Genomic DNA, 117,949 nt, shown 5'->3' with positions numbered 1-117,949 from the left:
TATTTAAACCTAAATAAGAAAGCCATTGTCAGTTTGTCTGTCAATTGGCAGGCAGTTTTGGATGCTTTATTAAAAGTTGTTGCTGTGTGCAGTGTGTAAAGAAAAAAAAAATGTTTTACCGTCCTGCTGACAAGTGTCATGCCCCTCCCAACCCATTCACACACACAGATGATTCGACTACCGGTCGACCATAGAGAGATTCGACAATTCTGATTCGAATGTCTAAATCCTTAGTCGAGGACAGCCCTAGTGGGTAGTAAAATGTTCGTGGATAATTGTGCGTGAATTTATTAATCATTTTGAGTCTAAAATCATCCCATACCTTTCTGCCTCACGGAGACACATTTAGATGCGCGCATGAGCCTTTCAAAGTACTTTGCAATACCTTTCAAGAACGGGTTCGACGCATGCACATTCTCACTATCTAGATGACTAGTTGAGCGCTCGATTGTTTCCGAGCGCTCAATTCGCTGTTGCAACGTCCACGTAGTGACAAATGACAAAAGAGAAAACGTCTTTTCAATGCAAAGTTTGAAAAGAATCTATTGGGTCACTTTAATAAACACCTCTTGTTAAAAGAATCGGGGTCAAGCCTGGTCTCCTCTTGATATAAACGAATGAAAGAAACTTGTTTCATGTGTGTGGGAGATAGATCTCACACAGACACACACACACACACACACACACACTCAACACCTGGTTTTGTTAATATTATGGATCACATGTTTTTGTTTGTCCAAATTGATTTCAGACAGTTTTTTAATAACTGAAAAAGAATGCAGGATGTCTATATGCTTGACTTTTATTGATCACTGAGAAAGCATTGATTGGAATGAAGTTGGTTCAATAGAAAATTAATTAAATAAAAAGTAGCTTAGATGTAGTAAGCTACTTTTTCCATGTTGCTGTAGCTTAGCTTGCCACATTTTTCAGAGGGGTAGCTTCAGTGTAGTGAAGCTTAATTTAATGTAGAGTAACTTAGCTCTAGCTTGCCCAACACTGCTTGTAACAAAAAGAACCGAACATTCAAATAAATAAAGCAATACACAACAATTTATAAAGTAAACAAATATTTTAGACAGATTAACGTGCAAAAGAATTTAGAAATGCAGTAAAAAGCAGTATTAACTTCTCTATTATTGTTGTTCGGTTGGTGTGCAAGTGGGATGATTGGTCAGTGTAGTTTTTGTCCCGCCCCTCCTCCACTGTGATTGGAGGGCCTGGTAAAAAATGGCAGTGACAAGCACTGCCTATTACCGAAAGTTAAACAGTACAAACAAAACAAAACAAAACAAAAAAGACAGGGCAAATCAACTCTTGAAATATTATTATGGTAGGCCTGCCCTACATAAGTGCATCAAAATGCAATGTCATCAGTTTGCCTAAATTAGAACACAGAACGTTTAAATGTTTTATGCACCAGTTACTCATGGTAGGGAGCCGGTGTAAATTTCTTTCGTACCAACTAACATTTAGAAAATACGAATGTGGCAGGAGGGGCGTAGTTTTGCGAGGTCTGTAGCGGGAGAGAGGAGGCGGAGCCGAGCGGTGAGCAAGTAGGTCAAGTGCAGATCACTAACACCTTTTTCTTTTTGCAGTAATTGGCATGGAGAGACAGCATTTAAACCCCAGCAGAACAGAGAGAGAGAGAGAGATAGAGACCTGGACTGGGACTTCGCGTGCACAGCAGAGAAACTGAGAGACTGACACAGAGAGTCTGATTGAGAAGGAGCGATCCATATCGTGGAGAAACTGAGTTATCACAGACACACGTGTGGTTATTTGTTTTGAAAAGACTGAATAAAGAGAGCGAGTCCCAGTCAAAGCCGACCCGGTCTTCTTCCTTCACATCCCACAAACATTCCTTACACTGGTGCCGAAACCCGGGAAGGAAGAAAATCGCCGCCGCCATGCAGACCCCGCCAAAGACGCCGCTTGCGGACATCGTCCAGTCGCTCACCGGTCTTCACCAGGAGCAATATCAAAACCTGCTGGCCGTGAGGGAGGAGCAAGAAAAGCGATTTGAAGTCCTCCTTCGCGCCCAGCATGAAGACCGGGAGCTGTTCCGGAGCTGGATCGACCGGGATATTCAGGCCATTCCCCCTGCAACATCCTACTCGGCGACCCTATTCCAACTGTCGAAGATGGGGCCAGAGGATGACCCGGAGGCATTCATCGACCTCTTCGAGAGGTCCGCCGAGTCCAGGGGATGGCCCCGCTCGGACTGGCCAATGCGGCTCCTGCCATTACTGTCCAGGGAGCCGCAGGTAGCCGCCCACCAAGTGGCTGATGGCCAATGAAAGTGACGTCGACGGCATCATAGATCGAGTGGTACTGGAGCAGTTCGTCGCGCGGCTTCCCAAGCAGACCGCGCAATGGGTCCAGTGCCACCGCCCGACGTCGCTGAACCAGGCCATCCAATTGGCGGAGGATCAGCTGGTGGCGTGCCTCGGGGTCGGCGAGCACTTACCATCTGCTTCTCTCTCTCTCTCCTTCTACAAATCCCCCTCTCTCTCGCCCTATCCCTTTTCCCAGGACTCGCGGGGGAGTGCCGCCCAAACCAGCCCCAAGATGGCAGACTGAGGAGCCTCTGCCATCTCCCTCCAATCCTGCCTTCTCTCCACGCCAATCTGCCGACCTACTTCCGGCCACTAGGGCGGCGGGGAGGCCTGGGCCAGCTTGTTGGCGCTGCGGGGATCTGAGACATTTCATTGATCGGTGTCCCATCATGGAGGTGGGCACACTGGTCCGGGTACACTCAGTTGAGAGAGGTGGATTCGGGACCTCGAGAAGCTGTTTCAGGGGAACCCAGTGGTCTGGACATGGCTCCTCGCCCAGATCGCTTTGACTTTCCTCTGGAACAGTCCCAATATGAGTCGCTTAAACATGCGTTTGAGCAGGTCCGTTCCATCGACGGCCACCTCCTCCAACCGGGACAGCCGCTCACCTATCCGTATTTTGCAGTTTTGAAGGATAGGTTGTATCGGGTGACCCAAGATACCCAGACAAAAATGGATACAACCCAGTTGTTAATACCTGAAAGATTACTCATTGTAATCCAATGGCAGGGCATTTAGGACAAAAAGCAACACTTAACCGTCTAATGGCCCGCTTCTTTTGGCCGGGCATTCACGAGAACGTGCGCAGGTGTTGCGCGTCTTGTCGTGAATGTCAGTTGGTGAATCCACCGGCCACCCCAAAAGCACCATTGTGCCCCCTTCCGCTAGTGCAGGTCCCCTTCGAAAGAATTGGTATGGACCTCATCGGGCTTTTAGAATGGTCTGCACGGGGGCATCGCTTTGCATTGGTCCTAGTGGACTATGCAATGCGATACCTGGAAGCCGTGCCCCTCCGCACTATTTCGGCGAAGAGTGTGGCGGGCGCACTGTTTTATTTAATCTCCCTGGTGGGAATCCCGAAAGAGATTCTCACCGACCAAGGCACGGCGTTCATGTCACGGACAGTCCGCGAACTATACGAATTGTTGGGCATTAAATCGATTCGCACCAGCGTCTATCACCCACAAACAGATGGTCTGGTGGAACGTTTTAATCGCACGTTGAAGACCATGATTCGTAAGTTCGTTCACGAAGACGCAAAAAATTGGGATAAGTGGCTGGAACTCCCGCAAGCCTCCACGGGGTTTTCCCCCTTCGAGCTTCTCTATGGGCGCCAGCCTCGGGGGGTGCTGGATGTCCTTAGAGAGGCTTGGGAGGACGAACCTTCTGCAGCGAAAAATGAAATTCAGTATGTCCTGGACCTGAGAACAAAACTCTCACCTCTCACCCTCGCAGCTCACCGACATACGAACGTTACAGGCAGATTTTGCGGACGTGTTCTCGCCCCTACCGAGCACCATGTTGAGACGGAGCCAGGCGTGGTCGTTCGCAGCCGGCCGTATCGTTTGCCAGAACACAAAATAAAAGTAGTTCAGGCAGAATTAGAGGCTATGTTGGATATGGGCGTAATAGAAGAGTCTAGCAGTGATTGGGCGAGCCCAATAGTTTTGGTTCCAAAACCTGACAGCGGTGAACGCGGTGTCAAAATTTGATGCGTACCCAATGCCATAGATTGACGAACCACTCTGGACACTGGACTTAACAAAGGGGTATTGGCAGATCCCCTTGTCTTCAATGTCTAAAGAAAAAAACGCTTTCACCACGCCGTTTTGGGGGGGGGGGTGCCTGAGTCGGGCGGTGGGGGTTTGTGGCAGGAGGAGCGTGGTTTTGTGAGGTCTGTAGTGGGAGAGAGGAGGCGGAGCTGAGCGGTGAGCAAATAGGTCAAGTGCAGATCACTAACACCTGTGTCTGTTTGCAGTAATTGGCGTGGAGAGACAGCATTTAAACCCCAGCAGAACAGAGAGAGACCTGGACTGGGACTTCGTGTGCACAGCAGAGAAACTGAGAGACTGACACAGAGAGTCTGATTGAGAAGGAGCGATCCATATCGTGGAGAAACTGAGTTATCACACACACGTGTGGTTATTTGTTCACAAAGAGTTCAAATGAATACACGTTGTTTAAAAGAATTATGAATGCATGGATTATATTTATATTACTATGTGGCTACTTGTCAATTAATATATTTATTTTAACATATGAATTCAAAGTGATTATAATTCATATAATAAATAATTAGCACCAGAAGATGCACAATATTATTTCTAAAGTTGTTTCAGTAAAAACTGCGTTAATTCGGAACGAGAGATACAGGGAGTGTGGCTTTATTGCATCTTTACTTGCAGCTGATTGGTCCAATTTGGGTTTGCGATCTCTAACCCAGAATAAAACCAGCTCCAGAGTAGGTTAGCCATGTAGTCTAAGTTACCATGGTGATGAACACTGATAAAAAAACAATCCACCTTCTTGAGCCAGAAAAAACAGAGTTTGCTCAAACTAATTTTGAACAAACCAGATTTGTGCAACAGGCCACAGGGTTTAAAAGAAAAAGCAAGTGTGAAAACAGACCAACACAAGGATTACTAGGAACAACTGTTCACAAGTTTTAACTGCAACAAAAGTGACCAGTATGAAAGTCCCCTGAGTTATTTTTTCCAGTGAATGACATTTCGTTTACGGAATGTTTTTGAATTCTGTGGTTCCCATTGTGCTAAAGAGTAGGGTTTGTGCGTAGGCCGTGGGAAGCTGTATGATAGTTGTGGTGTGAGTTTAGTTGCGTCACACAGTGAGTAATAACGATAGTAATAACAGTCTTTTCTTGTTTGTTCATTTATATTTTGCATATACTGATGAAATTAACAGTCAAAAAAGCAGTTAGTTTAATTAGCTTATTTAAAATGGGGAAACGTTTCCACATAATCACTTAAACTGATCAGTACAATAAGTACAAAAAAATATATATTTTAAACAAATAATGTTTTGTTGAGCCAACTTATTTTATTTTCTTCTTTTTATGAAGAGCACCAGCATGTGTTTGTGTTCAAATACAAACATTTAAAATTATTATGTGACCCTGGAGCACTAAACCAGTGATAAGGGCAAAACATTTCAAATTTAGATTTATACATCATCTGGAAGCTGAATAAATAATCTTTCCATCGATGTGTGGTTTGTCCGGATAGATACAACTATTTGAAAATCTGGAATCTGAGGGTTTGCAAATCAAAATATTGAGAAAATCGCAATTAATGTTGTCCAAATGAAGTCCTTACCAATGCATATTACTAATAATAACAATACTTTTTTTATATATTTACAGTAGGACATTTACAAAATATATTCATGGAACATGATCTTTACTTATTATCCTAATGAATTTTTGAGATAAAATAAAAATCGATACGTTTGACCCATACAATGTATTGCTGGTTATTGCCACAAATATACCCGTGCAATTTATGACAAAATTTGTGGTCAAGGGTCACATATATTAATAATATATTATTTAAATTAATTATTTATAATAAATCATTGATCTTAAGATTAAATACAATTAAAATATTGGTTTCATCAGTTGACAGCTCTAGTAACATTATTAAGTCATTTATTGTCATGTTGGATACCCTGTTTTGAATTTAGTCACTTAGTCCACAGCTTGTCTTCATAGGTAACTTTCACAAGCGCAGACTGTCCTAGTTTCAAAGCAATCAGGTTAAAGGCAGGTGCATTTGTGGTTGACTTGTATTTCCTTGTCAGCCTGCTAGCTGAACTTTTGTTGTTTGGGGTGCTGTTTGTGCTCTACAAATCCTTAACTTATGCAAACTTTTTTTTTTTTTTACCAAATCACATTAACTAGTTTTCCCTTTAATAACAAACTTAAGGCATCTGAGCAACACAATGTCATATTTTGATAAATATCTATGCTTTAAGGAATCAAAACCATTTGCTCTATTTACTGAAACATTGATCAGAAATACTGAGAACGTGTAGAGGAAGAAATTTACAACAAACCACAAACACTTTCAAAAAGTGTGTGTGTACAGGTTTGGTTAAACTTGTGAGAGGCAAACATCCTCACTTATATAGTGAAATATTTTGATAAATTTGATAAATTGACTATTGAGGGCATTTTACTAGTCTTCTCTAGTTAAGAAGGCTTATGAATCTTCCAAAACAAGTTGTTTACAGCCTGGTCTCATTAACACATAGATATTAAATGAAAACGGAACATTTACAGGTGAAAAAGAAAAACATACATTTTTGTACGTTCGATAGATGCTAAAAAGTACAATATGGACGTTTTGACTACCTTTAAACGAAAACATTAGTATGTTTTAACAGCTAAAGAAATGTTAAATATTCTCAAATCTTTTATATCATAAAGGTATTTGTATAATTACCCTTTTACCATTTTACAGATACATTTGAGATCTCTAAAGCCTACCCCCAAACCTAAACATAACCATTTGATAGAAAATATAAAAAAAGAATAAAGGACAGAAATGTGTAGGAAAACTGCAGTTTTAGTGACATTTAAAGATTGAAAAATAATTAAATGTATATTTTGAGCCACTAATCCCAATCCTACCTCTAAACCTATCCATAACAATCTTTTAAAAATATTTATAGTTATAAAGAAAATCCCAGCAAAGTTTTTAGGTTAACTATAGAAGAGAATGATATGTATGTGTCGGACATTGATCTATGCCACCCTCAAAGAAGAAGCACTTTCAAACATCCAGTCGTCGGGGTTTTATTGGTTTTTCAACAGTATTCCTTATGTTCGTCTTTCTCGTTTTCATACACTTTAAATTATTCAACTTTATGTGGCAAGATTTGAGCCAAGAAGCAGAATGTGAAGTAAAATTGCTAGCTGTTTTAAAACTCCCAAAATAGTTTAGTTTGAAGATTTTCCATCATCCTGAATTGCTCTAGCCTAGAAATCTAGACGCACCCTAGCGGCAGCAAATTTAATTTGCCCGCAAGTGTTGTCTAGGATCTCTTAATACCCTTCTGAGCTGTATTCCTCACAATCTGGACAGGCCAATCACGTCGTGTATATAGTCGGCGGGCGGGGCCATAATGACGACAGCCGAGTAGCGTTTGCGTGCTTCTATTAAACACAGAAACTGGCGAAAGGCGGCAGTCTTGGAGACTCTGGAAGACTTGGAGTTAAGCTTTTCTCTGAGAAAAGAACAAAGAACGGCACTGAAGTCATTCTTAAATAGGGAAGATGTGTTCGGAGTTTAGCCGACCGGATACGGCGAATGTTTAATCTATCAACAAGCTCTGTTTCACCTTCGTTGCTCTGGTTGGTGTAGAGCTATCCTATCGCGTGCAGAGGGAGTTTGAAAGGCAACCGTTTATCCCGCCCCTGGGATTGAGCCCTGTCTATGGTGAGTTTCCAGACCAAACATCTTGATGTGGGTCTGGCTTGTCAGGCTAGAATTGCTTGACATTAGCAAGAAATTATCTATAGGCATCAGATTGATCACTATTTGTCCCCGGTGTCTGTGAGGGACATCTCAGGGGTTCAGAGGTGTCTTTCTGGCAAATAATACATAGAGCCCAGTTCAGCTCCATGTTGAAGCTTCAGAAACTAATGTTACGTAAGCATAAAAGAACGAACGAATCAAGACATTCTGACCTGCAACAATATGAAAGCAAAATAACTGAAAATACATCTAATTATGTATTGTCACACACAAATCAAGCATCTGCGTTAGTTCAGGCAGGCCACGTAGTCAAGCTCTGCTATCAGCTGATTGGATTTTTTTTTTTAACCCCGCCCATATCAGCTGATCCAATTCCCATGCACTCAAATGGCAACTCTTAAACAGGGCATCGTACTAAAGTGTAGCTTTAGTTCAGTCGGTCTGCTCGCTGCTTCCCCTGCACGCTGCTTTGGAGTTTTTCAAATGTTACGTACGTCAGTTTTGATTTTAAATAAAGTGTGTACCGTGTCAGCAGCAGATTTACGGCTCATATTATCCCTCATTAAGTTACAGATGCAGCGTTTTGACTGAACATTTTCTACTTCTGCTGCATGAGAAGAGAACACATCTAACAATTTTCTGGGTCTTAAAAAAGTCTGCATTTGTGATTATATGTCCTTATTTCACGCAAAACGCTAGCTCGCTCTGCCTGAAAAAAAGTTTGCGCTTTTGTCACCTACCACACATGCACACTTCAATAAGCCGACAGAACCGGCTTATGCTTACGCCGTTTATGACCTTACTCCGATAAAAGAAAACGGGTTACCACGTTTACATGACCATGTTTATTGTCGGCTTTTTAGGCATAATTGGCTTAAGAACGTGCATGTAAATGCACCCATTGATTAGCATGTTCTGTTCTAAATAGGGGATTTAAGATTCCTTCCTAGTTTGGAAATTTGCGAGGTTGTCCCCAGAAACTGCTGTTCCCTGTCTTGGCTTTTCATGGAGCTCATGGAAAGGATGGGGAATTTAGAATAGAGCCATTCCGCCAAATGTAAATTTATGCAAAATACGCAATAAAAAGTTAACTAAAAGTATGTCTATGGTGTTTTTTGACTCAAGTGGACCTGTCTGAAATATAATTGAATGTGATGTGATGCAGCCTAACATAAAATTTATGACAAAACTATGAACCAAGTAGATAGCTATATGAATGACCAAGTTGAATAGAAAAATTAAAGAGAAAACCAAGATCTTTTAACATTTAAAGCTGCTGTTTTTTGTGTTCAAGATTTACAAAAATAATATAATGAGAATGTACAACATGGATCCATTTTCCCAAACTGTGTTTGTATCTTACCCTGAATCTTTACAGTACACTTATAATAAGTATTTATATTGGGACTATTTCGGAGGAGCACAGTCCCTGTGTGACCTGCTGTAGACATAAACAGAGAGAAGTAACTCTGGAGGCAAAGTTCTTCCGCAAGACGCATACAGTTCTGTTTATTAACAGCTACAGCGCAAAAATTATTCTGTTATTCAGCGCAAAAAGTTAAGGACGACAGCTTGAAACATTTTTGCTGCCTTTTTTAATAATTCTGCCTGTTATACAGGGCTTTTTGATTTTATTTTTAGGTATAACGTGTCTTTGTACTCTATTTTACACTTAGAATTTTGAAGATCTTTTGGCCTGAGCATGACTTAACAAAAGGAAACTTGTTGAGAGGTCTTAAAAGGCCATTACCCTGAAAGTTTTATTTGAGAAGGAACAAATAAAGAAAAGAGAATTCTCCCCCCCCCCCCCCCCCGTTTTTCATGAATATTGTTTTTTAAGTGATTTGACACTACATTTCAACGTTTCAGCTGGGCTCCTAGGCTGAAATCATTCAGGAGATCCTAAAGAAGCTTCATGTAAAATGTGGTGCTTTTATCACCTCGGTAACGGTATAATTGAATATGTGCACTACCCAACTGGACTATAAGGCATTGCAACATTACAAAAGAAATGACAAGTCATGACTGTGAAAAAAAATCTTTGTGACAAAGCAATACAACCACATATACCAACTGCTCTTGAAGGGGAGGATGCACTCCTAGTGTCCATGAGGCGCAAAAGGGCATGAGGTTTGATTTCATAGTCAGAGCCTCACACTGTGGTCTTTCCCATGTGTGTCAAGTGTGACATCTCCATGAGAAACTTGTTTAAAGTCCTCCTGTGTCTGCTGGTTAACGCTCTCATTTTGGTGATGTTAAATGCTACGCATAAAGATGTCTTGCTAGGGAGATTGAGTTGAAATAGTTGTTCTTTCGCATGCCAGAGAGCAAGTCGAGCCACCCACATGGCTCAGACACAAGTCCGATTACTCTCAGAGCATCTTTTCATCTCTTGTGTTGTACAGATGAAAAGTGTCATACAAGTATAGTGCTCTGCAGAACCAGTTGCAGGATGGCCATTAAGATCACGTGAGTCTTTTTTCAACTACAACCATGGCAAATTCCTTTACAGACCCTTTCTCTGTGGTAGCTGCAGCCACTCATCCTTCATATGGACTGAAGTGCAGTCTCTCTGGTTCCCGTAGTTTGGTATGAGTTACTAATCCCCGTGCAAAATTATAGATGACAGTGTTTCAGAAATGCTGGAATTACAGCAATTATGATTATAATCACGTGGGCTTTCAGCTCGTATGCTGAAATTTACAGAGTTCACAATGCCACAAGGACACATGATCACTGCCCAGCCATTCTGAAATGGAAATACATACGATTAGCAAGGCCAATAACCTAGCGGTCTTCAAGTACATGTACAGACTCATTGTGACAGGTTTACAACAAATACATTTCAATGTCATTACTTAAATTATGCAACTACATGTATGTAGGATACTAACTTATCAGATGCTCCTCAAACTTTTTGAAACACGTTGTCATAAGTGCTCCTTGTTTTCATCTCCTTTCTCAAATGGAGGAGATCCATTTGGGAGCCCTTTGAGTCAACACCACATTATTTTACAAGTTTCTTCAAGGCATCAACTTGTGTAAACCTAGATGCAAGAACAGCCCTTAATTAATTAATAAGCAGGCTACATTGCCATAACCTTACTTGCTTTTTGGCATTTTGTTGACAGTTGTTTCATAAACCTCCAGCAGAGTAGACATCCAATATAACAATGGTACTGAAAGTCTATAAATAAATAATTAAAGATCAAGCGCATTGCTGTCATATTACCCATTGACATGCATTATATGAACAACGGTTGGAGTTAAAAATCTCAATTTGACTGAAGAAACAAACACACCTACATCTTGGATGCCCTGGGGGTAAACAGATAAACATCTAATTTTCATTTTTGGGTGAACTATACCTTGAAGTTTTAGTTCATTTGACAGCAATTCATCTGTAATGTCAATGTCTAACTGTTCTACAACTGACTTATTTTCTGTGAGTTTGGCATTCTCAGTGTTGAGTACTTTTTTTTTGCTGGCTCTGGTGAAAGGCCCAATCCATGGTGCCCATTTCACATAGGAAGGTAAAAATTTACGTGGATTCTCACGGTTACCTTTGGATTAGAAGAAGAAAAGCTTGCTTAAATGATATTGCATGTATTACAATTTATGGCAGTTAAAATTAAATACGCAATCATCAATGGCAATGGACAAGCATGCACATACATAATTATAGGCCATTGTAGACAGATTGGTCTATTGGTTTATTGGTCAACTGATGGCCAGAATTCTTCAATATCAACATGACCGTCAGACTGTGGCAGGGGATCCTCAATATCACTCACGGAAAGACATTTGGCTCAAAATCAATGTTAGAGAAGAGAGACCACTGCTTACCTGGCATGCTAAAAACTCCCCTCTAGTGCATTAGTGCAGCTGGTACAGTACCACAGTACACACAACAAACTGTAATCATGTGCTATCAATGCCTCAAAGTGAAGGTAACCATGAAGAGGCGAGTCATTGTTCGGATACTTTTTTTGGTTTGTCTGTTCCAAGATGACCAAGGCCCTGCCAACTGCAGTGTGATTCTATCAGTATTTGAAATTAGATCATGACAGATTATAAGTCACGTTCGCTTTACTGTTGACATGTGAGTGATTAACAAACAGGATTTCTGAGGAGAAACATTTAGGACAAGGAAGCAAGAAAGCCGTTCAATTTCTGAAATAATTTACTGATGGCCAAACATATGTTTGCGTGTAAAGACTTCAGAACTTTCCAAATTCCTACATAATCACAGATTCCTTAAAATAGTGATAAAATTTGTAGTCATATGTTAATTAAAACAGGATTGCATGAATGCATCAGTGAAGATTACCTGATTACTAAGTAATTTTTTTAATTATTATTATGGCAAAAGGTATTACATAATACAGACATACAATATATTGCCAAGGGCCCACCCTTTGCAGCTATAATAACTGATGTCGGACAAGAAGGCCTGACTCGCAGTCTCTGCTCTAATTCATCCCAATGGTGTTTATCGGGTTGAGGTCAGTCAAGTTCCTCCACACCGAACTCGCTAGTCCTCAGCATGCGCTGATCCCGCTTGACAGTCCTAACCTCAACCTCTTGTAAATGCATCCTCAATTAAGTTTTTTTTGTGTATAATTGGGACTTTTGGATATTTGTTGCAAATAATGCAGTGTGAATTTGGAAGTAATAAATTAATAATATTAATTATTTAATGAATTAAAGGAAGTGTATTTAAGATTGTGGCCAAAACTGGTACTGCAATCACTATCCCCCAACAACAACTTTTAAATGACAATATCCTGGCAAGACAACTGTTGTTAGTGATATTTATATGTTAGTGAAAAGTATTTGAAATTAACATGATTTCTTAATGTCTAGTGACATATCAGCACCATTTTATGATTAATTAAAATACATTTCTTACATACAGTTTCTTTAATTACACTAGACCATTTCACAATATTAGTCACAATACCATGTAGCCCTATGTGACACAAATCTGAATCAAAACTTACTTGGGTAAAACGCTGCTTATTGTGTCCATTGCCACTGCATCCCAAAATTCCTCTGTCAACATGACAATCATAAGTCGCAGGTGGAGACTGAATTTCACTCACTGTGACATAAATAAACTTAATTCAAAGCTAAATATGTGAATAATTAATTTAAACCGAAACACAACAAAACTATAATAGGAACTAATTCAACTAAAATAACTATACATACCTGGTATGCTGAACACTTTTTATTAAGGTCCATAATCACAGTACATGGATTGTATCCAAGGAACACAGTAATAAATGTAGTCCAGATCACACAAGGCTTCAAAGTGAAGATACACTTGCATGATTAGGTCACCTTTGGGCAAGGACTCTCCCTCTGTGCCTTCAATTATCTGCACAGCTATGTGATTCTGGAAGGACAACAGAAAGGGAGAAAATAAGAGCCCTCATCCTACAAAAGAGATTGTAGTAATTTAAAGCCCAAAACTAGTAGGTGTCTTATCTCAGTCATTAGCAATAATACTACAAGTGTTTTTTTTTTTTTAAATATATATTAAAATAGCAAGTATCATATTGTACCTGTAGAGAATTCCGCAAAACCACACACAAATGTAGCCAGATGATTCCATGATCGTTGAAATTGTGCAAACCGTCACTCTATTCTTAATATCTGTATGTGAGGTTGCATTTATGGCACAGCTTGTAGTAAGTAGATACACCTGAGAAAACAAAGATTATATACTGATAAATTAAATATCTATCAAAGCAATACAAATTAAACAATTGTCATACCCCGAATCACTCCATTGAATGTGAGAATCTTTGCCTGGCAAGGTATCATCATTGATTAACTCAAAACTCCCTTTCATATTCTGCATTCAACTTCCTCAGGCACAAGATGGTTTGGGAAAGTATTAAAAGCTTTCCATGTTTTGACTTTTTCAGAATGGTATATGAAAATTTTCACTGGAATTTTCTTATTTTCCAGCATATATTTTATCATCGTTTTAACAGTAGGCGAGTTGGGAGGATATGTAACATCTTGACAGCTGGCATCATCAAGAAAACAACCTCTTCTGAAATCTTGACCCTCTTGAAGAGTTGTCATCTGGAAAAGATGCCACTTTGCTGTAGCTTTGTGTATGCATGATTGGCGATGTCGGGCACAAGGACGATGCCAGTTATTTTTGTTTTTCATCAAAACCACCATGACTCTTCCCATCCTGCTGTAATAGTTTCAAATACAGAAATGAAATGCTTTGTTGATGGATCTCCAACTATGACATGAAAAGACAAAGGTATCTCTGCAAGATTTGCATCTTGCTGCAACATTAACAGCTGACCTTTCCTTGCTTCACCAAACCACTTCTGCTGCACCAGCTGAGAGAGACTGTTCTCTGTCAGTGCAACGTCAGGGTTGGCCACTTGTCTAAAAAAAAGACAGAGATTTGACATGGCAACACTCAGAATGCAGTATTCCAGTATCATGGGCAAACTCTGATTTAAAATACACTGGTCAAGTTGATAGTTTGGGCCCCATGTATTTTCTATTGTGCGTATGGTTTGCTTGACCATGAAAAGCCTTTTCAATGGCAAAAATGCCAGTTACTCAGAAGTAATTGTATTTTCTTTTTCTGTGTGATGCCTTCTAATGTGAGTTCATAGATTTTTGTCCAGCAAGGTCAAATAGAGGACAACTGAGGCCATGGTTGCTGGACAGTGGACGACTGAGGCTGTGGTTGCTGGACAGCGGACGACTGAGGCTATGGTTGCTGGACAGCGGACGACTGAGGCTGTGGTTGCTGGACAGCGGACGACTGAGGCTGTGGTTGCTGGACAGAGGACGACTGAGGCCGTGGTTGCTGGACAGAGGACGACTGAGGCCGTGGTTGCTGGACAGAGGACGACTGAGGCTGTGGTTGCTGGACAGTGGACGACTGAGGCTGTGGTTGCTGGACAGCGGACGACTGAGGCTATGGTTGCTGGACAGCGGACGACTGAGGCTGTGGTTGCTGGACAGCGGACGACTGAGGCTGTGGTTGCTGGACAGAGGACGACTGAGGCCGTGGTTGCTGGACAGAGGACGACTGAGGCCGTGGTTGCTGGACAGAGGACGACTGAGGCTGTGGTTGCTGGACAGAGGACGACTGAGGCTGTGGTTGCTGTACAGAGGACGACTGAGGCTGTGGTTGCTGGACAGAGGATGACTGAGGCTATGGTTGCTGGACAGAGGACGACTGAGGCTGTGGTTGCTGGACAGAGGATGACTGAGGCTGTGGTTGCTGGACAGAGGACGACTGAGGCTGCTGGACAGAGGACGACTGAGGCTGTGGTTGCTGGACAGCGGACGACTGAGGCTGTGGTTGCTGGACAGAGGACGACTGAGGCTGTGGTTGCTGGACAGAGGATGACTGAGGCTGTGGTTGCTGGACAGAGGACGACTGAGGCTGTGGTTGCTGGACAGAGGACGACTGAGGCTGTGGTTGCTGGACAGAGGACGACTGAGGCTGTGGTTGCTGGGCAGAGGACGACCGAGGCCATGGTTGCTGCTTCTCAGTTCTGGAGCAAGTTATCAAGGAGGCTCCTGAATAGTCCTACAACCAGATACTGATTTGCAGAGTTAAAGTATGTCCTAAAGTAGGGGAAGCTCAAGCTCAACCTGAAATCCACTCCTTGAAATCAACCAGGCCAATAGTGAACTCTAGCAGAAAAGGTCCATCTAGGAGGCTAAACAAAGCCTTCCAACTATAACTCGTCTCGTGTATGTAGCTCCAAGAAACTAGATTATTGAGGACATTGAGAGAGCCATTAAACTAAACACACCTGTAACTCAGAGCTCTAGGAATCAAAAAATAGTATACATTTTTCCCTATTTTCCACCTCGCTTTTAAATCTCTTATGGTGCGTGTCCAGTGGATTGGAGCTTCCTAAAACTATATAATAAAAAATATATATATATTTTTAATTAAATTATTTAAATAAAAAAAGCATTTTAGCCTTATATAAAATAGAAAATAGTCAAAATTATAAATGACTGCATATTTATTTAAAATATGACTATATATAATACTATACATACCTTATTATTCTACATTTTTTGAAAGCACATTAGAAAGCACATCCTTATCAGTCCATCATTTAACATTTACAAGCTGCATACATGTAAGCTGTGTAAAAATATAGATCAATCTTTGCATTTGTCTAAAAAATTTAATCGTGAGACTTGCTGAATAAAATTCAGATTCAATCTCTGACAATAGATGACCTAAAAAAGTGTGACCTATGTTTACTTGTGATCATGGAAGCGTTCAGAGTAGCAGTCGCAGATCTGCACGGGTACGGGTCCAGCTTTTGAAATAATAGACAAGTCCGGGTCGGTTCTGTGTAGCACATTACGGGTCTCTTTGGGTAGTTCCAGCATGTGTGCAGTTGAGTTCTGTTGACAGCTATGGGTCGCTCAACATACGTCACTTACTCTGTAGCTCTGATTGGCTGTAGGTCTATCCGATTGAGGTCTTTCCTGTGTCGGTTGAAATCAAAGCCCAATGGAGCAGTAGCAGACTCATATTCTGACTAGAATTGAGTATGACCACGTCAAGCTACAGCTGCTCCATTATTTCAAGGAGCAGAGACGAATGAGTGCTCGGAGGTCAGCAATTTTGCAACAACAACTCCACAAACATGAAAAACCAGACAGCGTCACCGCCAGTGCCACCAGGATTCTGATTGACTTATGTGGGCTTGAGCTTCTCGTTACACCACCACCTACAGGTTTGGCATGCTCTTGACGGCATAGATACATGGGTACGTGTGCACGATGTTATTTTTAAAACCAGAGAGGTTGAAAATGTCAGTTTATAAAAATAACCGTACACGTGTAAACGTAGCCTGAACATTGATCTAGGGAGTCTGCTGTGTTTTCTACTGCACAAGGGGTGTGATCAATGAGCATTATTCAAATGACACTGTACACAATTAAATAGTCCTTCAACCAATCCGACCACAAAAAGGCGTGATTAACGAGCATAATTTAAATTACTCTAAATGCAGTTGGGTAGTCCTTTAACCAATCAGACCACAAGAGGCATGATCAACAGGCAAGGACCCATCGCTTCTCTATGTCCATGTTAAACCCGCCAATAGCGCGCCAGGTAGATAAGCCAGTCTGTGATTGGTTCCCACAAAAGTGTAACAGTAGCAGTAGAAATTAATATACAGGTTTCCAGACACAGGTTCCCACAGCAGTTATGACCGCGCATTGCGTCAAGCGATTCTTATGTTTTCAAGATTCATGTTACAGCACTGGAAGGGAATCAATTCCCTAATTATTCTAAATTCTCTGCTTGCTGTGACCAATTCCACTATCCGTTTTGCTCGATTAAATATTATTGGCTATGTCTCCAAACAAATTTATAATATGCTCAAACTAGGTGTTGAACGAATTTTAAATATTTGAAGACTTTTAGGATTTTTTTTAAGTCGACATTTATGTGATGAAAGTCGAGTCGACGTCGACTAGTCGCTGATGGCGTCATTAATAAACAAATAAGCCTGAACCTTAAGCTGAGGCGCGAACACGGGTCTTCTTGTGCCCAGGACAGCTATGGCATATGACAGCACTGCCCATAAGGTTATTGGTCCTTCATAACAGCTTTTGTATCAGTTCTTTTGTCTTATGGTCGTTATATTTCTCACAGATTTCTGCTCATTCTAAATAAGATACAGATAAAGCAGCACAATAAACATTACATGTATATGAATGCATTAGTGATTACCTGCCAGCGTCTCTCTACTAAAAGTGAAGCTGTTAGTTTAGAACTTTTCAGTTTCTAAGCTATTTTATTGATAAATCACAGATGGATTTGTATGAGGTATGCGCGATCTCCGCGTGATCAGGCTATGTGTGTGCGTTGCAATGCAGCACGCATTAGTTTAACGCGATGATTAACTTACCTGTACAATAAGCCTGCGTTCTCCTGATCCGATTTTGAGCATCCAGATGGTATAATCAAACATGTCTTGTGGAGAGCTCTTGGAGAATGCATTTATTTGTAATTTTTAACTGTTCAAAACAGCCTGCGTGTCAGGAAATTGTTTATCCTGTTGCGCTCTCTATAGGCCAGCGACTAGTCGACGACAAGCTTAAAGCGTCATAGCATTAAGGTCAATTAGTTGGTGCAACTCCTAGCTCACACTTCCTTAAAAGTAAGTTTTATTTGTGTTCAAGTTTATGCATTTACCCCAGGCCGAATTAATGTGTGAGCCATCAGATTTCAACACTAATATCTTTATTTGTGTTCCGAAGATGAACAGAGGTCTTACGGGTGTCGAACGGCATTAGGGTAAGTCATTAATTACAGAATTATCATTTTTGGGTAAACTAACCCTTTAAATATATTGACTCATTCAGGGTCCCCGCGGAGTCTTAAAAAGTCTTAAAAGTATTAAATTTCAAAATCAAAATATAAGGCCTTAAAAAGTCTTAAATTCGCGGAAGCACTGCGTTCTAGGTCTTAAATAATGTTTAACAGGTCTTAATTTTCCTACGTCCATGTAACGCTACCTCACTGAAATGCTCTCGCCTCCCGCAGCACGCACGCACGCACGTGTGTGTGTGTGTGTGTGTGTGTGTGTGTTCTGTGGTGTTTGTAGTTCTTTCTTTCGCTAGACCAACTATTGTTCGCTCTAGTACAACTACAAATTAGACAAGCATGCCACTTATATTGTAGCCAATCAGCTTTCGTGTTATTGGCACGAGCCTCTTTCTGATCGTACCCCACAGACGCATAAAACGGATTTTATTCTTCAGCTGAGTCTGACGGTTCTTGCAGTTCCGCGATCGTGAACGCGAAGGCGAATCTTTCTCACCATCTTGCTTAATGACCAAATAAAAGTATAATATACCCGATTTCACTAAAAGAGTTAATACCAGTGATGTAAACTCCGATGTCAGGCTGCGTGTGTTTGCTGCCTGTCAGCGTTCGCGCGAGTGTATTGAATGTGTTATTTCTAGGCTCATTAGCCTAACGTTACTCTTGAACGATCAAATAAACACATTATCCATATGTCTATATCCTGATTTGAGTTAAAAAGTTTGGGACGTGTCAGTAAGCACTGGATCTGCGCATTAGTATGTTCTCAAAGTGAAAGCAAACTAATATAGCTTAACAACAACACAAACGGGGAAACAGCACTTACACTTAAAGGAACACTCCAACTGTTTTAGAAATAGGGCTTATTCAACTTTGGTACTTTGCTACATTTAGATATGTGGGGAAATGCATTTTAAGCTAAGCTAGCGGCAACCCTGCCAAACTAAAACAATGCATGCACTGAGACATGCATTTGCCCACATATCTAAATGTCTAAAGAAGTTGAATAAAACCTATTTCTAAAAACGGGTGGGTGTTCCTCTTTGTAGATATGGATCTTTATGTTGTATTTATTTGTCCTATTGTCATTTGTTTATAATACATTTTATTAATGACCGATTACATGATTACGTAATCACTTGAAAACGTTTTACTTATATTAAGCAATTATTGCTGTGGTTTACTTTTAAGATGTTGGTTCCCACCCCAAACGATCGTGTTATTAAAGATAGATCGCACACAACTGAACCAGCCTTTTTTGATAATAACAAAACAAGATTCATGCATTTTGTCAGTTTTATTGCAATGTGTGACTATTTTGCATCTAACATAATAATATGGTTAATGTTGCATCCTAATTATAAAAAATAAAAAAAATGTTTGCAAATCTATGGAAGTGACCACCACAAAATAAAAACAAATTTTGTTCAATTGATATATATATATATATATATATATATATATATATATATATATATATATATATATATTGTCACATGCCTGTCCTGTCGTGTGTGCACTTGTGGGTTTTGTTATGTTGAGCATGTGCTCGTGTCCCTGTCAGTTCCCTCCCCCTTGTTATCTGATTATTGGTTAATTTGCCCCACCTGTTCTCCCTCATTATCTGCCTTGTTTGTTCCCTTTATAATCTCCTTGTGTTTGTCAGTCTGGGTTGGATCCTTGTGTACTGTCTACGTCTTCCGTTCCCCTGTGACTTCCTTGTGGTATGTGTTCAGTTTCAGTTTATGTGTTTTCTAGTTACGTTTTCCCCCTCGTGGGTTTTGTTTTGCATTTATGTTTTATTTGTTATAAATAAATATTTAATCATTTTCTGCACTTGAGTCCTCGCACCATTTTCCCTTGTGTCTGTGACGTGACAGACCAATAATCAGATAACAAGGGGGAGGGAACTGACAGGGACACGAGCACATGCTCAACATAACAAAACCCACAAGTGCACACACGACAGGACAGGCATGTGACATATATGCGCTAATCCTAGTGGGATTGAGCTATGAATAATACGTTTACTAATACTTTGTTCAATTTAAATAAATTAAATAATATAATTTTAAGTATAGCCTAATTGAGTGATTCTGCATTTCCTATGCATGTTTTTTTATTACGTGATATAGGTCTTAAATTTTATTCATAATGGTCTTAAAAAGGTCTTAAAAAGTCTTAAATTTGACTTGGTGAAACCTGCAGATACCCTGTCATTCATTATTTATTCATCTATTCATTAATACATTTTTTGCTTTTAAGATATTTCATTGGTTACAAAACAGACTGTGATACAGCGCTTTCCCTCACTTTCACCTGCAGAGGTCCTTGTCGAGCTCTGACTTGAAAAGCTTTGAGTAATGAACCTTTTTCTGATATAATGGTGCTGAAAGCTTCACTTCGCCATCATTACAAGGCAATGAGGGGTTAAATACACAAAGACTAATGACTAAGATAAGGGACACCTGTGAAAAATCTAAACAATGAAACAATGACAGAACAAAACTATGACACAAGGCAACAAATGAACAAGGGCACAATGGAATCACATGACAAACCTGGAAACAGGAAAATGGTGTTGGAGAACCACACTGACTGAAACCATCTTTGCAGTTAGGCCACAGTGATGTTAGGAAAACAGATGAAGCGAGATTTCAGTGGCAAGTAAAGTGCAAGACCCAGCACCAGGACCAAATGCTGCTGCTGGCACAGCATCAGGAGCACATGCCATCTCTGGCACCAGGAGATGCCATCCCCGGCACAAAAATGTACACTCTGCACATCTAGGCGAGATGTTATCAGCTGTCTTTTGGAGGAAAACAGAAAGCTGGAGGAGGAGCTTGAAGAGTACCGGATGAATGAGAACTTTAAAGTGGTGATGATAACATAGTGAAGGATTACACTGGACTTCCTAACTATGTAATGGGTGTACAGGACAACAGCCAGTGATGCCTTTCACCAAACTCTCAGTGTGATGTACTCAAGGCTGTCTCCACTGGTGTACTGGCCAAGCAGAGAAATTGTATTGGCCAGTATGCCACATCAGTTTGTGGAATTGTTTGGAAAAGGACTTGTCCTAGGAAGTCCCCTCAACGTCAAAAGCTGCAGACCTCCGAACTTCTTGTGGCCTTCAGATTAGCTCAAGAACAGTGCGTAGAGAGCTTTATTGAATGCATTCCATGGCCGAAAAGCTGCATCCAAGACTTACAGCGGCAGATGCAGTGGTGTAAAGCCTGCCGCCACTGAACTCTAGAGCAGTGGAAACATGTTATCTGGAGTGAAGAATCACGTTTCTCCATCTGGCAATCCGATGGATTAGTATAGGTTTGGCGAATGCCAGGAGAACAGTACTTGCTTGGTGTGGGATGTTTTTCACGGTTTGGGGTTGGCTCCTTAGTTCCACTGAAATTAACTCTTAATTCTTCAGCATACCAATACATTTTGGACAATTTCATGCTCCCAACTTTGTGGGAACAGAACAACTTGACTGCACACTAGTGCACAAAGCAAGGTCTATAAAGACATGGATGAGTGAGTTTAGTGTGGAGGAACTTGACTGGACTACATAGTCCTGACCTCAACCTGATAGAACACCTTTGGGATGAATTAGAGCAGAGACTGCGAGGCAGGTCTTCTCGTCCAACATCAGTGTCTGACCTCACAAATGCCCTTCTAGAAGAATGTTCAAAACTTCCCATAATCACACTCCTAAACATTGTGGAAAACCTTCTCAGAAGAGTTGAGGCTGTTATAGCTGCAAAGGGTGGGCCAACTCCATATTAAACCCTATCCGCCTTATTCACCTCGAACGTTCTACGGAGCTTGAGGGGTACACTTTCCACTTCCGGTAATTCTCGCGCCGCGGATTCTCTGAGCGGCAATGGCACCGCACTGCTGTGTTCCCCAGTGCACCTCATCGCACAGGAAAAAAAATCATACAGAGGACAAACCTTTCACCATGTCCCAGAGGATAAGAAACTACGTCGAGAGTGGATAAAAAATATCAGAAGGGATCCTGGTAGTAATTTCTGCACTTTACTGCAGACGAAGTTCGAAAGACTCGTCAAGTCAGCTTTATTTAGTGCTTTTACAATGCCGATTGTTCCAAAGCAGCTTCACAGTGTTAAACAGGACAATATTGCAACAAAATTTGATTCGTCTGTAGTCATTCTGGAGAAAACAGTGATGTTATCAGCTTATTTTAATTTATCATATAGTGTCAATGTGGGCAGATATTATATTATATAATATTATATAATTATATACAGTATTATAGTTGATACAGTTAATTTACATGTGGGAGATATGTGTATGTATAAGGATTTTCATATATGTAAAATAAAATGTCCATTTATCTAAAGAATAAAGTACAATTTTATTACACATGGATGATGTCTTTCATAACTTTGCAACTGGTCAGAACATCAGAAAGAAATAAGTCATTCAAAAACATTGATAGGCACACTGGTCTAGGTTTGTAAAGGTAACTATGTACATTTATTGGTAGGGAGGAATACATATGGCCTGCTTGTATATTGTAAGCATGGAAAAACGTACCAGAAAAAGGCAGAACATCAGAAATTACATTAGAAGCAAAGTTAAAAAACATTAACAAAAGAAAACTATATACATAAACATATTATCAGTGATGCATTACATGATTTTGTTACACACAGCAGGCAGAAAGTGAGTGACACAGAATGCTGCTACTGATTAGTACTTTATCGGAGTCCAACTTCCGGGTTTGTGTACCCCTCAACAGCGTTAGATTTTTCAAAATGGCCACCAGGTGAATAAGGCGAATGGACCCTTTCATGTTCTGACAGATTGTTACACAGCATTACGATCTCATCCACCTTAATCTGAGTGACAAACTGCCAGTCTAATGATGTGGTCATAACCGGCTTGGCCATCTGGTCCCACACACTCCATCTGTACATGAAAAGAAATTAATAAACTCACATAGCTGTGAAATAATCAGAAAGAGCTTTCTGATTCTGCTACATAAGTGGCGACATATCAAATAAGTGAGATAATCTACAGTCAGCCATTCCTTATTAAAAAATTTAACTCAAATGAAACATCAAAATCATCACGCACCATAAAATCTGACTCTGCATGGCCAGCACCATGGCTGCATAACCATATCATGTGAAAGCAACCATTTAAAGGTTTTACCCCGATACTGGCCAAACTGCAGGGCGCTTTCACTCAGCACAAGCTGGTGATTGGAGGTGTCACATCCCGCTGTTGCCATCCGATCGATGGTCATCTCACCAGAGGCCTCCCTGCGCAACTGGGCACTGTAATCCATCTTCTACAGGACACAAAAGAAAGAAATGACGTAGTGCTGTTAATACACATAGACTCGTCAGATCTACAGTAGTGGCCAAAAGTGATGTCCAAAGGGACATTTGCTTTTATTCAAGTTTAATTAATCCATCAAAATATAAGGAATATGCCGGTTAAATTATTTAATTCAATATTTGGCAAAAAAAAGGGCTAAAGTTTTTGCACAAAATATTGGAATGTTTTTTTCCTCCTACAATATCTGTTAAAAATGCATTATGCTTTGCTGTCTGTCCCCCAGCCACAGGTGGTCTTCGCTATTTTCACACTGTGCTTTTACCTCATTCTTGTAAAGTATAACTGTACAACAAACCATGCATGTTTATAGTCTCTGCAGAATACTGATATAACTATATATGCAGATAACAGTATGCATTTACCGTGCATAGAACTATAGTTTTAAACCAACTTTGTAACTAAGCAGTTGTGGCAACGTGTTAAATAACCATGAAACTACAGACGCTTTACTACTACATTCGTATAGTTGTGGTAAAAGCATGGTAAATCTGTTTGAACCGCTTCACAGATACATGAAAATTAAGCAAATGGTAGTAAAATCATGTGCTCTTACCTCACTCTGTCTGAATGCATTTAAATCTGCTCTAAATTTGCGTTTTTGTCACCTATCACACATGCATAAGCCGACAGAAAGCAGGTTAATGTGTTTACATGCAGCGCGAAATCGGGGTAAGAGGCAAAAAACGACCTGTTCCGACCGGTTTATGCTTACGCCGTTTATGACCTTACTCCGATAAAAGAAAACGGGTTAACACGTTTACATGACCATATTCATCGTCGGCTTATTAGGCATAATCGTCTTAAGAACGTGCATGTGAATGCACCCAATGACCCAGTATTCCAGTGTGTCTGATTTATGATTCCGTTCGCCTGTTCTGTTCATTATCTCATTAGTTTTCCTTGTTATTTAGGCCATGTTTGGTGTAGTCAAAGGTATGTAGTTTTATTTTCATGTATTTGTTGGAATTTTGGATTAAACACTATTTTGTTTGATTCCTCATTAACTTGTTTGGAACATTCACCCATGACACCACTACCATGATAAAAAAAAAAAAAAAAAACTAACAGCATGGTTTCAATGATACCTACAATGGCATTATGGCAATTAGTCTATAAAGACATTCAGTATAAATACAAAAGAAAATATAGCTGCAAGCAGCAATTCTGGGGCCAAGCGCAAAGAAGAAAATAAGACAACATGGCTGGGAGTGACCGTCTGCAACAATCAACCATTAAAGACAAAATAGATATAAAATTATACATAAAGTTAAAAAAAATAAAGATTTATTAATGTATAACTTTTGACTAATAGGTGGCTAGCTTATAGCTAAAATGTCTGTTTTTAATTTGGCCTGTCTCCTTTAATAAATTTAATACGGATACATTAATATAATAAAATTGTATATGAATTTATTCCAAAGTACCAGTTACATTTAGTGTTACTACAGTAAATCATGATAAATTTTGGCGATTTGTGGGTTGAGTGATTTAAAAAAAAAGTGCTGTTAAGAAACAGGGAAAGCACTTGCTTTCTCTCGAGCACAAATCGGCAAATTGCACTGGAGTACTCACTAAACAACTGAACATGCAGTGCAGAGCAAGTGTTTTTCGTTCCTGTTCTCTAACCAGTCTCCTATTTTTGTGGTCTAAACTGACTGCATCCACTCCACAAAAGCATTGTGTATATTATAGGTTGCCTGCAGAGTATGCTGAAACTCTGGAATGGACTTATTTCTCTGATGACATCAGCTTTACAGCTTTGGTAGAACATCCCCTCCAACTGTCAGTATGCTGGTAGCTGAATGGAATGGCTACCTTTCTAGAGGATGCAAGGACAACTTGAGCAGGACGTTTCTCAGTTAAACGCTACAGTTTGAGGTGCATTATGAGATGTTGGATTCCTCACTATCAGCATATGCCCATCAACAAACATGTGTATATTAATAATATATTGCGGTGCACATGCAGGAACTGTATCAATAACGAGCACTAACGTGAATGACTGATGTAACAAAGTTTGCAAAACAAATATTGCTCCATCCTTTATCTTTACTCGGAGTAGTAAGAACGACAGACACAGTTTTACGTGGGCAAAGATTTGCAGAACTATTTCATTAAGACAGTAATAAAGGTTAGCTGAAGACCTACACAATATGAAACACAAAACTGTATTTTTAACACCCCATAGAAAATATATACACTGAACAAAATTATAAGCGCAATGCTTTTGTTTTTTCGGCAATTCTTCATGAGCTGAACTCAAAGATTGAAGATTTTTACTATGTGCAAGAAAAAAGGCCTATTACTTTCAAATATTGCTCACTAATCTGTAAATCTGTGTTAGTGAGCACTTCTCCTTTGCCGAGATAATCCATCCACCTCACAGGTGTAGCATATCAAGATGCTGATTAGACAGCATGATTATGCCTAGTTCAGACCACACGATATATACGGGTCACTGCTCTTTTCACACGGCATGACTATCTGGTGTATCATTCAGTCACTGCTGTGTTCACACTGACCGATGGATCGGCAGCAGGGGGTCATCCAACCCCTCACACAGGAGATTGCCATCCCTTCCACACTTTACTGAGGTTCAGCAGAGCCACGTTGAGGAAACCATCAAAAAAAACAAGCCGTCCACTTGTACCTTGGATCCCATCCCGACTGTTGTGCTCAAGTTGTTCATTCCTATTATCAGCCTACCTTTCTGGCAGGACTGAGCGTGTTATATTGGGAGAATGTGTTGAATCAGTTCTCGGCCCAATCAGTTCTCGGCCCAATCTTATTCATCCTCTACATCAGAGATGCCCAAACTAGGGCCCGCGGGCCAAAGTTGGCCCGTGGTAACCTTTGATTTGGCCCACCGAGGGCCGAGAGAGAGAGCCTACATTTTGAAATGATAAACGCTCAAACATTATAATAAGCATGCATGTTTATTTTCCGTCAGTGAAACAACTCACTGCAGCCTGTAAAACAATTAAACAATTATCAGTAAATAATGGTAACCCAAAGAGTATAAGAAAATTAATTATTAGTTAAAAAAAGATTTGTAGATAGATTCCTAGCCTTTTCCCCCTTAAAGATGCGTCCTATGCCGGTCTGCGCTTTGAGATGAATGTGGGACATGAGCTGGATAGACACCTTTTCTAATATCTTTGTCTTCATGATGTTGCAAAGCAACACTTGTTGTAAAAGGGCTGAAGAGTGAATTTTATCTTCCACAGGGCCAAGACATTTAGGCTATGTTTGATTATGCACCGCTAGAAAAAGCGAAAGTAAAACCGCTGGGTGCACGTGAACTGCGCTATTCAAATAAACTTGACGCGCCTCAAGTCTAATAACAAGCACAAACATAAAATTTAATAAAATAAAATTTGTCAAAAGGTATTCGTCCTACAATCTTTACCATAGATGTGAATGGGTATAATATACTTAATTATACGCAAACGAAAGGAAGAAGCATTAATATTTTCCTGTGAAAATGAGTGCGACGCGAGTGAAGATTTGAGAAAAGAAACCAGATGTCCATCAAATCGGGTGACCAGAACGCAAAACAGAATTAAAAAGCTGGCAGATCTTAAATTGGGCTCAGCCCACCTCTCTCATCCAGGGCTGCAATGTTACATCTGCGAATTTATTTCCTTTTTAAACAAAGTTTTGTGCTTTTACTCCTGTGGTAATATTCACCTAAAACAGCATTCACATACCAAACACTGGGTTAATGACGAAGATAGAGCTTTAAGTAGAAAATAGTTTTTATGTAAAGAGATATAATTTACTATACTCTGTATTTTATCTTTTTATAAAAATAAAAATAAACGACGATATCACCGTCCATTGCGATGTTTTACTGTAAACATTGTCAACTGCCAATTTAGGGGATATCGCCCAACCCTATTTGCAAACAGTCTGTTCCTTTTTTAAAAGAGTAAAATATCCCTCAACATTATGAATCTGGATCATTGTGTATTTGACATTGAACCGTATTTTACATTGAACACTTGGGGATTGTTGCCCATTTAATTGGTCATTAAAATGCAACACTTTACAAATAAAACTGCATTAGTTAATCAGATTACATTTGTTTTATATTTATTGTAAACATTATGAAATGAATAAACCCATAGCAACTTTAATGTAGGCCTAATACAGTTTGATTTATGATTTTTTTTTAAATTACTTTCGGCCCACGTCTCTCAATCAAGTTTGATTTTTGGCCCTTCATAGGAAAAAGTTTGGGCACCCCTGCTCTACATGCTTCCCCTCGGTCCTGTCATCAGCAGACATGGACTATCTTTTCATTGTTATGGTGATGAGGTGATGACACGCAACTTAATATCAAAACTGCCCCGAGCCCCTCCACAGCTCTGTCACGACTCACCACATGTCTTGAGGAGATAAAGGCATGGATGAGAAGTAACTTCCTACAGCTGAACTCCTGTAAAACTGAGGGACTACTGGTTGGCACCCCTCATCAGATCCACTCCTCTCCCTTATCCCAGCTCATCTTTGACTGCCAGGTCATCACTTTCTCCTCCTCAGTCACTATCACTATCCTTTACCCCAGCTGACCTTCAATGACTATATTAAACACATCTGCAAAACCTCCTTCCATCACCTTCGAAACATCTCCAAACTCTGTCCCCTTTTAACCTTTTCTGATGCAGAGAAACTTGTCTATGCCTTTGTCTCCACCGGGCTGGACTACTGCAACGACTCTTCTGTGGGATTTCTGGCAGAAATATCCAGATGGGTCAATACATCCGGAACAGTGCTGCAAGAGTCCTTATGAGAGTCCGTAAATATGATCACATAACTCCCATCATACAGTCATTGCACTGGCTTCCTGTTTCATCCCGAATCGACTACAGAATCCTCCTGCTCACACATAAATGCATCACCGGACATGCACCAACATATCTACAGGAACTCAACACTCTGAAATACTCCACCTGCACCCTCATATCTTCAGGCCACCTGCTTCTTCAAGTTCCCACCACCAGGCTCCGTACCATGGGAGATCGAGTTTTCTGCCCGGCTGCACCGCGGCTTTGGAACCACCTTCCCAGTGAGCTGAGAGCAGTACAGAGCCTGGACCAGTTTAAATGAACTAAATACTCTTCTGTTCAGAAAGACTTTTATGTGTTAATTGTTTGTTTTATTCTATATTTTTACTTTTTATTCATTTTTTTTATTTTTCCCTTTTTCCATTGTTGCACTTTGAGATTCTTCAGAATGAAAAGTACGTTATACATAAAATGTATTATTATTATAAAAAATGATAAACTGCAGAAAGTTTGGTCCAAATTGTCTGTACGCTGATTTGTGGAGAAAAAGAAAAAAGATTATGGCAGAGGATTGTTGGAGAGACAGAGGGAGCAAGGATTGTGTTCTGCAAAGAGAGTTTGATGTAAATAAATAATTTTGCGATGTGCTGCTGATACGGCTGGACGTGCAAATGTTTGGGCTTTGTTTCTGTTTGATAGAATTGTAAATATTTCTATTAAAAATACTGATATTCTGTCTATAACTCCTCCCTGAATCTCCCGCTGCCCTGTATCTTGCTCTCTCATTGGCTGTCGGTCATCGCCGATGTAATTTTCAGTCTGAACTCATTTCACACAGCAGGAGTTTGAATCACTGACAGGTCCAGATGTTTAGCATGCCAAATATCTCACAGGCGTCGACGACTCATAGGCGATTCTCTCTGATTGTGAATTTGATCATTCACGCTGCGTGATTGTCACGCATGTGCACGAGCACCAATTTGCCTATGATTTTGGAAAACCTGTCGGCGAGCAGAACCACAATGCCACAGATGTCGCATATTTTGATGAAGCGTGCAATTAAGTAAAATCAGTGTGTTTAAGGGCAGGACAAGTTGTTCACAAGCCGACAATGTAAACCCAGTTATGTCACTAGATAATACATAGACCAGCATAAACCAGCAAGGGAATTATACGGGTCTTTCCAGCAGGGCATAATGCCCGCCTATAGCGACATGTAACTAGCCTGACAAGCCAGACCCACATCAAGATGTTTGGTCTGGAAACTCACCATAGACAGGGCTCAATCCGAGGGGCGGGATAAACGGTTGTCTTTCAAACTCCCTCTGCACGCGATAGGATAGCGCTACACCAACCAGAGCAACGAAGGTGAAACAGAGCTTGTTGATGGATTAAACATTCGCCGTATCCGGTCGGCTAAACTCCGAACACATCTTCCCTTTTTAAAGGGGGGGTGAAATGCTGTTTCATGCATACTGATCTTTTTACACTGTTAAAGACTTGGAATCCCATACTAAACATGGACAAAGTTTCAAAAGTTAAGGTGGACGTTTGATGGGAGTATTTCTTTGTCAAAAATACTACTTCCGGTTAGTCATAAGTTTCGGCAAGTTTTTTTCGATCATGGGTCCACTTGACGTTAATAGGTCGGAATTTCCTTGTATAGGCCGTACGGACAATTCTACCGGAAGAGCGTGAGAGAGAGAGAGAGGGAGAGTGCGAAAGCAACAGGCTACGCCCATCAAAGCGCTGGCTCGTAGGCTGCGCTGCACAGGTGATGTGACTTCAAGAAATTAACAATGTCACCAAAAAAGTGCGTTTTTGGTTGCCAGACCAAGACAGTCCTGTACAGACTGCCAAAAAAAACCTGCGTTAAGGCAACAGTGGATGGAATGTGCTTTTCCGGATCAGCAACTGAGTTGCGCAAAGGTTTATGTCTGTTCACTGCATTTCGGTGCCGACTGTTTCATAAACAAGGCCCAGTTCGACGCCGGATTTTCCGATCGCCTAATGCTGAATGGATGAGCAGTCCCAACGTTAGAACCGTAGGCGGTGAGTGAGACTGCTTCAAATGTCTGTGTTTTTGCCTATGCCCATCAAGTAACGTTAGCCCAAACATGATCACGTATAGTTAATTGATCAATGGAGCATGGAGCATGCGATGTGTAGTGCGTGTACATTTGTTTAGCTGGCCACTATATGTGTAACTTTATGTTTGTGTATTGTAAAAGCACTCCAAACAACAATACACAAAGAGTGGGGAAATATGTTGAACTAAATAAGCGCGCTTCTTCATTCAAATGCGCTACTATTCCGTGTCTTTCTATGTAAACACTAGCCTGCCATGCAAAACCAGTCCGCTTACTACAATTGTCTACACAAACCACGCATAAACACACACACACACACACACATGCACAACTGCACTTCTCACATGTACACCTTCAAAGACAAAAAATACGACGATATAATTCAAGTATAAATATGTAAATAACATAAGTTGTACCACATAGAGACGTCCTGCTCTAGTCGTTTTTTGCTGCTGCTCCTGTTCAACTGCAGCCTCTGGGTCTGATTCCGGATCATAGATGTATGGCTGTATCTGATTAAAAGCCTTTTATTTTTATTTTGAATAAAGTTTTTTCCCGCTGTTAGTGATGACAGCTTTACGACGCACTCAACACAATAACAGCGGCGCGCACTCGTCATTATTTAGCTCCGCTCACACGATACGCCCCCACCCGCTCGGCTTTTTTCGGAAAGACTCGGAACAGCGCATCTTTCTTATATAATTATAAAAAAAATAAAGACTTTTCGGAGATATGCAGGATGCAATGCTACTCTATAGGTACTCAAGATTGACATGACACTGACTGAAACTGAGTGTTTCACCCCCCCCCCCCCCCCCTTTAAGAATGACTTCAGTGCCGTTCTTTTCTCAGAGAAAAGCTTAACTCCAAGTCTTCCAGAATCGCAGTTGAAGGGGGGAGTGGGCCGACACCCTTGCCTCTTCATCATATGCATCTTCATCATATGCATCTTATCCTTTTGAATGATTTTTAATAACCTCATGAATTAAATAATCAGTTATTATCCTTTCAAAATAATGAATTATTTTGACAATAAATTTTATTTGATCATTAATACATTTAACTATTATTTAATATGATTTTGACTCTATGTCTGCTGTATGGTGTCTAATTTGCTTTCCAGAGACGGTCTGACAAAGACAGTCTGACCCCTATCTATGTGCCCTGACATAGATAGCCTGATCTCTATCTCTGGGTCCTGACCAACAGGGCCTTGGAGAGAAAGTTAGAACTTCCAAGAGGTGAATCCTGCCTGTTGCTAGTAACCCCAGGACAGGATGGGGTGGGAGGATTTGAGTCTCCCAATTTTGATTTCTTCCCATTTATATAATGTGATTTTTCCCATTGATAGAAGTACATTTTTGTCTTTATATTTCTTTATAGAATGAGGTAGATGATATTAGTCATACTTTTCTTTCTGGAGATTCGTTTGTCATGTGGTGTTGATATCTTGTCCTGTTGATAAGCTCACTGCTGCGCTAACCTTGGAGGAGAGATGTGTCCTAGAGTCTTGTGTGTGTGTGTGTTACATGTTCTGTGCAGGTCTATGGAATGTATTGGACCTCTTTTCTCACACCCTAGACCTCTTGGCGTCTTTCTAGGACTCCCCTGAAGTCAACACTACCCCAATCTTGGGATTGTCTGATGTATACATCCTGATTAACAACAACAACATCTATTCAACAATCTATTCTCGTGTGACACATTGTTTAGACTTTATGCCAATCAGTAATATTCCACGTGTTTGTAATGATGTAAATCATGCCCTTGAAATTGGTATAACTGGTGTGGTAATTTTGTGTAGAGTAGAGTCTGGCCTGACACCGCCCTGAGAGACTCTGAAGCTGACTCTACCGATGAAACTGCAAACTATTCTTCAGTAAAATTATTTCCGATGATTGAACATCCTGACTCCTGGTCTTCATTTCGCATATCTGGTCTATGGGTCAAAACTGTAACCCCTAACACAGTCAAAGCTGATTCGAAAGACCGTCGTTCGCCAAACGCAACTCGGCCGTCGTCATTATGGCCCTGCCCGCCGACTCTATACACGATGTGATTGGCCCATCCAGATTGAGAGGAATACAGCTCAGAAGGGTATTGAGAGTTCCTAGACGACACTTGCGGGCAGATTAAATTTGCTGCCGCTAGGGTGCTTCTAGATTTCTAGGCTAACATGTAACAGTAATGCAGAAGGATTCAAAATACAGACAACTGATTTAGGCGGCTTTTAGTCGATTCATTCTTTTGGGAGACCGCAACTTGACAGAATTTTTACATTCACAAATAGCTATAGTATACACTGCATGAAAGGGAATATTTGAAAAACCATAATGGGGCATTTTAACACCATAAGAATGGCAGAAAATCCCTGAATTGACTTCACATTGCACCCAAAAAAGCATTGTAATCATTGTAAATGGCACAGCACCTCACAGTAAATGTATTTTGGTGTGTTTTATCATTCTGAATGAATCCATATTTGTAGTAGCTATATGCAGTTAACTCAATACTGCGGGTTTAGTTTTCTTCTGGCATCGTCATTGTTAGGTTTTTGCCCCTTATTCGTGTCTCATCCCAGGTTTCTGAAATGGCAGTTGAATGAACAAAGACTCAGCGCTGAAGGAGAATATCTAAAATCTCTCCGCTTTATTTAGTAAAGCAGAGGTTATATACATTGAATATGAAGGGTGTAACATGATTTGAACCAATGAGAGGGAGATTCCATCATATAGCTCCTGGTATAAACATAGAAAAACAAGTCTAAATATGGTCATCTCTTTGTCAGATATCCAGGCTTTCCTTGAGCTCCTGAAGATCTTGTAATAGAAAATAGCAGGGACCATTTTCAAACTCCCAGTCACTCCACCAGCACCTGTCCCTTATATGGAGTGGTTCCAGAAGATGTAAACAATACATTCCTATGTAAAACATTCAAACATAGAATACATCTTCCTCAGAGAGAGAGACAAGAGACCCTCTGACCACTTCTCTTCCATGCTGAGACCAACATAAAATCTATCAGTCATATGGTCCTGTTTGGTATTGCACCAACTTGAACTTAAGAGCTCTTAACACATTTGTCCTAACAGTTTTTAGTGTAGCATTGTGCACATTCGTTATGAAAGTTTTTTATTTTTTACATATAAAAATATAATTCTTGATGCTACATTTACCTTGAAAAAAGCTTGAAGAGACTTCATTAAATCATAGTTTCATACAGGATCAGCAATGACAGGCATCTGGAACCATCTTAAAAATTTCATCAGATAATACCCAAAAGTAGTCAAAAAAGTACTCAAAATTTTTACCTGCATTCATTCACAAAAAACAAATAACAGTGCAAAGTTTGGCATTTTGTTTTATAAGTTTATGTCCTTTTATATTTATATTAGTTATGGTCACATACACAAAATATCGACTCAAACTCACACTTAAAAAGTTATCTTTTTCCAAAACTTTAATTGAAATTCACTTGTAACTAGGCATGTGCCGATTTTCGGTAATTCGATATATCACAATAATGAATATGCACGATATTGTAACCGTGGGTACTTCAAATATCGTAAATAATAATGTATTAATAATTATTATTTTTTTATAATGGACTCAAGAATACGTTGCCCATTAATTGTATAAATGCTCAACACAGCTGTATTCTGCGTCAAAGGGACACGCACTCAGATGTAAATGAGAAGCACTTGAAGGAGACGCGCTAATGAAGTGCCACTCAGTGACAGCAGAGGGCACTGATGAACTGCAGAATGCTGCGATTACCCCGGAAACCCCGCAAACAAAAGCAACTGCTAGTGACGTTTTTAAAACAGCCATTCGTTTTTGTAATCTCAATGTTGTTCATCAAAGCACCAAATACTTAATACTTAAAGACTTAAAGGACAACTCCGGTGAGAAATGAACCTAGGGGTAATTAACAGATGGTTACCGAGTAGATCGTTCTCTGGGATGCGTTTTCTTGAAAATCGAATGTAAAGAGTTTTATCTCTAAAAACAGATTAGCTTATAACACTAGTCTATGGGGCACAGGGTAGACACAGGGTGGTAAAATTAAATCGCTAGTTAATACCACTAACAAGGCTCAAAATAGCCTCACACTAACACGGTAGCATAATGAGGGTCCCTACATGCAAACTGAAGCATTGAGAACTTTGTAAGAGTACAAACAGTTTAATAAGAAGATACGTTGTAAACATAGTGCCTTACGCGTTCACGGACAGGCACCGTCTCGAAAAACAGTCTCGATGAATCGATCTATGAGCGCTGTTCTAAGTGAGCTGGTCGATAGGAATTAAGTTTGTGAAATGTAATAACATGGACATTTTTATTTTTATTTATTTATTTTCTCTGTTGTGTTCAGTGTTTTCTTCCGGAAACAACGGACCATATGAGATTCCAAGTCACAGTTCATCACTTAGCAGAGCTCTCGTCGCTCGATGAGTCGAGACTGTTTTCCAAGATGGCGCCTGTTCGTGAACGCGAAATGCGCTCTGTTTATAAAGTGTCTTCTTATTAAACTGTTTGTACTCTTACAAAGTTCTCAATGCTTCGGTTTGCATGTTGGGACCCTCATTATGCTACTGTGTTAGTGTGAGGCTATTTTGAGCCTTGTTAGTGGTATTAACTAGCGATTTAATTTCACTACTCTGTGCCCCATAGACTAGTGTTATAAGCTAATCTGTTTTTAAAGATAAAAATCTTTACATTCGATTTCCCTTAAAACGTATCCCAGAGAACGATCTACTCTGTAACCATCTGTTAATTACCCCTAGGTTCATTTCTCACCGGAGTTGTCCTTTAATAGGCTATTTATTTTCAAACTTAAACATTATGTTTTAATCTGGACTACAACATGCCCTAATGATTAGAATTTTTGGGGGATTATTTGTCCAAAAGACATACGACTTCATTAGTTAACATGTTAATTTATTATTACTAAACTGACAATGAAAAATACTTATAAAGAATTAATTATTCTAATTAATGTTCATTTCTTAGTTACTGTTTAATAACAAAATAACCTTTTTAATAGACCTAGGATAAAACTAACAATGATCAGTATTTCTTAACTAACATTACCAAAAAAACAATACTTTCTGTACCAAATGTAGCTATTGCTTAATCTTAGTTAATGCATTAAATAATGAAACCTTATATAAATTTGTTAGCCTACCTGTTGTTCTTTATAGCCTAAATCTTTTGCACTTTAATCTGTTTGAAAATTTTACTTTTTCAGCTCTGGGAAAAATTAAGAGACCACTTAACATTGATTTCTCTTAATTTTTTTTCAGAGCTGCATATATTTTTGGTGCATTGTATTATTGTATTTCAACATTCGGTTATTTTTGTTATTACAAAAATAGTTCTTAAAGCTGTTATGCTATGACAACTTTTTTGCAATTTATTTCAATATCGTGATAATATCGTACACCGTGATAAAAGCTTCATCAATTAATCGCAACATGAAAAACTGATATCGGAACATGCCTACTTGTAACTAATTAAATTTTCTTAATAAGTTGCATGTATATTACATGTGTTCTGAAGAAAGAAAAAGCTGAGCCGCATTCAGCTGTGGAGTGAAAGTAGCCTTGATTTCACACAGATACGTATTTTCTGGTGCCATTTTAAACCTTTGAGCCATTTAAATCTCTTTCCACACGAGGAACACAAATAGGGTCTGACATCTGCATGACTTTTCAGGTGAATTTGTAAGTGCGATGGCAAAACAAAATTTTTGTTACACTTATCGCAATTAAATCGCCTTTTTCCAAAGTGACTGCTCGGGTAATTTTTAAAAATGCTCCTTTTTCGAAACCTCTCGCCACACTGCAGTTTCTTTCCAGAATGAGTTTGTAAATGATGTTTCAGGTCTCTTTGATGCGTGAAACTCTTTTTACACTGAAGACACGTGAAGCGCCTCTCTCTAGTGTGGAGTTTCACGTGAGTGTCAAGATTTCCTTTAAATCGGAAAGACTTTCCGCACTGATGGCAGACGTAAGGCTTCTCTCCGGTGTGAACTCTCATGTGAGTCTTAAGGTTTCCTTTAAGTGTGAAACTCTTTCCACAATGATCACACATGAAAGGCCTCTCTCCGATGTGAGTTTGTACGTGTTTTTTGAGGTGATTTCGATCTGTGAAACTCATTCCACACCGATTACATTTAAAAGAGTTCTCTCTTAAGTGAATCCTCATGTGCTTATTAAGTGTCACTTTATGTCTGAAGCTCTTTCCACACTGACAACATGCGAACGGCTTCTCTCCAGTGTGGATTCTCATGTGATACTTAAGATTTCCTTTTTGCGAGAAGCTCTTCCCACACACTTTGCAGGTGTACGGGTTCTCTCCAGTGTGATTTCTCAAGTGGATATCAAGGGATTCTCTATATGTAAAATTCATTCCACACTGGGTGCAGGTGTAAGGCTTCTCTCCGGTGTGAATTCTCATGTGAGACTTGAGGCTTACTTTATGACTGAAATTCTTTCCACAGTGTTGGCATGTGAACGGCTTCTCTCCAGTGTGAATTCTCAGGTGATAATTAAGATTTCCTTTTTGTGAGAATGTCTTTCCGCACAGTTTGCAGGTGTAAGGGCTCTCTCCAGTGTGACTTTTCATGTGGGCATTAAGAGTCGGTTTGTATGTGAAACTCATTCCACACTGATCACATTTGAATGGCTTCTCTCCAGTGTGAACTCTCATATGATTCTTGAGACTTGCTTTATGACAGAAACCCTTCCCACAGCGATGGCATGTGAAAGGCTTCACTTCAGTGTGCATTTTCATGTGATTCTTAAGGTATTTATTGAATCGGAATCTCTTTTCACACTTCTTGCATTTGAAAGGCTTCTCTTCATGCTTGTTAGTCTTTCCGGTCTCTGAGAAATTAAAAGATTTTTCTCCAGTTATGAAATCGTGATCTTTCTCTTCCATTTCAGTCAGTATTTCGCTCTCCACTTTCAGGGCCATTAGGTCTACAAGCAGAAAAAGACAAAGACAAGTTGACCCCAATTTAATGGCACAAAGCAACAGACATACAGACATTTCAGAGTGATTCCCATTGATTAACTAAATTGTGGCAGCCCACCAGTCTAATTTAAACAAAAATGTATTTAAACTTCTCACATAAAAGGTTTTTAACATTTACATTATACTTTTAACATTTCTGATCAGCAATATGGGTTTATCCTAGAATCCCATTGATTAACTAAATTGTGGCAGCCCACCAGTCTAATTTAAACAAAAATGTATTTAAACTTCTCACATAAAAGGTTTTTAACATTTACATTATACTTTTAACATTTCTGATCAGCAATATGGGTTTATCCTAGAATCAAACCGCAAAAGGCTGACATTTCATAATTCCCACTTCAGAAGTCGTGATTACGAGCTTTTTGCATTCAAGTGCTTTGTCAGAATGAACAGGAATCATGCAGGACACCAGGTTTATTCTTGCCTATTATTTAAGAAATCGGATTAAAAACAAAAGTATATGTAAGCGTCTCATGCACTGACAACCATATTAACATTTACAATGCCGAATTTGTCATTTTGGTCAAATGGAGGCAATTTTCGCTGTGTATAAAACATACAATACACTTCAAATGATCACTCGAATATGTAAATATGCACTACATTAATGACCAGACAAGACGATCAGGCTGTTTTGGGGGAAAACTAATAAATCAAACCTATAACAGCAGTAGTGCAATGTTTAAAGTTTATGGGATGCCCATCTCAGGAATTTGGGTTTTTAAATTATTTCCGAACCTCCCAGTGGTAAACACGACATCAGAGGGCGTTCATGTGCAGTTTTTACCTAGGAAACTTATTTTTACGATAATTCTGATTAGCATGTGAAGGCAGCAATATACTTTGAGTATCGAACTCTGCATACTTTAATTTTGGATTCTCTATTTAACCATCTTTTTCAGAACCAAGAATTATTGAAGGTCACTGAATTGCCATGAACTGAATTGCCATTTTCCGGTGGTAGCTGACAGACATGGTCATCCACACACTCACACATCTAGTGCGCTATCTTTCTGGGGACTCGACATAGACAATGGGTTTTATACTGTACAAACCATATATTCTATCCCCCTACACTACCACTAAACCTACCCATCACACGAAACTCTGCATTTTTACATATACAAAAGAACTCATTCTGTACCCATGGGGACCTCAGTTTTGGTCCCCACAGTGACACAAGTGCCCATGAATCTCTATGCATTCAGGTTAAAGTCCCCACCAGACTAGAAAAAACATGTACACACACCCGCACACACACACACACACACACACAAAAACACACAGAAAAGTACCCTATCCAATGTTGACAATAAATTAAAAATAAATATAAAGAAAGTTATTTTTTGCTTATCCTATTTTGATAGCTCATATTATGCATGATCTCTTACCTTGATGTTTGTTTTTGTTCCTTATTGTTTACACTGTTTATTGATAATTATTTTGGTATATAATCACATAAATATAAAAAATTACCATCAAAACGTTTATTAACAAGTAGTCAAATTTTCAACCATATAGAAATAAAAAAAATTAGCAGCTAGCTAACAACATCTAAACAGTCGTTTCACCTTCTAAAAAAAAAGTTAGAGATTTAGCTGAAAGGAGTCACTGGTGTCTCCAAGTCTACTTTTACGGTCTCCATTTTTGATTGCTAAAAATAATTGGGCATACCTGAATTTAAAAGAGCATCCTACCTACATACATTGGAGAAAATGGATAAAAATGGTCTAATTTTACAGAAAACACTTCTTTTTTATTCACAGTGCTGAATTATTGCAAATATTTTATTGTATTTATGATAAACAAGGATACTGTGACAGAGAGACTGAGGCGTTCGGATCCATTTGCAGTAGTTTATTAATACAGCACACAAGGGCAATCCAAGAAACGTAGGTCAAACAGGCATAGGTCAGAGGCAGGCGGCTTAGGTTCAAAATCGATATCAAAGTCCAAGTCAAAAGTACAAGAGCAACACAAGAAATAAGCTAGAGACAGCGTGTAGGTAAATCAAGACTTCACAACTAAACAAAGAACATAGGAGTCATTATAAAGGTGAGCTAAGGGTACACAGGTGCAAATCATACAGGGATAATGAGAAATGGGAGAATGCAGTCCTAATACGCAGGAGAGAGGGATCTGGTGAAACCAGGAGGAGGCGCAGTTGAGGGTTCTGTGACAGAGCCCCCCCCCCTGCGAGCGGCTCCGGAAGCGAGGACCTGGCCGGCGGCGGGGTCTACCACGGGGTCTTGGTGCTGGTCGATCGGGGTGGTCTCGGTGAAAAGCAGCAGTTAGTGTGGGATCCAGGATATCCTGGGACCTGACCCAGGAGCGTTCCTCTGGGCCGTACCCCTCCCAATCGATGAGGTATTGCAACCCCCCGCCGTGACGCCTGGAGTTCAGGATCTCTCGCACCCGGAAAGCCTCCGAACCGTCCACCTCAATGGGGGGAGTCTGCACCTGAGCGACCTCCTCCCGACTCCTCTCTCTCCTGGGGGCAACAGCGGGTCTGAAAAGGGACACATGAAATGTGGGTGAGATCTTGTAATGAGCGGGAAGTTCCAAACGAAAAGAAACAGGGGTTATCTGACGAAGGATCTTGAATGGCCCGACGAAACGAGGAGACAGCTTCTTGCTCGGGAGCTTGAGCCGAAGATCTCGTGCAGAGAGCCACACCCACTGACCGGGTCGATACCGAGGACCCTCGCGCCTCCTCCGATCTGCCTGGTGCTGAAAACGGCGTATGGCCCGCTGTAAGTGAACGTGTGCAGCATCCCAGGTGGCTTCGCTGCGCCGAAGCCATGCATCTACTGCGGGGAGGTCGGATGGCTCACCAGCCCACGGGAAGAGGGGAGGCTGGAACCCTAGGACACATTGAAAAGGGGTTAGACCCGTGGCAGGTTTTACCAGCGAATTCTGGGCATACTCCGCCCATGCCAGAAAGCGACTCCAGTCCTGCTGATTCTGATGGCAGTACGTTCTCAGAAAGCGAATCAAATCCTGATTGAGACGTTCGACCTGCCCGTTGGACTGGGGATGGTAACCAGACGTTAAACTGACATTGATGTTTAGCTTGCCACACAACGCTCTCCAGACACGGGAGGTAAACTGAGGCCCACGGTCTGAGACAATGTCCTCGGGCAGACCAAAGAGACGGAACACCTGGTTGAAGAGAGCCTCCGCCGTCTGTAAGGCCGTGGGCAGACCGGTCAGGGGTATAAAACGGCAGGACTTCGAGAAGCGATCCACCACGGAGAGGATGGTGGTAAACCCCTGGGACGGAGGGAGATCAGTCACAAAGTCCACTGTGATGTGCGACCAGGGACGCTGTGGTACAGGCAGAGGTTGTAATAGTCCAGCTGGTTTGAGATGAGAGGATTTCACTGTGTTACAGACAGAGCATTGATGGATGAACTTTATGACGTCCGACTGGATAGAAGTCCACCAAAAGCGATTGGCCACTAATTGTAGGGTGGCTGCGATACCTGGGTGACCAGCGCTGGGGGTGCAGTGAACCCATTGAAGCACACGGTGGCGGAGCCCAGGCGGAACGAAAAGCCGACCAGCGGGACATTCGGGCGGAGCGGGATGACGCTTAAGGGATGCGTTAATCTCCGTGATGATGTCCCATTGCACAGGGGCCACGATAAGGGTTGTGGGCACAATAGGTTCGGGCTTGGATTCCTCACCAGGACCATCAAACTGTCGGGACAGAGCGTCCGCTTTGCCATTCTGAGATCCTGGCCTGTAGGTGATCTTGAAGTCGAATCTGGAGAAAAATAGAGACCAACGAGCCTGACGAGCGTTAAGGCGCTTGGCTGACCGAATATATTCAAGATTTCGGTGATCAGTGAGTACCGTAAAAGGCTGATGAGCTCCCTCTAGCCAGTGCCTCCACTACTCAAAGGCGGTCTTCATTGCCAGCAATTCGCGATCCCCCACATCATAGTTGCGTTCTGCAGAGGTAAGCTTGCGAGAATAAAAGGCACATGGGAACATTTTTGCAGGTTTACCAGACCGCTGCGACAGGACAGCCCCCACTCCTGTGTTAGACGCATCCACCTCCACGATGAACTCCCTCTCCGGGTCCGGGTGATGGAGAATAGGAGCAGAAGTGAATCTCTCCTTAAGCTGGGCAAACGCCACGGTGCATTCCGCTGTCCACTTGAAATATTTTCCCCCTCCACGAAGCAGAGAGGTGAGAGGCGCTACAATGACGCTGAAGTTGCGGATAAATCTGCGGTAAAAATTGGCGAAGCCCAAAAAGCGTTGCAGCTCTTTCACCGAGGTCGGTTGGGGCCAATTCACCACGGCCTTGACTTTGCTGTCATCCATCAGGACGCCCTCCGCACTGATGATGTAGCCCAGGAAGGAGATACTTGTCTGGTGAAACTCACATTTGGAGAGCTTGGCATAAAGCTGGTTCTCAATCAGGCGCGTGAGGACCGCCCGGACGTCCTGGATGTGCTCCTCGAGGGAATCAGAAAAGATCAGAATATCATCAATATAGACAATCACTTTCCGCTGTAACATGTCCCGGAAAACCTCATTTATAAAAGCTTGAAACACTGACGGACTATTGGAAAGGCCGAACGGCATTACCCGATATTCATAGTGCCCAGATGTAGTAGAGAACGTGGTTTTCCACTCATCACCCCTCCGTATGCGAATCAGGTTGTAAGCGTTCCTTAGGTCCAGCTTGGTGAAGTAGCGGGCAGTGCGGAGCATCTCCAGGGCTGCAGGAACTAACGGAAGAGGATAGCGATACTTCACCGTCACTTCGTTCAGACCACGATAATCAATACACGGCCGAAGACCCCCATCCTTCTTCTTGACAAAAAAGAATCCGGCGGAGGCCGGAGAGGTAGAGGGAGTAATGAAACCTTTAGCCAGCTTTTCGTCAATGTACGCCCTCATGGTCTCCGTTTCAGTTTGTGACAGCGGGTACACCCTTCCGCGTGGAGGCACCGCTCCCGGCAGAAGCTCAATCGCACAGTCGCCAGCCCGGTGAGCGGGAAGATGAGAAGCCTCGGTCTCACTGAAAGCCAGAGCTAGGTCATGATAGTCGGGGGGAATTCTCTGAAACTCTACTCCCTTGAGGGAAGCGCTGTGGGGTTCAGTACCTGGGACAGCGACCATGCAGTGGCTCTGACAGCCTGTTGACCACTGGGAAATCCTCCCTTCAGACCAGGAGATTTGGGGGTTATGTCTCTCCAGCCAGGGGAGCCCCAAGATAACCGGATGCATGGGTGAGTGAATTGTGAATAACTGGATGATTTCAGAATGCTGCCTCCCGACACTAAGCGTGAGAGGTTGCGTGGTGTATTGCACCTCTCCTGACCCCAGGGGGCGTCCATCGAGCGCTTCCACGGTTACCCCAGAGTCACATGCGAGGAGAGAAACATGGTGAGCTTTAGCGAAGGCAAGATCGATGAAGTTTCCAGCAGCACCAGAATCAATCAAAGCTTTTACGTTAAGAGTTCGTCCGTTAATCTTCAAAGAACTATTCACCTCAAACAATCTAGAAGTGTACTTGGAACTCACCGCAGGAGACTTCTTGAGCGCAGGATTGACCGGGCAGGTGGCTCTCAGATGTCCCGCCTCTCCGCAGTACATGCAGAGATTATTGCGCCGTCTCCTCTCTCGCTCCGCCATGGAGAGACCACCTGTGTAGTGTGTAGCCAATCTGCATGGGCTCCGGCTCCGCGTTGGGGAAAGCACCCTCGACTGAGCTGGGTCTGAGAAGTGTGCGTCGGGAGCGAATCAAGTTGTCGAGACGGATGGCGAGCTCCATTAGTTGATTCAAGGATCTCCCGTCGTCGCGGCATGCCAGCTCTCCCTGGAGATTCGAGTTCAATCCCTTGCGGTACAACAGTTTGAGAGGTCCCTCCTCCCATCGAGTCTGGGCTGCCAGGGTCCGAAACGAGAGTGTGTAGTCCGCTGCAGTAGAGTTTCCCTGACGCAACGTGAGCAATAGTTCTCCTGGATCCCTTCCTCCCGCAGAATGTTCAAACACCTCTCGAAATTGAGTTAGAAATTCATCATAAGAGGGAAAGGAGAGCTCACCTCCATACCAGAGTGCAGTGGCCCATTCCAGAGCCCGGCCGGTGAGTAGGGAACATATGAAGGATACGCGGCTTGCATCTGTGGTGTAGGACTGTGTCTGCTGGTCAAAATACAAGCTGCACTGCAACAGAAATCCCTTACAGGCGGAAGGTGAGCCATCAAATTTTTCGGGAAGGGATAATTTAGGGTAGTTGGAATTGTTACTCACGGCCGGTGGCATGGAAGCCGGTGCGGTAGGGTTCGGAGCTTGATCCTCGGCCGCGCTCGGCGAGGGCTCGGACAGATCTGACAAGCTCCTCCGTGAGAGAGGTTAGTTTCACCAGCTGCTGTTGATGGGCAGTCAGTACCTTAGCTTGAGCGGAAACCTCAGAGACCAGGCGAAGGAAATCTGCTGGATCCTGTTGAGGTGAAGTCTTCTGTGACAGAGAGACTGAGGCGTTCGGATCCATTTGCAGTAGTTTATTAATACAGCACACAAGGGCAATCCAAGAAACGTAGGTCAAACAGGCATAGGTCAGAGGCAGGCGGCTTAGGTTCAAAATCGATATCAAAGTCCAAGTCAAAAGTACAAGAGCAACACAAGAAATAAGCTAGAGACAGCGTGTAGGTAAATCAAGACTTCACAACTAAACAAAGAACATAGGAGTCATTATAAAGGTGAGCTAAGGGTACACAGGTGCAAATGATACAGGGATAATGAGAAATGGGAGAATGCAGTCCTAATACGCAGAAGAGAGGGATCTGGTGAAACCAGGAGGAGGCGCAGTTGAGCGTTCTGTGACAGATACAAAGTATGGTGTATTTAGAGAAATTACAAAAGTTATTGAGCTTTACTTGAAGGGAGGCAATGTCTTCTCTGAAGTCTCTGTTTCTCCATAAACCCAAATTATTCAAAGTGCAAAAACAGGCTTATTAACTGTAAAACACAATTTTTTACCATGTTACACTTGACAAGAGAATAAACACTTTATCACCTAACTTAACCCAAGTCATGTAATATATTAGCAAAACGAGTGAGGAATGAGTCACAGTTCTTCTATTTTATTATGCAATAGTAAACTCCAAAAAAATAAATTACATTTTTTAGAGAAAAACACTGCAAAAACACAATATACAAATATAAGATATAAAATAAATATATTACAGCATAGTTACTATAGAAAAACAAAAAACAAGCTCAACTTTTTTGTTTGTTGTAACTATTGAAGTGTTGCAACTGACAAAACAGCACACCAAGACATTATCTAGAGTGTCCATCAGTGTGCCATTTTTTGAAGCAGTTTCTAGATGGCACCAAGCAAATGGGTACATTGCACTTTGTACAGTACATAGGAGTCTTTACTTTGAGGTCTGAAAATTTGCAAAAAGCACAAACTCTCCTCCGACTTGCGGTATCTGAACCAAAGTAATCCGGACAACATTGCTCACCTGCTGCTGTGGCAGATGTGGGAGATGTGGACAGCTCTGGGGCATGCGATGTGGACATGGATGGCTCTGGGGCATGGGATGTGTCTCAGACAGAAGTCTCTCTAAATTCCTTCTGGCTAAAAGGACTTTTGTTCTCAGATTTAAAGAAGCGCTGATAAAGAAAGAAACTGTTTAGCACTAGCCTAGAAATCTAGACGCACCCTAGCGGCAGCAAATTTAATTTGCCCGCAAGTGTCGTCTAGGCACTCTCAATACCCATCTGAGCTGTATTACTCAGAATCTGGACGGCCCAATCACATCGTGTATAGTCGGCGGGCGGGGCCATAATGACGACGGCCGAGTTGCACTTGCGTGCTTCTAGTAAACATAGAAACTGGCAAACGGCGGCGGTCTTTCGAATCAGCTCTGACCGCGACTCTGGAAGACTTGGAGTTAAGCTTTTCTCTGAGAAAAGAACAAAGAGCGGCACTGAAGTCATTCTTAAAAAGGGAAGATGTGTTCGGAGTTTAGCCGACCGGATACGGCGAATGTTTAATCAGTCAGCGAGCTCTGCTTCACCTTCATGTTGCTCTGGTTGGTGTAGCGCTATCCTATCGCGTGCAGAGGGAGTTTGAAAGACAACCGTTTATCCCGCCCCTCGGATTGAGCCCTGTCTATGGTGAGTTTCCAGACCAAACATCTTGATGTGGGTCTGGCTTGTCAGGCTAGTTTAGCACAGCAATATCAACAAAATAGAAAGTCTGGGGGGAAAAAAAGTCTTGTACCATTTTGTTGTTTTGTTCAGAACATTAGAGTACCCAATGAGGGTATTTGACAGGTTCACACCTCCAATATATTTACTGTAGTCTTTCCCTGCCGCTGGAATCGGAATTTTGTGTCTTACCCATACACCCTCTGGATTTTTGACACGCCTAAGGACCTCATCATGTCAAACGCCTTGTGCATTGTTGAACTCATGACAACCTCCCGTGTGTCAATCCACTTTACAAAGAGAAGCTTCCCATCTGAGCCATTGTAGGGTTCCCTTTGGGCTCTGCGACTGATTTCATTTGCCTTGTTTTATGGGGAAGCGAACGATTGGTTCGAATTGTGCCACACGCCAGAGTCTACTTAGTGAGGAAGTCTGTTAAAAAGGCATGCGCTCGAATAAAAGTTGTCCATTAAAAACTGGTAGCCTTTGCCGAAAAGTCACAGATCCAGGAGCTGCATAACAGAATCATAACTGAGCCCTCTTCCATTGGCTAGGGAAGATTTGCCTTCATAGACCAAGAAGTTCCATGTGTAACCACAGGCAGAATCAGCCAGGTGTAGCCTTGGTCGGCTTGGCGATTGGCACATCCTTGAAGCCACCATTCTCTCATTTACTGCTAGCTGTCTGTCTGGATAGAAGTATGTTTTGCATGCAGAGACGATGTTGTTGTACAGGGGCTTGATTTTGAAAAATCTTTCGTAGGCTTTAGTACACTTTTATGTTGAGTTGTTTCAATCAGCCTCATGATCACAAAGATGCACGTTCCAAGAAATGGCCTGCAATCTGGACCTGGACATGACCGATTTTGGGAAGGGTAAGCGCTGCAAGTTTTACTATCACTCCAAAACCACCTCCAAGCCAACAAAAACCGTTCTTGAAGCCATTGTCCAAAGACAAATCGCACCAACCAGTGGTAAAAAGCATGTAAAAGCTTAGAAAACTAAACATTGTTCAAACTATCCAGCTAACTTAATTTCAACTCCTACTCATCTGCATTGATTGAAGCCAGCCGCTGTAAAATCGTAAAGAAGGCCCCGTCTCCTCAAATTTGTAAAGGGAGATCTCTGGGTCTGATTGGTCTAGAAGCATGATCGACATGTCTATAGAGAGCGGAGACACTCAGCTTTTTTGATGCCTGACGCAATACGTGATGACGTCACAATTTTAGCTAACAAAGACAATCAAAACTAAGGATAATAAGAGTATTTAACTTCATTTTCGTTTTCAGAACGAGTGATGAATAAATTCAATTAACTCACACCCTCAAAAATCAAACCATAAAATATTTTAACATGCATAATTGTTCTATGAGCTGAACTCTGCAGGAGAGTGACCCTCCATGACTAACCCGGATCATGAGACATTTTATTGTGTATTTTATTATCATATAATATTCATATTTATAAAACAATAATATCAAAACCTAATATCCATTTATTAAAGTCAGTTTTTCATAAAACTACAATATTTGCCTCTGAGGTGAAGTTGAACAAAAATCTAGAGTACTTCACATTTAAACTCAAATACAGAGTAAATTCTTTTGATGTTTTATTTTTTTAATGTTTAGCAACTGAGACAAGCTGCCGCTTCAGCCACAGCTTCATTATCCATTTAAAATGTAGGAGGCGGGATGTTTTAGATACTAGAGAACATTTGATTGGGCAGAAAATCTGATGAGAAGCTAAAGTGCAGAGTGATGTCATCAAAATCATTAATTTAATAAAACAATTATTTGTTATATTTATATAGAGCTTATCTAGGCACTCAAAGTGCTTTACATATTGGAGGGAAATCTCAACCACCACCAATGTGCATGATGCGACAGCAGCCATATTGCGCCAGAACACCTAGCATACACCAGCTGATTGGTGGAGAGGAGACTGAGTGATGAAGCCAATAAGTATATATGAGGATGATTAGGAGGCCATGATGGACAGAGGCCAATGGGCAAATTTGGCCAGGATGTCGGGGTTACACTCCAAGATTTATTATTAGGAGTGTTTGATTCCAGGTTTTTTGGAAGCGACAATGATTTCCAACTGCCACTGTAAATGGAATCGACTTTTACTTTATATCAAAACAAGGTAAGCAATGAGACAAAATTGCAGTTGTCACACTTACTCAAAACGAAGCCTTAAAATCCTCTTATTAAAACTGCACACTTTTAGCGTGACCGTCAAAATTATTCCAATTTAGCGACTTTGAGTGGCCATCAACGTTGCTGTTACCAAGTTTTACAGAGGAAAACTCAGGAAAAAAACTGTTGTCGAGTGTTAGTGCTAAATGCACATGATCATTTTCTTAAAAAGTGAGTTAAAGACACTAAATACTAAAATATATACAATAATGTACACTTATTGATTTGTCTGTTCTTGAGGTGATTTTAATGATTATAAACTACTGGAAAACCAAATATATATTTATTGCATTAATATACTATTAATTAAACTAAAGCTATCATGGAGGAAGCCTGTAATGTATGATTACAAACTAAAATAAAAAAATATTCGCTGTAACTTATCCATTTCTAAAGTAAGCTACAATATATGTAGGATAAATGTGTGACAGTTTCTGTGACAGCTCTCTGACGTGGTGTAATATGTAAGTGTCTGAATTCCTTGCTTCATTTCATTCCAGAGTCCTGCAACGGGTTGGGGGTACCCACATAAAAATGGCTAAACGGGTGGATTGTGACATTTATAAAATTCACGGGCGGGGATGCGGGCGGGTAGTAGCGCGGATGGGCGGATGAAAAATATGTGCAATATTTCTGTGGCAAAGTGAACGAGAGAGAGAGAGAGAGAGAGAGAGAGAGAGAGAGAGAGAGAGAGAGAGAGAGAGAGAGAGAGAGAGAGAGAGAGAGAGAGAGAGAGAGAGACCAGGGCGTGATTGTGAATGAGCGTCACCTGCGAGCCACTCCGGTCGAGTCCTCTGAGGGTCGGGAGTTATAAGGACGAGAGATCACCAGACCTGGATTTGACGTTGACTTGTGTTTACTTTTTATTATGTGTGTGCTTGGCAGACGTCCATGAGGGGCTGCCCACGTTACTTTCGTTTTGTTTGGTAAAAGTCTTTTAAATGTTTGCCGGTTCCCGCCTCCTTCTTCCCCCATCGAACGTATTGTAGGCTTTTACAATTTCTATGTCCAAATTACCATTACACACACACGCAACAATGATATGCCATTTGACCCATCACGTCACCACCACTGCGACATTGAAACTTTTGTTGATGCCTCTCGTCGCACAGATGGAGCGAGCGTTGCAGGAGTAGCAATGGAGGAAGTAAAAGTAAAGTTGGTGAGTGGAGTAGCTATATGAAACTGTTGACAACGAGTCTTTAAAGGCACTTTTGCCTGTTTCATTAGCCCATTCATGACGCTGTTGACGTTGAGAGAGGAGCAGGATAAAAAAAAAAGCATTTTAATTTGAATGTTTTAGCGTGTGTGATTTATCGCGGGCACGGGTCGGGTAACGGGCCAAATATTAACAGGTCTGGGCGGAGACGGATTTAATTTTGATATTTTCACGGGTCAGATCTGGTGCTAAACCTTGCGGGTACGGGTCTCCAAAAATGGACCTGTGCAGGACTCTGTTTCATTCCCTCCTTGCTTGTAGTGCACTCAACTGTCATGCACTTTATAGTAGGCATGGGCATTTTTGCCAATTTTTCATTTCGATCATCGATAGGTCTCAAAAACGAGTAATCGATTAACCGTGGGCGGGGCTTGTGCGGGGCGTCTCCGTCATGGAGCTATGAAACTATTTTAAGACTGTTACAAAAATGTATGATGACAAAAACAAGATATGTCTATGCAAATATGACTATAAAAAAAACTGCAAGATTTGATGCATTAATGTCTTTGACTGGGTTATTTGTGACTGTTATTTAGTTTCTTTTTCAATGATATCGGGCATTGTATTTGAGCTGCAACTGTGAATACACCACCCCGCAGAGCTTTGCTAGAGAATTAATAAACTCAGTCAAACGCATCCTATATGAGATTAATCAGATATATGCCTATTACAATTTACATCTGCCCAAAAGGACGCAAATGCGCATGTGAACTTGGTCATGCTAGAGTTTTACAGGCTTGAAAACGAAACTCATTTTGAATGCGTTCTTCCCTTAACAACAACGGGCAACGAAACCACAGATCATTTACAACACTATAATCTTCTTATTATTATAAGAAGATTAAGTGTTCTTATTATAATTTAATTTAGCCTACATGACAGATTGGCGCTGCACGTAATTTTATTTTTCATGATAAGTGAGTACAGCATCACTGCGCGTTTTCAAATCCATGAGAAACAACTTTAAAACAGATCTACTCTTTGATTTGGTGAACCGGTTCGACCAGTTCACTATAAAGATCCGATTAAAAAGAACGATTGGTTTGCGAACTGGACATCACTAGCGCGCTGTTAAAGGAAATCCACAAGAGCATGGTCAAGCTCATCTGCGCACCTTTTCCACAGATGCAAGTTGTAAATTATTTGTTTAATACTTGATTATATGTTGTCTATATCTGATTAATCTCATATAAGACGGCGTTTGGTTGAGTTTAATAACCAGCTAGCAAAGCGCTGCCGTTATTTCAAGACACCCCTCGCTGCAGCCTGTAGCACGATGACGTAGCTGGATCAGATCCAATACGTAGCCTACTGGAAGGTGGATCGTTATGCCAGTCATAGCCTACCGATCTCTGGGTTAATTTATAATGCATATGCGCTAGTCTGTATGATCATTATTGTATATAGATGATGTTCTAAACTGGGTAGTTGTAGTACTGATAAATAGTATTAGGCCTAAGTAATGATTAATTAATAAATCATCTTTTCATAAATGTGATGCTTAAATTATCCTAGTTTTGCTGTACATGCATGCAAAACAGTTAATTTTTATATATTCTGATCATACTTGCTGTTGAGTGGAAGGAAAAATTAGTCAAGTAATTGTCTTTGTAATTTTAATCCTCAAGGTACAATGCAACACGATCTGTAAAGAACTTTAAAATACCAGTAGCCTACACATTCAAAGGAAAATGCAAAACGTGTGTCCTGATGGTGTGAGCATGTTATTAATGATTATTTTTGCGCGAGCGGTTTGAGTATTTATTTATCCAGCAAAACTCTCCTGTGCATTCAACGATGCCCCCAAAACTCTACTGCGCATGCGTATATGACGTCATCGAACTGAATCGTTCTAAACGGTTCGCGTTTTAAGTGTATAAAATGAATCACGTTTGGAAACATCATAACAAAGCTGTCTTATCACTGTCTTATTTTAAAGTTTGGAAATAATGGATTGTACAGTCCCTGACAAAAGTCTTGTCGCTTGTAGTGTTGTCAAAAATATTGATATTTCGATAAATATCGATACTGAAATATCTCAAACGATACGATACTCATTTCCCGAAGTATCGATACCAGCTGAGCTTTCACTTTCTCTCCTTCTCTCTTGACACACACCACACACACGTGACCGCAGCGCCTCTCGCCTCACGAGCTCCGGTTAAGCGTTGGTGAATAAAAGGATGGCGTGTGCGGAGCCTCCCCGACCAGCGTTGGTTGAGAAGGAACACCGCAGAAGCCCTATCTGGAAATATTTTGGATTTGAGGCAAATGAACACGGAAAGGCGAAGGACATAAACAAGCCTATATGCAAGCGTTGCTACAGAACAGTTCAAACTAAATGTGCTAACACCACTAATTTAGCAACACACCTGAGAGACAGACCTATATAAAGAATTTCGAGAGTTTGGTAATTTAACTGCTCTCATTTTAACATCACTAAAAAAGTTTGCAAAATTGCCCAGTATTGTAGCTGATGTGAATGTGTTGTTTTTGCATGTGATGTAGTAGGCTATACACATTTGCCCTTCCGTTTTTACTAACGTTATAGCACTGCACTCTATGTATGTATGTATGTGCGTTGCGTTCATCCATGATTATATGTGAATCATAAATTAAAATCTGCTCATCATATAAGTGTTAATGTATTAACCAACATTAATGAACAACGAGCAATACATTTGTTAGCATCTTTGATAGCATTAGTTAATAAAAATACAACGATTCAAGTTAGCTCTAGCCCAATGAAAAATATAAACAGATTTTAATTTGTAAGAACTTTTAACTAAGAAATAACAGATGTTTTAGAAGTGTTTGATAACACTTTACAATAAGGTTGTATTAGTTAATGCATTAGTTAACATGAACTAATAATGAACTGCACTTTAATAAGCATTTATTTATCTTTGTTAATGTTAATTTCAGTACTAATGCATGAATAAAATCTTGTTAACATTAATTAATACACAGTGAACTAACATGAACAGCTGTATTTTTATTAACTAACGTTAACAAAGATTAATTAATGTTAACAGAGATGTTGTTCATGGTTAGTTCGTGTTAAATAATGTGTTAACTAATGTTAACTACAACCTTATTGTAAAGTGTTACCAAGTATTTTCATAGTTCATTAATGACTGATGTTAACAAACGGATGTTAACAAATAACTATTACTTACCAGCAGCTTAAATTATAAGAGTTAGTTAGATAGTTCAGTTAATTTTAAAGGCGTGATCTAATTTAGTCTGACATTTCTCTTATAGTACCAGAAAGAGGCTGAAGAGACTCGACCTGCAACAAAAAAAGCACGCTCACAACCTACCCTACCAGCTGTATTTGAGCAACAAAGAAAGTATGAAGCAAACTCGAATGAAGCTAAGAAACTGAACAGGGCTGTAGCAGAGTACATATGCATGGATCAGGTTCCTGTGTATACTGTTGAGAAACCTGGGTTCAGACAACTTCTTGAACATTTAAACAACAGGTATGCCCTTCCTTCACTGAATTTTTTCATGCACACCGAAATCCCAGCTCTATACATTGAAACAAAAGAGATACTAATGAACAATCTTGGGGGGGACAACCTTTTTTTCATGCACCACGGATCTATGGACGAGCAGGGCCACTTCTACATTCATGGCAGTAACTGTGCAATTTTTCACTGAATCCTGGAACATGCAGAGCTGGTGTTTAGGATGTGTTGGGCTGAACTCTGAGCACACAGCAGAATGCTTGAGGGAAGCATTAGATGAAATCATAAAAGAAGCATGGAAGCTGGACATGTCATACTTGGCTGATATCACCACTGATAATGCTTCAGCAAACAAGAAGGCATTTCAGCAAGACTTCACATGGGTCCCCTGCTTTGGACATAACCTGCACTTAACCATTAACAAGGGGCTGGATATAGACTGTGTGTCTGCTGCACTGTCGAGGTTGAGAAAGACAGTGTCTGCGTTTAGCAGGTCACCGAAGATGTTGCGACAGCTGAAGAAAAAGCAAATAGATTTGCAACTGCCCGAACACAGAATGATCCACGATGAGCCCACACGCTGGGACTCCGCTTATGAAATGGTGGAGAGATTTCTAGAACAGCAGCAGGCGGTCTGTTCAGTTCTAGCTGATGATCGAAAGAAATGGCACCTCATGCCAAAAGATTCAGATATTACAGTTCTTGAGGCTGTAAAAGAGGTATTGAGCCCTGTCAGCTCTTTCACGGATGCCCTTAGTGGTGAAAAACACACCACTCTCTCTGCAGTCCTGCCTCTGTGTTGGAAGATCTTTTCTACTTTGACAGTTGAGGAAGGTGACAGCAACCTAAAATGTCAACTTAAAAACAATATTAGAGAAGATCTCAGACAGAGATATGAGGATACACGTCTGCAGCTGATACTAAACACAGCCACATTTCTTGACCCAAGGTTCAAGGACAGTTTTGTAACCTTAAAAGAGCAGGTTAAACAGAAGCTTGTGGCGAATAATGTCAATTTGCCTGAAGTAGGGGGCCAAAGTCTGCAAACCTTGTCTCCAGGTGACAAGCAGCAACCAGCAAAGAAAACTAAAACCGATCTGAAGGGACTGTTAACAAGCATACAGGGAGAAAAAAAAAGAGTGAACTTGGAGAGGGTGCATCATCCAGAGAAGAGGGTGAGGGTGCTGAAACAGACCTCAAAAATGAGTTCTCAGTATATGAAAAGATGCCTGAAATCAGTGCAGAAGAGGAACCACTCTCATGGTGGAGGACACATGAGACAACTTTACCTTATCTTGCCAAATTTGCGAAGAAGTTTTTGTGCATCTCTGCTTCCAGTTCTGCTTCAGAGCGTGTATTTAGTGCATCGGGGCTCATTTGCAGTCCAAGAAGGGCACGACTTACAGAGGAGCACATTGACCTGCTGGTGTTCCTAGCTCAAAATCTTAAAGTTGCAAAACAACTTTAGGCTACAGTAATGGGTGTCACTCTCTCTCACCTCTGTAGAGAAAATCTGAATATAATTGCACAGTAATTCCATTTAATTTTTTGTTTACTTATTTGTTACTTGATACATAAGAATGCACTGATTTTGTTTTACTTGCAGTTTAGTGCCTATTGTTGACCTTGTGATTGGACTTTTGGATTTTACTTGAAAATACAAGAGGTTTTTTTGTTTTTTGTTACTGGTTTCTGACAATCTGAGAGGCCTTTGAACAAGTGCACTACCTCAAGACATTTTTGTTAATGTAAAATATACTTCATTGTCATGTTATATCTAGACATGTTATATTTACCTTTAAATAAAAAATAAAAAAAATAATACTGTGACAGTTGTTTTCCCTTCATTATCGAAAATGGTATCGAATATCGATATTTTTTAAGATATCGTATCGAAGTTAGAAATTCCAGTATCGTGACAACACTAGTCGCTTGTGTACAAATTGACCTAAAGTGCCGCTGAAATATATTTCTAATCAAGATTTTTTTACAAGAAATGGCTCATTTTAATCCCACCAGCTTTTGTGATAATGTTACAGTGAAAAACTAAACTTTCAAAAAGTATTCTAATATTCACAGCTTGGTAAAGCCCATTGAGTCAATTTTTGCAAAGACTTAAGTGTTGTCACCTTGTCATATGAGCTTCACCTGTGACTAATAATGGATCAATTAGGTCTCAAGTGTGTATAAAAAGAACCCCAGTACGCTAGACCTTCACATCAACTGCAACTAGACCTCTGCAAACATGCCTAAAATTCACCCTGAGACTAAAGTTTTGATTATCATGAGGCTGAAGACCAGATCCACTGCTGATGTGGCAGACACCTTCAATGTGTCTCAGCGTCAAGTACAGAGGATAAAAAAAAGATTTGAAGAGACTGGAGATGTTTTTGACAAGCCCAGGTCAGGCAGACCCCACAAGACAACTGCTCGAGAGGACCGTTTGTTGGCTTGAAAATGCAAGGCCAGCCCATTTTCCACTGCAGCAGAGCTCGACAAGACCTGGTCACCTGAAGTCCCTGTGTCAACCAGAACAGTTTGTCGGATTCTGTCTCGAAATGGCCTCCATGGTCGAATCAGTACCCGGAAGCCAGCAGTAAACAAAAGACAATTGAAAAACCGTGTGGCATTTGCCAAGGCCCACAGCCTGCTAAAAGGATGGATGCTGGAAAAGTGGCAGAAGGTGGATTTTTCAGATGAATCTTCTGTTGAATTACACCACAGTCGCCGCAAATATTGCAGGAGACCTACTGGAGCCAGAATGGATCCGAGATTCACCCAGAAAACAGTGAAGTTTGGTGGCGGAAAAATCATGGTCTGGGGTTACATCCAGTATGGGGGCGTGCGAGAGATCTGCAGGGTGGAAGGCAACATCAATAGTATAAAATACCAAGAAATCTTAGCTACCTCTTATTACCAACCATAAAAGAGGCCAAATTCTGCAGCAGGACGGTGCTCCATCGCATACTTCCATCTCCACATCAAAGTTCCTCAAGGCGAAGAAGATCAAAATGCTCCAGGATTGGCCAGCCCAGTCACCAGACATGAACATCATTGAGCATATGTGGGGTAGGATGAAAGAGGACGCATGGAAGACGAAACCAAAGAATATTGATGAACTCTGGGAGGCATGCAAGACTGCTTTCTTAGCTAATCCTGATGACTTCATCAATAAATTGTATGAATCCTTGCCAAACCGCAGGGATGCAGTCCTTCAAGCTCATGGAAGTCATACAAGATATTACATTTGAATCTCACAGCACCACAACTTAATTTGCTGACATACTTCTGTATTTGCAGTAAATTTGTTCAATTTCTGTATAGGCGACAACTTTTGTCTTGCCAAAATTTGACATTTCTGTCTTGATTAAATGATAAATATTTTTTCTGTGAAAATTATTTATTTCAGTGCATTAAACATCATTTGGGAGGGTTTTAGCTTTTCATATGAGCTATTTCTAACACCAATTAATTAATTAAAAGTCAGGTTAATATCAGGTATTTCTAGAAAATAGATAAGCGACAAGACTTTTGTCAGGGACTGTAAAATGTCAAATTAAACATTTATTTGTTTTATCAATAATGCATGATATTTTCAGGAACAACTTTAATTTCTAAGTCGATACACATTTTAAAATGTAATCAAAACAGTAGGTTTGATATAGACTACATATTCAGCATGCAGCAGTTCGCAGCTCAGCACACACACACACTGATACAGCGGTTCTCGAGTCAGATCGACCGGGTTGCGGGTCGATCTTTCGGATCACCAGTACAGAATCGAGGACCGTTTCTATCGGACATGTTCGATCTTTCGGACATGTTCGTTTCTGAGAACCGGTGAGCTGAGATGAGCATGCGTGATAGCGCAGTAACCGAATTGTTTCTCTCGGACTGGGACAGCTGATGCTGATAATACATGAGCACGGGTGAACTGAGGATTTGTGTAAGTATGTTATGTCAATGTACGTTTATTTAATCTGTGTAAAACATCAGTGTTTGTACGACAGTGGCTTTATTGAGTGCTTTTCCAAAACATAAATGAAAAAATGTATCCAAGATGATGATGATGATGATGTCAATAATAATTATTACTATACTAAGTTGTGATTATAAATACTTTATATGGATGTGTTTTAATGTATTTTCATCCGCCAGGATGATAGAAATGACGTCATTACGTAAAGACGTAAAAGAACCGGTGATCCGGGGTTTTTAACCGGATCTTTGAAACAAACTGTCCGAAAGAACCGGTTTGCGGAAAAGAACCGAACTTCCCATCACTACAACGCATGCTTATCCATGGGGCAGGGCCGGCGTTTGCTATAGGTGAGCTAGGCGGTTGCCTAGGGCGACAATTGTGTTAGGGGCGCGAGCACGCTCTAGTGCCGCCCATTACTTCCCATTAAGCATAAAATCGGAACAACCGAAATACAACATAATGTTTATTAAACATGATCATCATAGGGCGCTCCCTCAGCCACACATTTAATTACTTATCAACCTGATTATTAGATTGAATTGATGGTGATTATTGGTTCAGGCGTTAGGTCAGGCAAGTGTTCATCTTGCGCGTTCATCAAAAATGAGGCGTTTAAACATAAATATAATTTAAATATCAAAAGTCCAGTTTGTTATAAATATGGATAACGTATGCATGTCAGTTATGAAAAGTACAAACGCTCTCTACATGGCCGTCGGAAGCAAATAAAAAGTGGGGCCTCTCGTTTTTTTTTTTTTTTTTTTACTGGAGTAATGATAGATGCCATATTATTTACATTAAACACAAATGCTGTATTTTAGGCTACTTAATTGATTGGGCCAGACAAAATTACGGAAATCACCAAATTCTCTACAGTGGCTGTAGTGTAGGGGTAAGGCGCATGTCATCAAGTTTTGACGCAACTCTATCGGAGGTTCGAATCCGCCTTTTGCCACACTCGCTCTATTCCCTTTTCCCATCAAATATCAGATCAGAAAGGCATTTATTTTCAATAAAAAGTCAGAATATATTAGAAAAGTGGAAATAAAGCGTCTAACGTGTTTAATAATAAGTGCTTCTCCGTTAGGGGTAGGCCTAGGTAAACAGACGTGCTGAATTAGAGACGATAAAAGTCATCTCATCTCCTAGGGCAACCAAAGAGCTAGAGCCGGCCCTGCCACGGGGAACTAAAGCATGGAGAATTCAACATTTATATGACAATCGTGTTCTCGTTGTAATGCTGTGTATGTGACAGATTGCTGTCGCACATCTTGCACTGTATTTTATGAGGATTCACAGTGCTTCAGGCATCACTGCGCGCTTCAGTTTCACTTTATTTCGTGGTCTGGAAGGCATGCTGTCTAATGCTAACCAATCAGACCTCGTTTACCGTCCAAAATGCCACAATAACCAATCCAAGAAAAATACAAATATATTTTTTAAAGTCAAGGGCGACCATTGTTTTCATGATCGATCGTCGCTGTCACTTTCAAGTACTCTTGTACTCGACCACTGTTGCCCATCCCTACTTTAAGTGAGCGATTTCAAACAAAGCAACAGTCGACACCAAGATTCGATTCCTGTGGTGGAGTCGATCCGACTCTGGGGCTTTTTGTATTAAATAACAGTTTAGTTTTGAGAATGAAACAAACCTTTTTGTTCCTCAGTATCTTCTTGTTTCACATTGAATGTTTCTTCAATCTTCATTTCTTCACTCTCCTCTTTAACAAACGCCATCTTTTGTGTGACATGGATCTCATTCGCTTCACCAGGAGTTTCCTGTGTTTAGAAAAGATGAGAATAATTAACAGCAAGACAAATAAATCCAAGCTAAATCTCTGCGTGCATCTCAATCAGCTCCTAGTTCAGTACACTGCTAAGGGAGTCAAGTCAGAGGGATAGTTAGTGGTTGTGCAGTGACTCGAATCAGTCAATCATTGTACGAATCATTATTCAATTGACAGGGTATCTCCTTTCCTCTCATCATTAATTGCCACTTTGCCAGTGACCGAAAATCGCGTTGATGATAAATTGATTCACTACTGGGGAGTGAAATAAGACGCACCTTTTCTATACTCGTGTGTGGGGGAGCTGGGGAGCTTTACTGAAAAAAAATAACCATTCAAACTAACTTCAGGTAGTATCTCTTCAGCAACCGACGCGCTAACGACACATCGTGAAGCTCAACACAACCATCTTCATTAACTGTAGTGAGGCCAAATGAGATTACCAGGGCCGATGGTTGTATGTGATCTTGAAATTTGCATATAGAATTGATAAGAACATAAGATTTATATTCTTTCTGCGGAGACAGTTTTATGTAGCCAGCAGCAAATGGTAGAACTATAACAAGAAAAAGCAGTGAGGTGTAAACCATTTCAATAATAGATAATTAACTTTGCATCGCGTGTAAGAATTATACAATTGATCGAACGGTTCTGTTTTAACAACTTAATTGTTTTAAAACACAAACCTTTCATCAGCCGAATCACAACAAATGCAAGACAGCGGCGTCGACTTATGACGTCACATCGCTAGACCAAATTAAAAGTCCCGTCCACACGCAAAAATCACAAAACTTTTGCACAATACCTTTTTAAACTTGTGATTGCAACACCCGAAGCTGTGACTTTCCCCGATCTCTATGATAATGAGTGCTATTATGCTATTATTTTATTATTGTTTTTAATATATAGAAACAATATATTGTTTTCTATGAGTTCAATTTCTATGATTTTTGGTGTGGAAGACCTTTATTTTGGTCTGACGCCATGACGTCACAAGGCTGCACTGGGTCTCGCTCCTGCGTCTGTGATTCAAATGAAGAAAGGTTTGTTTTTTTATTTAAAGTTTTTTAGAATAGATCAAGATAAACAGTTCAGAAACCTTTACAGATAATTGTGAAATAAAGTACTTGCATTAAGTATGCTTTAACAATAATTAACGTTATTTTTTAAAACATCCACGAGTAACAGAAAAGGTGCGTCTCATTGCGTTCCCTATGTAGTCAATTGGCCACTGGGTGATGGAGAAACAGAGCTTTTTCAAAATTATTCACTGAAAAGATTATACATATGCTGGTCAAAAAGGTGTAAATACAACTAGAAAACAAATAGGTGTAATGACAACTTTAAAAAAACAACTGTAAATGTTTTGTTTGAGTAAGGTAGGATATATTAAGTATAATCTGCATTGCATCTCTTAAAATTAAGTGTCTGTTTAATTTGTGTTCTTTATTATTATGTATTGCTAATTTTGAGGGGTATTTTAGGCCATTAACTCTGACTGACTCCTTTTTTACCAGTGCGCTGATTGAGAGATATTATGTGGATTTATTTTTCTTTCTGTTAATTATTCTCATCTTAATCATGGCAGATTGTCCAAACACACAGAAAAACTCCTGGTGAAGCGACTCAGATCCATGTGACACTATTATAAAAATGGAGTTTATTAAAGAGGAGAGTGATGATATGAGGATTGAAGAAACATTCAGTGTGAAACAAGAAAATCGTGAGGAACAAGTAAAGATGGCGTTTATTAAAGATGAGAGTGGAGACACGAGGAATGAAGAAACATTGACAGTAAACCATGAAGATACTGAAGAACAAACAGGTTGGTTTCATTATCTAAAGCTGCATGATTTCCACTTCATTTGAAGGAGGCATGCATCTTTTTCCTTAAACGTGCTCCTATTATGCAAGTAGAATTTGTACATCTAAATAGCCATGGCTCATATGTAAGGTGAGCAGAGAAGACCAGCTATTTCTTTAGGGTGGCAGAAAATCGTGCTTAAAATCTATAGAAAATGTTAAGGTACATGCCACTATTTTTTAATATTTTTTTATACTTTAATACTATTTTTTAGTTGTACTGTTTTTAAATCCATTCAGCCGATCTCCGGCTCTGGTGGTAGCATTTTTAGCATAGCTTAGCAAATATAATTGAGACTGTTATCATCTCGCTCCAAAAAAATGACCAAAGAGTTTCGATATGTAAAACTGGACTCTTCTGTAGCATCGTGTAGAGGCCGATGTAAAATGAAAAGTTGTGATTTTATAGGCCGATATGGCTAGAAACTATACTCTAATTCCAGTGTAATAATCACATAACTTTGCTGGCGTACCATGGGTGCAGCGGCACAATGAAGGAATATTATGCTGGAATGAGAGTATAGTTCCTACTCACATCGGTTACCCAATAAAATAATACCCTAGCCTAGAAATCTAGACGCACCCTAGCGGCAGCAAGTCTAATCTCCCTGTGAGTGTTGTCTAGCAACTCTCAATACCCTTCTGAGCTGTAAACGCCAAGCTCTGGGTGGGCCAATCACATTGTGTATAGAGTCGGTGGGCGGGGCTTAACATAGTGACGGCAGAGTTGCGCTTGCGTGCTTCTAATAAACACAGAAACTGGCAAACGGCGGTCTTTAGAATCCGTTGACAGCGACTCTAGAAGACTTGAAGTTAAGCTTTTTTCTGAGAAAAGAACAAAGAACGGCACTGATGTCCTTCTTAACAAGGGAAGATGTGTTCTGAGTTTTGCTGACCGGATACGGCTAAAGTTTAATCTTTCAACGAGCTCTGCTTCACCTTCGTTGCTCTGGTTGGTTGTAGCGCTTTCCAATTGCGTGCATGCCGTGCAGAGGGAGTTTGATAGACAACCGTTTATCCCGTTCCTCGGATTGAGCCCTGTCAATGGTGAGTTTACAGACCAAACATCTTGATGTGGGTCTGGCTTGTCAGGCTAATAATACCCAACATAGCATGAAAAACACAGATAAACCATATATTGTTGTGTTTATTGTCTTCAAAAGTGAGTCTGTGTGCCTCACAATAAACGCCTTTTATACAGACCCAGATTACAGGACTCTTATTAGCCAGCTGTACATACACATTTTAATGCATTAAGAGAAACATCGCAGTTAAATCTATAACACAGCTTTACTTACTCTTTAACTGTAAATGATATAATGTGTCTAAAATAAATTATTTAATATTTTCATTTATCAGTTTTCAATTATATAATACAAATAATGCAATATACTTCAATGTAATTATGGTCATGTTAGGATAAAATATAACTCCTTAACATGATTATAAAGCCTTACAGAGCTATTTATTTTTGTGTACGTGTGGTTTCAGTGGTTCCTATATTTTTCTGTGAAAAAAGTCATTATGAAATATTTGGTGAATTGTGATTTGTTCTTAAAATCGTTCACACACACATTTCACGCACAAATTTGTGCATACCCATGCATTGTGAACAAGACCGCATGTGATTGGAAATAGTTTTGGAAGAGATGTACAACGATAACAAACAACAACAACCACAAGCAGAATATGAGGGTTGGTCGGTGTGGTATTTGTCCTGCCCCTTCTCCACTGGGATTGGACAGCTGGATAAAAAGTGACAGTGATTGTTCTTCAACTCTCTGCGACCTGTAAAATACAATACATCTAGAACAATACAAAAATGCTTTAAAATATTAAGTATAACATATTTGTCAGTGATAATCATTCCTCGTCAATATGTAATTTTGCAATATGTAATAAGATGCAAAAATTGTATTTTATACAGTGATAATGGATGACACAGTGATGTAACAGAGAAGTTTCATTACTTTGAATGACACAACTTGATCTAAACCTCAATCTCGCTCATCTGCCATGTTAGTAGTTTCTGTTATTGGTGTTTGTAGTCCTGAAACAAATCCTCCTCCAAAGAGAAATCCACAACTCAAAAATCGGGGGCCATCCGGGAACTTTTGGCATACTTTTTTCAACATATACTTTAGAACACACTTATGGCTGATTTATACTTCTGCGTCGGACGTGCAGTTACAAATGCAGAGGGAGCCGGATACCCCTGAGGGAGGCTTAATCACAGCGCTTGCAGAGGTGCACGTAAGGTTACATCATAGGTTACGTGTGCAATACACAGCCTACAACATAGCTACGGTGTACACTCGATGCAGAAGTATTAGGATTTGTTATAACCTCACATACTATTAAGGATGGATAGTATGCAGATGGGAACTAGGCTTGCTGCGATAGTGAATGTTGCTGGTGTTACCGGTGTTCAGCTGCGTTCAGCTGCAACACCGTTACATCACTTGTCCACCGTGGCACCACCGCCAACAAAAGCACCGTTTCCACTGAAATTACCCGGAACAATTTGTCCCAGGAACTCTTTTTTTTTTTTTTTTTTTTCAGACCTGTTGCTATCTGCATTTCCATTGTGGTCCACTTTCCAGAGCCCACTGGATTTGGTCTTCTACAAATACACTTAATAAAGCCTGAACCTAGCCGTCTGTCCATCGGTTGTATTTTTTTTTAACTTCATTGTTAATTTGAATAGAAAACAACTCTTATTGCACGAACCGCAACAGACTTTAGGTTGAAATTAGAGGTGGGCATAGATAAATTGTTTTAATTAATTTTGAAATTAATCTAGATTAAAATGGCTCATCTGAATTCTGCCGAAGGCTTTCAGAATGTGTGTTCTACCTTCTCACATACGTTACGCTAGGGGTGTGAGACATTTACGTGCTTTGGGACGAGCGCATGCAGAGACAGATCTTCTCTCAGCGAGCGAGTCCTCATTCGCGTCTTCTGCCGAATATGCACAGGTGATGATGATGAAATGACTGGTCATATTCGGACATATGGCAGCACTCGCATGCATTGAACAGTTTACAAAGAGAGGCCGTTTTCCATCGGCAGAACATCCATAAACCATTATTTTCAAGTTACAACCCATATTAAAGATGCGTAATCAGATGCGAGATGCGCGGTGCAAGTGCACCTTTTGCACGGCACCCCTGCTCTCTTCAGGCAGCACCCCGGTTGGGAAACGCTGGTATAGACCCAGTTTAAATACAGATTCATCTTCCCAGCGCTGAAGTACCCCTTTAACGGCGTTATTTTTTTTATCGCCCGATAAGAGTCTCACATTAACGCAACACGTTAATGCCGATAACGGCCAACCACTAGTTGAAATAAAATGCTGGGTTACTTAACCAATCACCATGTTCAGCTCCTGAGTCCTACCCAGAGTACTACCCCAAAGTACCTAGTTCCTGGGGAAAGTTCCCAAGGTGGAAACGTGGCTAAACATGGCTACAAGGGATAATGTACACCCAACCGGTTATCACAGAATAAACCTTGACAGAGTGATCAGGACCCCGACGCGAAGCAGAGGTTGTTTATTTTGCGATAACTAGCTGGGTGTACATTATCTCGTTTATTACACGGCTACTTGTAAGTAAATTAGACATGAATAATTGTCTTGAGTTTAAAGAATTGAATGTTAAATTAATCTCGGATATCTACATAGAGGGGTATGTGGCTTATTAAAGGGCAAAAATTGTCCAGATACAGTTTTACAGGTCCATTTACAACCCTATAAATTGTCCCTAGGATGTAATGCTCTGTTTTTGCCTTATTTGGAAGAGTTATTTTTGGTCCAAAAATGTCAAAAACTACGATTTTATTCAGCATTGTCTTCTCCTCCGTGTGCCTCCAAAACTAATCAAATGGGTAATGAATCAGTGAATCGATTCACTGATTCAATAACCGTTTGATTCTTTTTGGAGGCACATGGCGGAGAAGACAATGCTGAATAAAATCGTAGTTTTTGATATTTTTGGACCAAAATGTATTTTTGATGCTTCAAGAGACTAATCAACCAACTGATGTCACATATGGACTACTTTGATGATGTTTTTATTCCCTTTCTGGACATGGACAGTAAAGTGGTCATTGACTGCATTATCCTCTGGGACTAAAATATATAATGTCTTAAACTTAGTTCCGATGATGAACGAAGGTCTTACGGGTGTGGAACGACATTAGGGTCATTAATGACATCAATTTCATTTTTGGGTGAACTAACCCTTTAAGCCTTTATCTATTGCTGAAGATTTGTTTTTATAATATATGTTGAAATGAATGCTAAAAGTTAGGGTTAGTTAACACAAAAATGAATATTAGCCCATGATTTACTCACCCTTAAGTCATCATAGGTGTATATGAAATTCTTCTTTGAGACAAATACAATTAGAGTTATATTTAAAAAGTCCTGGCTAATGTAAATTCAAGCAGTAGTTGTAGCTGTTTTTGAAATCGATAAAAATGCAGCTGTCCGTCAAATAACGTGCTCCACGCGGCTCCGATGAGTTAATAGAGGCCTTCTGATTCGAATCGACTTGTTGGTGTAAGAAAAATATCCATATTTAAAACTTTATAAAGTAAACCCTTTAAGTCTTTTAAGGCAGTTAATGTTAAGTTAAGGTACAGTCACCCCAAGATGGCACCAGACAGTCAACGACAGCGTTAAGCATACAAGTAGTACCAGTCAAGATAACTCGTAGTACTCAAATGAGCGGTTTGTTATTGATTTTTTTTTAAATGTTAAGTGGTCTCTTAATTTTTTTTCAGAGCTGTATATATATATATATCTCCACACTCTTAAACTTAATGTAAAACGAAATAAATAAAAATATGAATTTAAAAAAAATTATAGCTCCGTGGATTCAGTGATATTTTTGTGACGTCGCGTTTACCTCAGATCAGTCAGACAGTATGTCAACAAAATTCTACCAATTTGGCGATAGTGAATCGCAAGTTTTTTTTTTTATTCTGATAAAAAGGTAGATTTTGAATCGAGTGAGAGTGATTCCGATGATGAGCTCCTATCCAAAGTCCGTACTTTTGGAAAGGGTGATTCTGGTCCACAACTGGTACCCATACAGACACGTCCAATTTAGCAGTGCAGGTAAGCTCTATCTGGACAGCTACCAGCAACTTTAACCCCTACTGGGCTGGGTATGACATTTGACAGCCCAAATTCTGGAGTGCAAACCCCTCTTGCATCTGCCACTGAGGTGCAGTGTTTCAAACTGTTATTTACAGAGGGGCATGTTGTAGAAATTGTGGAGGAAATAAACCGGGTATGCTTCAGAACTCCAGGAGAAGATGGCACCACGAGTGCAGGGAAAGATGGCAAGGTGGGTGCCCACTACCATCAAAGAAATGTACTCCTGTTTGCAGTTTTTCTGATGGGAGTTATCAGAAAATCATCTCTGGGATTACTCGAGCTCCGACCTGCTACCGCAGATTCCATTTTTTAACACTTGTTTTTCTCTATCTCGCACTAATGGTGAAATGCAGACAACAGTCACCACAATCCACTACACTAAATAAGAAGCATATTTAAAGGTGTTACCTCCTCCTTCTGTCATGTTTTTGTCTCTTATAAAGATCTCTGGACGAATCACTGAAGAAATGGAAAATCAGGCTGCGTTCCATCAGTGCATCCATATGGAAAGAAACTGATAGATTTTTTTCCCCTGCATTCACTTCTCTCAGACTGACTACCTCTCCTTTTTGGTATTCCTCTTGACCTCCTGCCTGGCAGCTTTAACCTCAGCATCCTTTTACCAATATATTTACTCTCCCTCCTCTGAACATGTCCAAACCATCTCAACCTGGCCTATCTAACTTTGTCTCCAAAACATCTCACATGTGCTGTCCCTCTGATGTACTCATTCCTGATCCTATCCATCCTCGGCATTCCAAAAGAGAACCTCAATATCTTCAACTCTGCTACCTCTGGCTCTTCATCCTGTCTTTTCCTCAGTGCAACTGTCTCCAAACCATACAACATTGCTGGTCTCACTACTGTCCTGGACACATTTCCTTTCATTCTTGCTGGTACTCTTTATCACACAACAGACCTGACTTTTTTCTCCACCCATTCCAACCTGCCTGCACATGCTTCTTCACCTCTTTTCCACACTCCCCATTGCTCTGGACTGTTGACCCTAAGTACTTAAAATCCTGCACCTTCTTTACCTCTTCTCCCTGTAACCTCACTGTCCGCTTGGTTCTCTCTCATTCACACACATGTATTCTGTCTTGCTGTGACTAACCTTCATTCCTCTTCTCTCCAGAGCAAACCTTCTCCTCTCTAGATTTTCCTCCACCTGCTCCCTGCTCGCACTACAGATCACAATGTCATTTGCAAACATCATAGTCCATTGAGATTCCTGTCTGACCTGGCCGGCTGTCCATCACCACCGCAAACAAGAAGGGGCCCAGAGCCCACCTTACCTTACCACTGTCCTACTGCTCTCATACATATCCTGTACCACTCTGTGATGTACTGATTGTATATTTGCAAGACAATGGTTATTTATAGCGGGTTCACTGCTGACATCCACCACTAAGAGAGGTTAGGCATTTCTGGTTTGGTCGAAATTACCTTACTTGCACCTTACCTGGGAAAGGGCCACATCCTCTATGTGGACAACTGGTATAGCAGTCCATTGCTGTTGGCCAACAGGAGAGGAATGAGTTTTCACTGCAAAAATGACAAAAGGGCAAGTTAAGTGCAGATAGAATGAAACACAGCTGGTGGTAAAATGGGTCGATAAGAGAGATGTTCTTATACTGATGAGAGTGAGGTCAAGCCTTACTGTGTCATTGAATACAACAAAATATGGGGGCAGTTGACAGGGCTGACATGGTAAAAAGCTTTCTTGAGTGTGCCAGGACAACAACGAAGTGGTATAAGAAGATCTTTTATCTACTCTACACTGCTGTGCTGAACCTTCGCATTGTTCACCAACAATTGTCAGGTTAGAATTGTACACAGCCTTCTAAACTGGGTTTCCGCGGTTCTTTAAACAGTGGGTTGCACCAACAAGGATTCATCTTAAATCTAGATTAAATCAAGGTTTATCTAACAATTCTGTTGCACCAAACTTTAAACCTTGTTTAAAAATAAGCAAGTTTACATTTAAACCATAATTTTTCTCCTGGATTAAATTTCTATTTAAAATGGATTGGCTCCATAACTTTAAACTCAGATTTAAATCTCAATTATGGATTCATTTTAAACTTAAATGTGAGGATGTTTAAATAAAATAAAGCGCCCTACAATTAATTTATGCAGATGATTGAACAGAAATAGTAACAGTGGGTGTGTTGTTAGGTCTCAGAGAGGCGTTTATCACTAATAAAATGGAAAAGGAAAGCTAATTGAGTCAGAATGTGAGGGTCGTGATGGCCTGTGAGATTATGCCTGATATCGAGTCTGGGATGCAGATCCGTCACTCATCTCGATGTTGGACAAAGACAAGAAAAGAGGATTATATTTAGCATTTAACGGCTGCTGTGCTCATGAGGTAAGCGCCAGTGATCGTGTTTCCAGCTCCACTCGATCAAACGCAAACGCTCGTCAAGAGCGGAGATAGTCACTTCGCCAATCATGACAGTTGTTTTGTCATAAGTTAGGATGTCACAATAGACTACATTACTTGATACTATAAATATATTTCCAGGCTCATGAAATCCACACGCTGCCGCAATGTTTTGATTGCCTGCTTGATCAGTAACGGTTTCTCTACATAGAGCTTTACAAGCTGACATTTTACAAGTTTATTTCCTTTATTGGCAAGAGTTACTTATGTCAAAGAGAGAGTTTTTGGTGGTCAATAAAGAAGAAAATTGAATATTATTGTTGCTGCCAATGGCAAATCCATCATGGCGGCGAAAATTAAACGCAAATGGAGGTTTTAATTGCAGGTTAAATTCTTATCCCCGATTTGTTAATCTGGGTTTAAAATTAGTTGGTGCAACAAAATTCGATTTAAAATAAAGCCTAGATCAACCACTCCTAGATTAGCTTTAAACTGAGTTTAATTACATCCTTGTTGGTGCAACTCACTCTTAAAGTCTTAATTTGACCTTCCACAATTACAGGCCTTTATTTATTTTTTTACTATATCAGAAAGTCTCAAATTCATTGTCATGCATTAGGGCCCTATGATTACAGAATCCATTCATAAAAATGGAATTTACTATATAATGCAGAATGTCACAGAATTTCAAATTTGTAAAACATATTTTAATTTGTGTTCCAAAGATGAGTCCAGAAAAACTGTTTTTTTTTTCCCAGTACAGATTCAAAACATCCATAGATCAAGATACATTTAATGATGTGACAAATTAAGTCTTGTTTTCTGAGAAATTGAATTTAGATCATTTTAAAAAATTAAATAATTTGCACATATTTGTTCTTGTATTAAGCATAAAATCACTTTCACAAGATTTCTTATCTCAAACATCTCAAAAAGCTATTTTGTGTTAAATTTAATTAGTTATGGAGATCTGTTGGAAATTGTATTTTCAAACTTTGGAGTGTCACTAAGGCTGCATTTACACTGCAGGTCTTGATGCACAATTTCGATTTGGTGACTATATCCGATTTTTTTTGACAACCCGCTTACATCATCTTTTCACAAGCGACCCGTATCTGATATTTGCATTTACACTGTACACTGGGAAAACAGCCCAAGACGTTCTTAACCGGTGAAAGGAAGTAAAACTATATGTAATGGACGCAGACAAAATGATTGCACAATGTTTTGCTCTCTGCACTGTTCCACACATCTTTAAAGGGATCCCCTGGTGTTGAGACTTGTATGGCTTAATATAACATAAATGAATTATGAATTTGTAATTACTTACTGAATTATGTGGTAGAAAACCCATTAAAGATCTACGTTATTTAAAAAATCGATTTTAAATTTGGACCATGGGCGGCGCCATTTTGTTTGCGTTCTAGGTTGATGACGTAGAATGGTTGCACTCCTCAATCAGCTGGCGTTACCCGTAGCTATTTTTTTTTAAACTTGCATCTTTTTTGGAGTTTTATAATAACAACAAAAAGTAATTACAAAAAGAAAGGAGAAAAAAAATATATATATATACATATATATATACATACACATATATATACACACATACATACATATACATACATACACACATGCATGCATACATACATACACACATACATATCCAACATCGAACCAAATCAACTGAGGCCTAGGAGGAGGTATCTAGTACAATTGAAACAAACAAACAATAAGTCAAATTATGATCTTCGGAAACACTGAATAATAAACCGTACATATGCATAACTTCTTTCATCTCTTGTGCAAAATTACCAGAACCCAATCGGTAGAGTCTCACAGATTCAACACACAATGTATAGTTATATAATGAGGAAAAGTTATGCAGACTCTAGGGCAAGAAAGTGGGTCCATTTTCTCCATTTTTCCTTAAATGATGATTCTCTTAACCTTATAGTGTAGGTTAATTTTTCCATTATGAAAATGTTTTGAATTATATTTGTCCATTGCTGTTGATCTGGGATGTTCGATTTGAGCCAAAGTCTAGTAATAGCCTTTCGGGCAGCAGATAACAAAATCTTGGATAAATAAAGATCCTCCTTTCGCACACTTTCTGCAATGTTTCCAAGAAGCAAAACTTTACAGTCCTTTGGGATCCTGTATCCCAGTACCTTCTGTAACGTATTGTTAACAATAGTCCAAAATGGTTGAATTTTAGGACATGTCCAGAAGATGTGAGCATGGTTTGCATCCCTACTACCACAGTCCCTCCAACAGTCTTGAGGTATCCCAAGTTGTTTACTCTTCAAATAAGGGGTGATGAAAAACCTTATAAGACACTTCCAATTAAATTCTCTCCACTGTTGGGAGTTGGTGGAGGTCTGGAGTAGACGGCATGTTTGGTACCATTCCTCCTCTGTGAGGACAATCTTTAATTCAGACTCCCATTTTGTTTTTACGTAAAGTGTAGTGTTTTTCAAGTTCTCCATCAGACTCCGATAGAGTTTAGATACAATCTTATTAGTCTTTTGTTGATAAGCGCCACACATTATTTCAATAAGAGGGTTTACCACGTCAGAAGAAGTCCCCTTAATTTCTTTGCAGTAGTAATCTCTCAATTGTAAATATCTGAAAAGGTCATGGTTATTTAGATCGAAACTATCCTTTAGCTCCTGAAAATTCTTCATCTTGTTATTTTTAGTAGCTATACAGAAAGCTGTCAGACCCCTATTCATCCAATCCTTAAAAGTCCTGTCATAAATGCCCGGCTTAAAACTATTGTCCAGTGCGATCCATTTTAGTATTCTTTGATCATTTTTAAGTTTAAATTTTTTAATCAAAGAGAACCATATCTCAAGAGAGAATTTAACTATAGGATTCAGACCCTTCCTTAAAGTGTCATCTAGGCCTTCCTCCCCCAACAGGGTTTGAACATTATGACCTGGTACAGAAGTCTCAATATCTTTCCATCGTGCAATATAAGAGTTATCACACCAAAGGCACAAAGGTCGTAGTTGTGCAGCTTGAAAGTACAGTTTTAAATTTGGCAAAGCCATTCCACCTTTCTCTTTTGGCAGATGTAAAGTAGAGAGACGTATTCTGGGACGTTTCCCCCCCCATATGAACCTTGACACCATTTTGTCCCATTGTGCAAATTGTTGAAGTGGTATTTCCACTGGAAGTGACTGGAACAAATACAGGAGCCTTGGCAGAATATTCATTTTTATTACAGTTATTCTGCTACTAAAATCTAACGGGTAGGTCGACCATCTCTCCAAATCTTTTTTTATGTTATTATTTATTGGCTTATAGTTTGCTTTGTATAGCAGCTCAGGGTTTTTTGTTATTATTACGCCTAAATATTTCAGTGTTTTTGTTTTCCAATTTATATTTAATTTATTTTTAATTTCTTCTCCTGGACAGTAATTAAAGTGAATCATTTGAGTTTTTGTGATATTTAGTTTATAACCGGAGCAAACATGAAACTGTTCAATTATCTCCAAAAGTTTAGGGAGAGAGGTCTCCAACTCCTGCAAGTATAGCATAATATCGTCAGCGTATAATCCTATTTTGTGCTCCATTTGTCCCATAGTGATACCCTTTATTCCCTCCTCTTGTCTGATAGCCTGTGCCAATGGTTCAATGTACAGAGCAAAGAGGATGGGGCTCAAACAGCAGCCTTGCCTCGTCCCTCTACTCAAAAAAAACCGATCTGTTAGAGACCCATTCACCTTGATTCTGGCAGTAGGCTGCTGATAAATTGCCCTAATAATTTTTATTGAGTCTTGATTGAATCCGAATCTTTCAAGCGTCTGGTACAGGAATTCCCACCCCACCCTGTCAAACGCCTTTTCAGCGTCCAAACTTATAAGAGCTGTACTTGATTTATCTCTGTTGATTTTTCCGAGTATGTGTAAAGTTCTTCTAATATTATCCTGTGTTTGTCTAGCTGGAATAAACCCACATTGATCCTCATCAATCAATTCTGTAACAAATGATTCCAGTCTTTTAGCAATAATTGAAGTATACAATTTATAGTCCACATTCAAAATGGAGATGGGTCTGTAATTAACACAATCCTCTCTATCTTTCCCCTCCTTGGGAATCAACGACACAATGGCCTCTTTCCAAGATGGTGGAATGCAGCCTTCCTTTATCGTCCAGTTAAAAGATCTTAATAAAATTGGGTTCAGATTGTCACGAAATTTTCTGTACCACTCCGCAGGAAACCCATCACCACCTGGGGTTTTATTAGTCTTCATTTTTCCCAGCGCTTTATTTAGTTCTTCTAGTGAAATCTCTTTGGTGATTGTTTTGTTCTGTATCATCCCAATGCTAGGTAAATCTAATGAATCAAGGAAATTTCTTATGTACCACTTGTTCACGGTCTCATCTTGTGAATACAGTTTTTGATAATATTCCCTGAGAATCTTTTCAATCTCCTCAGGTTTAGTTTCAATTTTCTGTGATATTGGGTTTTTAATTTTGTGAATTGCAGTATCCGCATATTGTTTCCGCAGTCTACGAGCAAGTAGCTTTGCTGACTTGGGACCAAGTTCATAATAACTTTGCTTGACGTATCTTGCCTTTTTCTCTACTTCTTGATTAAGTAATTCTTCTATTTGTATTTTTACTTCCTTTATCTGTTTTTGTATATTTAATTCTCTTTTATGCTTGAATTTATTTTCTAGCTCTTTCAAAGTAATCATCAATTTTTCGTACTTCTGTTTTCTAGCTCTCTTAAGTTGTGCAGTTATAGCTATTAGTTTTCCCCGCAGCACAGCCTTCAACGCATCCCAAAGGATTAAAGGGTCAACTTCCCCATTATCATTTTCTCTAAGAAATGTATCAATTTCCTGCTTAATATCATTCACAATTTTCTCATTGTTGAGAATACCCACATTGAGCCGCCACACAGAGTTTTTGGGTGTGGAGTCTATTTGGATAGTTAAAAAAATTGCATTATGATCAGAAACATCAGCGACTCCAATTCTACAGTCCAACACTCTGTAGCATGTTTCCTTTTGCATTAGAAAATAATCAATCCGTGTATGTACAGAGTGCGGGACAGAATAATGGGTATAGTCTCTTTGTGTGGGGTGTAATAGCCTCCATACATCTACAAGTCCAGTTTCTTTGAGTGTAGTGTTTACAAATTTTCCAATTGCTTTTTTACTTCTGATTTGGCTAGTTGTGTCCAGATTATAATTCAGTATTACATTGAGATCCCCACCACAAATACAAATTCCCTCAGATTCTAGAGAGATCATATCAAATAAGTCTTTAAAAAAGTGTCTATCACTTTTTGGAGGTGCATATATACAAACTAAAGTCAATTTGCTGCTTTCAACTTTGCCTTTCACTATAACGTAGCGCCCCTCTTTGTCTTTTATTTCTTTATATGTATCAAATTTCAACGACTTCGATATGAGGATGGCTACACCTCTTTTGTGACTATGAACATGAGAACTGTGGTATATTTTCTCGTATCCAAATTTTTTTAATTTCTCGTGCTCTTGTGGTGACAAATGGGTTTCCTGTAGAAAGATAACGTGTTTATTTTCTTTCTTTATTTTTGTCATTACCCTTGCTCTTTTGATTGCATTCCCAAGACCGTTTACATTCAGTGACATTATTTCAAGTTTTTGTATCATCCGATAATAAAATAAAATGTAGCTCTTCCTCCTCCCAAAGCCTCCCAAATAAAAAGCAATGAAAAAGAACTAATGAACATACAGAAGTATATTTAGAATGAACACAATGACTTCCAAAATGAGGTACTAAAAGTACACTCTGGGTTGTAATCCCAACATTAAGTGAGGGGGAAAAGCCTCGCACGAAGCGAGGGCCCCCTCCCAGAACTAGTGATAACGCAAAATGAGTTTCACTCATTCCAGGTCAGGTTTGTCATCCTCAAAGTAGGGTAAATATATTCCTAACGCCTAAAGTAGCATCAACTTCGTAGACTACAACCGTAGATTTAATCAGCACATGTTTTATGTGTGGGTTAATGGTCCCAAAATAAACAAGCGAGAAGCACCTGTAGGACATGCCGACATTTAGCTAGTGCGGGGAACGTTGAAACTCCTGTAGTCGATCGCGTACGCGTTTGATAACTCCCTTGTCTCTGTGGCGAGGGGCGGGTTGCCATGGTGATGCGCTCTCCAGCTGATCCAGCAGGACAGCCGAATCGAGACCTCCGCGATCCTTGGGTTCTTCCACCTCGATTCCCTGATTTCTCATCTCACGTAAAGCCTCCGCCGGGGTGTGGTACAACCGTGGGCCCGTGTCCCAATGGATTCGAAGGTTGGTGAAAGGTGATTGAAATCGGATGCCTTTAGCCTTCAGCGCGCTCTTAATATGTTTATAAGCTCGGCGCTGTTGCACCACTGCCGTGGTATAGTCATGGTCAAACGTTACGGGCTTATCTCGTATGAGTATCTTTTTTTGCCACGCGTTTTTTAGTACGGTCTCCTTGATCTTAAATTCAAGAAAGTTCACGATGATGGATCGCGGGGGAGCATCCGCGGGAGGGTTGGGGCCAAGGGAGCGATGAGCTCGTTGTATTTGCGGGTCAGTACCCTCGCTGATCAACTTTTCACTTCGAAGTAGGTTTTCAACGAAGGTCATTGTGGAACTGCCCTCTTCTCCTTCGCGGACCCCATAAATTCTCAAATTATTCCTTCTCCCCCTTGATTCCAGGTCGTTAATCTTGTCCAGCATCTTCTTTTGCTCCTTAAGTAATTGTTTGACCGCGTCGTTAGCTGCCGTTGACCAAGTCTCAATTCCTCCTATGCGATTCTGAGCTTCTTCGAGTTTTTCACTCTGTTCCTCCACCGCTAGCTTTGTCACTGTTAGTTGATGATTGATGTCATGTTTAAGAGTATTCATCTCTTGTTTTATGTCTGCTTTGAATGCATCAAGATCCGATTTCAGCTCAGTCCATAGGCCACTTATCTGATTGCTAATACTTAGCATTGTTTCGTGTAGGGTCTGCGTTGATGCCTCGCCGTCGTCATCTTCTATTTCGGCGTTCACATGTGCTTCGCCTTGTTCAAAATTTAGCTGTTCTTTATCTCCTTGCATTTTCCTAGGCCCTCTCTTGCCTCCCCCTGGCATATTTTCAGACAAAATTTGTCTATTTCAAAAGCAATTACTTTGAATTTCAGGGGAAAGTACAACCCAACTTTGAGGAGCTCAAAGACTAATCCGCCATACTGATCAGCCGTCAACCGGAAGTCCCACCCGTAGCTATTTTTACCACAACGCAACTTGAAAATTGTTTCAGAGTTAAACAAAACCAATGAATTGCTTTGTAATTGTACTTAAAACACACTCAAACATACATGTGCACACAAACTCACCTACACAAGTCACAAACAGATCGGCGGGCGGGCACACACACCTGACAGACTGCGCTGTCTCAATCGAGATGTTGGGCTGCTCAGTCTCCACGACAGGGGCTGAATCTGAAATCGACCCCCTATACCCTGAAATAGGGCATTATTTGAAGGGACGGCCATTTGTAGTGTTGTCCGACATCATAGTGGACATGTTCGAGTGCAGTCATTCAGTCTCACGTTGCACCGTAATAACGAGTGTACAGCCGATTTACAAACAGCTGTCAACCTAGAATGCAAACAAAATGGCGCCGCCCATGGTCCAAATATAAAATAATTTTTTTTTAATATTTTTTTTTTACCGCAGACTTGGCAACACTGGATCGCAGTTTGTGACCACCTGAGCTGACGTCATTTGCCTCCGTCCTTTTTTCAATGACGTACGACTCGCATTTACTGGTGGATATCCGATTTGACTGCTTACATGGCAGACGCTAATGCACGCATCCGAATCATATCAGATTTATTACCACATATGAGTGAGGCCTGAATCCGAACTGAGGATATCGGAATTCATGCGTTTTTTTTTTACTGCTTACACGTTCACATGTCATATCCGATCTATGCCACATGAGAGGAAAAAAAATCGGAATTGGATCACTTGAACCATGCAGTGTAAATGGGGCCAAATATGTCTCATTGTGTGCGTTAACATTTAGAGAACATATTGACATGTTGCGTTCTTTCATTTATTTTTAATTTTTATTGGTCTTCAAAAGATGTTAAATGTACCTTCATATTACCTGCAGAAACCCTGCAAATATAAGCATAACTGCACTTTACACTTTATATTTACAATATACGTGAAAGTGCTGTGTTCAAGTCCACAACCACACTGTCCTATACTTAAACTACATACTTTCTAACTCCCTACAAATGTAATTTACTATCAACAGGACAGGTCATCACTTCCCTGGAGATCAGGCTGCTGGAGGAGTATGGCACAACCCTCTGTCCACCAAAAGGGGGCTGCCCTGCTTTGGACACTACTCTGCGGTTAACAGGGAGGCATTTCCCCGCCGAAGTCCCGCAGACCGTCGCCCAGGGCAGCAGGACCAGGCGGCACTGCAAGGTCTGCCTCTCCAGCTATCGGAAGAAAAAGGAGAGGCGTCTCACAAAGTACATGTGTGTTCCATGCAACGCTCCGTTGTGCGTTACTCCATGTTTCGAGGTGTACCACACTTTAAAAAATTACTGAAAAAAAGGAAATGTTTTGTTAATATTTGCATTGATATTGTTTTTACTATACATGTAAATAATTTGTAATTTATCAATCATTTCAAATAGTTTCAAATAGTGATACAATTTATATACTTGTTTTTTTTTTTTTTTTTTACATCAATTTGTTTTTATACAAATAGTTATCTTCCCCGTTGTTGACATTAAATGAACATGGTCACCATTTCATGCATTGTGTTTCTCTTTTGAGTATTTGTTTGAGTAGCTGAATATAGTATTATTAAAGGTTTGGTTTACCCAAAACTGAAAATTATCCCATGATTTACTCACCCTCAAGTCATACTTGGTGTATATGACATTCTTCTTTCAGACAAATAAAATCAGACTTATATTAAAAATGTCCTGGCTCTTCCATGCTTTATAATAGCAGTCCTTTGTTGCTTCGTTTTTGAAGTTCATAAAAGTGCATCTATCCATCATATAACTGCTCCGCACGGCTCTGGTGGTTAATAAAGGCCTTCTGAAGCGAAGCAATGCGTTTGTGTAAGAAAATATACACATTTAAAACTTTATAAATTAAATTATCAGTGACAGTTTTATTGCCATAAAGCCGAAAGTATGCTTCTTCTTTCTTTACACGTATGCGTGCAGTTAACTTTGCAAGTTATACTTTTGCAAGTTATACTTCTTTTGACTCATACACAGACGTTCGATGCATGCACAGTTTTAATCAATCTCTCTCCATGCAACCCATGTAAATACTGCTAAAAAAAATTATGTACGTGCAACCTGCGCATTCAAAGCATCTGGCGGTTAAAAAAAATCCATTAGTGCCTGGTTCAGTATGCGCGTACTCTTCTGATGCCGAAATTTGCGTCACGCACTGTATGCCGACCCTCGCGTACACATAAAAATTGGAAGTATACTTTGGCCATAATTTTTTTAATTGAAGGCAAACTCCAGCAGCACTGTTTCTGCATGTTTATTAATTGCAGGAGGGCATCAATGAAATGTCATAATTATAGGGGGGAAAATATGCTCACCGGAACTCTGCACCAGAACTCTCTCAAACTTGGTCCTGGAGGGCCATTCTCCTGCAGAGTTTAGCTCCAACTTGTCTCAACAACAGCCTGGGCAGAGTTTCCCAAAAGCATTGTAGGACCTAAGTAGTTTGTAGAACCATTGCCACCAATGGTCTCTTATAAAAGTATACAAAACACTTTGAGGGAAATTTCCTCAACCACCAATGTGCAACTTCTGCCAGAAGGGCCACCACACACTAGCTGATTGGTGGAGAGGAGACCGAGTGATGAAGCCAATCAGTATATGGGAAGGATTAGAAGGCCATTATGAACAGAGGCCAATAGGCAAATTTTTAATGACCACTAAGAGTCAGGACCTCAGTTTAACATCTCATCTGAAGGACAGTGCTCTTTGACAGTATAGTGTCCCCATCACTATACTGGGGCATTTCGACCCCCACAGACCACAGAGTGAGCACCCCCTGCTGGCCTCACTAACACCTCTTCCAGCAGCAATCTAGTTTTACCAGGTCTCCCATTCAGGTACTGTTCAGGCTCAACCCTGCTTAGCTTAATGGGAAACCAGTCTCGGGCTACAGGGTGATATGGCTGCTAGTCATGATCTACGATCAACTTAGGTTTACAATGCTTTTGGGAAACGCAACCCCAGACATTTTTAACATGCCTAGTAAAAGACTTTGATTACCTGGTTCAGGTGTGTTTAATTGGAGTTGGAGCCAAACATTGCAGGACAGTGGCCCTTCAGGAGCAGGATTGCGCACCCATTTCCTAAATAAAGCAAACCATTAACAATATTGGCAAGAGGTTCTGAGATAACATGTAATACCTCTTTCAGTATCTTATGCCAGGTACAAGGTAGGGCAAGAATGTAGCCCTAATTTTCACTTTCACGTTTTGTGAAATCACTGTCAAATGCTCAAATCTGTGCTCATTCACTTGAGTGAAAATCGCATAATGTGTACTAAGACAATCTGAGAGAAGCACTGATCCATCACTGATTCCTGTGAAGTGTTTAGCATGGCTTGTCGCTGGAGAGTATGATCACACCAGTGTGATTAGTCTACCAGTGCATCACTTTATCATCATGTTGGCTGGCGCTGAGCTCAGAAAGACACAATCAGCACTTGTCATATACACAACAACTATTCAGTGTTTTCAGCTGCATATTTATTTTAGGTTTCAGATATTTAAGTACCAGTTTTAACAATACATTTAGAGTTTGTAAAAGTCACACTGATATAGCCATAATAATCTTTTCCATGAGTTTTATTCATATCAGATACACATTGTGTAAGTAACTTTTAAGTTTTTTCTCTTCTTCTTCCAGTTCACTGATCACTTACTTTCATGTATTTTTAGGAGAAGTGGATGAATTCATGTGTTATGAATCCAATAGATCCGATTCTCTGAACTGAGACACAAACTAAAATGGTGGAGCGCAAATAGCTCAAATAGCGTGTATTATATAATACCAGATATTTCATACTATAGTTAACGAATTTGTGAATATTATAATTTAAAAAATTGTAATTAAAGCAGATCATCAGTAGCCTGACAAGCCAGACCCACATCAAGATGTTTGGTCTGGAAACTCACCATTGACAGGGCTCAATCCGAGGGGCGGGATAAACAGTTGTCTTTCAAACTCCCTCTGCACGGCGCGAAATTGGATAGCAAAGAAGGTGAAGCAGAGCTAGTTGACAGATTAAACTTTCGCCGTATCCGGTCAGCAAAACTCAGAACACATCTTCCCTTCTTAAGAATGACTTCAGTGCCTTTCTTTGTTCTTTTCTCAGAAGAAAGCTTAACTCCAAGTCTTCCAGACTCGCGGTCAAAGCTGATTCGAAAGACTGCCGTTCCCCGGCTTCTGTTTACTAGTAGCATGCAAGACTCTATACACAATGTGATTGGCCCGACCAGAGTTTGGCTTTGCTCAGAAGTGTATTGAGAATTGCTAGACGATACTTGCGGCGGATTAGATTTGCTGCCACTAGGGTGCGTCTAGATTTCTAGGCTAGATCATCAGCCATACAGTGCTACTGTGACTGCGGTGTCACGTGACAAGCAATGACATGTCACCATGGAAACAAAGTGATATGTTGTAATTATCGGTTGCCTTTTAAAAACTCACAATAGGGGGTCAGCCAGAATATTTTAAAAGTATGTGTGAAAGGGCTAAATGGTACCCAAGACCATCTTGTAATGTGAGAACATCAATCCAACCATTTTGAAAATGATGTCGTTTGTTCCAGGCTTTAATTGGCAGGATCTAGCCCATATGTTGATGGTTCTGATGTTGATGTCTTATTGTTTTGATGTCTGTTAACTTGTATTGGTCTCTTTTTGCCATAGACCCTATGCCCCTAAAAGAGGAGAGTCAAGAACTGAATGAAATGGAAGAAAAAGATCATTATGAGAGACTTCATGATTTCATAACTGGAGACTTGTTTAGTTGCTCACCGACTGAAAAAACATCCTCACAAAAACAGACAGGAGCTAAAAGTCTTTTCACTTGCCAACAGTGTGGAAAGAGTTTTATCCAAAACAAAAGCCTAAGAGTCCACATGAGAATTCACACGGGAGAGAGGCCATACACTTGCCTTCAGTGTGGAACGAGTTTTGTTCAAAATGGAACACTTAAAAGGCACATGAGACTGCATACTGGAGAGAAGCCATTCACATGTGAACAGTGTGGAAAGAGTTTTATTCAAAAGGATAGCCTTAACAGGCACATGAGAATTCACACTGGAGAAAAGCCGTTTACATGCCCTCAGTGTGGAAAAAGTTTTGACCAAAATAGAAACCTATTAGTCCACATAAGAGTTCACACCGGAGAGAAGCCTTACACATGCCAACAGTGTGGAAAGTGTTTCACTAAAAAAGGAAACCTTGAAGTCCATATGAGAGTTCACACTGGAGAGAAGCCGTTCATATGCCCTCAGTGTGGAAAGGGATTCGATCAGCAAGGAAATCTTGTAGTTCACATGAGAGTTCACACTGGAGAGAAGCCTTTCACCTGCCAACAATGTGAAACAAGTTTCAGTAAAAAAGGAAGCCTTGAGAGCCACGTGAGAATACACACTGGAGAGAAGCCTTACACATGCTCTCAGTGTGGAAGGAGTTTCGCTCAAAAAGGAAGCTTTAACAGGCACATGAGAATTCACGTTTGAGAGAATCCTTAAACCTGCCATCACCGAGGAATAGTTTCATATTTCACTTGCCCCTCATGTCATTCCAGACCGGTAATATTTTATTTAAAAGATATTTTAATAAATTCAGAGATATTTATTTTACAATAAGCTTTTTGAAACGAATTAATCTCAGCTTTCGTATTCAATCATACTCATTATGAAATTCATACAATAAATGTATTTTTGCACTCTTTAATGTGGCTTGACAGATTGTTGTACCAGTACGTTTTGCTGTTGATACTTGTGTATTCTTTTCTTTTAATGCCTGTAGTAATTATGAGTGAAGTAAAGGTGAATTGCACTTATTGAGTAATCAAAGATTCAATTGTTGTTGCACAGAAAAAAATACTAGAGTATATTATAGTATAATATACGGTACAGTATTTGTGTTTTGACAAGATTGAGCTTGTCTGGCGCCTGAACTCTGTAAATTAATTTAGATTGCTGATTTAAATTTCCATTGGCCCACCATCATTACATGTGAAAGAATACAGGACCTCTTATATGGACCCAACAGGAACTGATGAATGAATATATAACCTTGTATGAAAATACCATACGAAACGGTTATGCAGGTTTTAAACTTTTAAAAAGACACGAGGGAACAAATGTAGTACCGTAGATAAAGTGGCCGTTTCGTTGGCTGTTTAAAAAAACAGAATGCACATTGGCTCAGTACAGAATAGGTTGTATTCAGTATGAGTCTTTGTATTTTCAGTAGTTTCAATTTTAATGTATTGTTGTCATGATTATTGTGTCTAGCCTGACAGGACAACAAGTTCACAAGTTTAATAAAAAATAAAATAAAAAGTTAGAAAAACCTGCATGGTGGCGTTTTGTCCAGGTGAGATGGGACTTCACTTCACCATCTGCTTCGAAACATGCAGTGGTGTGTGTAGTGTTCACTTTAGGCCGGAGGATTATCATCCCGGCGATATGGTGGAGTTCAACATTGTATACCGATGTAAAAGGTAATAAATGAATAAATATGCACACGTGATGCTTCTTTCCTGTTGTTTTTTACGTGAATCCACTTCAACATTAATGAATACAAATATAGTAAGTACATTAACACGATACCATCTCACACTTTTCAAAAAAAGTTTGGATTGGAATTATGTGCTGGTAATGTAAATATTTTATTCATGCCAGGTATATACGTTCAAGTGCACGTAAATAAATACTCATTACGTCATATACATCCTCACACGGTACGAAATAAACTCATAACACAGAATGAATGAATAAAGGATAACATGAACCACAATCGCTGGGTCCTAATTCGCATACTTATAACTATGACCTAAAAGTATGTACTTTTTGTGAAGAAAAAATATTTTAAAATACTTGACATTCGACAATTCTATTTCTTCCTATTAGTATAGAACATTATAATTTACTATTCCCATTGTATATACATCTTTTTTTCTTTCATATTTCATTTACACCACTCGAGTCGAACATGCATCATGACAACTTGGAGAGAGAAGCAGCACGTCGTCGTCGGTCTACCAGACACAGGTTTTTCGTGAGGAGACTGGTGTTGACGTTCATGTGCAATAATAATGTCTGTAACAATGCAAACTAAAGATAAAATGTGTTAAATTACAGTAAAGGACTATACTAAAACAAAGTATTTTTACAATGCATATTGGTTTGTATTTATATATAATTTTAAGTTTTAGGCATAAATGTAGGACAGAAATATTAACATATTACATAAAAACAGGACACTGTACTGGAGCACTTTTTTTATTGTTTTGTAGACTGACATCACCCCACACTGTCAGCTAAACAAACAGTTCCCATCCTGAGGCTGTTTCTGGACCTGGAATCAGACTTCCGCCGCTATCTTCGCCTGACCAGCCAATCCATAGTAAACCTCATAGCTGCACTGCCTTATGAGGTTGACCATGGATGGTCAAAAGACATATAGAGGTGGTAATGTTTTTGTTCTGGCTGGCCCATGCTGCATCCTATCGGGTTGTTGCCACAGCCTTTGGTATCCCCAAGTCAACAATGCACAGGGTTGTGCACAAAGTCAGCAGGGCTGTCCTTGGCCTGCTAAAAATATGGTGCGTCTCCCACAGGGTGAAGAGCTGGAGGAGATTGGTCTAGGGTTTGCTAGACTGGCAGGGTCTCCTGCTTTTCGCGTGCCAGTTGGAGCTATTGACGGCTGCCACATCCAAATAAAGCCCCCAGCCTTCATGCAGCTGTTACTTTAACAGGAAATGATTCCATTCAGTGCAACTCCAGGCTGTGTTTGACCACAAAGTAAAGGGTTTAAAAAACCAAATACATGTCATTATAAATATTTCTAATATATGTAATTAATGGATTTTTAAAAAGGATGATCATTTATGGATATATTTTTATTATTAGTATTATTATTAATTTACAATTATTTTTGTATTAAATATTTGGTGAAGACCTCCACCAAACTGAGGAGCCTCTCTTCCCTAGCTGCAGCCTCTTCTCATTTCTACATCCCTCAGCTCCATTCAGGCCCTAAACTCTTCTCCTCTCCTTCTAGCTTCTTCCTCTCTCTCTCTTTTCTCTCGTCTTCTTTTCTTCTCTCCTGCTCTTTCCGCTCTCAGTCTTTCCTGTTCTTCTCTCTTTGCCTCCCTTTCCTCCAGCTCCCTCAGATAGTAAAAAATCACTCTCTCCTGACCCTCTCTTTCTTTTTCCACCGACAACATCAGAAATTTGGCATTACGTTATCATCCACGTCACCAAAGAACGCCTGGCTTCAATTTGTTTAATCAAACATCAACAACAAGCTTACCTATGCAATGCTTGTTCGTATTGTTGTACGGGTTGGAGTTGATGGATTAGGGCAAAACTTCTTCAGAGCCCTGGGAGTTTTGGAGGGAGTAGGCTCCCAGTCTCTTTTCTCTGATGCCTCAGATGAATGCTCTTCTTCAACCTGGTCTCCTTTGTTGTCATGCAAAAAAGCCATGCAATACACCCAAACTTTTACACAAAGAAAACAAACATGACCATGAACGCCTCTCTCATCTACTACACGATTTCACAGTTTGACACTTGTGTATTTGAAAAGAACAACATGCTGTCATGAATAATTAAGAGACACCGATGTGTCATCAGAGTATTATAGTGCGCTACCACATCACAACCTGTGTTGTGGACACAATTTAGTTTTTAAAACCATATGATGAAAATAGCTGAAAAAAGCTCAAAATTAACCAGTTCCCCCCTTCAATAAAATCAACAGTTTCTGCTTCTGGCGTCGAGTGTGAAATGTCTTCATCCCAGGTACAGTCAGTGGCATATGTTTCAGCATGTCATATGAATATGATTTCATGGGTTTTATTTTTTTCAAACGCCAAATAATCACAATGCTCACGTTTACAAGCCAGCGTCATTATAGTAGTCTATTACCGTTTTACAGAATCTATATGATACTTCAGTTCAATGTTTGAGTGGTAGGTAATCACCATAACAAGCAGGACAGCATCAGTCGGGCACGCCTCCTTCAGCTCACGCCGACGAGCAAACGCTGGTCCAATGTTGATCCTCGTCCTGCCTTCAATCCGATCACTTTTTCGTTTCCTCTTATTGCTTTCCTCCAACAAACCCTTTTCTTTCTTAATTGTCTGTGCTGCTTCAGACATGACTATATTATCCGATGAACAAAGTTGGGCTCGCACATCCGAATTTAAGGAAGTGTGGGTGTTGGTGGAAGTGACGTATATGCCGTAAAGCAGTGGAATTTTGTATTTCTCTTTTGTTCTCGGGTTACTACCCGAAACCCGAAGTTTAAAAGTACGATTAAAAACGATACAGACCCCGTCAAGCTATGGCAGACGTGTCATTCAACCTATTGTAAGTCGATGTATCATCACAAGAGTCTTGAAAATATTTTTTGAAGGTTGAAAAGTTACCTAGTGCTGCTTTAAATGCAGAGCCACCATGGAGTTCCAGAACCTGTGTGGATACCCTGGCTTTGAATTTTGGTTTCTAATTCTGAGGTGTGTCTTGTGATTATGTGCTGTTGAATACACATCTCAGCTGTTTTGCAGATTTTTAGAACACGGCCTGATGGTCTGATAAGTCCCACTTCATGACTTCATGTTAATGAGAGTGTGTCCAAGCTCATGTTGGGAAGAGCTCTCTACACTAAGTCCTGATAAACAGGTAGGGCAGTGTATCTTCTTTGTAGCTGTTCTAACTATGAAGCCAGTTTTTGTAACCAACCACAGCGTCTTTGAACATGGACAGACTGGGAAGAGAAGGTTAACAAGTAACGTTACATGTTCAGAATTTCATATGATACACATTTTATTGGTTACTGTAAATGGAATGGTAAATGACGAAATTGCACACCAGTTACACTCGTCAGACGTAGCGCAAGCATTTTGAATTGCGAGAGGCGCTACACCTTTTCTGTAAGTTGAATACGGAAGGAGATCGGCGCTAGAAGCTAGATAATTTACTTTATAAAGTTTTAAATATGGATATTTTTCGTACACAAACACGCCACTTCGTCTTCAAAAGGCCTTTATTAACACCCCGGAGCTGTGTGGAGCAGTTATTAATAGATGCACTTTAATGGCCTTTATAAACGAAGCAACAATTCACTGCCATTATAAAAGCTTGAAAGAGCCAGGACATTTTAATACAACTCTGATTTTATTCCTCTGAAAGAAGAATACACCTAGGATGACTTGAGGGGGAGGAAATCATGGGCTATAATTTGCACTTTTGGGTGAACTAAACCTTTTAATCTTTAAATTATTTTGTCTTAGTTTTATATTCATAACAGGACTCGACATTAACACTTGTCCGGGACAAGTGGATTTTTGGAAGGGACAAGTGAAAGAGAATTTTACTTGCCCGACGGACAAGCCTGATTAAAACAAAAAATAACTAACGTTAGCGAATCACCAAAATGCAAGAATGATTGTGCATTAATTTAGTGTAAGTGCCGATCGATAGTGGATTATAATATATAATGAAATGACGATAACAAGTTTGCGCTGTTGACGCTTGTGCAGCCTCTCGAGGAGTAATTACAACAAGCGTTTAAGCTGTTTCCTGAATACCATACTTACTGAAAGTTACACTGATTTCATGACAGTTCCATAAACAATTAATTAACATTCACTTAAAGTCACTTACATTTTAGATGCAATATTGAGTATGTTTGTTCTATTTCAGCAGCGAAAATCGTTCACAGCAGAACCGCAACTTTTCTCACAGCAACAAGTGTGTAACTGAACGAATCGGTGTTTGAATGAATCGTTTAAATGAACGACTCAATGACTCGCTTATTAAGATGGCCACCTGCTGCCACCTACTGGAGGTTTAGTTTCATGTTTAAACATACTTTCCAACATTTGTTATTTGTCTACTCAAAACTACAAATCTCAAAACATTATTTAATTATTTGATTGGTAACAGCCCCTATAGTCTTATTTTAATTTAATGAATTTATCAATGATTCAATACATTTTTTTAAATCCCAAATATGCATATTTAAATATGTCAAATCTGATTGAACACTGGTGAGAATACTACGCACACACACGAAAAAAAAAAAATCAAACTTTTTTCCAGACAAGCAAATGTTTTATTCGGACAAGTGAATGAACGATTTACTTGTCTGAAGGACAAGCAGATAAACATGGTCAAGCTCTGCATAAGCTAAGAATTACTCAAAAGATACCCTCATGTATTACCTTTAACCCATAATAGTGATCTGACAATATACATTGAAACCCTTTCAAAAATGAGATGACATAAAACACTTTATTTCAGTATTTTATTTTCTATTGTTATTTTTACATGTTCATTCTATATTTTAGGTGTTGTTATTCTGTTCTACATACTCTAAACTGTACCACAATGTCTTATATTTGTTTAGTACTTGCAATCTAACAAATAAAATAAAGAGGGCTTTTATTTTGATCTGGCGTGACGTCATACGGCTGCGCTGTGATTCGGCTGGAGAAAGGTTAGTATTTTTAATCGTGCTTTAAAGTGTTTAAATCGGTAAGCAGTTCAGGCGATTTGGTCGTTTTTAGAAGCAATATAAAATGTATTAATTATTATTTAATGTAACATTGCAATGCCTTTCTTAACGTTAATGACAGTTATGTGTCAGTAAAAACAGAAAAGATAAGTCATTTCTCTCCCCTCAGTTTATCAATAACACACGAATTCAGTCTCTGGCAAGTAGTGATGGAGAAACATATTTTCATCCGAGTCAACTGAACGAATTCCTTCGCAACATATTTCAAATAAATAACTTAAAATTATAATGTTAAACTTTCATGAAAGTGTACTCTAATTAATAACTAGCTGTAACTAGTTTGTATTTTTTTTTTCCTGGTCAGTTCAAGTCCATTAACTCAACCTCTGACTGATTCTTACCAGTGTGCTAATACTGAAATAGAGATGATGATTGAGAAAGATTTAATGTGGATGTAGTTTTCTTTCTGTTAATTATTCTCATCTTAGACAGGACAGAGGGTCCAAACCATAGACCGTAAAAAAATATGGACGACTCGACATCATCCGTTTCCGCTTGCCATATTTGAAGCTTTCAGGAGGCCTTGCACGGCGCGGACATCTTGGGACCGAGTCTGCGCAGTAGCGATTTCGGGACCGGAGTTGCGCAGTAGAGCGCAGGAAGTAGAGCAGGAAGTACAGCAGCGATATCAAAAGCCCGCCCACACTCTCGCAGATGCAGAACAATTAATTATGTTGGTGTGAAATAAACAGTTTTGGAAATGTAGAAATTAAAGCTAAAGCTCTAATCTGCTCCCAAAAATTTCGAAAAAAGTCCGTTAGTGCCTCAGTGACAACTTCACTCAGAGAAGACGCCAGTCTCAGCTGTCAATCATGACGTCACACCCCCCGTTTTTATAGCATCAAATAACTAACTCAAAGTAAACTTATTTTTAAAACGAACACCTGAAATGAAATCATCGTGATGATAACTGCCTTCAGTGACATAAACTAACTTTGGGGAAACATTTTTGAAGGGTAATTTTATTATTTAGTTTGCCTCGCGTCCATTAGAAAACACAGAGGGGCGGCTATACTGGGACCGGTCACCGGGGGGCGATCGAGGCGCGAAAGCTTCAGTAAATGAGAGGGAGACTGCAGGCTTGGTCCAAACACAGAAAAACTCCTGGTGAAGCGATTGAGATCCAAGTGACACTGTTATAAAGATGGAGTTTATTAAAGAGGAGAGTGAAGACATGAAGATTGAAGAAACATTCAGAGTTAAAGAAGAAAATACTGAGGAACAAACAGGTTGGTTTATTTTCAAAGCTGAACTATTTTGTTTTGTACATGTTTAATTACAATTAATTACATCATTAAGCTGCAATTGATGTGCAGCTCCATGTCTAGGACAACACACGGGCTCATTTGTTGTGCTCAACAATATTGTTATTAAAAGACATAAAATTAAGATCATGTCTGTACTGTACATTATGCTTATGTTATAATTATACAATTAAACAGTCATTGCTATCCTCAGTCACTGAAGATTTTACCTCAGGGCGTACGTTAACTCAATTGATTGAGAATCTCCTAATAATCTGGGCTACACGTTAAAATTTTGTAGCACATGCCACACAATTGGAGCACAGGTATAACATCTCTGTAACCAACCACAAGAACTGCAGTTCATCACTTTAACTGGACAAAGGATATTAATGTGCTGTACAGGGCACATAAACCTTAACAAATGTTTACACACACAAACACACAAAATATTTGCCAAAAATGGCAGACTGCCACAGCAGAACACCTAACATAAGTCATTTTGTTTACATAGATATCTAGCCTCACGTGGTCATACTCAATTCTAGTCAGAATATGAGTCTGATACTGCTCCATTGGGCTATGATTATGAAGCGTGTTTCAACTGAACCAGGAAAGAAATCAATTGGATACACCTACAACCAATCAGATCAACGATTTGCCAAAATAACACACATTTTACCCCCCAAACTCTATTTTTTTCCGGAGAACCCCCCGAGAAGCTATTGTTTAGGGCTGGTAGTTATAGTGCATTCTGTTTTAAAAACTTGGCAACCCTGTCTGCACGCACGCTGAAATAAATGATCTTTGCCAGTGTTAAAAAAGAAAAAAGAAAAAGATTTTAAGGATACACAGAGTACTTACCAACATGATCAATATTTCAGAGAGAAATAGTGAAGGTGAATGCATATACGAACAAGCTCTCTAAGTTTAGGATTTGAACAAATATAATCCAAGCGCCTTAGATGACATGCAAGATTACGTTACTGTTGATCATCTGTTCATCATCGTCTAAAGCCCGCCCTGATAATTTCATTGGTTCAAACAGTTTCTGTCCAGGCATAATCACTCCTCTATGGATCGAGTCCAGGCCGAACCGCCCAAGCTCAAATTTTGTGGGCGGGGATGAGTTCCGCTGGCATCCAGGCTAATAGATATCACTAGTCACAATCCAAACACCATCCATCTGTTTTGGTTGAGCACTTGAAAATACTGCACCTATAAATAATTGGAAAAGTCTAAGGGTACGTTCACACTCGTCATGTTTGGTTCAATTAAAACGAACCCTGATGCGATTGCTCGTTTAGTGCGGTTCATTTGAACATATGTGAATGCTGCCATCCGAACCCTGGTGCGCACCAAACCAGCGGACCGAGACCGCTAAAAAGATGGGTCTCGGTCCGCTTCCAAACGAACTCTGGTGTGGTTCGATTGATATATGAACGCAACACGGACAAAAGACATGTAAACGGACCAAAAACCGGACATAATGTCACAAGATGCGACGCATAAGTCAGCTGATTTAACAGCGCGGAAAGATCAGTGTATACAAAATGAATAATGTACGTTAGAGGGCAAACGTAGAGCAACGAGGAAGTGCCTCATCAATATTTGGTCCGACGAGCATGTTTCGAAAATGCTAGAAGAACATTTTATGAGCTCTTCATGAGTTCTCAGCTGGTAAAAATAATGCCATGTATATGCATAAAATGATCGCGTTTAATCCGGCACACACCATTGTTTTGAATGTTCGGTAAGCAAGCTCCTACGTCATATTAAGTCGACCAATCAGGTTGTGAGCGTCTCCCTATGCCTTTGGTTCAGTAACTTTAGGTTTGCTGTTAAAAATGCCAGTGTGAACACTAAGCGGACCAGGACTATATGTTTTGTTTTTGTTTTTTGGTCCGGACCAAACAAACCAAACTAACTGAACTACAAGTGTGAACGCACCCTAAACCTTTATTATAAAGTATTAAATTATTATTTTAAAAAAACTGTGACATTTCTAGTATCTAATAGCATATTAATTTGAATAATCAAATTTCTAGTATTATTTTTCCTATTTTTATCCAAATTAAATATTTTTCAATTATACTTGAAGCCAGAGGATGCTTTCGGAGAGTAACTTAAGAGAAAGGGGTTTGAGTGACTAATAATCAAAGTTTAACCAGTTAAAAAAAAAAAATGTAATGTGTTGTATGTTATCTGCAATAACAATGTCATCTTTTATAGAGATCAGTTTGGACATTAACTTTTAATCGTTATACATTAAAGGTGTGGTATGTAAGCTTTTCACTTTAGTAAAGCATACAAATATAATATGCTTGAAGGTATGTAGGAAACATGTTAAATTCACATCAAAATATCAAAAATAGTTCCTAACGTATCTCACAGCAACAGTGTGTCACTCAATGATTCAGCGTTTTTAATGAATAGGTTCATGAACTGTTCATAAATGACTCATTCCTGATCAAATCAGCCGTTTGAACGAATCGACTCAATGACTCACGTTTTTTTGAGGAAAACATTTTTCTTATTATAATGGTTTTCAATTGCAACCACAATGTTAAAGGTACAAATCAATGCAGTTTTAAAGTGCCTCGGAGGCTCTGAGCGATCCCAGACGAGGACTAGTCTTATCTAGCGAAAATATCATTTTCAAAAATAAAGTAAAAAATAATATACTTATTAACCTAAATTGCTCATCTTGCGCTGCTCTGCGCTCGCTAGTGATTGTACAATCACGTCGAAAACCTCACACTAGGCGTAGGCAGAAGTAGTACCGCCCCAAGAAAATGTGCGAGGACTAATACAATCTACCTGTACTTTTTTATTCTTTATTTTATTTTTTTATGACAGATCGTTTCTCTATACAAGACCCTATTTATTCCTTGTCTGGGATTGCGCAGAGCCTCTGGAGCCCTTCAAAACTTGACTTGGATCTTCAGCATTTTGGTTGCAATTGAAAACCATTATTAATGTTTTCCCCAACAAACAAAAAAAACGTAATTTCTTTTCGACTGAAGAGAGAAATGGGAGTAAGTAAAATATCAAAATTTTCATTCTGAATTGAACTAATCCTTTAAAACAAATCTCATTATTTAAAGCAGTTGTAATTTTTCACTGTCAATTATTTAATTTGATTGGTAACAGGTCTCTTTTTCTAATTTGATTTATTGATCAAATTTAATAATATAAAAAGGTAAGCTGGAGCATAACCTATAATTATTAAGATTAGGGAAAATTGCCCTTTACAAAAGATAAAAATATCATACTTATGCAGATTTAAATACGGTCAAAGCTGAATAAACACTGGTGAATCATTACTTGTAATGATTTATTGTGCGCACATCCATTAAAACTTTTGCAGGTGCTAGATTCAATAGAGCATAAATCAAAGTAAACAAAAATTTGCACACTGCTGTTGCTGCTCCCAAAAATGTATTTAAAAAGGAAAAAATTTCGACCCAAAGGGTCTCAAAACAACAAGCACAAACAGGTATAATTTATATCTGTGTGAAAGGATTATTAGGAACACCATACTGATACTGTGTTTGACCCCCTTTCGCCTTTAGAACTGCTTTAATTCTATGTGGCATTGATTCAACAAAGTGCTGAAAGCATTCTTTAGAAATGTTGGCCCATATTGATAGGATAGCATCTTGCAGTAGATGGAGATTTGTGGGATGCACATCCAGGGCACAAAGCTCCCGTTCCACCACATCCCAAAGATGCTCTATTGGGTTGAGATCTGGTGACAGTGGGGGCCATTTTAGTAGAGTGAACTCATTGTCATGTTCAAGAAACCAATTTAAAATGGTTCAAGCTTTGTGACATGGTGGATTATCCTGCTGGAAGTACCCATCAGAGGATGAGTACATGGTGGTCATAAAGGGAAGGACATGGTCAGAAACAATGCTCAGGTAGGCTGTGGCATTTAAACGATGCCCAATTGGCACTAAGGGGCCTAAAGTGTGCCAAGAAAACATCCCCCACACCATTACACCACCACCACCAGCCTGCACAGTGGTAACAAGGCATGATGGATCCATGTTCTCATTTTGTTAATGCCAAATTCTGACTCTACCATCTGAATGTCTCAACAGAAATCGAGACTCATCAGACCAGGCAAAAATGTTCCAGTCTTCAACTGTCCAATTTTGGTTATTGATCATTAATAAAGAGACTGGGTTGTGTTTTGTCATAATTAATTTTATTACAGTGAATATAATCATATATATGCACACATATTGGCTTAACCACATATTAATGTTTAATATTTTTTAAATGTAAATGAAAAGAGGTAGAGTGGTGTTTTATAACAAATTGTTTTATTATAGCCTAAAATGTACATACATAAATGACCAAAGTAGCCAGAGCGAGCTGAGTGACGCTATCAAGAACGCTGCTGTTCCATTTGCAGAATTACCGGACTTCTGGCCTCCCATCCTCGGGAGTTCATTTTCCAAACTACGTTGTTTGCGTACTTCGTTCTAAGAAACAGCCAGTGGGTCTCCAGGACCTCTGGCTTAATGGGTAGGGTCTAGTCTACATGTTGTTGGTTTTGATGCTTTACATTTCCAAATGTCTTGATTTCTGTTGGTTTGTTCCATTAAACTGGGGTTGACTTGTCTTGGTCTCTTTTCATCTTAGACTTGATGGCACTGAAAGAGGAGAGTCAAGAATGGAATGAAAAGGAAGACAAAGATCAGTATGAGAAACATGAATTCATAACTGGAGAAAAAATGTTTAGTTGCTCGCATACTGGAAAGAGTATTAATCAACATCGAAACCTTAAAACACACATGAGAGTTCACACTGGAGAAAAACCTTTCACCTGCCAACAGTGTGGAAAGTGTTTCACTCGTCATGGAAGCCTTAAAATCCACATGAGAGTTCACACCGGAGAGAAGCCTTTCACCTGCCAACAATGTGGAAAAAGTTTTGTTAAAAAAGAAGTCCTTAAAGTCCACATGAGAATTCACACTGGAGAGAAGCCATACACATGCCAACAGTGTGGAATAAGTATGTCTACAAAACGAAGCCTTAACAGGCACATGAGAGTTCATACTGGAGAGAAGCCTTACACCTGCCAACAGTGTGGGAAGAGTTTCACTGAAAAACAAAGCCTTAAAAGCCACATGAGAGCTCACACTGGAGAGAAGCCATTCATTTGTCAGCTGTGTGGAAAGAGCTTTACTCTAATAGGAAGTCTTAAGGCACACATAAGGATACACACTGGAGAGAGTCCTTACATCTGTCATCACTGTGGGAAGTATTTCACTAGCAAAGGAAACCTTGATATCCACATGAGAGTTCACACTGGAGAAAGGCCTTTTACGTGCCAACAATGTGGAAAAAGTTTTATTCAAAATGGAGCCCTTAAAAGTCACATGAGCATTCACAATGAAGATAAGCCTTACACCTGCCCTCAGTGTGGAAGGAGTTTCTGTCAACAAGCAAGCCTCTGTTCATGAGTTTGTTTAGTTCATGTTTATTTCAAGTCAAGCCCAGTACTTGTTTTTGTTATGATGAACTGCTTATGGGTTCTTACCGCAACTCGCCTTGGGGGACTTCCTCACACATTCTAAAAAAATGTTTTTCCTTTTGACCGAGATGGTTTTGGAGAGCTGAAATCATTGACTGAAATAGTCAAAAAGATACCATTAGTGAAGAGCTAATGAAAGCTCTTTTTCATGCACATGGACATTCTATAACATGTGGGCATTAGGTCTGGTTGACCAATATAATGAATAGTATGAATTAATAAAATATTTTTAAAAGGTTAGTTCACCTAATAATTGAAATTCTGTCATTTACTCACCCTGGGTTGAGAATGTTACTAATGAAATGAATGACTTGCACATTGCTGTTGCTTCCTTTGGTGAGGTTGAAGTAGGGGTGTAACGATTCGTTTTAACAACGATTCGATTGGTATCGCGATTTGAGGTTGTCGATACGATTTAAGGACGATATTGGTTCATTTAGAACGATATATATTGATTCAGTTACTTTTTAGCCAAAAATTTTAATCAGTGTGACTGATTTATTTCAATCGAAACATTGTTAAAACGAATCGTTACACCCCTAGGTAGAAGTCTTGGAGGATGACCTGGAGATTTTCTTCCCTCACCGTCGGGTTGTATAATCTATAATTAATGTATAATCACCATCACCACTTTGTGTAATCTATACAAAGCAGCACCACAGAAGATCAACAACCTACAAGCGCACTACACTGTAAAAAAGAAATGTTATTGAAGAATTGTGGAAACTGACAATGAAATATTGACTCAACAAATTGCTTTCAAATAATTATCCCCAAACAAAAAGATGCATTGGGGTAATTTTAGCTTATGGTGTAAAGGCAAAATAACAAAATAGATTCACTGAACATATTAAATTGTGTTCAGCCAATTCATCAAGTAAAAGTGAAAAATCTGTGTGTGCCGAACAAGCCTTGTGGAGAAAAAAAACGCATGGGCATGCTTGACATGCACGTGCGCCTGAGAGACAACGTTGGATCCAACGTGGATTCAAATGTATGTGCGCGGGAGAGTGAGGAGACTGAGGAGTCGATGCTGAAGTACGACGACAGAAGTTCAAACATCATTTCCAAACTGATTGTTCTTCATTTAAGTTATGGTGAGTACTGAAATATGTATTTATTAAGTCTGGTTTACGTTAAACCAAGTGCAGGTCTCAATGTTTCAGCATAAAACCGTAAAACATGGGCATTAATGTTACACTACTGTGGCCAGTACACTAGCAGGTTAAACAAATTAACGACTCTCCGAATGTTTTACTTGAGGAGGACATAGTATATTGTAATGTCTGAAAAATGACAGACAAGGGAAGCTCTATTTCCAAACTTTTAATCAGAAAGAAGACAGTCTATGAGATGAAGACTATCCCGGCCGTCTGAACTTACTTTGTTAACCCCATCACTGCCGGTGCAAAACAAACAGCAATTTCACAATGAAGAGTCTGTGCGCTACAATATTTTCCATAGCCTACATAACATTGTATTTTTCAGAATAACAGTGTATTCACAGTGTATTTAGCCCAATACTAATATCTCATTTACTATTTATTGAACTAAATAACTTTATCAAACTATATTGTGATTGTGTTAAATGTATGAGACACTAGGTATGCGAGGACCTTGTTGGTTCTAATATTTCGAGCAAGCATACTTAAGCTTCCTTGATCAAATTCCTTCCTTGTAAGCTGACCAGTAGGGTTGTGACAATACAGGGTTAGTTCACCCCAAAATGAAAATTATGTCATTAATCACACACCCTCATGCCGATTCAGATTCGAGTCTCTTTCGGATTTTAACACAAATAAAACGTATCAGTATTAATATTGCTATTTTATACTTTTTACAGAGTTCAGAGCATCACAAAGTGGAACTGTTGCTGCTCACCACTTCAAGAATTCCCATTTTCATTCCAACTTTAAGATCCCTCTCCGATGTGATGTCATGATTGACAGCTGAGATCGACGTCTTCTCTGAGTGAAGTTGTCACTGAGGCACTAAAAGACTTTTTGTGGGATTTTTGGGAGCAGATTGGAGCTTTAATTTCTACATTTCCATAACTGTTTATTTCACACCAACATAATGAATTGTTCTGCATCTGTGAGAGTGTGGGCAGGCTTTTGATATCGCGACTGTACTTTCTGCTCTACTTCCTGCTCTCTACTGCACAGACTCGGTCCCAAGATGTCAGCGCCGTGCAGCCCACCAGAAAGCTTCAAATCGTCCAAGCGGAAACGGAGGATGTTGCCTCGTCCATATTTTTTTACAGTCTATGGTGCATTCATTGTCCTCTTTGGCATGCTGAAATATTTGTAAATGTTTTACAAAAATTCAAGTAAATTTACACTGAATATTTAAAGTAGCCCTCTCCTGTTTTTTATGTTGTGTTGACATTTTTGCACTTTAGCAAATATTAACATAATATTTTAAATTATTTAAATGTTTAATATTATTAGTGCAGTTTCATAAATGTAATACCTAAATACCGAAATGTCAGTGAAATTTCTCTGAACACTGATAATACATGTTTTTAAAATATTTGTGGTTTTGTTAATGTAAGATCTAAGGTCTAATAAATTTTGTGTATCTTAGAATCCTGAATTGCATGATTTTTATCTTTTTAAGATTTTTATCTACTAAGGTCTACTGTGCAGAAATGTTCATTGTATTTACCATTTAAGGTATTTTAAGAAAATTTTGAGTTGGGAAGATTATACATTTTTTACAGTGTATAAATAAAATATTTGTATATATATACAAGAGCAGAATGTTGCTGGCTGATGATAGTTTCAGTACTGAACGAGAATCCAACCACAAAGACTGAATGGTCTCTCTGAAGGTGCTCTTGTGGACGGGATGCAAAAACCATATATTGCCAGATTCAGGGTAGGGAACTGTAAATACATGCACAAAGTTTTGTTCACTTCAAGTTCAAGCACGGATACACTTTTGTCAAATTTTGTCAGGAGCAGCCAGGCTATTGTCAGACTGCCCCTGCCCATCCGAAGTACACCAAAGTTTCCAACCGCTACCATCTTTGATTTGGAAATTTACTCCCACACCATAAGAAAACTGATCGGGTTTCTGTTTTTCATAAACATATTTGTTTGCTTTTGGGTTTTAAAGTTGCCTATGACCTAATAAACTTTATATTTTATTGACAAACCTTGTTTTTATAGTAAAATAGTTTTTGCTGTGGTTCTTTTTATAAATAAATGCTTCAAACAAAAAATTACCAACCCCTGGTCTAGTTCTGCACTCAAGAATGTTACATATATTACTCTGGTAGTTATTTTAATCACATAAATGGACATCACTTTTTTATGTATTTTTTTATATTTTCTATGCACTTAAAGGGATAGTTCACCCTGTATGAGATTATTTCTTCTACTGAACACAATAGAAGATATTTTTAAGAATGTTTGTAACAAAGCAGATAGAGCAACCATTGACTACCATAGTATTATTTTCCCTACTATGGTAGTCAATGATTGCTCTATCTGCTTGGTAACAAACATTCTTCAAAATATATTATTTTGTGTTCAGCAGAAGAAAGAAACTCATAGGTTTGGAACAACTTGAGGGTGAGTAAATAATGACAGAATTTTCATTTTTGGGTTTCTATTCCTTTAAGTTTCTCTGCATGACACATGACTTATTTCTTAAGAGAGTAAGAAAATATTTTAACTATAATGATTTTATTCTTTATAAAAGAACACAGGCCATAGTGTGGAGAGTAATACAGACATCTAAGAAAAATTACTGGAGGGACTTTTGTAAAAATATGGGTGAAGACATTAAAATGAATGTAGTATGATAAGGAAAATGGGAGGGAAACAAAGAAATAGCAACATACCTGTCTTGGTATATAATAATAATAATAATACATTTTATTTGTATTGCACTTTACATTTGTAACAATCTCAAAGTGCTACAGTTAAGATAATTTAAAAATGGGAAAATACAAATAGATTAAATAGCTAAAAGACATAAGCTCTCCCAAAAAGAAAAGTTTTAAGTTCTTGTTTAAAAGTCTGAAGAGCTTGAGGTGCCCTCAGATGGTCAGGTAGGCCATTCCAAATCTGAGGAGTGACAGAACAGAAAGCCTGGTCACTGCAAGAAAGTGAAGGTGTTAGCAGAAACATTGTATAACATATGCTAATGTTTATGTATGCTTACGTGTGTGCTAGTAACTCAAATTTATCAGAAAAAATGAGGAGGTATAGGGAACAGGACCCGAGTAAGAATCCTCAATTAATGGAGAAAAAAGGACCATCTGGATGTACGTCCAGAGTTTACACTGGGAATGAGTTGAAGAAACCGATTATAGGAGTTAAAGGGGGGGTGAAATGCTGTTTCATGCATACTGATCTTTTTACAATGTTAAAGACTTGGAATCCCATACTAAACATAGACAAAGTTTCAAAAGTTAAGGTGGACGTTTGGTGGGAGTATTTCTTTGTCAAAAATACTACTTCCGGTTAGTCATAAGTTTCGGCAAGTTTTTTGCAATCATGCGTCCCCTTTGACGTTAATGGGGGCGGAATTTCCTTGTATGGGCCTTACGGACAATTCTACCGGAAGCGCGTGAGAGAGAGAGAGGGAGAGAGCGAAAGTAACAGGCTACGCCCATCAAAGCGCTGGCTTGTAGGCTGCGCTGCACAGGTAATGTGCACATAACAATGTCACCAAAAAAGTGCGTTTTTGGTTGCCAGACCAAGACAGTCCTGCACAGATTCGCCAAAACCCCGCGTTAAGGCAACAGTGGATGTAATTTGCTTTTCCGGATCAGCAACTGAGTTGCGCGAATGTTTATATCTGTTCGCTGCATTTCGGTGCCGACTGTTTCATAAACAAGGCCCAGCTCGACGCCGGATTTTCCCAATCGCCTAATGCTGAAGGATGGAGCAGTCCCAACGATAAAGGTCCCAACGTTAGAAGGGTGAGTGAGACTGCTTCAAATGTCTGTTTTTTTTTTTAGTCCGCTTACTGTCTAAACAAACCACGCGTAAACACACAAACACACGTGCACAACTGCACTTCCCACATGTACACCTTCAAAGACAAAAATACGACGATATAATTCAAGTATAAATATGTAAATAACACAAGTCGCTAAGCATATTATATAGTTAGTGTATAACTTGTACCACATAGAGACGTCCTGCTCTAGTCGTTTTTGCTGCTGCTCCTGTTCAACTGCAGCCTCTGGGTCTGATTCCGGATCATAGATGTATGGCTGTATCTGATTAAAAGCCATATTTTTATTTTGAATAAAGTTTTTTTCCCGCTGTTAGGGATGACGCACTCGACTCAACACACAGCGCGCTGCTGCACACGTCATTATTTAGCTCCGCTCACACGACACGCCCCCACCCGCTCTGCTTTTTTCGGAAAGACTCGGAACAGCGCATCTTTCTTATATAATTATTTAAAAAATAAAGACTTTTCGGAGATATGCAGGATGCAATGCTACTCTATAGGTACTCAAGATTGACATGACACTGACTGAAACTGAGTGTTTCACCCCCCCTTTAAACAAACTTCTCCAGGAAGTAATATTTGTAATGACATGGTAAAACATCTATCAGAGACACCACTAAATATCATTCTAAGCCTCTTTAATAAGGTGGGAATTAGGGAAGTTACCAGCTGACTGGAAGCACGGAGTGCCAATCGTAAATCCAGGCAAGGGTCATACACAGCCTACTAACTACAGACCTATAGCATTAACGCCGATTCTATGCAGACTGGTGGAGCTTATGGTTATGAGCAGATTGGTGCATGTCATTGAGAAGAAAAAATGTTTCTATCCGCACCAATGTGGTTTCCAAAAAGGGCGAAACACACGACGTCTTTAACGTCTCATCCGAAGGATGCGAAGGTGCTCTTTGACAGTATAGTGTCCCCATCACTATACTGGGGCATTAGGACCCACACAGACCACAGGGTAAGCACCCCCTGCTGGCCTCACTAACACCTCTACCAGCAGCTACCTGGTTTTCCCAGTTGGTCTCCCGTCCAGGTACTGACCTGGCTCAGCCCTGCTTAGCTTCAGTGGGAAACCAGTCTAGGGCTACAAGGGTGATATGGCTGCTGACAAGTGTGAGTGGGTTCTACATGTCCTCAGATATATCCTGTTGAGAATGGAATACATCATGGAAGTGTTTAATTTAATGGTTAATGAAATTTTTTTACACAAATACACAAGGGCATAGGAAGGTTTGGTTAAGCAGATGACGGGGCCCTGTGGAAAAGCGGGTGCAATATGGGGCATGGGGAGAAGTGTATGCAGAATGCTGTTAAAAAAGTAGAATATTGGGCTTATGCATAGGATTTCTGTTTCTCTCTAGGAAAAAAACTCAGGTGATCTGTTTTCCAAAAAAAAAAAAAAAAATGCATAGGCTTCCTTATGCTTATAGTTGACATTCAGTTATATGAAGAATAACATAATCAGGACAGAAGTATTTTGGATTCTTTTTTGATGGAATCTTAATGTCAGAAATATTAATTTGTCTGGTGTGTGAAACAACCAAACCTTAAGACTCTATTAACAGTCTTCCGTCAGCATGAGAGTTTGACTCGGAAAGCCAAATAAGAGCAGAGGCAGGAGATGTACTGCCAAGGAGAAGTCTGAGCACTGAGACGTATGCAACTAAGATTACTCAATAAAACATTGCTATTTAACATCATCATTACAATTCCAACAAGTGTTGTTGTACCCAGGGAAAATTAATGCTTCACAACATCGTCCTGTGACGTTAAAAACGGCATATTTCTGTATTTACTACAGTGATAATTGCAATATTCATAGCTTATCCGTGGATAAGAGTACAGCCAATAACATCAGTGATCTGTACAAACTCCCTTTCAGTTAGACACTTTCATCACATTCAAGAAAAAGTAGACCTAGAAAGAAGAAAATTTGGCAACAGGAAAGAAGACGTTTTAAGAATGCTTATTGGACATTGTTCAGTAAATCATTGTCTGCATAGAATGGGGAAACGTGAAACTGGAAGTGGTCACAAATATGACCCTGGAGCACAAACTAGTCTAAAGTTGCATGGGTATATTTATGGCAATATCCAGCAATACATTTACAATACATAGTAATAATATTTTGCAAATTTCCTACCGTGAATATATAAAACATTTACATAAAAAAATACCCTTATAACTGGTTTTGTGTTCCAGGTTCAAAAACATGTAGCTGTAAATTGTGATGCATATAAAAGAGCAAGATTTCGAACTTTAAGATTGTCTGGAATAGATTATTTGTCTCCTCATTCTGTTAGAAAATGGCCCAATGCAATAGAATTTGAGATACAAAATACTTGTGAAGTTTTATTTTTATTTTTTTAGTACATCTGTCTTATAGTACTAACTCCACAACCAATGTGCGCTCCACACTCGTATCCAGTAGGTGGCGGGGATGCACTAGTCTGGTCTTGGCATTGGTCTGCCAACCGCCATTAAACACCAGAAAAAAAGACTTTTATTTTGATTTGATGACGTGACGTCATACGGCTGCGCCGCGATGTGATTCGGCTGGAGAAAGGTTAGTATTTTTAATCGTGTATTAAAGTGTTTAAAGCGATACAAACCGTTTAGTCAAATTTTATAGTTTTAACAAGAGATATAAAAAGTATGAATTATTATTGAATGTAACATTGCAATTAACGTTAACGCAAGTTAGTTATTTTGTGTGAGTAAAGCACATCCACATGCATAACAGAAAAGATGCATCTAATTTTTCTCCCTATCAATAACACAAATTCACTCACTGGCATGTAGTGATGGAGAAACATATTTTTATCAATGTGTCGTCAACTGAACGAGTTTCTAAGCAAAATTTGACGTTCAGAAATGCTTTCAGGAGTTTTGACAAGTGAGATTATATTCCCTTGATATTGACAATGAAAAAAAGAACAATTTGTCATAATGTGATTAAGAGATCATTAAAAACTGATGTGATAGTTCGATAAAATATTGAAGCTGGTTTCTGGCACTGAATAAACAATAAAAAAGGTAATTGCAACTTGTGTGCAATTGTGTTGTGTGCTATAAAGTCAAAATTGTGAATTCTGTTTTTTTTGTTGCAATTTGAGTTAATATCTTGCAATTCTTACTACTTTTCTCAGAATTTTGAGAATTTTTAACTTGCAATGGCAAGATTGTATCACAGTTATATCACGAGATGAAAAGTAGCAATTACCTTTTTAATTTTTTTTTTTCTGTGACATAAACACGCTTCCATAGTCTTCATGTATGATTAAGATCTCATATTAAAAACTGATTTTATAGTCTAGTCATGGCAATAAAACTGTATGCCATCAGACTTGGAGCAATAAATCACTTTAGGCCGTGATCCTTTTCTTTTATTCTCGCCGTAGTAAAATTTAAAATGTCCTGGAAAATGATAGCTGAAAAAGAGTGGGAACCCTCATTAAATGTCGGTGTAATTTATTCTTGTAGTACTTTGTTTCATTATTATTTATTTGTAGTGTCAGTTTTGAGTGGGGTGTTTATTTATTGATCAGGTCATTTAAGGCTATTAACTCTCACTCTGACTGACTCTTACCAGTGCACTGAAACTGATCTAGAGCTGATTGAGACACACAGAGATTATAGTGTGGATTTATTTTTATCTATTGATTATTCTCATCTTAATCATGACAGCTTGTCCAAACTGAAACACACAGAAGATCTCCTGGTGAAGCGACTGAGATCCACGTGACACACTATTATAAAGATGGCATTTATTAAAGAGTTTATGGCATTTATTAAAGAGAGTGCGAGTGAAGACATTACAATTGAAGAAGTGATAAGAATGAACCAAGAAGATACTGAGGAACAAACAAAGATGGCATTTATTAAAGAGAGTGCAAGTGAAGACATGACAATTGAAAAAGTAATCAGAATAAAACAAGAAGATACTGAGGAACAAACAAAGATGGCATTTATTAAAGGAAGAGGGAGTGAAAACCTGAAGATTGAACAAACATTCAGAGTAAAAGAAGAAGATACTGAGGAACAAACAGGTTGGTTTCATTCTCAAAGCTGAATTATTTTGTCCTGTACATGTTCTTAAAATATTAATTTGCCGTTGGCAGGTGTTTTTGTTCTCCGTCTGCTCTCCTAGGTAGGGTTGCACCAGCCGTTTATAAGTTTTTTCTTAAATCGGAACATAAAGTCCTAGCTAGTTTGTAACTAACTCTGAAGGTTATTCAGTTTCACCATTTGTTCCTAAAGGGACAATCCACTTTGTTTTTTAAATAGGCAAATTTTCCAACTCCACTAGAGTTTAACAGTTGAGTTTTTGAATCCATTCAGCAGATCTACGGGTCTGGCGGTAGGACTTTTAGCATAGCTTAGCATATATCATTGAATCTTATTAGACTGTTTGCAACTCGCTCCAACATGACCAAAGACTTTTGATATTTTTCCTATTTAAAACTTGACTCTTTTGTAGTTACATCATGTACTAAGGCAGACGGAAAATCAAAAGTTGTGATTTTCTAGACAAATATGTCTAGGAACTATACTCTCATTTTTGCGTAATAATCAAGGAACTTTGCTGCCGTACCATGGGTGCAGCAGCGCAATGTTACGCAGCTCCTTAAAATAGGCTAATTTCCGCCAACATAACAAACGTGACAACCTGCCTGCACAGAGAGAATGCTGGGGACTATTTTTAGGTGCTGTGTGTAATATCATTGCACACAGGGCAATATCATGGAGTATAGTAGGGTTGCACCAGTAAATATAGAAACTGGTAGTTTTTGAGTGAGATGCTACTGATCAAATCAGATTTGGCATATACATTCCAGGGCAGGATTTTTGATCCTGATTTTTTTAAGATCATACAGCATCTTAATTGTTAAGAAAACGAAATTAAATAAATGAATAAATCCAGCCTTTATTACACAACACTAGGCTATATCATAAAGCATTCAGAAAAATAACAGTTTGTGACTGCGCTCCTAAGGGCTTTTCCAAAAGTGGGCTCTCTTTCAGTTGACCTGCTGATGAATTCTTTAAGCAGGGTCCAAACATAAACATTGCGTTCATCTATGCATCTAGACAGCTGAAATGGAAAATGATGGGCCGCCTCAAGAACTGCCTGCTCTCGCCACCGCACCTCTAAGCGCACGTCAGAGCCTGAAACATTTCTCTCCTCCACAGGCTGGATTAATGGATATTTTGCCAGGGAGCATTTACTACTTTTAAAAAATGCGAGTCAGGGTGCGGTTCGGGTAACGTTACAATATTTTCTTTTTTGCGGTCCAAGTTGCGGGCAGGTTATTTGAAAACGTTGTTCGGGTGAGGGTTGTTTATACATTGACCCGCACATCACTGGTGTTTATCAATAAAGCTTGTGCTTCAAGAAATTTTTTCCCATTAATATATTCACTGAAAACACATTATAACACCAACGAGTTAATGTAATCCACACTGGCCTTACACACACACACACACACACACAAACTGATGCAACACAAAAGTTGAGAAAATTCTTAAATATTAACGACGACTCAAAATAATGCAGTCTTACAAAATCAAAACATAACTTTTTACCCGAAAACACATTATAACAACAGAGGTGATGTATTCCAGCATATTCCACACCTTGTGCTAGTGTGCTGGCCTTTACATACATAACATGAAGTTGTGATATAGTTTACACTACACTACTTAATAGTTATAGTAATATTAATCATGCTATATAATCAGCATCTTGATATGCCTCACCTGTAAGGAGGATGGATTATCTCAGCAAAGGAGAAGTGCTCACTAACACAGATTTAGACAGATTTGTGAAGAATATTTGTGGGAAATAGGACTTGTGTTAACAGAAGAGCAGAATAGATCTTTGATGGGGACAAAAACAAAAGTGTTGCATTTATCATTTTGTTCAGTGTATGTACTTTTAAAACAATTACGAGGTAAAAAATATATATAATTAATACAATTGTATATAAAGATTTTTTTAATATATAAACTAATGCAGCCTCAAAACAAAAATACCCTAGTTAAATAAAGAGGAACAACAAAGCATTACAAACAATAGTGAGTGCTTTCGGTATTGGAGCTAAAATCTGTAGGACCTCTGGCTTAAAAGCCTTGTTAATACATTCACAGCGTGACAAGGCATTTATATTTGACGTGCTCGCGTTTGTACTATTCTTTGAAATGATGGGGCGGAGTAATTGTTCTATAAAGCTTGGAACACACTCTGCAAGAACAAAGAAATTTGTTCATTTTCTCGAGGTGGCAAGAACAAGAACAAAGTTTGTTCTGGCCAGTACATTCCATACTTCACGAGAAAAGCAGGTACCGATCATCTGCGTTTCTCCGCATTAACCAGGTGCGCACTTTAAATATATGACCAATCACACAATAGTTCTCAGACACCCACAAGAAAAAAGCTGCGAGAACTCCCAAACCAGGGCTTCGAGGATTTTTTTCTCTGTTCTCGTGGAGTATGTTGAAGCCCATCAAGAAACAGCAGTGAGTAAGGTACACACGTGACCACTAAAACCACACTACAAAAGAATAAAAACGTAGTAAACCTTGCGATTATCACTTATGACTTTAGATCAAAATGTATGTATAAGTATGTATACAACTGAATGAAAAATCTCTTAAATATTTTCTAATTTGACTTAACATTCATTTAGGCCCCGTCCACTCGGAGACGCGCTTAGCTGTATATGTATAAATTTTGTACCGTATCAGCGTTTCGTCCACACGGATCCAGCGTATTAGAAGCATGAATCCAATATTTTTTGAAACCGGGTCCCAAAGTGGATAAATCTGAAAACGACAATCTTCCGTTTTCGTGTGTACAGCGAATCCGTATATTTTCTTTCACCTCCTACCACTGCTATACCCTTTCTAGCTACAACTCTTCTTCTCCGTTTTTAGTGTATTTCTGTGGCAGAGTTACAGCGCCACACACTGGCCTGACATGGAAACTACATAGTTTTTAGTCGGTTTCGGTAATCTCGTGTGGACACAGATATTTATTGAAACAAGGGGAAAAAAGATCGGATTGGGAAAGCGCTGGCTTCGTGTGGACGCGGCCTTAGTTTCATCAGCATTTTAATGTGAGTGCCAGTGTGGTGAGACATACGCATCTTTGTAAGCGGAGTTGTCCGGAAATTTACAAAAATCCCAAAATCCCACGATGACGCTCCTCTAGCGGACGCTGCAATTATAACCCAAGCTTAATTGGTAGGATCTAGTCTACATGTTTTGATGCTTTACATGTCTAAATGTCTTTGTTGCTTTGTACCATTTAAATTAGGGTTAACTTGCATTGGTCTCTTTTCCTTAGGCATGATGCCGCTGAAAGAGGAGAGTCAAGAACTGAATGAAAAGGAAGACAGAGATCAGAATGAGAAACATGAATTCATAACTGGAGAAAAAATGTCTAGTTGCTCACATACTGGAAAGAGTATTAATCAACATAGAAACCTTAAAGCACACATGAGAGTTCACACTGGAGAAAAGCCTTTCACCTGCCAACAGTGTGGAAGGAGTTTGTCGACAAAACAAAGCCTAAAGAGGCACATGAGTATTCATTCTGAAGATAAGCCTTACACCTGCCAACAATGTGGAAAAGGTTTCATTAAAAAAGAAGCCCTTAAAGGTCACATGATCATTCACACTGGAGAAAAGCCTTATACATGCCAACAGTGTGGAATTAGTATGTCAACAAAACGAAGCCTTAAAAGGCACATGAGAGTTCACACTGGAGAGAAGCCTTACACCTGCCAGCAGTGTGGAAAGAGTTTCACTCAAAAACAAAGCCTTAAAAAACACATGAGAGCTCACACTGGAGAAAGGCCTTTCATTTGTCAGCAGTGTGGAAAGACCTTCACACTAAAAGAAAGTCTTAAGGCACACATAAGAATACACACTGGAGAGAGTCCTTACATCTGCTACCTGTGTGGAAAGTGTTTCACTAGCAAAGGAAACCTTGATATACACATGAGAGTTCACACTGGAGAAAGGCCTTTTACCTGCCAACAATGTGGAAAAAGTTTTATTCAAAATGGAGCCCTTAAAAGTCACATGAGCATTCACAATGGAGAGAAGCCTTACACCTGCCCTCAGTGTGGAAGGAGTTTCTGTCAACAAGCAAGCTTTATAGTCCACATAAGAATTCATACTGGAGAGAAGCCTTTTACCTGCCAACAATGTGGAAAAGGTTTCATTAAAAAAGAAGCCCTTAAATTCCACATGAGAATTCATACTGGAGAAAAGCCTCACACATGCCAATTGTGTTGGAAGAGTTTTGACCAGCTTAGAAACCTTAAAGCTCACATGATAGTTCACAGTGGAGAGAAGCCTTACACATGCCAACAGTGTGCAAAGTGTTTCACTAAAAAAGGAAACCTTGAAGTCCATATGAGAGTTCACTCTGGAGAAAAGCCTTTTATATGTCCTCAGTGTGGAAAGGGATTCGATCAGCAAGGAAACCTTAAAGTCCACATGAAAGTTCATACTGGAGAGAAGCCTTTTACCTGTCAACAATGTGGAAAATGTTTTGCTAAAAAACAAAGTCTTGAACTCCACATGAGCATTCACACCGGAGGGAAGCCTTACACATGCCTTCAGTGTGGAAAGGGTTTCCTTCAAAAAGGAGGCCTCATAGTCCACATGAGAATTCATACTGGAGAAAAGCCGTTCAGATGTGATCAGTGTGGAAGTAGTTTCAGACGTAAAATATTCCTTAATAAACACATGAGGATTCACTTATTATGAGATAACTTTTATATGCCATCAGTGTGGAATGAGTTTCACAGTCAGGAAACAAGCGTGAATCGTGTAAGAACTCTAATCAGAAAGAAGCCTTTCATGTGCAATCACTGAGGAAAGAGTTTCAGATCCAAAACCTTAACGGTCACATGAGGCTTCAAAATGGAGAGGTGCCATTTATGCCTTAAGTGTGATTAAAAAGAACTGAAACATAATTTGCTAATTAATTCTGTGTATATTTCATGCAGCTATGTGGGTGCTAGTTATGGGTTGACAATATATTTTATCATTTATCATTCACACGGGAGACCAGATGGCAATAGAAATTTGGCAAGAGACTAGAAACAAACTTTAAATAAACATATGAAAAAGGATATTGACTATTTATACCCAGAATCAAACTGTCCCAGCTGTATATAGTATTTTTCCTGTGTTTTATGTATGTTCCTATGTTAAAATAGCCTAGTTATGATTCTTTAGTTATGTCAGGGTTACATTAAATGCTAATATTGAGGTGTATATATCACTGCTTTAATGTCCTTAAATCCCCATCTTTCTTGGCATCAACAGAATAATTTTCATTTCATAATTAATGGTGTTCATAACATTCTACAGGCCAACATAAACATGGAAATAGGGGTGATGAGAACAAAGCCGTTCTCCCGGTCATCTTATTGGTCACATCACCAAATTGATGTGAAATGATCAGACACTTCTTCACGAACAATTCGTTCATTTTGAACAAATCTTTAATATGACTCGAGAACAACGGCTTTCTCAGAGAGTGATTCGTTCATTTTGTTTTGACCGCGTATGCACAACATCCCATATGTTCTGTACAGGATTTCTGTACATGTTCTGATTATTTCATCTTTCGAGTCCAGGTTTGAGTTATTCGTTCATCAAGTCCCAGCCCCATAGACCAGGGGTTTTCAAACTTTATGATGCCAAGGACCTCCAAATATGATGAACCTTTTATGAGGGATCCCCTTCCAAAAATCCATCTATTTTTATGTATGAAAAAAAACAAAAACATTTAAACATTATACATTATAAATACAACATATTGTTTCCAAACTTAAATATAAGGCTATACCTAATAATCAAAAATGATCTATCTAAGCACTGGACTTTATCCATTTTTGGTTTGTATTTGTATTCTCTGAAATTTTCTGGGGGACCCCTTAGAACCTTCTTGAGGACCCCTGGGGGTCCCCGGACCCCAGTTTTAAAAAACCCTGCCATAGACAAAGCTAAACAGTCTGTACCGGAAACAGAGATTATTTGTTCTCTTGAGTCTTCGGTCCGAGTCTCGTTCTTTTGTCACGTGACATGACCAGGACAACGTGACAGTCGTGTTGGATACAGAAATAGTTCATTCACAACCTTCCTCACAAACAAGTGTGTAGGTTTTTTGATTGTTTAGTTCAGTTTTTTTTTAGCTAGTAGGCCTATAATAATTGATTTTCCTATGAATCCTGGACACATTGGGTTGGTCAGAATGGATCAACTATCCATATCTTATAATGATTTTATAATAATATATTACAACATGCAGTCAATAATACGACTGTAATGTTGTGTTATGTTGTGACTTGTGAGATACTGAACCGGCACAGTCAAGTAACAAAAGAACAAGACTCAGAGTCAGACCTGAAGAATGACTTGAACGAGAAGACTCGAGAGATGAACTGTTTCTGCATTCAGTCTATAGGGACTTGAACAAGAAGACTAGAGATATGAACTAATCTCTTCTGTTTCTGCTACCAAAAGATCCATTGTGTATCCGTATTTGCACTCATCAAATGATTACATTTCCAACATGATTGCGTTTATTGAATGGGTGACAGCAGGGAGCGCTCTTTGCGCGCTGTCTATGCAATATAATAATTATTTTTTGTATTAAAAAGTCTATAATATATTCAGAATTTAAATAAAACTTTTGTTTTCCATTCTTGACCAGCGGACACATACATGCTTCAATACATTGACCCATATACATACAGGATTCACTCTATAAATTGTGATGATCTGACAGGGATACAAATTTATGTATCGAAATCAGACTCATAAATGTGAGGAAAAAAATGACACGTCGTTTCAAGTCAATATCCATGGATCACTGGATTTTTGGTAAGTTGTAAGGAACACTAAATCAAGTCCAACCTTTAGTTAAATCTGACAACCGTTTGTTTTACTCTCGTTTCTCCCTATTAACTCCAGTCACGCAGCAGCTCTTCATCCACCCAGCCCCGGCTAAGGGGGCGTATTCCAGCGAGAAAGTGATGTGGGTGCATACCCTTCATTACCACCCTTCCTCAACTTAAATTGCTCTCTCCTTATATTGGTGACATCACCCCCATACTTTAGGACATTGCCCCATAATGTTTAGGAAAAGAACTACAGTAACAGTAAATCCATCCTTGAACTGTTACAGCCCGAGCAGCCGGCGAAGAAGTTTCTGCAGCAGGGTATCTCTTCTTCATTAGAGGGCAGACCACTTGGGATATACTAATCAGCTAGCCATCGAGGAAGCGAGTGTCCACTCACTCCATCACGTCCCTCGAAGCCGTGCCCCTAGCTTGTGCACTTGCAAGGTATTGGCCGGAAAATGTTTTACAGACATAATGCAATTTGGTTTCAGTATTTGTGGAACTAGGCGTGTAGCGTCATATCACAGCTATGAAATATCTTGTTTCTTCCTCTCAGTGAATGTCTAGGTAACTAATGTAGCCCCCATTCCCTGAAGAAGGTTAAGATGTATATACCCTTATGTTATTAAAGCCCCATTTGGAAACTGGTCCAACAAGCTGTTAGGGTACTGCCTAACAATATTTTGGCAGACTGTAAGACATTGAGAGCGAGTGGGGCAAAGCTCATATTTGCGGATTTTGTCAACTAGGACTTCCTGGTGTCATTCAGCAGGTTTAGGCCTCTTGCCTGCATAGCTGATTGGAAAGTCATAGGCCATGTCTTAAATGGTAAAAGTACGTGTATAGGATGTACTTGTGTTAGCTGTCTCTGAGGAAAATAAAATGACTATTGTGTTGGACTTGAGACAGGATGAACTTGATTGACTAACATGAACATGGGCATGAAATGGCTGATGTTATTTATCACTTCAGCTTTGATAAAAGTACAGACAATTAACACGTATACACTTTAATGATGAGTATACCATGTACAGTGTCACTACTATCCCTCAAAACTGCTTGTACATGTTTTAAAACAGCAACATCAGGACGTCCGTCTCTGTGGTATGTACTGTATTTACTGGCCTTTGTGTGTCTTTACTCGCATTTTATGAGGACATGATTCGGTTTATAGACTATTGTACAGTATTGTTCAAAATAATAGCAGTACAATGTGACTAACCAGAATAATCAAGGTTTTTCGTATATTTTTTTATTTCTACGTGGCAAACAAGTTACCAGTAGGTTCAGTAGATTCTCAGAAAACAAATGAGACCCAGCATTCATGATATGCACGCTCTTAAGGCTGTGCAATTGGGCAATTAGTTGAATTAGTTGAAAGGGGTGTGTTCAAAAAAATAGCAGTGTGGCATTCAATCACTGAGGTCATCTATTTTGTGAAGAAACAGGTGTGAATCAGGTGGCCCCTATTTAAGGATGAAGCCAACACTAGTTGAACATGCATTTGAAAGCTGAGGAAAATGGGTCGTTCAAGACATTGTTCAGAAGAACAGCGTACTTTGATTAAAAAGTTGATTATAGAGGGGAAAACCTATAAAGAGGTGCAAAAAAATGATAGGCTGTTCAGCTAAAATGATCTCCAATGCCTTAAAATGGAGAGCAAAACCAGAGAGACGTGGAAGAAAACGGAAGACAACCATCAAAATGGATAGAAGAATAACCAGAATGGCAAAGGCTCAGCCAATGATCACCTCCAGGATGATCAAAGACAGTCTGGAGTTACCTGTAAGTACTGTGACAGTTAGAAGACGTCTGTGTGAAGCTAATCTATTTTCAAGAATCCTCCGCAAAGTCCCTCTGTTAAAAAAAAGGCATGTGCAGAAGAGGTTACAATTTGCCAAAGAACACATCAACTGGCCTAAAGAGAAATGGAGGAACATTTTGTGGACTGATGAGAGTAAAATTGTTCTTTTTGGGTCCAAGGGCCACAGGCAGTTTGTGAGACGACCCCCAAACTCTGAATTCAAGCCACAGTACACAGTGAAGACAGTGAAGCATGGAGGTGCAAGCATCATGATATGGGCATGTTTCTCCTACTATGGTGTTGGGCCTATTTATCGCATACCAGGGATCATGGATCAGTTTGCATATGTTAAAATACTTGAAGAGGTCATGTTGCCCTATGCTGAAGAGGACATGCCCTTGAAATGGTTGTTTCAACAAGACAATGACCCAAAACACACTAGTAAACGGGCAAAGTCTTGGTTCCAAACCAACAAAATTAATGTTATGGAGTGGCCAGCCCAATCTCCAGACCTTAATCCATTTGAGAACTTGTGGGGTGATATCAAAAATGCTGTTTCTGAAGCAAAACCAAGAAATGTGAATGAATTGTGGAATGTTGTTAAAGAATCATGGAGTGGAATAACAGCTGAGAGGTGCCGCAAGTTGGTTGACTCCATGCCACACAGATGTCAAGCAGTTTTAAAAAACTGTGGTCATACAACTAAATATTAGTTTAGTGATTCACAGGATTGCTAAATTGTACAAAATAGTTTTGAGTTTGTACAGTCAAAGGTAGACACTGCTATTTTTTTGAACACACCCCTTTCAACTAATTGCCCAATTGCACAGCCTTAAGAGCGTGCATATCATGAATGCTGGGTCTTGTTTGTTTTCTGACAATCTACTGAACCTACTGGTAACTTGTTTGCCACGTAGCAATAAAAAATATACTAAAAACCTTGATTATTCTGGTTAGTCACTTTGTACTGCTATTATTTTGAACAATACTGTATGTGACTAGACCTTAGAGGTAGCAAGCAAAACGGTTTTGCACATCAGACTAGTGTAACGTTATACAACAGAGAACAGCAATGGAGTAACCGTTAGCGCATTTGAATGACGAAGCACGCGATCGTGTCGTTTACTGATGTTTACTCATGCGACGGTAGCCAATAGCAGAGACATTTGAAGCAGTTTTACTCACCAGCTGCTTCCAAAGCAGGACCGAACCTTTATCGCTGGGACCGCTCTGTCAAAAACACACTTCTTTGGTATGATTTGGTGAAGTCCTGTGACAGCAGTGGCGTGTAAATCCACTTTGAGACGCGACTGAAACGATGTTGTGAAGCTTCCCGTCATTTCTGCGTTCAAATCTGAAGCATTTCTGCGGAGTGCTGAAGACTCTTCCATTTCAAATAGCACTGCTTATGGGGGGCATGTGTCTCATGTTTTGGAAACTTTTCATATATTTTTTCCATCTGACGTTTGCTGTTTTAAGCCCATCTTTGGTATTTAGTGCACTTTTGGATGGTGTTTTTTGCTCATGAGAGAAGAGCAGACATGGGATGCAGTATAGAGCTTTTGTACTTTCACTATATACATGTCCTTCTCAAAAAATTAGCATATTGTGATAAAGTTCATTATTTTCCATAATGTAATAATAAAATAAACTTTGATATATTTTAGATTCATTGCACACCAACTAAAATATTTCAGGTCTTTTATTGTTTTAATACTGATGATTTTGGCATACAGCTCATGAAAACCCAAAATTAGAAATTAGAATTAAGAAAATTAGGGCTCGGAGGAATTAAATATAAAATGGAATAGGTGTGGGTACTAATTAGCAAACAATATTTTCGACAGGTTAAATTTGTTGAATTCATCGATGCAAGGGAGAGATCCCAACATCTTACTTCTTTCAGACAAAGTTAGTGCATTCTTTGGCAAATTGGATCTTTGGCGTGATTGGCTGATGAGTAAAAATGTTGACATGATTCCCAAATTTATAAAGATAAATATCTTTACTCCACAGAATTAACTATTTAAATCTCTAAACCAAAGAGCTTGGCTATTTTTTCTATTTTTCGATGGCTCCTCTATTTACAGTTTCCTTCACATTGAAAACTGAGATGTACTTTTATGCTGCGATGTTGTCCAGGAGTCTCACCCTCAACTCATTAGTGAGGGAGATGGTGAAAGCCACGGATTGTTTTCATCCGCAGGCGCAAGGTAGAGCTCAGCTGCCTTTGAATCAAAAAGGTAACCAAGGTACAGTTTGGGACTGATGTATCCATCTATTGGCCCTTTAAAGGGTTACTTCCGCGATTAGCATATGGCTTTGTAACAGTACAAACAGTAGAAACTGGAGTATATTTAAACAGGGCTCTCAAGTTTTGAACTGAGTTCAGAGTGAGATTTCGGCCGTGGGTTTGGCTGGGTACGGGGGTCTGAAATGAAAAATGACAAATTCGTACAAATAAAATAAATATGTATTTAATTAGTGTGTTTGTGTGTGTGAGAGAGAGAGAGAGAGAGAGAGAGAGAGAGAGAGAGAGAGAGAGAATGGTTAATGTTGTTTATTGGTGTTGGTAGAAGGTTTTTGAGGCCTTCAGCCCAGAGGTTGGTGGCACCTTAGGCTAAGTACAAGACATAATTATAAACTGTCTACTTTTATTTGTGTATACTCAAAATAACAACAAAGGCTGTGGATTCAGGGAACGGAGCACCCAACTCCAAACAGTCTTTATTTCAAATATGTATTTTGTTTGTTAAAAGCAAAGTTTTTAATTTCAAAAGCATTTCTGAATTCAGTTAAAATAACAAAATGTAAAAAAAAAATGTTTTTGCCACCATGCAAAATTTAATTAATGGTTGAATAACATCTATGTCTCCTTTCCATTAAAAATAATGGCTAGTGCGGTGATGTGGCATAATTTTTGGAATTGCTTGAACATGTTAAACACATCTAATTATTTCTGTAATACATTTTAATTTTAATTTTGTTAAAGTATTAGCCTACAATATACAATTTATGTTTAAATTTTATGTTAAAACTAGTGTAGGAAATAGCAAATGTAAATTATATTATTCAATTTGAATTATTATTTTGCTCCAAATGTTGCACACATGGTATGGAAAATGTAAATGTAAATTTTGAAATGCATTGCCATTTTACATATTGCATTGCAAATTTTATATCGCTACACTTCAGCTTCCATAAATAGGGGTGAGCACGAATATATTTGATCTGTAATTAATGTTCAAAAAATAAAAATAATATTGAAATTTTACTATATTGCTTCGCTGGCCTAAATGCAGTGAATCCATTATAAATCCCTCTAAATCTCGCAGTTATAAGTAAATCCACTGGGTGGTTCTGTGGAGCGGGTTAATAACTCGACTGTATTTGATCACTAATGTCGTCTGCCTCGTGATGTTTGGAATTACTTAGATTAAAATGATCTTACAAAATGGAGTTACTTTTAATGAATTAATTAATGAAAGTGAGTTTAAAAAAAATCCCATCCAAACACCAGTCGATGAGGACAGCTGTCCATCACCGCATTCACGAGTGCAGGTGAGCACAGATGTTCACTGAGTGAGAGCGCAATAATGTACGATAGAAAAATGCATCTCATGCAAATCATGATTGAGACAAGGCTTCCTTTAAGTTTTGTTGAGGGATTAAAAACAGAAAACACAAAGTGCTGTCAGAAACTTAACTTAACCGTTATCTTTGTGTCTCTGCGTCTGTCATCGTTGCTTCTTTTTGCCAACTAAGCGAGCATTTGATTCAGTGAGCAAGGCCGTGGCGTGAATCACAGAATGTGACGTTGGAATCAGAACGTAAACGTTCTTGGGTGGAGGGAATATCTATATCTTACCCAGATACAGCAAATCTATTTTATGATTGGCTGTTCGGTCTCTAATTTTATTAGATTAACTGGTGCGTGGCAGGGCCGTCAGAACTCTATAGGGAACTCGTTTGATTCCTCTAATAGCGCGCGTGTTACCCTGGCGATTTCTCTGCGTGAGAAATACAAGGTGTGGCGTGTGAGCGTGTGAACGGGTTGAAATCAGGGATGGAAATTAGCACCCGCCACCAGCCAAATGCGGGTGATTTTGCGTTGTGGCGGGTAAACTCGCTTCACCTACCGGCCACCGTGGCAGGTAAATAAAAATAGCATACTATTTCCCCTCTTTATAAACTGTGTTCAGTGAATGCGAGTGCGGCCGCACTATGTATGTCCGAATATGACCAGTCGTTTTCGCCGTCATTACCCGGATGTAGTGCCAGAAGACGCGAATAATAACTCGCGCGCACTGAGAGAAGATCCGTCACTGTCATCCGGAAGCGCGAACCCGTCTCACAGCGCGCAAATATTGAGTTCTCTTTCAAGTCTTGTGCTTAAACGGACAAACTCACACAAAAAGTATGCCAACATTTTCATCTTGATGAGAATTCTAGCAGACATAGTCTGAATATGCCTTAAGTTAACGTTATACAGTCGTGAAAGATGACGCATATCCCTCTATTAGGTCTTAAAGGGGCAGTAGCTTACTGCTATGTTTAATGTCAAACAAACGATAAGGACATCACTCACTGCTCTTGATTGAATAGCTTTTGTAAGTTTAATAAGGAATAATCTTTCATTTAAACAGTTAAATATGCGGTTATTTTACATTTGATTACTTTATTCCATTTCTGTAGGCTAGTAGACCTGTACATTATTATTTAATGTACACATGAGTGGGATCAAGTTAAACATTTTACTTTGAATTTTATTTTATACTGTTTGATGTTGCAATGTGCTAAATAAATATTTGCATAATTTGTAATTGATTTATTATTTGAAACTTTAATATTAATTAATGTAATTGCAATGCCTTGATTTTTAGTAAAGTTACTCAGTCATAGCATTAGCCATAAATGCAATGGATAATAGGCATAATTTCTTTTAGTGCTTCGGTTTCAGCCAATAATTTTTATTTCGATGCATCCCTACTGACAATGTTCTGCTCGGTATGTCGTCACGTCAACACGCTTCAGAAGATGCCAAAACTAGTAGTTTCATTGTTGGTACTAAAAACCTAAAACTGGAAGCCATAAAAGACCACGAATCATCCAAATGCCACATCCAGGTAAAAAAAAAAAAAAAAAGAGAGAACATAGAGCCCTACTCATTTAATGAAATGTATATCAGTTCATGGTTTGTGTGTGTATAAGACTGAAAAAATGTCAGTATTAAGTATTGTAGAGCTTGTAGTATTAATTTTCACGTGCAGTTACACATTGTCGGTTAAAAACAAGAAAGTGGCTGGTAAAAACATGGAGTGGCTGGTAGATTTTGAAATCCACCAGCCACAGTGGCCGGTGGACAAAAAAGTTAATTTCCATCCCTGGTTGAAATGCGTGTGTCTCACGCCCAATGCGTGAGACTTGAGAGCCCTGTTTAAATGATTGTGCTACTGATTAAAATTTTTGGCTAAAAAGTTAGTGAATCGATTTCAAGTCACTGAATCGTTTCAGCTCATATCGTTCTAAACGATAGATATTCTACCAATATCTGCCTTAAACCTCAAATCGTTTAAAGGTTGTTTTCAACCTCAAATTGTTAAAACGAATCGTTACACCCCTAATGAGAGCCAACGTGTGGCATACGCCCAGTTCACCAGCCACTTACTTTCATGAATTTCAGGAGAAGTGGATGAATTCACGTGCTGTAAATCCAATAGATTCGATGTAACAAGGGTTTCGTTTTAACAACGATTCGATTCGTATCACGATTTGAGGTTGTCGATACGATTTAAGGACCCTATTGGTTCATTTAGAACGATATGATCCGAAACGATTCAGTGACTTTTTAGCCAAAAATTTAAATCAGTGTGATTGATTTATTTCAGTCGAATCGAATCGTTGTTAAAATGAATCGTTACACCCCTAGATGTAACTAATTCCCAGCGTCTGTTGTAATGGCTTCACTTTTTCTTCCAAATCCTGTGGACATCTCTGGTCAAATTGTTAGACGAGCACTTCGTAGAGAACGTTTTTTTAGGGACAGACAAAATCCCTTGATTTTAATGATACTTGTGTGAAAAATGCAGATTTTCCGCGGAAGGAATCTGTTATCTTTGCGAACTTCTTGAGTCACACATAACTGTGACATGAAGACATTACCTTACTCTACTGCAAATTGTATGTATTGTGTTGCGTTTTTGTCAAAGTGGTACATACTGTCAGTGATACGGAGAAACTACTGAAAAACATTCTACATGGTTTGTCAAACCATTTGCAAGGTGGTCCTCGCACTACAGGGGTACGTAAATAGCTTCATTGTGTTCCCCAGACATTGTCATGTCCATAAAAGGAGGTTTTTATAAAATTGCAGGTAATTTATATTGATAGGGTGACATCACATGAAAAAATTTAACCTTTCACATTCACTTCACATTTTTTGTCCCAAAAAAGCAGATTTCACTTAGAGCAGCAGTTCCCAAAGTGGGGTCGCGGAGTGGGGGGCGGGGGGTCGCGAGATGATTTCCAGATAAAAAAATAAATAAATAAAATATGATTATTATTTTAATATATTTTTAAAAAGGTTGTAATGATGGCAGTACAATTTTAGGATAATTAAAATAAACTGAAAGTAAAACTTTTGTTGCTCCGATTAATTATGACAGTTAAGTGACGGCGTGTTTCCAAGTCCGCTGGCTACTTTAACCCAGTTGCCGTGCGCTGTTTTTCATGTCCGCAGATTAAAGTGACTATACAATTGTTATATTTAGCGCCGGAAATACTCATTTTAGGAGGAAACCCTGGCAAAAAAACATATATTTTAC

General features: G+C 39.4%; 3 protein-coding genes and 1 pseudogene across 7 annotated transcripts; 2 read left to right on the top strand and 2 right to left on the bottom strand.

Moving 5' to 3' along the window:
• Positions 1–35,225: 35,225 nt before the first annotated feature.
• On the bottom strand, positions 35,226–59,076 carry LOC137049694 (oocyte zinc finger protein XlCOF6-like). Of its 2 annotated transcripts, XM_067428305.1 has the most exons (3): positions 59,021–59,076; positions 58,200–58,326; positions 35,226–37,433 (listed from the first exon to the last, which is right to left on the bottom strand). In XM_067428305.1, the coding sequence occupies exons 2-3, from the start codon at positions 58,282–58,284 to the stop codon at positions 36,031–36,033; spliced, it is 1,488 nt and encodes a 495-aa protein (XP_067284406.1). In that variant the 5' UTR covers positions 58,285–58,326; positions 59,021–59,076; the 3' UTR covers positions 35,226–36,030. The 2 variants fall into 2 exon arrangements, with proteins under 2 accessions (XP_067284406.1, XP_067284407.1); XM_067428306.1 differs by lacking the exons at positions 58,200–58,326; positions 59,021–59,076 and adding an exon at positions 44,986–45,687.
• LOC137049711 (zinc finger protein OZF-like) lies at positions 58,727–81,408 on the top strand. Of its 4 annotated transcripts, none has more exons than XM_067428336.1 (3): positions 58,727–58,791; positions 59,923–60,159; positions 79,722–81,408. In XM_067428336.1, the coding sequence occupies exons 2-3, from the start codon at positions 59,988–59,990 to the stop codon at positions 80,537–80,539; spliced, it is 990 nt and encodes a 329-aa protein (XP_067284437.1). In that variant the 5' UTR covers positions 58,727–58,791; positions 59,923–59,987; the 3' UTR covers positions 80,540–81,408. The 4 variants fall into 4 exon arrangements, with proteins under 4 accessions (XP_067284437.1, XP_067284435.1, XP_067284436.1 ...); XM_067428334.1 differs by lacking the exon at positions 58,727–58,791 and adding an exon at positions 59,316–59,377; XM_067428335.1 differs by lacking the exon at positions 58,727–58,791 and adding an exon at positions 59,388–59,527.
• A 5,084-nt stretch (positions 81,409–86,492) lies between these two features.
• LOC137049082 (zinc finger protein 585A-like) lies at positions 86,493–108,246 on the top strand. The gene is made up of 6 exons (XM_067427469.1): positions 86,493–86,537; positions 87,044–87,063; positions 87,708–87,844; positions 92,513–93,333; positions 102,139–102,442; positions 105,742–108,246. The coding sequence occupies exons 3-6, from the start codon at positions 87,760–87,762 to the stop codon at positions 107,172–107,174; spliced, it is 2,643 nt and encodes an 880-aa protein (XP_067283570.1). The 5' UTR covers positions 86,493–86,537; positions 87,044–87,063; positions 87,708–87,759; the 3' UTR covers positions 107,175–108,246.
• Positions 99,385–99,502, bottom strand: LOC137050000 (5S ribosomal RNA; annotated as a pseudogene).
• Positions 108,247–117,949: the final 9,703 nt, after the last annotated feature.

The sequence above is a fragment of the Pseudorasbora parva genome, chromosome 20 (genome assembly GCF_024679245.1).
Source record: "Pseudorasbora parva isolate DD20220531a chromosome 20, ASM2467924v1, whole genome shotgun sequence".
Lineage (NCBI taxonomy): Eukaryota > Metazoa > Chordata > Actinopteri > Cypriniformes > Gobionidae > Pseudorasbora > Pseudorasbora parva.
This window is presented reverse-complemented; position numbering and strand designations above follow the sequence as displayed.

Bases quoted from the DNA above. Each gene is read 5' to 3' on its own strand.
- LOC137049694 (XM_067428305.1), bottom strand. From the start codon at position 58,284: ATGGCGTTTGTTAAAGAGGAGAGTGAAGAAATGAAGATTGAAGAAACA. The intron at 37,434-58,199 runs GTTTGTTTCATT...TTCTGCTTGTAG, and splicing joins AGATACTGAGGAACAAAAAG to ACCTAATGGCCCTGAAAGTG.
- LOC137049082 (XM_067427469.1), top strand. From the start codon at position 87,760: ATGGAGTTTATTAAAGAGGAGAGTGAAGACATGAAGATTGAAGAAACA. The intron at 87,845-92,512 runs GTTGGTTTATTT...TTTTCATCTTAG, and splicing joins AAATACTGAGGAACAAACAG to ACTTGATGGCACTGAAAGAG. The intron at 93,334-102,138 runs TGAGTTTGTTTA...AGATCCACGTGA, and splicing joins AACAAGCAAGCCTCTGTTCA to CACACTATTATAAAGATGGC.
- LOC137049711 (XM_067428336.1), top strand. From the start codon at position 59,988: ATGGAGTTTATTAAAGAGGAGAGTGATGATATGAGGATTGAAGAAACA. The intron at 60,160-79,721 runs GTTGGTTTCATT...TTTTTGCCATAG, and splicing joins AGATACTGAAGAACAAACAG to ACCCTATGCCCCTAAAAGAG.